Here is a 118,624-nt window from a genome sequence, read left to right as displayed (position 1 = left end):
GAACAGGATATAAATATGAAACTATACAGGAATATGGAAGTTATAAACAGTTGTAAACAGTTGTAGAATTATAATTATTGTATTGTACAGGATGATTGTTTATACAGAAGTGCAGTTAAGATAAGTGAAATATGTGGCTACTTTCTACAGAGGCTATATAAAGTGCTAGTGGTTGTGGGTGTGTGTATGTTCAGTCCATTATTTTAACGTGGGTCAGATGTCGGCAGAGTTCAGGAGTCTGACAGCTGTGGGGAAGAAGCTGTTCCGGTACCTGGTGGTCTTAGTCCGGAGGCTCCTGTAGCGCCTCCCAGAGGGCAGGAGGGTGAAGAGTCCATGTGATGGGTGACTAGGGTCTTTGATGATTTTCCCAGCACTTTTCAGACAACGCTTCCTGTAGATGTCAATTATGGCTGGAAGTGGTGCTCCAGCGATGCGCTAGGTAGTTTTCACGACCCTCTACAATGCCTTCCAGTCCGAGACAGAGCAGTTCCCGTACCAGACTGTTATACAGTTGGTCAGGATGCTCTCGATGGTGCAGCAATACAAGTTCACCAGGATGTCTGAGGACAGGTGGTTCTTCTTCAGAGTCCTCTGGAAGAAGAGGTGCTGGTGAGCCTTCTTGACCAGCTTGGAGCAGTTGGTCGTCCAGATGAGATCCTCGGAGATGTGGACTCCCAGGAACTTGAAGCTGCTCACACGCTCCACAGCCGTCCCTTTAATGTAGATGGGTGGATGTGGGTCAGCATTCCTCCTGTAGTCCACGATGAGCTCCTTGGTCTTCTCTGTGTTGAGCAGCAAGTTGTTTACGTCGCACCACTCAGCCAGACGATCCACCTCCTCCCTGTAGGCGGCCTCATCGTTGTCATTGATGAGGCCAATCACCGTGGTGTCATCTGCAAACTTAATGATGGTGTTGGAACCATCGGTAGGTCTGCAGTCGTGGGTGAAGAGGGAGGAGAAGAAAGGGCTCATCACACAGCCTTGTGGTACACCGGTGTTCATTGTGATTGTAGATGAGCAGTGGTTATCGACATGTTGGGGCCGGTTGGTTATCAGTCTCTGGGGAAAACTACACATTTTCCTAATTGCAACAGCGAGATCGAAATTAACATATCACTTAACAGCAAATTACACTTTTTATTATACAATAATTTTTGGAAGATAACTGCTGCACAATTAAAATATTCAGTATGAAATGGTGTCATGGGTATTTCTGCAGTTGGAAAAAGCAACGCACCAACATTCATGATTTAGTATGAACAAGAGATTTGTTTGACTTTGTAGCCAGCAGTATTCATCAGAAACTTTACACAGATGTTTCCCCAAGGATGAAATCATATTTACTTTGGTGGTCTTCTTACTTTTCCTCTAGCACCATAATCAAGATTGCATTTGTGGCTTTGAGTGACAGGATTTCGAGGAACCATTTCGACAACCACTGGAAGGCCTGCCATGAACTATGGACCAAATATTTCCACTTCCACATGCATTTCCGTGAATATAACCAACTGAAAAAACCTCCCAGCTAACCTAAAGCAGGAAACAATATGTTAAAATATGTAAATAAGTACATAGATAATAACCATGAAAATGTATTCCCTGACAGCGTATAACATCGACAACCCGCTGAGATGGCCTTCCTTTAGCACCTACTCAGTGTGCCCTGTGGCCCCTTCTCATCCATCTCTCTCAGCAGCTCTGCATCATATCACCACTGTCCAGACACCAGGCAGGTTATTTTGGGCAATCCCTCTGACACCACCTTCTCGCTCTGCGCCTGGATAAAAGCATTCATACTCCTCCCACTTTAAATCCTTCCCACCTGTTGGAGCTGTCCGTCTCCTTGCTGACATGCCTGAACACATAGAGCTTTAACATTACTCCTAATAACTGCACTTAAAATCCCCCGGAGGTGTACTGTGAACGCTTGCGAAGTCATATGTTACACACAGATGGCACATGTAAAATGACCTGATCTCTCTGTCTATTTGAGCTGCGCTGGAGTGTGTTTGTTTTTTAAAAATACACCAGCTGTTCCACAGTTCAAATATTAATGGGATATAGCATAGATATTTCTTTTTCAAGGTAAATCATGGCGATCGTGGCTCAAGAGTTGGGAGTTTGCCTTGTAATCGGAAGGTTGCTGGTTCGAGCCCCAGCTTGGACAGTCTCGGTCGTTGTGTCCTTGGGCAAGACACTTCCCCCGTTGCCTACTGGTGGTGGTCAGAGGGCCCGGTGGCGCCAGTGTCCGGCAGCCTCGCCTCTGTCAGTGCGCCCCAGGGTGGCTGTGGCTACAATGTAGCTTGCCATCACCAGTGTGTGAATGGGTGGATGACTGGATATGTAAAGCGCTTTGGGGTCCTTAGGGACTAGTAAAGCGCTATATAAATACAGGCCATTTACCATTTTACCATTTAAGGTCTTTAAATCTAACAAAGTAGTTCCAGGTAAACAAATATATTGCCAAGGGACAAAAAAACTGTTAGATGATTCCTTGCTGGCCTTTTTGCATAACGGTATTTTGATATGACCCATCTGGTTGTGGTTACTTCTTGTAAAGAGCCAAACTCCTCTAATAATTCTCTTTCTGGCTGAATCACCACCTAATTCATCTTTAGGGCACCGTGGTAGCAATTTCGTTAAAATAAAGCCTCAATTGTTCGAAAGAGAAAAAAAAACTATTTTGGTCTTTCGCAATACCCATATTCAAATAACCAAATCGTTTACTCCCTGTGCTGATTAAAAACAATTGCAGCTTGTGAAAAGTCAGAAAAAGTGTCAGTATGACACAGTCTGTGCCAGTTCACATATTACTTCCAGGCTCTGAGTCAGCTCAGTTTCTCACAATCCACAACCTGAGCAATTCTGAGATGCAACTGTCAGCTTTTAAAAACAGGGAGAAATGCTTGCTAAGCTTGATGATTTGAGGAAGATTTTTTTTAGCATATAAAAGGAAATTGCATAACATTTAGTCTGTTTTTATGGTTATGAAAGTGTTCAGTTGTAAGAAAAAATACTTAAAATGTTCTACATTTAAGATCCAACATAACTAAAATACAAGTACTCATTTATACCATTAGACTGTTAGTGTAGCTGTATCATTGTTTAAGGCAATAGCTGGTTAAGGTAGGCTGAATTATAACAAGTGAATGTGCTGTTGTTTGGTAGCATGATCTACATATGCTCATCATATGAAATCTAAACCTGAAATGTATCTGCAGCTAAAAAATTAATACGCTTGAGTAAAGATATTATAATTGCATCTGTTATACAGTAAAATCACAACACGCTGAAAATTGTGTTGTACATACTGTAAAGCTACTAATATAGTAATTACATTACAATACTTTTTCATAAAAAATATCTTGTGTTAAAAGATTTTATGGACTATAAGGCTGGTTTTCAATAGCTGCAAATCCTTCAACACAAATATGTGTGTTTACAATCTTGTTATTTTTGTGTTTAATGCCCACTTCGGTCCATCGTTTCACGTCCAGCTTTCCCACCTTATAAATGATTACATTTGGCCAGAAAGTGAAAACGCACACACTATGACACCACTATCAGTGCTTACCTTTACCATCACTGTTAACATCAGGCCATCTGACACCTCTCCTAGATGAATATGTCTCTTGTCCTCTTTGTTGTGAACACAGCCAACCCAACTGAGTCTGAGATGATGAGCACGTAGGCAAGACAGCTGCCCGTGCCACCAGAGGGTTCCATGACCCCCATCCAGAGCCTATTATCACCTTCTAGCCATTTCTGCGTGGCTCGATTCCACACCATTAAACCCTGTGTCAGCATTAGGCAGGCATGAAATGTAGGAACCCAAGATGGGTATTTGGCATGAGGAGTTTAATAGAAACTCTGATTATGAACAAATCAGACGTTTAAAATGAGCCAAAAAGTCATAAAACATTGCACAGCTTTACAAGAGTGAACCAAATGGCAAGATCAGTTTGTTCATAACATTGCTAAGCATGTCAGCTGGGTCGTTTTTTTCTTCTTTCATGGAGAAGAATTGTAATTATTTGAAACCACTATATCATGGGGGCCAAATAACAGATTAGCATGGTGGTTGTGACTGACAAAGAAAAATAGTGTAGAATTTCCCTTTATTTGTTCTTTCTATGGCATTAGATTTGGAAATATATTAGAGAAGATTTGGCAAGTTTTCCATGGGCACAACCCACAATCTCAACTTTGCTTATATTTGTGGCACCAAGTAAGGGGAAATTAACAGGTTTTCCAACAGTATCAGATTTTTTGCCAAAAAATTGTTACAAAGAAATAATCGGCCAAAAACAAATTTTCTTATTTTTTGTGCTAAGTTTGGATATTTTCACAAAGCTGTTCAACATTTAAAGCTTGTGTACCCACTGGCCATTTCATTAGGCACACCTGTTCAGTTGTTTGTGTAAGCAAATATCTAACTGAGCGTTAAATTGAAGAAGAAAGGTGACTTAAGTGATTTTGAATGCAGCATGGCTGTTGTTTGCCAGACAGGCAGTCGTTAAATAAAGCTTCTTATAGCTGAGGCAGTTGGCTAAAATTAAGCCAGTTCTTTCACTGCAGCACTTTGAGACAGTTATCCATGCCTGCCTTTGTTACCACTTGGCTGGATTACTGTAATGCACTTTATTTAGGGGTCAGTGCTTCATCCATTACTCATCTCCAGGGTGCAAAATGCTGCAGCTCATCTTTTAACTGGCACTCGAAATTTTGAGCACAATTTCCCTGTTTAACCTTCATTTCACTGGCTGCCCATTCCTTTTAGGACTCATTTTAAAATTCTTTGAATTGCTTTAATAAAAGCCCTCCATGACCGAGCCTCATCTTATCTCTCTGAGCTGCTCCAGCCTTATACACCCACCCGCTCTCTCGGGTCAGCTGATTAGCTGAATGTACTCAGCATAAACTTAGAGGAGACTGTGCTTTTTCTGTAGCAGCTCCCAAACTGTAGAAGGATCTGCCTCTAGAGATTAGGCAGGACTCTTTTCTGCCTGTTTTTAAATCACTTCACCTTCACCCTAGCCTGTTTTTTTTTTTGAGTTTATTTTTACTTTAGTTGTTTTTTAGTTGAATGTATGTTGTTTTATATATTTTTCTTAATATATGGCTGTTTTAATATTTATTTTATTTTTGATTTTATTTTTGCCATTTTGTTTTATCTATTGTTCTTAACTTATTTATTGTACAGCACTTTTGGTCTCGTGTTGGCTGTTGGACTTACTAAAATTGGAGAACAGAATAATTTTTAAAAAATGGTCTGGTTTGCTCAGTCTCAATTTCTGCTGTGATATCGTGATGGCATGAACAGAATTTAATGTAAACAATATATAAATAGCAAAGATATGTTGATTATTTGGAAACATCACATACTAATAAAATCCTGGAAAATGCACTTTAACTGTAGTAGAATCTAAATATTAGGAGTCAGGGGTTAGCTACTAGCTTGAAATGAAAACCAGAACAAAAAAAAGTATGAGTCAGAACAAACTGTGTTTTATAACTTGACATGTCAGGCACAGTATGCAATTTCAAGCTACAAGCACAAGGATTTATTCTTAATATTTTTTAGGTACTGAATATCAATTAAGTATCGTCATTAGCGCCAAATGATGCAATTACAATATCAGCTACAGATGAGATTTATAGGTTTTTCCCAGCTAAGCATCAAATAATATTGAAATCCTCTTTGCAAGAGATCCTATGATCATCTTTTGCATGTTGAAATTCTAATTCTTTTAAGTGAAAACAGCTTACTAACTATTATTGTCTTTGTTCCAAGAGATAGTTCATTTGGTTTCTGGAACCAAAAACCCTTCTGGTCTCAGATCAGAAGAAGAAACCAAAACATTCTTTCCTTCCTTCTCTGTCTCTGCCCTGCATTCCCAATGTGCAAGAATAATAAAAAGAAGAAGAAGAAAAATAACAATATAAACATGAGTCTAATGTATATATTTTTAGTGTTCAGTTTCCCCAGCGGGGTGGCTTCTTCTACTAAGTTTGGTTCTTAAGCCCCTCTTTACAGGGGCCCTGCCAGTAGCCCAGACCTAAATAGACTACCCATATGATGCAGCAGGGCCTTCTCATAAAAGATGAACTCTCTCCATGCATGTTGCCCGCACCCACAACCCAGCAGCTGGGTCATTTGGAGTTACAACTATGAATGGTCTGCGTCAAGTGGGGGGTTGTTGGTGGGCTCTGGGTTTCCATGTATGAAGTTTTGATGACTCAGCACCTGGGAGATTTGGAAAATCCAGTTCTAAAAATGTAGGCCATCGTGTGAAGTGCCAAAAGTGTTACAGCAAGCGACCAGGCTGGCAAAGCAATTTTACTCCCTAATACAATTCAATCTATCATGGACAACAAGTGGTAAGACCACGAAACAGCCAGTGATGACTAATAAATGATAAGAAAGTGAACTGCATTGGGATCTAATGCCACATGACATCAAATACTTCAGACTTAGTTTCCTCTTTGATGATTCATCTCTTTTTGTTTTGCATCCTAAGAAGTAATATCCTATTCGAGCACAAAAGGTACAGCACAGAGCACAGCTGTCTGATGCTCTTGTGAACTATGGTAACACGTTGGCAAGTCTGAGAACATTTTGCCCCAGCGATACTATAAAGCAGATGTTGTGCTGTGATTCAGCCCTTTCAGAAACTGACACGTGAAATTTCCATCCCTTCTACTGTGAGAAAAAATGTTTCAGCACAGCATCAAAGACTTTTTTTCCACTTTCATATCATCTAATTAAAGACACATACAAATGATCAGACTGAAAGAGGAAGTGTCTTCATCATTTTCATTCGTTTACTTCTGGTAAAGATACGGGGCTTAAAGCTATGACTGTCGTACTGTTCATCTGGGGAGGAAACTATTCCCTCCTGCATTTGTTTATCTGAAATGCACCTGGAGCTTTATGGTGGATAAGAGAAAAACACTCCAACTTCCATCACACCTGCACCTTCTCAAACCCAAAGGAAACATCCCTCAGGGCAGCTAGATGCCCAAAGGATGATCTTTATTTAGGAGAGCAGCTGAGGCCGCCGCTCTCCATCCACAGCTTGGCACAGTCCCTGAGAGCCAGAGTTTGTGATGTTGTTAACTCAATAAAAAATATTACAAGCTCTCAAATCCCCAGCTGCAATCAACAGGACTGTTTGTGTTGAGGTAGGAGGACAAAGACTTGACCTGCTTTGACACTCATGCACGCACCGGGTAAAATTAGTACTTGTGCAAAGCCACCCAACCTTTACTGGCTCATCCTCCTGAACTGTCACTCAGTGTTACAGGCTGTCAACGGTTTCAATTACAGTTAGCGTTCCAGTGGAGCACTGGTAACCTGAGAACATAACCGGGAGACAGGCAGCGTAGAGAGCGGCTACATATTCCATCATAAAACGTGCATATATCACATAAATACACCTGAGAAGTTGTTCCGCTTTTTTCCCTCATTGCTTTTCACCCTCCGGTGGTTTAAGAGATATACACAAAACCCATTGGAGATTAGAAACTGCAATATTAAGCAAGAGCTAATGCAACCATGCGTATAACTGAAGTTCAGTGTATCAGTTTTAGTATAGTGCTTTATTTAAAGGCCATTTCTAGAGAAACAAATGCTATCTATGGGTGTATAAGGGCAATTGGCATGATCTGAATTATTTTTATTTGTTGATCTTTTCCTGATGGCATTTAAGGTCATCTTAGTAGCTGTAACTTAATCATAGCAATGAATGTGTGGCGTATTTTATCTTCTGGAGGTAGAACCCTAGGGCTCATGGCCAGACCCTTAAGGTCACTGTGGCAAATGAGTAACATAGAGAGCTGAGGCATCAGAGTTCAAGTGAATGTTTTAGCTATAACAGCTGTCATTTCCTTTAATAATTCTTCAGTATACATCTACTAATGCTTGTTAGTTTCTCTAAACATGAGAAAGACTTAAGATCATATAATTCAAGGCAGGAGTACCTAAAACCTTCTGCTTTTAATATTGCACAATGTTTTGTTTGAAAGCAACAGCCCCACTTGGAGTAAATAAAATTGAATCTGATTCATTAAGTAAAGGCAGATGCCTGCTGCAGGGTTCCCATCAACTTGCACTACTATGAAGAAGCAATAGCAATAGTGCAAGTTGATATGAAACTGTTTGTTCCTGGTTTCCTAAAGGAACAAACTGTGTGAAAATAAAACAAAAACAACGTTTCCCATAATGAAATAATTTAGGCCAAAAAATGGGATTCAGCTGCTTTTAACTTCTCCAAAACTCTTCAAAAAAAAGGAATTCAGGAAATGGAGGGCAACAGAGGAATGCTTTTGGAAGACCACAATGACTCACTTTTGGTGGAAAAAGAAAGAAAGAAAGAAAGAAAAGAAAAAAAAAAAACAGAAAAAAAACTTTGCCATGTCTGCTCTCTTTGAGACAGGGAGAGTCAGTGTGACCGTGTGGCATACATTTCTTTTGGAAGAATTTTATTTTACACTATAAAAATATTTTCAACTTCTGCATCTTTGCTGTGTGTTTTTTATAGTGTTCTGCATGAACAAACCAGGCTCATGCACACTTTATGTTGTTCTAATTTGCTGTTTTCCAGCCTTTTTGATGTATTTTATCTTTTAAAATTTTTCCAGGATGAATATATGTGTTTATTCTACACTGCCCAGCTTCTCACTGCCTGCTCAGTTATAGAAGTGGTAACCTGGGAAAAGTAAAATGGGACTTTTCACACTCAGTAGAAAATGGACCGATGTAGTAAGGTCAAAGTAAAACCCACAGCATGAACTCTAACAACTGTGTCAACCTCTGTTTTGCCAGTAGACACTGTGTTTATGGACAACACTGCTTACTCTTAAGTAATACATATGTTCTGTTTGTTGTCATTTTTAAAATTTTGTCTTGGGTTTTTGGGCAAATTCATTATGCGGAAATATTAACGGGAGGATTTAACCTTAAACAAAAGTATATTTTCTCACTCATGTTGCATGTCGGCAGCACGGTGGCACGGTGCAACGGTGCAGTACAAAGACATGCAATTAGTGGGGATAGGTTAATTGGAAACTCTAAATTGGCCATAGGTGTGAATGCGGGAGTGACTGTGAGCGCGAATGGTTGTCTATGTCTATGCGTTAGCCCTGTGATGGACTGGCGACCTGTCCAGGGTGTACCCCATCTCTCGCACTAAGACAGCTGGGATAGGCTCCAGCGCCCCCCGCAACCCTGAAAAGGATAAGTGGAAGCGAATGGATGGATGCATGTCACATGTCAACAAGCCATGAAGACAAGGTTTCATGTTCTAAGATTTTAGAACTTTGTTTGGGGCATGGAATGGAAATGTTCAGTTAAAATTATAAAACTCTTTCACAGTTAAAAGGTGAAAATCTTTCAGCATGGCATTTAAAAACATACCATTACATAAAGCAGGGGAAGTACAATGCTCTTTGGTACAGTCCATAAAACAGCACTCATATGTTGGCTGTGAGATGGGACCATGTGTTATTGTACACAGTTGTCAGGCTTCATGGATGACACTGAATGTAAACATAATTGTTGTTCGTTTAGAAAAGAAAAAGCAGTTTCTTTTTCTTTTTCACAAAAAATGTGATCGACACAAAAAGTGTTAAAGAAACCATTTCAGTGAAAACTGTTTACAGTGTGTTCTTTGACTCAGTAGGAAAAACCTCACATGCAACACATTGGGCAGATTTTTTTTCTGCCGTGAGCAACACAGCAAACATTTCTATTCCCTCTTCCTTAACGGTAGAGCTGCAGAAATTCTCACAACTTGTGCAGAAAAGTCCAAAACCACCTGCACAGTTCAGTGCCATGTTTTTTCAATTTACATCCAGCAACCGTTCCAACTCTTCTGCTGTCTTCAGACATCCAACTTAAACCTTCTGCACAGTGTGTGCCGAACATTTAAACTCAAGCTCATTTAGATACTTTCCACTCTCATTAGTAGTCTCTGCTGTTGTTGTTCCATTTACTTTGGCTACATTAATGTGTCATGTAGCTGCTGCAGATTATTAGCTGGAGAAATAACTGAGGTTTCTTTCAACGGTGAAAACTCCGACAGCAACTAAAATAAAATAAACATGAAATTCTGCATCAACTGAAGCTTTACGCAGTATACTCTAATGCAAATATCTGTGCCACAAATTTGAATCATGTGTACCCCCCTTCCGCTTCACATGTTTTACATACATCTGCTACATCCTTTTATGTCCTGTCCTCTTAAAACATCCAGAGCACATTGTCAGTTGACGAGTGTTTAACAGCTACAGACTGTGTGGTTTCTCCTGTCCAGATTAACCAGCGGAGCAAACCTCTCTTCTTAAAGGCATGTCAAGACATTGCACCAGTTGCTGGTGAAGAAACGGAAAATTGCGTTTATTCACTTTGCTTCCAGGACATTTGCAGACTGTTTAAAGATTGAATGCAGCCACCAGCTGGTCACAAGCCCTCGTTTCTGCTTCTGAGGGACGCTGAGTGATTTGCAGGGTAACTTGCAAATTCAGCAACAGAGTTAAGCTACCTTTACACAACGCTGCTGAAAGATCACCATTACTCACCATATAAAGTAATTCTCTGGAGTCACTGAAAGAAACATGCATAATTCAATAAGTCCTTCTAACAGCTAATTTTAAATCTCTGCAGTTGAAATGAATTGAGCAATGTAGTAGAAATTGCTGACTGTACAAGTCAAATGCTTCTGTTGCTGAAAGCATAGCAACCAAATGTAGATGAAGACTGACACAAGGTAAATAGAGACGAAGAGTGATCCACAAAGAATCCTTTTAGTCAGCAAAGAAAAGAAAATCTGGCCTAAATAATCACCTTGGAGGATGTACACATACAGCAGCGCCTGCTTAAACCTCTATGTTGATATTTGTCAATCAGCTGATATTCAAGTTGATAATTTTCCGTGTTATGCTGGGATTTATTTGTTTCCGCTCCCCTCCAACTCCTGTCCTCATATGACTTTGTATTGGCTGTTGATGAGAGACATTACTAACAAGGGACTGACTGTGGTTTGTTAGGACAGAAGGACACCAGTGACTTTAATTAATGTCACATGTCTCAGTATGATAAACTGAATGAAAAAGAACTGGCAGTGTTGAACTACTGGATGTCTTTTCATATGGAGCAAAAAGACTCCCAGATAATGCTAAAAAGCTCACAAAAGCCTCTTCGGGTGGGCTGGGAGAGTTTAAATGCTGAAAACAGTTTGGTCAGTTAATTTCTGTTATTGGTGTCAAAATCATTTTCAGAGTAGCAACATTTATTAACCACAGCTGTTCCCAGACATCAGATAAGGGGAGTTTCTGAGTGTCAGGGGTGTCACTGTAATAAGATCAGTCATGTAATTGTTTTTCAGTGTTTTAAAGCCCCTGAGAGGAGACTCACAATGCTCTGGATAAACAGCTAATGAGTAAGCTCTGTGGGGAAATCATTATACTGTATCTTCCATGTGTCTTACACTATCACATGGAGATGCACCAACTTAATGCAAGAGGGCTGAAAGGAGTCCCTTTTAATGATTTTTATCACCATGGTGACCTGTGCAAACCTGAGTTGATGTTATTTTATGTTTAAATATATTTTAGTAGATAACTTGGACCAGTCTTTTAGTTATGTTAATAAACTGTAATTATTATCTCTGTGGTAAATAATTAGGAGAGATATGATTTGTGTTTTACCGACAGTACTGTGCTTTATCAAATTTATTATGCGCAAAGAAATTACATTAAATGAACGATGTAGTTCCCTGGTAAAGCTTACCGAACAAATCATTATCCAAGCATATATCAGTATCAGTAAGATGTGTTTTCCAAAGCGTGCTTTTAAAACATGCCCAGATTCCTTTAACATTACTAAACTTAACCAAAAAGCCAAGAAATGTTCAAATATGGACTTGGAACTTGAAGAGAAGAAAGGGAATATTTAAAAGTAGAGGAGAGGGAGCGCTTTGTAGCGTAACAGGACCTCATGGCCTCAAGTCTGCATTCTACATGTTCAGACGAGTCATTTAACCTGTTCAACAGCACTGATTGGAACTAGTTTTTAATAGGCGCAGGGAAAAAGGCGTCTGGGTGGTGCACAGAAAGAAATCTTCAGTTTGGTCAGGAGTACTTTTCCTGGTTTGTTCCCAAATAGTGTAACGTGCCAAAATCCCATCTGGGTTTGATTCTCTCTCACCCACTGTTACTTAACAGAAGATAATTGTCTCCAGGAGACCTATACCCTTCATGCAAAGTGCATAGGGATGGCAAAAAAGTAGTAATTTGCTTCAGATGTATGATAATTACAAAGCTTTTTGTAATAAATGTCATTTATGGGATGTAATTAAATGTTTTAAGTATTATTAACACCAAATTTGGCATTTGGAGTTACAGTTTTGGAAAATTTCTTGGTTGTTAGGACCAAATAAATAGTTAACATCCATGAAGAATTGTTATATAAATGCTGCTGGTGGTTCTTGTTGTGTGAATATAGGTGTTTTGGCATTTTAAGATGGACGGTGGTGTTTTTAAAAGGGACCTTGGTATATTTGTATACTGCTTTAAAGTGTTTCCTGAGCTTCTCTCCAACTACTCATTCAGTTGTTATATTTAAATAGTTGAATGATTTCTAAAGGAACGACAAACAGTACAATTTGTGTGTTTCGGGTGAGTGCAATCTGGGAACTGAGCAGTTAGTCTCTGGAGGAAATGAAAATTTTTTTCAGGTCTTCTCGTTCTAACTGACTCATGTTCAAGCCAAGGCTTTCTAAGTCACTGTCAGAAAATAGATAAGCTTATCTCATGGAATTTGGTGAATGCACTTCCTTTTTTGCACGGACTTGTAGGCTGCTGATTGGTCTGTCACACTTGAAGGACAGATAGAAACCAGAACACTCAAGTAGTGAAGATATATGTGCCTCAAAACTATTTAAATTTACACTCAACTGAATGAGTGCTCTAACTTAGAGTTTTACTTTTTTCTCCTAGTGGTCATTGATAGTATTGCATCCATTATATTCATGCACTTGCAAAACTAGTTCACCATGGACAGGTAAGTCTCTCCACTGTATAAATCTGCTGTTTGCCACTGAAGAGAGGAGCAGCCAACCTAGAGGCAAAACAAGGATTGCAGTGTAAAAAAGAAAGCGACTGAGAGTGAGGATAAAGAATAATCACCTCTGCAGGTGAAAGAAATCCATCTAGGATTGGCCATGACTCGATGACTATAGTTTTTTATTGAGAAAGGTCACTTCAAAAAAGGGGGGAAAATGTTCTTTCAAGAACTCTAACCAAATTGTTTTTGCTTAAACTCAATTATACTCCGCAGACGTCCCACCCATAGTTTTCCCTCAAACACGTCATTATCTTCACTCATCTCCTTTTTTTTAAGAAGTCATGCAAAAGTAATTATTTTGCAAGAGCAAATTTATATTAAGTTAGATTTTTATGTGTGATCTTGTGCCTTGTAATGTGTTTTTAGCTGCCTAGAGACTTTGAAAATGGCCCATAATGAAAATGTATTCCATCAATAGAGGATTGCAGTGGAGCTGGACCCTATCCCAACAGTAGGGTATACCCTGAACAGGCTGCAAGTCTGCTGCAGGGCTAACAAATAGAAACAGACAGCCATTCACACTCACATTCACACCTACAATCAGTTTATAACTTCCACTTAACCTAACCACATGCATAGACTGCTGCAACACACCCAGACACCTGAATTTGCAAACTCCAAGCAGATTAGAATGTACCAGTAATCGTAAAAAAAACCAAACTTGCAGCAGAAAAATAAATACTAATTAAGGGAAGACACTTAAATTGAGCAGTGCTCATTTTATGAAGAATATAAGCAATAGTGTCTTTCATTTGTCAATAAGTTTATATAGGTTGGAGCCATGCACTTAACATTATAACATGCTTTGATAGACCTCAGATATCTACTGTACAGCACGACGGAATGTGCAGTATGCGCTGTAGATGTGTTTATAGCTCTAATTATATATTTGTATGTGTTCTATGCCATCCCGTCCTCCATGCACTTATCTACGTTTGTTGTTTATTGCAGGCATTTCCAAGCCATATTTATTTTTTCATGAAGAAAATGAAATCATTCGTATTTCAAACAAACTCTGATAAGTCTAAACATCTGAAACTTTTAACTTGTGACTGAAATAATTGAAAATATAAGGATGTGATGAGTCAGAACCCCTGCTTTGTTTTGGTGCTTATTTTTCTTCATGGGGTCAGTTTAATCAGGAAAATGTGCTTTTTTTGGCTCCCTCTGTGGTTGTTTTTTTTTTTTTGGGGGGGGGGGGGGGGGGGGGGGGTCTGATGGGATATATGACTTCAAGATAATATTCTCAGGTAGTCAGTAGTTTTAACTGACAGTCCTCTGTTTGTAGAAGAATGTAAGAGAAGGAGTGACAGAAGACAGGCAGAGTAAAAAGGGTGAATTGATTCTTCCAGTTGAGGGAAATATTTCCAGTCCTCTTGACTTCCGAAAAGAAAACAATCCCACCAGGAAAAAGTGAGGCTCCATCATCTTTAACCCAAACACTTTTTTGTAGCTGTAGAGTAAAATGAAATCTTGTTGCATTCGACTCTAAGACACATATGGTCCGAGGCTACTGTTATAGAAGGAAGAAAAATACTTTCCTCTCTGTTTTCACATTAATATTTTTTTCTCTGCAAAATCTATGATTGTAAAAAAGAAAAAAAAAAGTGGTCTCATTTTATACCCATTCAAACTTGTGCCAGGGAAAAAATGGTTTGGTTTGAATAGAACCACTGTTCTGTTCAGCTCTGTGCTGTCCTGCTAGACATCTCTACACGGCTCAGAGATGCTGGATTCAGAGCTACTTTTGTGGCTTTTGGTTGCGCTCCAAGGTTCGGTTAAGCGGTATTTCCCCCTTCTCTGTCTGACTTGTGCTGCAGACACATGCACAGCCTGTCGCTACACACTCTCTTACACACAATGCAAAGAGCAGCCACGTTGTCACACATGTTCCATCACTCTGCGTCTCTCATGTTGACACACACAACATCTTCCAGCTCACAAACATTTTTTTTTAACACGACAGTGACGTTCAGAGCTTATTTCCTATTTCTGCGTAGAGAGGAATGACTGTTGAGGGGCAGAGGGAGAGAGCAAGCTGTCTGTCAGCGTTACATCCAAGGCTGTAGAGCTTAGAAAGCTTGTGGCGTTCAAGAATAGCAATGGTGACATACTGCACTTTTGTAAACTCGCAAGGCACTCTGAAATTGTTCCTCTCATAAACAGCTTAAAACTCTGAGTGATGAAATCAACAGGTTCATTTGGAAGGACACAAACTTTACCTCCTCTTAAATTGTCTAACCTCTGCACCTATTAAATATTTCTTGCATACGCTGTGCTGCTTTGACTGTTGCTCAGAGTGTTATTGGCACTGCAATAAAACACTTTTGCGCCACTGTATCAAATACATGAAGTCTTGAGCTGTTATATTATAACTGTTAGATTATAGATAGTGTCTGAGAAATAATTTGTAAACAAGAGCAGCCAAATTATGCAATAGCTGTGTGCTGTCCGCAACCTGACCATCAATCCATCACTCAGAGGCTTTGTGGAGCGATCTGGCTTTGCTTAACATTCAGATCAACATGATTCTTATTTTCATCCCGTTGTTAAACTTGTGTATTTTCCCCTGGTCCTTTTGAAATCTAAGATGCTGCATAAGTTTTACATCTTCCGTGTCCACATAAGCAGAAATAGAACTCAGTCTTTGGGAAATATTTGTTTATGATCATTGTGTGCAGAGATAGTTGGCTTTACAGGGCAGGGGGGACTTGGACACTGGACAAGTCCTGGATGCTGGACCTCGAGATTTCCCTTTTTCTCCAGCTTTTTTGCATCCCCTGCAGCTTACTGAGATCATCTTTTTCTTTTTTTTCAGTTTTTACTGAAGGTTGATTTAGGGCCTTTTTCACACCAGATGAAGAACACATGTAGAGTACTTTCAGTTCTGGTGTTCCCCTTTCCATTGCTTTTTCTTTTTTTCTTTTTTGTGGAAAAGGAAAGACAGGACAGTTCTCTTTTGTGCAAAAGGGTGGATTTGTCATGCAGGTTTTTACAGGATACAAATAAACATCAGTTTACTGAGTAACACAGCAGGGGGCGAATAGTATTGACTTGACAAAGAAGTGAATTTGAGTCATGATGACATGCAATTATGTCACTTAGTAGTGGTTGGCCTAGTTCAGAATAAGCAATGTTACTAACGCTACACTCTTATAATTTCACTAAATCCAATCTAGAAAAATTCAATGCTTGAAGTCATTTAATGTGTTTAATGTGTGTTTAATAAATGTGTGTGTGTGTGTGTGTGTGCGTGCGTGTGTGTGTGTGTGTGTGAGAGAGAGAGAGAGAGAGAGAGAGAGAGAGTGTGAGTGTAGACTACAAAGGCTTGCTCTCTGGCTCACTCCACTCTATCAGGGTTATATTAATTGTTTTTTGGAACATGCATATGTAAGTTTGTGAACTAAACTGAGTCCAGTGCCCTTTTCTTCCAAAGTAACCCACAGCTTTGTTTATGCCAATCATCAGTATTTATTTCCTTGTTTGGAAATATCACAGCAAGGACAAAAATTTTGAAAGACTCTTTAAACCCAAGCAGTATCAAACTACTTGAAATAATTACGCAGCGTGCAACCTGACACTATTTTACAACAAACACTGATGTCTTGGGGTCTTTCTTTTAGGCCCCATAGTCTCAGAAACAAATCCTGTGTCCTTGTTTGAATACTGTATGCAGCTCTTTTAATTATTCCTGATTTGCATAGAGTGAGGAGAAAAAAAATCAAGAAGTTTTTCCTTAATTTGAGATGAATTCGTCTTTTATTATTTTAAGCACGATAACAGCCAAGGTCAGCCAAGGCACTGTCAGTCTGTCAGTTGGTCTACCTGCTCAATCAGCGGCCATGAAATTCATGGTTCCCAGCTGAATACTGCTAAATTTGGCGATCCATACACCATTTTTTAAGTAAGTCCTAGCATAAGGTTCACATTTGTGCTCTTAAAGTAAAATGTCAATTGAAGGATTTCCAGGAAGCATTAATGCTAAGAATGTAATACCGCTGTTGATTCCTTGACCTTTTATGTACTGCCAGTATCACAGTTAAATGTCAGTTTGTTTAATTTTGTCATACATTTTTATACCAGTGGTCTAAGTGGACAGCAAATGTAGGCAAGATACTGGAAAAATACATCAAGAGAAAATGTTTCTGGTTTGTCAGCACCATGTGGTTATAGTAACTTTATAGATTATATCCATCTGCACTGTATGTTCACAGTGTGTTTAAGACATCAACAGTTTAATATTCAGCCAACAACCAGTATATCTATATACTATATCTGGATTTCCTCTTTTATTTCCTTCACTTGTTTCTAAACCATGTGTGCACTTATTTCTGTCACATTTGAACTCTATTTCTTTTTATCTTAGTGTATGCTTGAAGTCCAAGATCCTAATGCTAATTAATAAACTAAATATCATGTTCTGTCCAGGTGGGAGGAGCCCCTGACAATTTCAAGATAAAGTAAGTCAGTGGATGACACCTCCAAAAGGCAAATTTTCAGCCACGTCACACCCAGCAGCAACAAACTGAAGAACCAGACAGTCAACTATTTTGGCAAAGTGGTTTTCTCTCATGTGTGAAGGAAAGAGCAAGAAACTGAAAAAATAGATGAGTACAAAGATGCACAAAGGGGGACTTTCCAACTCAAAGCGAGAACCAGCTGGGCCTCAAGTCCCCGCAGGGAAAATGGACAGAAAATATTCAATAAATTGGGACTTTGGTTGGTTTCTTCAAGATCAGCAGAATTTAAAAAGATTCTTGTGTTTTGTGGTTTAAGTTAGTCACCATACATGATTAAAATGATCATTCATTCTTACAATGTGGACTTGTTGTGTTATGCAAAAGTCTTGAACACCCTCATAATCTTTATATTTTGCTTACAAGGAGTCTGATTTAGTTTTTTAAAGTGGTTTTGAGCAACAGTTTCCTTTCTGATGGTCTTTTTTCTTTGGACACTGGCACATTTTTAGGCAACCTGACTGTTTACAGAGGATGTTTTTATTGTTTGTTAAACCACTTAATACTGGCCTACAAATCATTTGAGAACAAAAAAGGGATGAACAGTGTTTTGTCTACACATAATAGACAAATTAGCATTTTAAATTGTATCTTTGGCACCTTGTTACTACCATTCTATTATAAAAAACACATAACTTGTTCCCACTTAGTTTAGCTGAATCTGTGAAAATTGCCAACTATAACACAGTCTCACAACATAAAATAAATTTTGCCATTCCCATAGAGCTGTTAGCCAAAAACTTGGCATATCTCAGAATCATTTGCAGTGTGTCCTGAAAGAAGTCGAGGAAACTGGACAAGCAGAGAAGAAAATAATAAGTGGCAGGCATAAAAGCAATCTACAGTGCACAGACAGTATCTGAAAGTCATGTTCTCAGGAAACAGGGGGAAAAACAGCAAAGTCTCCTTTTGTTAAAGTTCCTTCTGAAATGGTCCCAGTGGAAGGCTGGCTATCAAGAAGCCACAATTGGGAAATTGAAAGAAAAGGCAGCCAAATTAAGACACGTAGTGGAGACTATCAGTCATGGACTAGCTATGGATTGAGCAGTGTCGAATATCAGAACAAAGGGCAGCCAACATACATAGAAGCGCTTTTTCAAGCAAGCTCTGTTTCCCATATATACATTAATTCCATGTATGTTTGCACAGTTCATAAAGTCCCTGCACTTTTTTCCATTTTCCCAGCAAAGTATAAAGAAACGAGGGGTGATTCAAGACCTTTGCACGGCATTATATTACCAGGAAGTATAAGGACTACAGCAAATATACTATACATGTAGGCACACACACTCTTTTTTTTATTATTAGTTTTGCAGTATAACAGCTGGTAAAAATGTCCTGTGTTTAGCTTAAAACTTTGCTTGGAGAACAAAGGAAATAAAGCCACCTTTCATTATTCTAAGGTACTTCATCTTCTTTCCTCTCATAGCTAAAGAACAATACATAATCTTTGAAACTAGCTCACTGCAATTTGGTTTCTTTTTGCAGCCTGTTCAAATTTTCCTTATATTACATGTGGTTTGTGAATTCAAGTCAAATGAAAGCTACTATTAAGCTATTGTTATACTAATAATGACCAAGCCAAAAATCTTCAGAAAGCATCCACAGACAAATATCTGTAAAGAAAAGTCAGGAAACTTTTTTAAAAACAGGAATGTTATTAACTCCTTTAAGAATAATTGTATTTATTTCTTTTTAACAGCAAGAGTTGCACCAATGCTGCGAATGACACATCTGTCATTTTCCACATAGTGAGCCACACATTTTTATCATGTGTTTTACTTCTGCGAAAGATGATCAGGTTTTTTTGTACCTTTGTGAGAACAAAGACGAAACCCGTTGCATCACGCTCACGGCGCATCATTAATTCTCGGAAAAAACGTGGTTATAAAGTTCTTCTTAACAGCGGTTTTTTTAGCACAATTGAAAACTCAAACGCAGGTGTTAGTTGTTGTTTTTTTCTTTTCATTCAGTATCTAAGAAGAATGACAGTTTCAGTCTCTTTTTCACTAACACTGCCATCGATGTGACTAAGTGTGGCTGATCTTTGGCCCTGTGTGGTGTGAAACAGAAACATGTCCCTTTGTGTCCCTTTTTCCCCCCGTTTACATGAATCCTTTTACTGTGAGAGCGCTGACAACTCAGGGTCACTGTGGTACCGAGCGGTCACTGGTTTCACCTCCCCCTCTTTCTCTCTACACACTCTTTGCTCTCCAGGGTCCCAACAGCTGTTCTCACGTATCATGCAAATAAACTTTCTTGGAACCTTTTTCACACATTCCTACACTTAAAAAAGCATCTGCGTGTTCACATAAATGCAGGTACAAACAGAATTTGATAGTAAAGCAAAATCAAATTCACAGAGAGAGAGAGAGAGGATGGCTGAAAAATGACTGTCTCAACAACATTAAGTAAACTGACAGAAACCTGATGGAGGGAATTTAGTATTTTCAAACAAAACTCTGTCATTATTATGGAGAATAATAACTTTTATAGAGAAAATAATGTGACAAACCACATTTTAGTTCCAGATGTAATTTCAAATCTGGGAAAGTAGCTCAGTAATATATCAGTCACATGAAAATTCCCAGTGGAAAAAAACTAGTCGGTGTGGCTTCCTCTGATTCCTCCTGTGGCTGTGATGTTCCAGTGTCACAGCAACCAAACACAACACATTAGCAGGGTGAGGATATACTTCACAGTGACATTAGACACTGCAGGTGGTCTATCATGAAGAAGTCATCTATAAGGGTCCTACCTTAGTGAGCCAACACTAACACAGGCCAACAGCAGATCAGTTTTCTGCCTTAAACATATTTACATCCCTATGTTGTGCCTCATGAGCCACCGTATTAGCCTCTTTTTTTTTCTTTTTTCCAAAATGGAATGAAAAGAAAAGTGCCAAAGGCACATGCTCTGGCTGGTAGGGATTAATTCCCATTTATCAAATGAACTGAAAATAACCAACACTGCAAGCTAGCAGAACTGAAGCTCTGCGCGATGATTAGCAGGGAATGCTGTAAAACTATCAGCTTGAAAATGAAGAGATAACAGATCTTTGAAATCAAACCTGTGTGCCGTCTAAATGTGAAATCTCTGGGGTGTAATTTGTTACTGCCTTGTTCTAGCCTCTCACCACAGTAGTTGCCAAGCCCTGTGGATGCAGTGTAGGCTGACACTCTGTAGAGACATTTGTGGCCTCAAGAGGATGACGTTTGCTGGTAATGCTGGTAATCCCCTAAAGTTTCCCATAGTGTCACTGTGAGTTTTGCATTTTTGTGCCGGTTAGTGCAATGTTAAAAAAGTACACCTCATAATCCAGGAGCATGTAGAACCAGAATCGTAGAACCACTTTTAGCAGCAATAGCTTGTGTTCTGTGTGACTTTAAAAGTCTGTTGCATTGTTGTGGAGGAATTTTGATCAGCTCTTCTATAGAGCGTTGCTTCAGTTCATTGCACAGTTCTCTTAAGTTCCGGCAAAGCATTTTAATGAGGTTAAGTTCTGAACTTTCATTGCGCCATTGTAGTACCCTGAGTCATTTCCTTTTTAGCCATTCTGTTATAGATTGCTGCTTTTCTTGGGACCATTATCCTGTTGTATGACCAAATGTCAGCCAAGCTTTAGTTTTCTGATAGATCGTCTCACATTTGACTCTAGAATACTTTGGCCGACTCGGTGACAGCAATGTGCAAAACAAGCCCAAATAATCCCTCCTCGCCATCATTGCTTGACACTTAATATGAGGGGTGTTTGTGCTGATATGTTGTGTTTGCTTTTTGCCAAACATGGCTCTTCATTATGGCCAAACATCTCCATTATGGTATTGTCTGTCATTTGAGGACATTGGCCCTCATTTGTTAACAGTGCATATGCACAAACCTCTGTGTGAATAATCAGAAGTGTCTCTGACTATGTATATTAAGAAATGAAGACCTGGCTAATTAGATTTTATTTGCATAGCACATTTATGACGAAAGTGCAAAAGCTTGAAGGAAGCTTGTATTTTAAGCTTAGATTAGACCAGAGTTCTGGTGCAAGGACACATAAGGCTTTGACTGAAACATTATCAGCAGTAATTGAGAAGCAGGCGTTAATGATCTTGAGGGAGTATATGGGTGCAGCATATCTGCCACATATGCAGATGTGAGACGTAGATGTTGCAGATGTAGACTGCAACTACTACAAGTAGTAATAAAAAGATAAACAAATATATTTTTTCCTTTTTTTTTTTTTGCCTTTCTTCAGTTGAACTTTCTCCTCATTTCTTGCCTTAGGGGTATTTTTAAATCTACACCGCATGTATGAGATCAAAACAAACTCCTCTGAACTCCTATGACGTAACCTACGCTATATTCATCACTTTCTCCGTTTCACCTGCAGGTAAACGAGTAAACGTGGCAGGTAGGATGCAGACTGCACAAGCCTGCTGGTTCAGAATGATTACAGTGTGGTAAGATCAAAATAGGCCGGTGCGTATGTTTCATAAATCCGAGTGTCATGTTGTGTACGCACTTGTGGGGGACAGGTTAAAAGCTTTCCACGCACATTATGGTAAATAAGTGCTTGTGGTTTGCTCACATGCATCTTTGCGAGCTTTAGTCGTGCTGCCATGTTGTTTTATGAGAGAAGAGGCTTTCTCTATGTAGCCCTTCCAGCCACTTCTTCAGTCTTTTTCTAATTGTACTATTGTGAGTTTTAATATTTAACATGCTAACCGCTTCCTGTAAAATCTGAAACGTAGCTCTTGGGGTTTGTATTTTTTAAGTTTCTCTGAGGTTTGACCTTTGGGGTGAATTTGCTGGGACATCCACTCCTAGGAGGTCTGTGGAGCACACAGCTGAATGCTCCAGAGCAGCAATCTTCCTTAACCTCTGCGTTTATAGAGGTGCTTACACTTGTTGATGATCAGTTAATCAAGTGTATTTGATTGGCAGCACCTGGCTGCTAGTCGTGACCTCATTTATATTGGAAGTAGTGTAGTTTTTCTTAGGACTGCATAAAGTCCTGTGGAAACTTCCCCTTTCACATAAATTCAAATAGTTAGCATCATCATATGTTCTCCCCTGGGCAATCATCTCAGAAGAAGCAAGCAGTTAGCTTGGCGGCTATTCGTTTTTCAGTTTTTATGTGGAAACTGGATATTCTCTCTGGTCAGTCTGAGAGGGCACGTAGTTGTACGTATACTAGGAGGAATGGAAGGAGTAAGCAACCTCATATTTTTACTGGTCGTAACACGGCAGCGTTTATTTTAAGTATTTGAAGTGCATCTTCACAATATGGGACCTTCATCAAGTCTGCAATTAGCAGAGTTTGCTACTTACAGTCTGCACAGTTTATTGTTAAGCATTTGTTCTGGCACAAATTCTTGACATTAAAAGCCAATAAAAGCCTTCTGTTAGCAAGTCAGTTATTCAAACCTTCATTTTGTTATTAGCTGTTAACAAAAGATTCTCAGTACAAGTTGACCACAAAGCAGATGCTTTCTTAAAGTTAATGCCTACTTGTCCAGTAAATCTGTTCCCACTTTATCGGAGCATGCTTTTATTCAGGGGAAACATTGCATGCCCTCAGCTCAAAATAACACAAATGCAGAGTGCAACACAGAGGCCAGACTCTTTAAATACTTGAGGTTTGATGAAATGTCAGAATCTCATCAAAGAGCTTCCATCCGACAGTTTGTGACAATGATCCAACAGCTGTCCATGTAGGCTCAGCTGCTACTTGTCCTCAAAGTCTACCTCTGATGCGATCCAAGTCCCTGGGTCCTTTCTGCAACCTCAGAAAGTTCCATGTTATCAGTTCTCTAGGGGTGGGGGGAGTAGAAGGTCTAGAGCCTGGTTACCCTTAAAACTTGCCATCTCTAATCAGAATAGCTAAGAGGTTGCTCTGCTCCCACAGTTCTGCCAGGGATTGAGAAGCACGCTTACTGTGAGTGCTGGCCATTCTGTGGCCTTTCATTAATACTGCCTGCCATCTGAGAGCAGCTCAGAGAGAGCTTGTTGCTGAGCAGATAAAGATAGGGGTGAGTATAAACACTAAACAGAGGTTAGGCACATGAGCTTTGATGGTTGCGATTGGTGGTCTTATCTGGAGTGGGACGCCATCGTGTGATCCCCTCCCACCCCCCACATCTTATGCGAAATAGAGGTTGAGCAGGCACACTTGCCATTCAGAAACATTTGCAAGATTCCATACAGTCCTCAAGTGCAGAGATTTATGACAGGAAAACAGTCAATGTATGTCCAGTGTTTGGCTGGTTGCATTCTCTACATGGAGCACCTTTCATTAAACGTTTGACACCATGCTTATAAAGTCCTCAGGCGACTGAAGCTGGTTGTTTCCTTTTTGCCGTTGCTGTTAATATGAGCTTTAACAAGGCGTTATTCACGCAAGAGAGTAAAAATATCGTCAGAATTGTGACACCTCCACCTCCTGAGCACACTTGCAGAGGAGATAATACACCCATCATTCAAACAGGTTTGAACACCATATGTTGGTGGTGGATTTAACACGTGGCCTGGCTATTCCAGGACAATCTGACTACCTCAACTGGCACAAAGTTGCTTTATTCATTTACCACTCTTGGCTTTTGGATGACCCTTCCCATCCACACATTCAACTCCTTCAGTTCCTTTTTTTTTTTTTTTTTTTCACCCCTCATTCTGTGAGAATTTATTTTGAAACTTGGCACTAATCAACCTGTAACTGTCCACTGCTTTGCAACACCTCCCTAAAAATAGTCCCCACTAATCCTCAGGTCCCCTCTGAGAAGTACGGCACATTACCAGGGATTGACTGACAGATCAGCTGCACAAAATGGCAGAAATCTTATCATTATTATTAATGGAAAAAATATAGAGATTTTTAAAATGGGGACATTTCAGTTTGTGTCCTCTTTTGACACACTGCAGTAATAAAGTTTAAAGCCTGAAAACAGAGAAGTCAAATGTGCAGTCCATGCTGCGGTGCTGCACCCTCTTGTGGGGTCGATGAATACAGCTTTTAGCAGCAGACTCATTTGGACAACTTTAGGAACAACAAAGTGAACTAATGAGGAGATGTGGTTGAAGTTAACATCCTGCTCATGCAAGTCAACTGTCTTGCAGATTAAAGCTGTGTCGTATACGAGCTAACGATGTGTGTTATTTAACACGTTTTAAAAAAAGTTTGAAGCAGTGACGCAGCTGTAACTGCAAAAACTGTTGCTTTAAGAAAGTTTGCGAGCATTAGCTTGACTTAAGAGGCAATTTGTAGCAATAATGAAACCGTAAGAAAAGCAGTTCCCAAAAAAACGTCGGTGTTTTATCAAACAGTTTGAAAAAAATAGATATTTTTTTACTTGCATTAAATCTTGATCAGCTACTCCTTAATCATGAATCAGAGAGTTCTCCGTCTTTGGCTTTCGGTTTCATTTTGGTGACAGTTTGGCTGTATTTACCATAGTGATTTCATCTTATGTAGCCCACTGGGGGTCTCTGTTACAGTTTCAAGTTGAAAATCTAATCCCTCATTCTACCAAGGTTAGAACATAGTCACATAATTTATATGATCAGCGTGGCATGTTTTCACGTGTGGTAGAAGGAGGCATAAATTGTGTTTGTGTGCACTTCAGCTGCCTACAGGGCTGCAAACACAGCGTGCCAGATCTCCCACAGGCCTGCAGAATATAGTGAAAGAGGGCCAGCAGATAGAGTGGCATGTACCCCCTGTTGAGATTTTGTAAAAGGAGACCCAAAGAGAAATGGACAGCTGAACCAACTTGCATGCCTAGCACATTAGCTGCACAGACTGTAAGGCTTGTGGTCCCGCTTAGATGTCGGTTTTCCTTTGCTTAGCATGTGCTCTCTTTTTACTTTCAGTAACAGTGGGCCACTGTTGAGCGTCTGAAGTAAACAAAGCAAATGAAAGTAGAAAACTATTCAACTGATAACAAATGAACTATTTCTTAAGTGTACTAATCTGAATCAGGCTAAGAATAATCTCACAATGCATCAAATCCTTAAACGGTTGGGACATAAGGACGATTAGAACAGAGACTGGACCACTTGTCTTTAATAAGACTTGAGATATTCCCACTGGCCTTACATCGCACATCAAAATATATCTATAGCATATACACGCGCCAGAATTTCAAATGAGAAAAAAAAAAGTCATGCTTGCACATGTGGGGGAGGGAAACGGCTTCAATTGTTAAATAGTGGAGGAGATCTCCGTTTACAGACATTTGACCTTTGATGACTTACAGTTTCTTAATTGTAAAGGTTGCAGATTTATTATTACATCCAGTTATGCATACAATCAATCATAGCTGAGGTTTAGACATGAACCAACAGTATGTTTACACAAAGTAACAAGCCATTCTTTGTGACGTTTAATTTCAGATCTTCTGATTTCTCAGTCTACCTTTTTCAAAAACCGGTACAGGTAGTTTTGTACAAACCAGGATGTACAGTATCTGGGTTTTATTCATATCTACTCATGATAGAGTAGCATGAAATGACTCCCTTTCAAACAGCTTTAATCCACTGATCCAACCTTCCTTTTCCCGATACGTAAAGTTCATTTACATTATACACAAAGTTGTACCCAGTCTTAATTTTTTTCTTTTAGTTAAATAACTAAAGAGCAAAGAAAACAGTTCTTTTTCCGTATACTGTAATCATTACTCAGCTGTACTATAATGTACAAAGGATGATACTGTTGAGTAGCAAGGTGCATGGAATCGGTGCTGCAAAGAGTTTGATGAACGATAGCAACGGTGCCGTATGCGGCAACACCTTTCATCCTGTTCTGTCAGTTGTTTTGTCGTCATCTTCTTCTGTGACCCACTTTATCTTCGGAGGGAAGTATGCTTGCTTTTTTTTTGATTGGCACAGGTCACAGGGCTCGCAATGCGAGCTTTGGCAGGACTAGGAAAGGTCAGTGGCCTAAGGCAACAAGCACTTCAGCGCTGGAATATGTCACAGGACCTCTGTGAATGAGGCAGAGAGAAAAGTGTTAAAGGCCAGATGGAGCAGCAGTCATACAAGCTTAATGAACATGCTAACAGACAAATTAAACTATATATTCAACCTTGTTGAAGTGCGTAATGGCAAGGTCTGCAAACCTCCAACCTGGTGACAATGATAAATGCAAAAGGATGCAAAACATGTTGCAATTGGAATGCCCATAAACCTTTATTGTCGTCTTTACATGCAGCAAACAGAAAGCTCGCATGACTCAAAGAAATGAGATGGGAATGTTACTGTTAACAGCGGCTACCATATAAAAACTCGATCTGACTGACAATGCCACATGTGGGACCGATGAGGGCCATATCCTCAACAAGTATGAACATTCAAATAAACCCTGGAAGCATGCCTCAAAATAAACCGGTCTCCTGAGAAACTGCTGTGTAAAATTAAATCAGTCTGACATACTAAAAGTCATCTCACATATCCAGATTTACAAGAGTGCATATAAGAAGTGAGAATGTTCCCTTTTTAATTACACACTTACCAGAAGTATGCAGTAGTTAAAAAAAAGGTAGTGAAATATTCATTAAAGTAGGGGCAAACAGAGGTAATCGTTCTTTTTGGTTTACATAGTATTTCTGATCGCTGGCTTGCTTTCAGGATAACAGGTGAAAGTTAGGATCTAGCAGCAACGGGGAGGACAGGGTGCTGCTGACGTTGCTGCTGGGAAGAGGATGAATGAGGAGTCATATGAAGCTTAATTACTCCAGAGTCCAGTTTCTAACCCCTGGCAGTGAAGCACTTGTGGATAGGGTCTCATCACCTCTGTCATTCTTGGAATTCCTCACTGGGTCCCGGTCCAAGTCAGTGAGACACTTTGAATAAAAGCTGTCAACAGTATAAAGATACCCTCCTTCTCAGCACCCTTCCCAACACTATTTCTTTTATATCCCGTCTCTACCCCCTTGTGAGTGTAGGTATTCTCTCCATGCCACACCTTCCTCTCCTCAGGGGGGACTCGCTTTCACCGGGGTGATGACTTGCACCTTATATTAAGTACACATTCAGGTTCTCTTGCTCCGTGCCAAGGACAATAACCCCATTTATGGTACCTTGTTCAGCAGTTTTCAAATTGGGTGATGGGAACTAGGTCGATGCAGATGAATCATGCCTGAATCTGCATAATTTTCATTGGAGATATATTTCGATTTAGTTTTTACCTCTGTCAATAAAACCTCATCTTTTATTTTACAATCCTGAACTCTAGCCTGAACGAGGACTTAAAAAGTTAACTAGAAGGAGAGAAGTGGACTCTCATTACAAAGCACAGCCAGACCTTTTCAGCATGGGTCAGCCAGTTGTGGAAAACACTCCATCAATATCTCATTTCAACAGTGGTGGAACGATTGCTATTGTAGCTTTTTCCCCTGCATCATTTCATCTATTCTATTTATATTTTCATGAATCATTTCAGATTGTGTTAAGTAAATTGTCTTTTCCATGTTTGTGTTACAAATGTTTGCGCTGTTGTCACTTGTGTATATTAAAGCAGTTTGTAATTCTGTACCCGCAGCATGCTGAGGCTTCATTGGGCCTGCCTTTTTCATGAATGACTCCTCGCTTTCAAAAGAAAGGATGGGCTCTGTGGGCATGCTGGTCTCAGACTTGTCCAAGGCTCCGTTAGTGGAGTTGCCGTGATTTGTGAGATGGATGATGTCTTCCAAGTGGACAGTGTCTTCTTTTGTCGAAAGACCGTTTTCAAGCTTCGTAGCCTGGACCCCATTAACTGCTTGGATTGAGAGGCTGTTGGAGAGGAAGACATAAATCATGGTATGGTTCTAGTCAGGATGGGTCCGAATGACTCATAAAACAAATGAGTCATCCCACCACAATAGGAGGATTCTTTTTTTTTTTTTTTTAAATGGTCCCAAGAAGCATGATCAAATGCAAAGAGTAAACATTTTTAAATACCAAATCATTCTCCCACTGTTATAACTGTTTACTGTTGGCCAGAATCATGGGGCTTCTTGTGTTTTCTCTTGAGGTTTACAGCAACGTGAACCTCCTGCTGATTTGATTCGTTGTCAACTCCCAGCTTGGTCTCCTGGCACAAGTTTTGTGCTGTTCATGGTGGTCTTGCATCAATGTGCACACAAAGAAGAAACGAAAGAAGCTTTAGTTTTACCTTTCCTTGACATCGGCCTGTCCGTTTTCTGTTTTGTTGTTGGGAATGCCGAGCTCAGGCGTTGGCTGGTAGTCAGCAGATGCTAGAGAGAACAAAGCAATACAGTCATTAAGTGTGACCACAGAGATAAAACATCCCACCCCACACCGTGTGTTAACCCTGAGATGTGTCAGGCTAACCTCAACACACACACGTGTGCATCCTCTTTTTACTCTCTTAAGGAGAATCAGCACTTTTGGTGCTTTTCAACTGTTGGTGATAGTACCCACATTTTTTCTGCGTCGCAGTAACAGGAGACTAGTGTATCTGTTAGTAGTTCTTTTTTATCGTCTTATTAGCTCCTATTACTGAGCTGGTACTTTCCTGGTATAGGAGGATATTTGATTAACGTAGGTGTACTGCATTTGATTAAACACATGCATGCTGCAGCTGCAACCACCATTAAAATAAATAAACATTAGCACTGTCAAACTAACTGTTAGAACCAAACACAGAAAAAAGAACTAACATTGAAGACCAGGCTTTATCTAGCCTACATGACTCTCTACAGAATAATATATTTGCAAGCAATCCTGATCTTGCTGCTAAATATCCAAAACACTGTAAAGCAACATAGAGAAAATGATCAGGCTGGACCATAATGCTAAGTAAATAAAAGACATTTTTATTTTCTTTTGACATTGCACACCAGCTGCTAACTTCAGAGTCTTAATAGCTGTGGAGAAACACCTCCCGAGTGAGTACTCAACCCCCAAATCTGCATCCTTTTCAAAACGTTCACAATAAAATGCCAAACTCTAGTCATCATTTTCAAATGGTCATTTAAACATTTGGGTTCGAACATTGAGGTGCAGACGTCCAGTTTTCTGACCTCATGTATATCATAAAACGAAGACATTCACACTCACACATGACGAACTAAAAGGCATTTCTGCCAGGTCTCAATCTACTTAATGGCTCGCTAGTGTCTCCTTGCAATGTGAAATTTGTGAAATTTGACACAAACTGCATTTCCATCTTACTCATTTATAACGTGTGATGTTAAAATTTCGCTAGTAAGGATATTGTTAAGTAGGGAGAGAGTAGTTTATGTCTGAAAACTTTGCAGCAACACATGTATCACTGTTTTATTCAGAGTCTCTCTAATGAATGTAGACTGCTGCAGGCTGTTGCCATAAGCTGACTCTTCCACTCAATTCTCCTCAGTCCGAGGGATTGGACAACAAACTAAGGCCACATGGGTCCTATTCTGCAAAGAGCAACTCCAGCTGTACAGGATATGAGGGCAAATGTATAATAGGCCTTTTAAAAGTGCATCCCTCTCTGAATCTTACTCACAGGGGAACTGATAACAAGCATATGACATATCTGTGCTTTGTTTTGTGCAAGCTATGGAAGAGGTAAAAGAGGTAGACTGATATTTATGTGTACATCAGTGGAAAGTATTTTATAGACGCCAGTAGAATCTACCAAAATTGAGTTCTTTTGAGTTTAATCGAAGCAGTAAAAGTCTAAGAGTATTCTGAACACCAGCTGGCCAGAAGACGTCCACTTTGTTTTAAATCCCTTCCTAGATAACACATTAATGGGAGATGAGTTAAGACAATTATCCTTTGTAATTCAAGCAGATTAAAGGCTAGTAGTGGGTAATGATTTCACTCAGGGATGTTTTGTAAAAGGCTGAGGGGAAGTCCAGACTGATGCTTGGCTTACCTTTGCTACTCTCTGCCTGTTTGTCATTGACATGTTCGACTGGGGAGGACTTTGTCTCTTTCTGTGAAAGTGGGAGAGAATTTCAGTCACTTTTACAGCAAAACTAAGTTTTATTTTTTCAATTTGTAAAAGAAGTTTTGGTTTTTTTAAATGTACCTTGTCACTTCCATCTGTCTTCCGTGTCCTCTTCATGATCTCCTCCAGTCGCTACAAAAGGAAGACAAAATGAATAAATAAAGGAATAAAACAGATAATACCCCACAAGGAACCAGATGCTAATAAGCAGACGTACATTTTCTGTGCACTGGTGGACAACAACGCAATGATACTGGCACTTGTGTTATATCATATTACCAGTAAAACATAGGCTTCATGCAACATCTATAAAAAATATTTGGTTTGACTTGATGAAAATTTGGCTACGCTTATTCGGCTGGACTAGACCACACACCTTGCCGAATTGTTTAGATAGAAGCTAAGGGTTCAACTTTCCCTTTTCATTAGTTCTTTAAAGCAGTCAGGTTATTATGCTCAAAATAAACTGAAGCACATCGGGTGGTGGGTTAGACTAATGAGGGTAAAAACGCTGTTGGTGTACTGAGCTGAAACAATAGTGAATACTGAACAACAGGAAACACAGAAAGGGTAAGCGTGTGCTACACTGTGATATAGAGAACGCTGCATGGGTAATTTGTATGCACAGTGGTTTGAACAACATGAAAATTTTATTTGAGGACACAGCTAGCCTGGGACAGCTAGATCATAGCTGCAGCTGCCACTCATAAAAGTGAGACATTTTTAAGATCCAAGATCATATATGGAGCGCTCACACGCTCACAGCTTTGGTATCTAGTTTGGCATCAAAATGTCTGTTTCAGGAGTAAAGAGTTGTTGTGCTGCTCGAGGTACCTATAAACACCTGTGCTGAGGTAATAAGACTGAGTCACTTAGGTTTGGTAGAGGACTGTAAAAGGAGTTTTGTGTAGTGCGACTGCGGTGCAAGTCTTTGGGGCAGAGGACATGCTGTTCTTGTGGGCTAATTCCTGCCAACAGCAAAACTTCAGCTGGCGGAGCTAGGCCTGACACACCTAGATAACAGCCTTTCACACATGGAGAGAAGATGAGGAGAGGGAAAGAAAGGCTTAGATAGCCTGCAGAGGCACGATCTTATGTGTGTGATATACTTGAATATATGTTCACCAAAGGCCCAGGTATCAGTACACATGAGAAAGGATCCACACACAGATGACTGACACAGCTAGCTCGCTGTTATTAGTTTTATATATAGCTTAATGCTCATTCACATTGTAAGCCCTATTAAATCATGGCATGCAGACAGCCGATCCAGGATAAGCCAAAAAACATCATTCATCTTGTTTCAGGGATTCAACTTTCTGCGTTTGTCATGTAAAAAGGGCCGACCTCAGGATGAATGTATCTTGGAATATACCACCACCGGGGGAGGAGAGCTTTTGTAAACCGACTACAAAATTGATTTTGGCATTACTCTGTATCGTGCAAGAGAACATTTTCCTCTTTTAAATCAGCCACTGTTTGGAGATGCTGTATTTCGAAAGGAAAAGTTCAACTCCAAATCGAATGTACTTGCATGTAATGCTACTGATGCATTCAGATTGTTATGTCTTGTCATCAATATAAAGGAAAACGATGGCACATGGCTTGAGGTTTTCAAAGTGCCAACAAATGCGTTTTAAAAACTCAGTAGCAATGTCTCCTTCCAGAAATAATGACTTTTAAACATTGTTGTGAGCAATTTCAACTTCTTTTCATCGTCTGCATTTGGAAGGAAACCAAACATGCAGCACAGCTGAGTATGGACACCGTTAATGTTTTCATCTGGTCTTGCTGCCACTAGCATGAGACTGTTATCATAGGCACATGGACACTTTCTTCTGCAGAATGATATCTCAGTGGAGCTACGTGAAACTACTCACAAGTTGATTTATTTATTTATTAGCCACTTTGTCATGATTGCTGTAAAGAGACAATCACTTCTGAGTTTCTCACATGTATTGCATATATTGAGCACCAAGCACGAGTGTTATTTAGTTCAGTTATATTCAAAAGAAGACAGACATTTTTACAATCTACTACACAATCCAGCTCCCACCAAAAATAGATAAACGGCACTACAGGACAGTTAGACAAAAAAACAACTTTGGACTTTAAAAAAAAAAAATTATTCCAAAAAAATCCAAGCTGGGATATTTTTGCATTTATGATCCTTTACAACCCATAAATATCCATTTCCTTTTTGGAATTCAGTTACTTGGCTGAAAGAAACAACATTGGCAGGACAGATGTATGGCCCTACCTTTTTCCTCTCCAGCCTCTCCTGCTCCTCCTTCTGGAAGTGTTTCTCCCTCTCCAGGCGCTGCTTCTCCGCCTCCTCCCGAGCTCTAGCCTCAGCCTCCTCTTTCTGAAACACACACAAGCAAAAATCCAACCACAACTTTAATGGCAGCAGAAGAGGGAAAAAACATCAGCCAAAATAACATGCCTTTTACGTAACAAGGGTGTGGTTGCTCCCTGCAATTATTGTCTACGACCACAAAAGGGATATTTTTCTGTACCTTTGAGCCAAAAGGATCTATTTTCAACATTTACAGCTTCATGGGGGCGATTCAAAGTGAAAGACAACACTTAAGTCTTTGCATAATTCTACTGAAACGTGTTTGACCACAAATGCCACTTCTATGACAAACCACAAGGGGGAGACAAAGCGCCCTGATCTGATAGCAACGTACAAACTGCAGTGACACAATTAATCACGACCCCAGAATAATCGATCACTCTGATGAATGGCCACATTCTGTTTTCTGCTTATCAAGCTTCATTGTCATCTGGTTCTCAACAACCACTTCCGCAAACACAAGAAGAATCAATACTGTTCGGGCGGATTATCTGGCAGACTGAAAGGTTAAAGGGGCCACATTCAGTGTCGCTCCATGTTCACCAGATCAGATTAATATTTACCTTTAAAAGGCAACAACATCCCAAAATAGGTGACTGGGTTTGTAGGATGAACATGATATCAGACAAGGTCAATGTGAGCAGCACCTGAAAGGGTCTCATTGTTTTCCGTGTACGTTTTGGCATGGTGGGAAGAGTGGAATGATGTGGCAATACAGTGAGTTATCAGCTAGTTATGACTGTTGTCCTGTTTTATGCTCGTCTAACTAACCAGACCTGATGAGTGACTACAAGACTCCTTTAAATACACTTGATACTCTTCTGGAAACCAGGGGCAGGTTGACAGCATACCTGTTTCTGCAGCCGTAAATTCTCCTCCTGCTCAGCTTTGGCCCTTTCCTGAGCCTCCTTCTCCTCTTGCAGCCTCTTCGCTTCATCCCTCTTCCTCTGCTCCTCAGCCATGGCCCGTGCCTCCTCCTCCCTGCGTTGTCTCTCCTCTGCTTCCCTCGCTAAGCGTTCCTCTCTCAGGATCCTGAAGTGTTTGAATACAAGGTTGAGATAAGATTTTTTTTTTAGTTAACCATAAAGTCTCTTGAGATTAAAATCTCTTTTTCAAAGACATTTTATCTACAAAGTCGTCTGCCAAATGCTCCGAATGTCATAAACAATTTAAATTGATTTACTCGTAGTGTAAGCAGTGTGAACGAGAAAGGAAACAATTGGAATTAAGAGTGCCGAAAAAAGATCAAATCAGTTTCCAGGGAGTAAATAGTTACTTGCTGTGGTCAAAATCAAAAATGGTTACACATCTGGAGATAATGCAGAGTCATTCATCTTGAATATGCTTGGATAGTCCATCCAGCCCTTCATGATTTGCCTTACATGTAACCATTTACACAGAATTTGCCCAGAAAATAGCTAAATGTCCAGAGTGGGTTTATTCTGCTGCATAAACAACTACTACTCTATATCTACAGCTTCTTCCTCACAATGATATGCAAAATGTTGTTTTTGCCCAAGTATTTTTTAATATTTATTCCCACTTATAACCTTTTGTACAGGTTTTGGCATAGCTGACAAGAAAAGGAGAATATTACATAGTTCAAAAACTTCCCACAGCTTACAGGAGTTGCATAGTCACCGTTTTGTCTTTGCATGCATTTTAAAAACCAGCTGACCTCTCTTTCTCTTCCTGTTCGCGGCGTTCCTGCTCTTCCCTCTCCCTCTGCTCTCGGGCCTGTCGGCGTTTCTCTGCCAGAATACGAGCCGCCTCTTCTGGGTCATTCGTGCCTGCCATGGGCTTAGCGGATGGAGAGGGTGCAGGTGACACTGCACGCACAGAGGGAGAGGAATTGGCTGGCTCGGGCAAGGAGGAAATGGCGCTGGCTGTGACTGGTGTGCCTGATGCATTGGCAGTAGCTGAGGATACAACAATGGCAGGAGCCACAGGGGAACCTAAAAGAAATAACAGTATTGTAAGCGGAGAGTCACAGAAATGTATTTGCTTTCATAAAGAGATGCCTGTTAATTATTATTAAACTGTAAACAACCACAGCCATTCACCCTACAAATGCAGTAATTATATATTTAAGACTGATTAGCACAGCCTCTTAGCTTTGTGCGAGAGAAGACCCCGACCACGATCTCTGTGTGGCTCATTCAGTGTGCGCCCTTTATTTCCATGACTAATTATGCTTGACGGTAATCTTTGACCACTGTTTCAATTTCACTGCATGTGTTTTTCTGTTCAGTCACAGGCAGAGGGAATCTCTTTGGGAAGACAATAAAAATAGAGAGAAGCTGTTCATAATTGAACTATGTCACCAGTCTGCCACAGGGCTAACACAGAGAGACAGAGTCTACCATCCAAACTCACTTTGGACAATTCATTTCACTAACTGCTTGAATTGATTTGAAATTAATTATAGTCCAGTCTGAAGGACATGATTATCACTCCTTTTTGTACTCACTCTTTTTTTCTTCTGGGGTGGCTGGCCTATGGGGCTGTCTCACTCTCTCAAGAGGGGCAGGTGAAGAGGTCCGGTGGTCTATCCTGGCAGGGGTCCTGGCTCTTTTGGGCCGGGCCTTCGGGGTTGACGGGCTTCCGCGTGCTGACGGAGGCTTGGGGGAGGCAGCAGGGCTGGGAGAGGCAGTTCTGCCCTTGGGTGTGGCAGGGGACGCTGGCCGTTGTCTTGATAAAGGACTAGGACTGGAAAAAAGTAAAAACAAAAGCTGAAGGATGGAAAATTGTGTCAACAGTTCTCAGCGTTGTTCTCTCGTACCACATTATATATTTAGACCTGGCCTGAAATGCTTAAAATGGCACATGTCCTTAAGAAACTCTGACATCGGCACAGGATCTCAGCAGTCAAAGCACTCAAACATTGCATCATGCCTTATAGTGCATTATCAGTTAGCATCCCAGCAATGCAGCACTTGGAGGAACAACATCCATTATGCTGAAGATTTTTTCCCCCCTTGAGCCTCTGGCGCTGACTGCTCTGCCAAGCTCTTTGCTGCCTTTTTGTTGAGTCAAAAGAAATTGATTTTTTTTTTTCTTCTTTTCTATCGCTTCTGCCATGGATGTCATTTATTCTGGGACCAGGGGATTAGAGGGTAAATTCTTGGGTATTCACTCAATGCATATGCTCAAGCAATGCATGAAATGTGAAGTCTTTGCAGCACAGACCCAAACCAACCCAGTCATTGACCAGAAACAGGCTGCAGGTCAGGTGCATCCAAGGCTAATCTGGTTTACAATGCAGTTTTTGTTTCTGCGTATTTAAAAGAGTAAAAAGGGTGCGTTATTATAACTTAGATTTCTTAACTGGTTCTAAGGTTATGGAATAATGTAAACTTTAAACTGAGATGGTAGCTTTGACATTTTGACTTTACATGGGGGTTGGAGCTTTTTGCTAGGTTTCCCAGAGGCCAGACATTTATTGAAAATGTTTAGCATTGAACTCAGGTTTCTGTGATTTATTTTTGTGTATATGTGCCAAATGTGGATGCTTCCACGCATGCACTACATGGTCCAGGGCCTGGATTAACTGGTTAGCAACATCTGAACTTTAGTAGTATATATGGTGAATATTTTAATCCACCGATAAAATAAATAAGAATAAGAATATATGAAATTGGCCACCAAATATGCTTAACTCAAGACTGTTGCTGATATGCCGACTATCCAAGAAAACTCTACTGTAAATAAGTTGCATGCTAGCATGCTATCCCCCTCACTGATTTCTATATAGGTATGCTATACAGTCTGTTGAGTCTTTATTGTTAGCTTCATTTTGTCTTTCATTTTTGTAATTTCACTGGATTATTCTTCATCATAAGTTATTGATAGCACCAGTTAGATGATTAGATGATTTACTAACAGAAGATTGATCTGTGAGCTGATATCTGACTAAAATGTGAAAAGCTTAAATTTCTCTGTTCGACTCAAAACTTGTTGATATTCTTTTGACATTTTGTAACTAAATGGAATAAAAATGTTGCACTGCAGCCATAAAATATATATAACTCACAGTACTGATAGTGGTGAAATATTCAAGCCAATATTAAATCTGTTAAGTGTTTTACCTTGGATCAGGTCTATGTCTCATACTAGGTAGAGACTGTCTCTTCTTCAGCACTTTTTCTTTAGTGATGGCACTTTTTTCCATTTCATTCTCCCTTTCTTTGTCTTTCTTTTCCTTCTTGTTTTTATCCATCTGTATAAAGATGGAAAATATCAACATGCAAAGCAAAAAGAAGCAGATTTGAAACGGCATATAGATTATATAATAATGTCATATAGGTAATTATGCAGACTTACAGGTGTGGAGCTCCGCCTGCGTTGACGCTGGGTGATATCTGGTGAGCTGGACGTCACCCTCCAGCGGTCAGAGCAGCGGTGGTGCGGCTGATGGCCACACAGGGTCAACGGACTTGCTGAGGCTGAACGAGGGCAGAGAGGAGAGTCTAAAGAACAGAGCAACAAATAATTAAGCCTTGCCAACATTTATATACTAATAGTATTCACTAAATTCACACTGACGGCAACAACTCATTTGAGGCTTTTAAAAAAAGAAGAAAACTCACGACCGTCTTTTCCATTTGTGAGGACACTAGCAGCACTGCGGCTCCGGGCGAGGAAAGAAAGAGTTGGTGTCATCAGCCGGTCGACTATGCTGCTCTCCCACGGACTCAACGCAAGGCTGCGCGCTGCAAGAAGGAAAAATAAAATAATTCAATTATCTCCAAAGATACATGATAATGGGATGCCGTGAACCAGAGGAAGCTTTGTTATATCTCAGCTCACATTCGTGGTTAAACGGGAAATGTTACTCCTCACCCAACACCAAATGTAAAGTGTAGAAGTGTAGTGTAGAACTGCATCTCCAATCCAGAAGAACCATACAATAAACCAATAAAACACCAGTACCACTTAAAGAAGAAAAATAGGCCAGTATATGTGTCCACTGTAACCTTGACCTGCATGGGTATGACCGAGGAGAAGAGGGGTTATTGGTAATTCTTTTGTAGACAGCCTTGTGCACAAACGGAGAAGAAGCAGAATCCTGCGTCTCATTTGGGTGTAAGATGTAGAATGAGTAAGGTTTGGGAGTTTTAACTGTGACGGGAAAAAAGACAAGTGAGGAAGTTACCCGTCGATTTTTTTTTCTACCAGTACAGAGGAACAGTACCTGCTCCGAGGAGAATACATTAAGAAAATGCTGACTCACTGACTAACTTTCTTCTCTGACTGTGTAGAAGTATGCAGTGGCCTTGTTAACTGTAGAGCTATAAAAAGCTATACTCATCTTAAGCTTGGAGACACAAACTCGATTTAAAGAAATCAACAAAAACCAATTAAATCAATAAAAACATTTAAGACAAAAAGACGGCTGTGATTCAGTACGTTATGGTGACAAATGGACACAAAAGGACTGGGCACATCAGGAATGAAAAGGCCATCACCACACAATTAACCAACCAAAGGACAGTAAAACGCCACTAGGAATACTCCCATATCAAAATATGAGCATGCAGAGCATGTCAAACAAAACCACAACCCAAAGTTTGGAATGAAAAAAAAAAAACTTGTGATTTTTGGAAGATGGAAATGGGTCAAATATCAACCATCAAGCAAGAAGAGGATTGAAATCAAAGGGGAAGAAGTAACTGAAAAAAGACAATGATGGACGGGTTCGGTAGTGCTGGCAGTGTCAGAATGATGGACATTTAAAACAGGAGCGGGGCATTCCAGATGTAGCCTTACTTCTGTTGGGCGAGTTCCAGAGCGTGGCGGAGGACTTGGAGAGTCGCTTGTTTATAACAGAGTCCACGTGTTTGGGCAGGTTGACCGTTGAAACAGAGCATCTGCCTAAGAAGCCAAGAGAGCGCCACACAGATGTTCACACAGGTCACATGGTTTGAGAAGAAGATGTGGAGCTTGTGTGACGTCATGGGCTATGCTGAGGTGATGCCTTTACAAATTTATACCCACTCACTGTAAAGGCAACGACACCAAGTGTAATCCAACCCAATCCAGGGCTATTCTTGTGTGCTGACCGCACAATACCATCCATTGATTGTAAACATGCACACGGGAAGAGATCTGTTCACCTCTGCAAGCCTTCAAGTGTACAGACAGACCACCCGTGGCACAAAACATGCATTTAAAGAATGATATTTCTTTGTGGATACTCCTAACAAAGTGTCACATAACCAAACTCTAACTGTACTGTAGCACAGTATTATTACTCTTACAATCAGATATTGTTTCTGCGAGCTCAATGAAGTGGAAGTGAAAGAAATATTATTTTTGTTTTGCTTCTTCTTGTTTCTTTTCCAAATAACTCTGTACCACTTCCTCTGCACAGTTTCTATCAGCACAATTTTGTTGGTGAGCAAGTAACTCCAGTAAAACTACCACCAGTGATGTTTGTGGATTCTTCAACGTAACCTGGACATGACTTCAATTTAAAAAGTTATGTTAATTTTTAGGTGTTAAGAACACATACACTAAATTTGATACAACTTATAAGCACTCAGCCTCAATTTATATAATCTAGTGCAAACAACTCTCATAGCTACATTAACTAACTAAGGAAATATCTGCATTTATCTACTATTGCAAGTCAAATATAGTTGGAACCTTTAAAAGCCGCCTCTTCAGGCCACTAAAACAAACCCAGTGAAAAGAATGGCACATTAAATACAACCCTGACAAGGAAACATGTGATGGGAAGTAGCTACAGGGAAATGTAAACTAATTTCAAAGCTGCTGACGTAAACTGGCGCTTCAAAAGCGCAACCATCCATGTGCAATACTTGTATCTGTCCCAATTTCATATCCCTTAAACACAGTCCAATCGATGGATAACCTTCTCTTTCTCCAAATGACTTGGACAATTTAGTGGTCACGGAGGTGCAGCATTAAAGTCGGCTGAGCATGACTGTGGGTTTAAACACACAAATCCAGCACATGATGCAGTATGCTCTTTGATTGAGGCTAAGATGTATACATCTGAGCATTTCCAAAGGACAAAAACAAACATCTAGAGCTCTCAAATGTTCCACTGGCGCCTATTTACACTTGTTTACTCCCATCATCTGACCGACAGCAGGCTGGTGAGTGAGGGAGGAAAAGGAGATTGGTTTGAGTGTCCATAATTCCCCTGGCATATGGCTGAAGCGATTACATGGCATAAAATGGAACATGGGACACTTCATGTTCACAGGAGCTCACGGTACAGAAGCATTCATCAAAGCGTACCACCAAGGCTCTGATCTAATTGGCTGTTGGACTGTCAAGACACTTATTAGCCCCAAATTAAGCAACTGCATACAACAAATTGAATCTTGTTGCTAGTCAGCGGTGCCGTGCTACTTACTGCAACACACATACACTTTGTGCAATCAATATAGTCTGGTCACGATCAGTGGCTAAGAGCCGTGTAACAGTGTGTTCAAGAGACAAAACAGTGTGTACTGACAGAAATGCGTTCAAGGAGGAAAAGTGTGACTGATGTAGTAAAGACATATCCAGTTTAAAATATAACGGAGTACTGCTGGCATCATCTGCCTGTCATAACACTGCAAATGTCTAAGCTATTGATTACTGCTGGGAATAAGAAGCAGGCAATAAAATTTGTTTTGGTGTATCATCTGAACAAGGTGATAATGCACCAATTTCATACTGCAGCACATCTAAATGCTTTGGCGGTGTTACCGATATGGTTTCATACTATCAAATATTTGTTTGGTGTTAAATCCATCAAACAAATATTGATGTCTGCTCCATCAAGAGAATGTATGCCAATGTAAAATTGACCACCACGCGAATTGGAAAACTATAACAGCTGTAATATTTTACAGGCCAAATGACCAACTTTAGCAGAAAAAAAGAGAAAGCGAAGGAGAATTTGATGTGCAATTATTTTAAACTGCATCATTAAAGCAGGTCTGTTATCTGTTTCTTTATTTTGTCATCTACATAATGTTGGCCAAAGTTTGAAATGGGATCAGCCAACAGCCCAGACTTCAGGCTGCTTTAAACTCTTAATTTCATACAGCTTTTCTGCTACTCTTTGCTATGAATGATGTCATTGACCACAGATATCTTTAATAAGGCCATCTCAGACACACGGTTCTGAGTGTGAGCGTAGATGACAAACACAGCTGCTTTTCCCATCTTCTGTCTATAAGAGGCAGCCAATCAGAACAAAGCTGACTAAAAAGGAAGAGAAAAAGACTTCAAATAGTTTGTTTCAAACAGCAAATGAAACAAACAAAGGTTAATAGGGACCATTTTGAACAATGATCATGCAAAGTTGCTATAGCTGAAACATGAAAGTCCCATTAAAAAAAACAGATCCAAGTATAACTGATATAAGTAATACTGAGGCAAAATAATTTTCTCCTCAGAAAAACTACATTATCTAGGAGGCACCAGTATACTCACCCTCTTTCTGGCTTGAGTTCTGGCTTAGTGCACCAGCCCACGACCATCTCTGCTGTCGGATTTCTGCCCACGTCTTCTTTGTTGACCTGTTGATGGCCGCCTGATACCGTTCCTGAAACAGATACCAGAACAGATATCAGTCTTTAGCATGTGAATTCATTTTAAGTCTATATGGAGGGATGGCATGTATGTCTGTGAACTGAGCAGCCTGAATCCTGTGTAGCTGATGAGTCCCTGACGAAAATCCTAAATCCCTAAATTGAAACTAGCAGCTGACCTAGTTCAGGTGCTCTCCCACAGACAGAGTGCATTGAAATTTCACCTTAAAATCTAGCAGTCATCACTTTCAAAGGTGCTGAAGCATCACATTACATGTATTGCTTTTCCAAACATACTTTGTTTTTCTCTAGTTTCTGTTTTTGTCTCTCCTCCAAGGCCGTTCGCCGCTTTTCCGCCTTGATCCGCTGCTCCTCGAGCTTCCTGCGTCGTTCCTCCAGCTGTTGCTCCCTGAGCTGCCGCGCCTTTTCCTCCTTCTCCAGCCACTGGGTCTTTTTGGCCGCTAAGAGAAGGCAGATAATATAGTCAGGAGAGAAGATATTTTCCAGTTGAGTGCTGAAAAAGTAAAGTCCTGTCTCCCTCCACTGTTCGATCAGAATAATATATAACACCCCAATTCTACTCTCTATGAGAGTCACTACTTGGCATGTTGGGAGAAAAAAAAACAATAATCCCAACATTGAAGCAATCCCAAAATCAAGCAACTCTGATGTTTTAAATTACATAAAGCAGTTTTTGAAAAACAAATTTGGTCTTCGCATCAGACCTCTTTTTGAGTTTGGAAAAAATTAATTCAATACTGCATAAAACCAAATTAGATGGATGCAGGACTTCTGAACTGACATTTTTATGTCATCGTAATCGCATACATCTTACACTTCAGCTTCAGTAAACCACACACTTTGATATGGAAATCACCTCTTTGTCACAGAGCCATTCAAAAACAGCGTGAAGGAGGCTTTTGCAGCTGCCTCTGTGTACACAACTCTTCGTACTTCTTTAAACTACAAACCTCCACAAACAATCGGCTTTTCAAAGAAGTAAAGCTTTGCGCCCTGAAGCACTTGATGCACCAAAATCAACTGATAGTGGATTTCAGACTAGAGTGATGGATAATTGCAGAGGCACTGGAGGCTAGGGGATCTGAAATTTATAAAAGTTATACTGAGGCCCTGCATGTCAGCATCTTGCAGAAAACACTTCTAACTGCTGCAGTGCATATATCAGAGTTCGATGGCCCCGATTTGAGAAGTACCTTAACTCTACCTTCCACGGACTTAAAGCTTTAGGGAACTTTAAGTAGAGCACAGTGGAAACTGTTTTATAATTCACCTATTGTGCAGTGATGAGACGAGTAGGGGGAGGAAATAGATCCCAGCGCCTACAAATGCAGTTTTCCACATCCAGTTTTTCCTCCCTTCTCAGAAGGGAAACCTTTAGGTCACACAAGTGTTTCCACTCTTTCCATGCAAGTCAGGTCTGTGACATTTGATGGTTACGTTTTTAAATTTGATTCTCTCACAGTTGCAATGGTTCTTCAGAATATAGGTGTGGGTTGCAGGAGGAAATGAGCTGGATACTGGCTGGGGTCTTGACGGTTACAGTGTACCAGAGTGACACTGACATTCCTCAACTCTCTCCTGACAGTGATCAGCGCTGACAAGCAGCATCTAGACCTGCTACAGTATGGCCATTAAATAGTCATTGCCAAAGGGCTGCGCTAACCCTGGTACATTAAGTATTTATACCTCCTCACCAAAGATGGACAGGGTATGAGAGTAGCATCTATCTATGCAACTATAACAGAACAAATCCAATAGCAGATGAGCTCGTATATGTAGATTTTTTTTCTACTTATACCTCTGCTACTAGAAATGGTTCTGGCGATATAAGATCCCTTAAGCTGATATTGTAAACACAAGCTTTGGCAGGATCGCATCTTTTATCCCAAGCTGGCTGAGAGTATTAGATCAGACCCCTACCATCTGGCGTACCACGGTGATCACCCAATTAGACTGATCCACAGTATGAAGTCTGCTGACCTCATCTTACTGCAATCCAACACAAATTTGGATTAGACAGCAAAGCTTTACAGAAAGTACGAGTGTGACAACAACTAGCTTTAAAAAAAGAACTGCGTTGTGTGACTTTCACGCAAGTATCGCGGTGCGTACAGGCTGGGTGATATACAACTCGGCTCAGTATCTGAACACTAATTTACATATTTTCCCTTTTAAGAACATTTTGAACTTTTTTTGTCCTGTTTGGCAACAAAGTTGTTTATATATAATTTCACAGCCAAGATAAATTCGGCAGCAAACCATCAATTCATCCAGTAAGATGATTATCATGGTGGTTTTGTGGCTTGGTGTTTGTACTTTTTTCTTTTTTTTTTTTAATCCAAAGAGTTTTGTGGTGACTGCTGTTAGAACGTGGATAAACAACAGTCAGTGTAAGGGCGGGCTTCTCGTCACCCACAACTTCCTGTTAAGTAACAGGGTTTTCACACATAAATGATGATTTAGTGAGTACATGATTTTTGTTTAAGTCATATTTATGATGTTCAGAGAAAGGGAGGATGAAATTTTAAATTTTTGTCACAGGAAAAGAGGAGGATTAAAACAAGAAACATGGGGATTAAATAAATGAAAAGGCTCTAGGGCTGGGTTTTATTACCAAAAGTCAATATGCAAGTTTTGTCTTTGCAGCACTTAACTTGATTTTTTTTTTTGTAATTATGCTTTAAAATGTACAAAAAAGCTTTATTTTTGTTACACTATTACTGAAACAGTAGTCATTATTCTACATGCTGCTTCTCTTTATAGGCAGGATAATTGAGCTTTTGGTGCATTCCCCAGCTCTAGCTTTTACTACTGAACTTTATTAAGCTGAAACTGAATGATCAAAAGGGGTATTCATTGGCACCACCACCACCACCACCACCACAAAAACACAGGTGAGTGGCTTACCTTGCAACTTGCTGAGCTCTTCTGCAGGAGTAAAGGGTGAGAGAAAAGATAGAGGCAGCTGTCAATCATGCAAAGCAGTGCATGGCAAGTAGGCAAGTGATAATGTGAGAGCCACGTGTTAAACAAAAAGAGAGACAACTCATAGGTGCTGAGAGAGCTGTGACATTTCTTGAAAATGCATCAGTGTAAGTTGGGGCACTTTCTCGGCTTTCACAACTCGTCATAAGTTATAAAAGTTATAAAATATTCAGCCCCATCAACGTGTACGTTTTTGTCATTCGTGCAGCATTTTTGAACAATGTAATGTGTATCAGTTGAGCTAAAGCAATGATTTTGTTCATACAAAAACAATAAATAAGCGTCTTGATAGTGCTCAAGACTGTTTCAGCATGCATGCAGAAAACAGATGCTCACTTGTCTCTGGTAAAATGGTGGCTTGGCTTTTACTGATTTTGGCCCATTTTCTGTAGAAGTCCAAACTACCTTTTTATCCTCTCCAAGTGTCTGTGTGTATAATGTTGAGCATGCCTTTTGCAGCCTAAAGCCAACCCAGTAGCCAATCAACTGCTAACAACCTCCTCCACCCTAACACCAGGTGGAGCTCTCTATCCATTTAAAAGAAATGGCCTCCCACCCCTGGTTTTTACTTACCTAGATATTTCGCTTTCTCCTCTCGCCGCTCTTTTGCAAGCTTCTGCCTGTCTTCTGACTTCATGGCATCTAAGATTAGAATGAAGGCAGAAGAAAGAGGATTAATGATAGGTATCACCTTGCATCATCCAAACTGATTAAATCATCTCCAGACACTTTATATATTGGAAATTGTGGTTATTATATAGCGTTTTTCTACTCTACTTGGGGACTCAAAATGCTTTATCCAGCATGTCTTATTCACCCATTCTCTCTCTCTCCCTCACACACACACACACACACACACACACACACACACACACACACACACACACACACACACACACACACCTGCAGATACTGAATCATTCAGTATCTGCAGATTTCTAGCATTGCATCTCCCAGTACTTAAAATGATACCTATTTGAAACACACCTACTAAGATATCAGTTAAAGCCGACTAGTCAAGGGCACCTTTTGAAGATATAGAGAATACATCATTTAATCATAAGTTCTACAATCTTCTAAAAGCCCCACAGAAAACCACTCCATTTCAAACCATCCTCAGCTGCAAACTGACTTGAGGCATCAATGATGCATCTGACCTCATATAAATAGAAATGCAGTAAATGCCTTCTTCACTGCTATAAAGTCATTGCAGCGATGGCTTTTTAATCTCTAAATGGCTCCACAAGAAAATCCATGGCATAATGCATTGACAGGAAACTTACTGACTGACTGACTAATATCACAATTTCAACACTAATGCACAACCTAGGGCTACAGATAATGTGTATTCTATTATCTAGATTAAGATACAACAGGAAAAAATTAAGAAAATTCTGCCAGCAAGCCAATCCCATCAAAATAGAAGCAGTAGCATGTGGCAAATACCAGAAATCTCCTAGTGTGGGTGACTTGAATATGTTATAACTAAATTATATAAACATAGCTTTCTGACACAGTAATTTAAATTTTGGGCATGTCTAGTGAAAAATGCTCAAACAAGCCAAAGGCACACTTTGTCTTGGTATGTGAGCCTAAGAATATATCAATAAAGATCATTTACAACTAACAAAAACAGTCAGTGGAACAGTGTGTTGAGATGTGGTTGGTAACCCATATTAAATTAACACTTATAGTTGATGTTAAAACAGATTTTAATTGGGGAAAGGTTAATTATTTTTTTCTGTAATTGCATGTTTTTTTCTCAACAGTATGTATGCAACTCATTTCTGCAGACTTACTCCAAATGAATTACTGTGAAATACCATTTCTACCACAGCCAACATACCCTAGTACCACCCACTGAGAACAGTGACACGGAAGGCATTCTTGAGCCTTTAGTCTACATCATCCTCCTTGATCTTTACGGTCCAGATGTTCAGCATCAATCACAAAGGAAATCACTCCTCAGCAACATCGAATAGGGGGAGGTGTGAATCATGAAGACGAAAACAATCTGCCATGCAGCCTCCCCTAAGAACAACTCCTGACCTACATTGATATTTATAGTATGTTGGAAATGCCATGTGCGTGGCCTTGGTAAGTGTTACTTGCTGATGTTCGCAACTCACCACCATGTTAATCATAAAGTCAAATGTACAAGGTGTCCAAGAGGAAAACAGACTGGCCTAGAAAATACTACGAGGTGCGGCATCTGAGTTTCAGACTGTTCACGCTTGCTCTTAAAATGTCAGTTCTGTTATTTCTTTGGCTCCGATCTTTACAAATGGAGCAGCACAGGATATACGGATTACTGGGGTAGTAGTCAGGATGCAAGAAAATGAGCATGCTTAAGAGACTTTCACTAAGATAACAATTTGGCCTTTGCCACCATTAACATCTGGCATAATCACAACACTGAAACAAACATTGCAAGAAGCGACGCAACCAGAATCTTTTGGACAGAAGTCAGACTGAACCGTCTAGCAAAACTGTTTAAACAGCAAAGGCAGTTTCCTTAAAGAGTCATTTGCATGATAGCTGTGTGTAAGGTGCACACCTTACATAAAGTTTGGAGACCCAGGACAGGGCAAACTTTGGCAAATAAACCAAGAACTCTCAATGAGGTATCCAGCTGTGCAGTATTTTCTAAGATTGGGAGACACCTGGAACTTGTGGGGGTGTAGTCCTGTCACTTTACTCTAAGAGAATAAAGATCATGACCACAGTAAAATGTTATTAGCTGAAAAATAAAAAGAAATAAGGTTGGGGTTTTTTTTTTTTAAGAGAAAGGCACTTCTTGTACAGAGTCCTAGTGGAACAACTACAGTGCAAACGGCACGTAAACCTCAATGCCTTCTTGGAAAAACTCTTTGAAATGGAAATTTCAATATAGGTTCCATCTGCAGACCGTTCATTGGAGATTAGTGCATAGCAGTGATCACCAATAGCTATCCACTTACCAAAAGCTAATTTGTTCATATTCTGCAGGCTAAGCTGTTCTCACATAACATAACATCCTGTGCAGCGACTGTTCCAACACATAAAGATAACCTGCAGCAGCACTATTGGATTTTGCTTTGTGTCTGAAAGCCTGTGGTCACTGTGACTCCAATACTGGCCAAAGAGAGCTGAGTTCACTCCAACTTAATGCAAAAGTGTAATTATACCATTACCAGTCAGCCAAATTCAGCCTCCATTAATTTTAAGCAGCTAAATGCTATCTAAGGAACACCTCAAAAGATAAAATCTTTCATTTTTGCTCACCTCGTTTTGACTTGAGGGCTGGTGATGCTGGTGACGCAGGTGATCGAGAGATAATGTCAGATTTTGAAGGGGTCGTCCGTCTTCGGTCTGTATCTTTCTTAGCTGGAGAATCCATCCTCTCGGTGTTGTCCGTCTTCAAAGGACTGCTTTCCCCCTCTGGATCAGGTCTCACAGGGTTTGTGTTTAGAACTGGGCAGGGAGCTGGTGGAACAGAAAAATACAAAATAAATTTAAGTTAGTAAATGAAGAGCCAAAAGGTAACAGGAATCCGTAACTCAACCTGTTTATCTTCATTCCATGTACTACTGAGCCTACGAAGTAGTTCAGTGTGCATGATGTAAATTTCTTGAAGTGTGAGGTGGAGCCGACTGATGGGAGAGGATCTTTAAGAACAACATTCTCACCACCGAAAGAAAATAATCCAACTGAACACTGCAAAAGTAATGAGTGAGATGTCTCTGTTTCTGTACAAAATTCTTCCAAAGACTGAAAAATATTATCAATTGCAGAGATTGCACCATTTGTCAAGAAGCACGAGATGATAAGTCCAAAGCCTCCTTTTCTGTCTCTACACATAATAGCATTTCTACTGTGCTACCGATTTATTGACAGACTGGCCTGTACAAATAGCCTGAGTCTCTGGCAGAGCAAAACACTGTAATTGCTTTTTGGCATCCTGACGATTCTATTGAGTCACTGGAAAACAAAATCAGAGTAATCATCTATCCAAAAATGGTTAAACTTCCTGTTTTTAATGAAAACGACTCAGGAGCACACAGTTTAGGTTCAGCAGTCATCTGTAGATTTTTTTTTTTTGGGGAAGGGGGCTGGGGTGGCCTTTTAGGGCGGCAGCTTCACTAATAGCACTATGACTCACATTTGGCAGGCTGCTGAACTTGAATCTCTAACTCAAACATTAGTTTGCCCAGGCTTTGACGGTCAAACAAAGATCCTCATGGCAGGGACACTTGGCTTTGTCCACTCAGCACTGTATCCCTGCACTCCCCGTGGAACCATGTTGGGGAACAGTGTTTTCTGTATAGTGTCTGAAGGTACACACTGGGGCAACATGCTGTAAATTATTCAGACTTATCCAAAAACAGCACAGACAGTTGGGGGCTGTCACACAAAGACAGTGAGTGCGCTGAAGATTTACTATAGAAATGCTGTGCTGTTCAACAGTTTGCACAGAAAAGGAACAATCAGCAGCGAGGCCAATTCTGTGCAGCTTCAAAGGGAATTGATCAATTTTTGTGTAAACTGTACAGTGTGCCTCTTAAGCCTTAAACGGACTGTGGAACTCAATGCGCGCACACACACACACGTCTGTACGTCTGCTGCCTTGTCCATAAAAACCTGAAAACAGTCTGTATGGATGAGTGTCATCCAAGAGCGTTGGTCAACCTTCAACTACTGCAACTGCAGACACTTGGTAGAATTCAAAAAGTAATAAAGACATGGGGCAGAGGTTGTCTGAACTCTGCTTGGCACATAGGCTATGTAAGCAATCTGGGAAATGAAGCCTGTTGCTGATGAACCTGAACTGCACAAAGGCTGACAGGCAGTAAGAGTCTATGAAAGAGTTCAGCTGGGAGACAAGACAATGCAATTTCATTGTCAGAGCATGCCACTATTAAATAAGCATTCCTCGGGCAGTGATGTGCTGTGACAGAGAGGGGCCATTGTTGTGGTCTCTGCATAGCAACGGGACAGCAGCCAAAACACTGCAATGACAGTGAGAGCGGAAAGGAAGAGGGGGATGGTGGTGAGATAGGCGGAACGTAGACGATGAGCACTAAAATCTGTTCGGTGCAAGCCTGCGTAAAAAAGGAAATTACGCAATGTAATACAACAAGAAGGGATATTTTTACTGGATTTGGTCAGGTTAAATCATTCAGATTATGTCTTTGCACAGAAAACTATTCTTGTGATTTAGTAATCAAACCCTGCTACATTTTTTTGCTACACAGAACCTCAGGTGTTGCACCACTGTGAAGTCTCAGGTGATGACGTGAAGTCTCAGGTGATGACTCACACAAACCTTATCTTGGAATTTATCATCTGGCCCTTTTTTCTCACACATCCCAGAGGGCAGATATGACAGCTAGACTACCAAACGTGGCAGGAGCTGGTACAGCTCTAACATTATACTCTGTGAGCACTTTTCCATACACCTGGGAACTGGAACCACAAAGAACTAACTTGTAGGACTGTGTTTAGCTGGTGACAAGGTTACTGTACTGTACATTGGCAATGCTGAAGAGAGTGAGAACATAGAATACTCTGTTGTGTAGGTGGTAGTGACAACGAATAGGAATGAAACCTGAGGTAGAAAAACTGGATGGGAGTTGAGGGAGAGGACTGCTGCTGTGTATCAAGAGACTGAAACAAGGGTTGATTGATACAGCGCTCCTTCTGTACATAGTTTTTGTAGCCCTGCCATTTCTTCTTTGAACCCCATTTGTTCAGTTTTCTCAAATTTAAGGATACTGCACTCTCTGTCAAGATATGTGAAATTTGTGGCTAATAGCTCTTGGGAATCATCTTAATAGTGCAAAAATGCTATTTTATCCCCATCACACCATTTTTTGTAAATTCAAATAAAGAAATGGAAACAAATTATGTGTTTTTGTCAAAGGGTGGTAGTTGTAATTGGTGTACACCCAACACTGCTTCATCCCTTGAGTTGGGTGCCTTTTTATGCTTGAATGATTGAGTCAGTAAAGCTAACTCACAAAGTAAAGCTGCATATTTGATTTGGTAGATTTTTATGCTGCATGTCCTCCCTTATGCAACCCCCAAGATATTCATCTCTCCGTCTGGGATCGAACCATGGGGTTTTTTGGGGTTTTTTTTGCAAGGACTGGCCTGAAAATTAGTAAAAATAAATAAATAAATTTAAAAAAGCAGCCTATGTCCAAAGAAAACTTTAAAGGTTTTTCAGAAAGCTTGAGTAAGTATTGCTCAAGGGCACTGAACAGATAACAAGAAACCTTGGCTTCTTGGAAATAAAATATATAGAAATGAGGGTTAACAGAGTTTTGCACCGTACTGTATATGTCGATGGTTCTGCACTAATTCACTCTGTCAAAACTGCATATAAACACAGGGGACACAAAGCCAGGAACCAAGGATGCACACAATGAATTGTGAAGCGGTGCACAGAGTGTCGGCACAAGTTTGTTCACAAGTATCCTCCACTTATCACCTTCAACATAAAAATGTCAAAGACGTCTGCTAAGTTAGTAGTTACGTAATTGCTCTAATTTATGGACTACTGCATGTCTTTAGCTGACAGTAATGGGTGCCGGTGCATTTGGAAAGCTGTCCATGCAGTGACCCCTAAAAGCAAACACGACGGGGACACACTAATGTGGTGCTTTGAACAGGATGCTTGAGTAATATTTGCACAGATGAGCTAAATGCAATGACGAAACGCATGGCACTAATCTAATTCTGCGGTTTACGAATTCGGTGTTGTAAATGTTCTGAAACTGGCTTGAGCGAAGCTAATGAAATTATCTAGCTCTTGCACAATGAAATGTTCTCATTTGGAGCATTTATATGTGAAATCATTGCCAAAAGACAATTATCCACTTAATTCTATTACATTATGACTCACGTCATGGTGTCTTCAGAACTGTTATTTCGAAGAGGCGACATAGGTAAATGTGCCTTTTTTTTTTTTACTTTTCAACGGCAAATGTTGAGATAAGGATGTCTTAAAAAGAAAAATAAATAAAATACAAAGTTGTGTTTAATGGCCAAATCATTGCATTTCATATTTACTTCCATTTTAAACATCTTCCCAACTTTTTGGGGGACAATAACAGAGAGACTCTACCACCTAAGGTTGTTCTTAATTAACCTATAACTACACCCTCTCTGTATTTACGTGGCAGTTTCCAACAACCGAAAGCCATTAGACCACCTGCTTGTCACTTACATTATTCATAAATCAATGCACATCAGCTTCCTCTGAGAGGCTGGAGTCTCCACCAAGAACAAACATGGAAAAACACTTTGGTCCATCTTATTATTGGAAGCGCAGAGAAAAAAAATACACAATGCTTGGGTCATTATTTCACAAGCCTGATAAAATCTCACACAGGATGCTGACTGCGGTGTGTACCTCTAGCATCTGTCAATGATTCAGCTTTGTAGTATGAGCATTCAACCCCACATAATATTTATCTTTATTTGTCTGATAATCCAAAATCTCTCATTGATTTTATCTGACAAATCTGGGGCTACAAAGAAAATCATGTTTAAGAGCAACAAAAAGACATAATGTCCTGGTGTGGGTGCTTTGTTTTGTTCCCCTGCATATTATATGGGCATGAGAAAACCAAGAGACTAAAGTAAAGTGGGTCAGAGGCCGTTCGGGAATCTGTAGCACGCCATGTATGATTCGGTTGAACATACAGCTCAACCACATCTCTGTTACCCCCATCAGGTCTCCTCTGTGGCCTCTCTAGCTGCAGGTGTTGAAAAAAGCCTACTGCACCAAGCTGAAGCACATTTACATTTAAAAGTGACAGAATGGCACAAAGTATCTATAAGAATTGGCAAAAATGGTAAAGAAATCCCTGCAGAAGTGCGTGTATGCACGGATGCATAAGCACAGTGTGGGAGCAAAATGACAGGTTGAGAATCAGCAGGTAATTAGCAGAAACTCAGTCCCATTTTTCAGTTGGAACCACAGCATGAAACTTCAAATGTTGAGTTGGGAAAGCACAGAGCACAGCATCTAATGACGTCCATTGTACATTCACCCCCAAAGCACAATTACAAAGGAATTTAGCGCTTTACAGTCTGACTGAAGATATTGTGGGTAAAGGGCCAAGTTAAAACTGGGGCAACTGGTTCTACTGCCACACCAAATGTGATTAAGCATAAATCCAATTTCACAGCATATTACTTTGTTAGAGCAGGTGTATAAATACCCACGCCACAGAGCCCTTTTTCCACCTCCTAAACAGCCACATCATAAACTGCAATGCAGAAAAATCCTTCCAGGTTAATTATTTCAGTAACAACAGACTAGAAATAATTTCTTTGTTCAAACAATAAAAAATAACTATTGAGAAATGAAGCAGAGGTGAGAAAGGCTTGTCCTTGGAACAGCCCTTTGCATTTCAATGAAAATTCTTTTTTCTTAGCACAAATATAAAAACCACAGATTCTGACAGGTAGACATGTTTGTACTCTCAAATAATATACCACACAGCTGTTTATTTCTACCTGTTCTAACCTCACAGGGGAACTATGATCCAGGATAACAAAAAATTCTATGTAGCAAAGCAAAACACATGACTCACTATATGACAGAGTCAGCAAACTGCACAAACAACAGCACATTCTTATGGCAGCGACTGCTCAAGGAGGAATACTTTCGGCCAGGAAGAGCTGTAAAACATAAATATGAAACTCTGGCAGGCACTCCTTTGTGAGAAATGCATCAAAGTAGTGGAAAGCTTTAAACATTTTCTTGTCATCCCAGAGCTCTGCCAAAGTTTTTGGCAAGACACAAATCAGAGTAAGAATATAATGGAAAATTTATGAAGCCAAGAGCTTTAATCCTATGTACATCCCTATTGTGCCAAACAGATAAGAAGAAAAAATGGCCAGTGTTAACACCACCTATAAAATGGACTAAAATACAAATAAATAAAACAACCATAGATAAAGAGAGTGGAAATGCAGCACATTCCCAGGAAAATGTAAATGTAAATGGGCCTACCAAGAGCCTTGGAGTATAAAATCAAAAGACTGGAAAGGGAAAGGGGCGGTAACAAAGGGGGGAGGGAGGGTATGGAAACAAGGAGAATGGATCTGCATCTCATTTAGGATGGGCCTGGGGAGTAATGAACTACCTCATTGCTTACTGCCTAACCCATCACCCCTTCACCCCGTTGTGTCCCTCCTGCACCGAATAGGATGATGTAAGAGGGCAAGGGGCCCAGACACACAGGAAGCCTAGTGTAAACAACAAGCACAGGCTCAAAGCCAGACCAGGCCCTGTGTGTGTGAGAACAAAGGTTTAAGTAGATGCGACTGCACCTTAGACTTTACTTATTTATAACTGAGGAAAGTTAAAATTCCTTAAACAGCTATAGGCAGAAATCTAGAAAAGTAAAAATATAAATGGGGAAAAAAAATAAAGACAGTAGTCAGCCTTCCCTCAACTCACCATTCAAAGCCTCTGCAACCAGTCGAGCATGTGCATATGTAGGTATTTTACATGCACTAAAAACAGGTCCCTGTTCTTCTAGATGTAGGTCCTTTGCTAAGTATAAGTTTCTATATGGACTCTTTCATTTCCAACATGAATTATGAATTTTGTGATTTTTAACAAGCCCAATGCGTGACTCAGCAACAAAGTGCTGGCAGAAGATAGTTTGGTACATTTTTACTGGCTGATAAAACATGTGAATTTGATGTAATGGACAGACGATATGTCAATCTCTATTTATAAATGTGTGATAATGTGTTTCCATAACAACAGAAGAAAGGAAATGAACGAGGGGGGTGTAAGAATCAACTGTTGTTCTCAAGTTATTAATTGGTTGGTGTATACAGTGTTTTAAAAGTCTGTCGCATTTGAGCTAAAATCTTCAAACATATTTTTGTTTGCCCTACAGTGTAAAATACAAAGACTTTCAATCACATGATAGAAAACATAATATAGTGACATAAGCTGCACACGGACTCATCAGGATTTAGCTAATGTCTGCCTTATAAAAACAAAAAGTGGCCGTGCACACCAAGCAACAAGGCTCAAGACCGTTCAGATCACAGCATTCCTTCCCTGCATAGTAACTGGCCAGTGAATACTAATGTCTCCATCAATGACTGCAGCAGCGTTCATCCCATCACCTGGACTGGACCAACAACAATGCCCGGCATTTAGTTGCTGCTCTCCCCTGCACCAGTGTATGTGCCAAAACTACCGCGCTGATGAAAGGCTCCGCTTATCTGAACCAGCAGCGGATCCCTAGGGATCCCGCATCTGCTGCTGCCACCAACATGCTCCAACATACACACAGGACTAACAAAAACGGTCCAACCAGAGGTGGGACAAAGTGTCAAGCATCTCTACACTAAACTAAACTGCTCTGAAGGACAGCAGAGGACACGGAGGTTGTGCAAAACGCTTTAATAACTGGAAGCAGTAAAGAATGCCAGTCAGGAGTGCCTGACTGGCATTCTTTACCAGCTTTACATCCCATTTGGGAGTTAGGAAATGGTTTCAATGACTGCGTTTTTCCTTGTTCCCCATCACACTCCAGGACCAGGTTTAGTCAGAAGAGGTTAGGAACAATTTGTCACAGTTTTAGCTTGATCTTTGGGGAATTTAATTATTCCTTGACCCCAATTACTCTAATATTATTATGCCAAAGCCTATTAACAAGAAGAACAATGCTTCACTGTGCCTTCAAGGGCAACAGAGTCAAAATTTATAATGGATTCTTATGACTGACTACATGTCGTTGGCATTTTTACTAGATAGAAACATACAGTAGATTTCAATAGCCTGTGGTTAGCCAGGTAGGATGTCATAAAGTTTATTTGACTCCTCAATGCCACCATGGAAGCTTCTGTAATATGCATTTCTCTAATTTTCTATTTCTGTCACAACCTAATTTCAGTTTCTTTGTACAAGACTCCAGAATTAACACTAATTTGGAAATATAATAAAGACCAAACTGGTTCTAGCTGTTTGAAGTAGTACTGGTGCTTTAGAAACATCCCTAGGAACAATAAATAGGTACAGACAATATAATTGGTGACAGCAGTGCTGTGGACATTTCATAATAGCCTTGACTATGTGTCCTTTAAAATGTAGCTCACAGAGCAGTTTGTCATTTTGTTGCAATATGCCTATTTTTGTAAACATTACCTAAAGTAAAAATCATCCCAAGCAGTAATCTTATGACCATCCAACACACAATTACATCCAAAAGTTGTCATTAACTGGATTTTTGTCTCCCCACATAAGACCCGCAACTTCTTTGCTGGCTACAAGGTCCACTCTTGGGTTTCATAATCACAGGTAACTTCTTAAGAAGAGGCAAACATCATTACAATACTTTCATCCCCAGAGGCCTGCATTGATCTTACAGTATTTTAAAATGTTGCATTTATTTAGAAAGTAAGCACTTTTCTTTTAATACAAATACAAAAAAAGTTCTGATTACATGAAATACGGTGAAAATCAGGAAACTGTAGGGAGACCAAGATGTGTTTACACTATACGAGGTATGCCCTTTAGCTGAAGAGAGACTGATCTAATATTAGCAGATAGGTCTGGTGACTGGACGAATAAAGGGCATGGAGCAGTCTTGTCTGGGATATTTTCAGAGCAGTAGAGTGGTATGAACAAGCAATACAATCCAAATCAAGACTTCCCTCTACTCGTCCTTCCTCTAGTGTACCAGAGAGAAGGGTGGTACAGCTCACTAATAATAAATTTAGGCTCCAGCACTGCCGCATCAGCTTCCTTCTAGAATCTTACAGTCAAGGCTAAAAGACAGGAGGTGGTTTGGGAATGCAGATGCATTCCAAGTAGCACTTTTTTGTGTTGCATTTTGTTTCTTAATGCATTGCATGAAGGTGCATTCAGTTTGTTGAATGTGCCTCGTCATTCTTAGGTCCAGTAATTTAAACAGCTTTTGCACATTTTATTTTTAAAATATATTGACTATTAACAGTGATGCAGGTAAATCCCTCTAATCAAACTGGAAATGGGGCATCCTACCAACAGATCTAAAAATCTCACCAATATGCTTAACAAAATCCGTTGGACCTGGCTGGGAGAAAGGTTAAGTACAGTTGTCTTCATTTTTGTTCAACATACCTCGTAATCCCCAAATAATAATGAGCTCTGAGACTAGCTTTAACTCCAGCAGCTCAAAGTCATCACAGATGGTCCTGGACAAGTTGTATCTGTCTGGATAATCAGACGTATTACATATCAAAGGGTAGTGTTATATGGAAAAGACCAAAGGACCCAATGAGATAAATACAGGTTTTAGTAAAGCTAGTCTTCAAATTTATTTTCCAGAAGCAAATGGTGTTGGTGTCACAAGCATTTCATTTTAGAGGGAAGGGTATTAAAACTACAGCCTCAGGTCATTTTTATGTGTGACTAACAGCACATGTAATTGGACTGTGGAAATTAATAATAATAATAATAATGGATTGGATTTATATAGCGCTTTTCAAGGCACCCAAAGCGCTTTACAATGCCACTATTCATTCACTCTCGCATTCACACACTGGTGGAGGCAGCTACGGTTGTAGCCACAGCTGCCCTGGGACAGACTGACAGAAGCGAGGCTGCCATATCGCGCCATCGGCCCCTCTGGCCATTGAGTGAATTGAGTGAATTAGTAGGGAATCAGGAATCAGCAGAGATATTTAAGTGACATTAATCAAAATGTAGGAACTACTATTTGCACACAAACCCTGGCGTTTGACATGCCATGCAATTTAATTTGTTATAGATGGTTCAAAGATAGACTGGTTTAACTCTAATCCTACCTTAATCCATATTTTCATGTTAAAGATACTATTTGTCTGTTTTTATAATTCAACTGTGAATTTCTGAAGCTCCGTCTATAGTTCTGAAGCTCCGTGTATCATGCAGGGTTGTGACACCGTTGACTCAGAAACATTTCCCAAAGTATTCAAAGCCACCTTTGTAGTTGTTGCTGCAACAGTTGGTATCTGCAGAACCACATTTTGCTGTGATGACACATGCAAACACACACAGGGACTCACAACGACAAAATAATCCTAGCTACACTTTGATGGCTGGCCATCACTGTATATATTTAGACAGCATGAAGATGATGATTATGATATATGGGAAGTTACAAATAAAAATAAACAAAAACACAAAAATATTGAACACCACACCCAACTTCTAACTCTTCCAACTCATTTTGATCATGGCTGTACACGTGTAAACTCACCTGACTGCATCTTTCAGGGTTTTAGTGTCATCACATTGACAAAGGCTACGTTCACACTGCAGGTCTTAATGCTCAATTCCAATTTTTTGATCAAATCCGATTTTTTTGTCTGCTCGTTCACACTACAAATAAAATGCGACAGCAAACGCTCTCTAGCGTGAACGCTCAAAGCGGCCCGCATGCGCAAAAGAAGATGTCACACACAACGCGCTCTGTTTAGACCCAGAGCAACAGTATTGTTTGACTGATGGCCGTTAATATAAAGACTTCGGTCTTCACGTTTCCCAATTTTTGCTTTAAGTTATTTTGTTATTTACATAATAATGTAAATAACCTAATAATGATCCTTATTGCCGTTTAAGAGAGGAGCGGTGCTTCAAAGGATAGCTGTAGATTTCTGTCAGAATCTGCAGATTATACAGTACAAATAAAATGTTTACGTTGTCTTCCCAACAGTTTCACTGACATCTACACTGGATGGCCAGGAAGCGTTCGCGATGTCTTCTCGGGCGCTTCTCTGGCGCTGATAATTGGCTTCAGTCTTGTGTCGGTGACGTAAAAGGCGGATTTAATGCAACTTGACCGTTCAAACAGCAGTCGCTTTCTAAAACATCGGATATGTATCGGATTCAGTACCACATACGAAAGTGACCCAGATCGGATTTGAAAATATCGGATTTGCGCCGTTCACACTGTCATAGCATGATCGGATATGGGTCGCATAGGGTCAAAAAAAATCGGATTTGATGCGCTTTCGCCTGCAGTGTGAACGTAGCCAAAGTCTACCCACAGACAGACATAAAAATGCTGGCCCACGTGTCTCCAGAAACACACAGACAAACACACAGTTTCACAAGGTAATAACAACAAGCCAAATTGTTGCAGCTGGTAAATAATGGTGTCTGTATGCACTTACTGATCATTGCTATATCCTGGAAGACTACAACAAAAGTTTAATTCTTACATCTGTGCAGAATCTACGAAGAACCCACACAACCAATATAAGTGGCTGATGCTGTTGACCCTATACCTGTGCATGGTAAACCCCTGCTGGTCTGCAATTTCTCTCTTTAAGTCAATTTGAAAAATAGCAACAGAAGTAGTAGTAGCTGGAAGTGCACAGGAAGAAACACTAGGACCGAATGGCCTAGTTAAAGTCATTGCAAGCTGTGTCGACATGTAGTTACATTACAGATTACCACCCAAGTTACAGCACAGGGTTTGAGGTCATTGTGTACCTATGGCATAGATTTAACGCACAAGCATAAATCCATGCAATGCTTGTTAATGGGGAGGGTTTTCCAGAGACTTCTCCCTTATAAGTTTTTTTTAATATAGATAAACATGTATATACAAAAACTTTTAAACATTAGATAAACCAATAAGGGCTTTTATTCCTAAAATAATTATCTTACTTTGATTGTTAGAAGGGTAAATTATTACAGATTATTCTGTGCACATCTTGAGTATTTGGAGAATTTGTCTCTGGATAAAATATTTGACTTGAAATTAAAGGTTAGCATAAAATGTTCTTTAACTTCTAAAATGAACTTGAGGATATTCGCACAGAGAAATAGCATACGAAATATTTATTGCTCTTGCTGCTTTATGTAAAAGCTATGACACTGATAATACTCAAATCATCTTGGTTTCTACAGTGTCAAACACCCTCAGAGCTGAGGCCCTTGTCACTGTCTCATTGCCAGTCCAGTGAGATTTTTGGCTCTTCTGTACTCAACTACAAATGCATCACTGTCAAAAGACTGCACTGTAGCTTTAAAAGCAGACCTCAGTGCCACAGTGTTGGCATGACTTCAGTCGGTTCTGTGTGACTCAGATGTTTCTGTTTTTCCCCTTTTCTCTCCCAACTTAAAACATGGCACGAGTCCCATTATAAAGTTCACTCAGTGTAGAGTTTGAAAATATCTGAACATGGCCACCCACAGTAGCCTTAGAAGAATAATCAATTAATCTTGATACCAAAAGAAAAGCATCATCTTCTCAAAGTGTGTGGTAAAGTGTTACAGTTCACTCCGTTTGCCAGTTTAATCCTTTCAAGCATGCATGAAGTTTGGCATTTCTTGTTAAAAAGCCAGATTAAGATGCCTGGAAAAATCCATTAAATAGACAATGTAATCAGTGATTGCGGCCACATATGCTGAATTAATTGGATTATGTAATATGGAGCCAGCTCACTGATTGGTCCTTTTGTACGCGCACCAAGTAATACAAAAATGAGATGGAAAAAAACAGTATAAAAAACTGCAGAATATCAGAATCAGGTTTTTAATGACACTACATGAACTGCAGAACATCTTGAGACAGATCACCATTCATTGCTCCCACCAACACCTATCACAGAGAACATTACACACTGATAAAACTGATGAAAATGCGTCATTAATGGAGTTAGAAATGCAAAAAAATGGAAATGACTGCACGACGTGGGCATAAAACGGGAATTCAGAGTCAGCAATCGAATGAATAAATCTGCTACAGCAGTGGAAATATTCTATTCAACTACTGAACATGCCAACATTTTTCACAGTAAATATATTTCTCTATTGACAGAGTGTTTTGGTCTCATCTGATCAGACTATATACTCTCAATAGTTCATTGGCTTGTCCAGATATTATGCATCAGAAGTTTAGATATACGTCTGTAACTGATGCTATCGGTATATTTTGCAACAATAAGCTTGCAACAGTTTTCAAAGAACTGTTTGCTTTTACTCATCATGAGATGTTTCTTGTGTGACACCTTGGAATTGAAACCATCGATTAGGACTGAACTACCTGATATTAATTTGATCGTAACAGAAATAGATTTCAACTTGTTCATTGGCTTCCCATCACTTTTTGCACCTCTGTGTTCAAAACGTATTCCCTGTGTCACTCCACTTTATAAAACGTACATATTTGTTTTATATGTGTGAATTACTTTGACTGTTACCGATATCAAGTGACTAGCGGCTAGTCACTTGATATCGGTAACAGTGACTAGCCCCATCAGAAATATATTTACAGAAAAACATGTTGAGTTGTTCAATACTTATTTGGCCTACTTTATTTGTTCATGGTCAAGACATGTACTAGTTCTGTTTCAGGCAATTTTTCAATTTTTTTTTTTTGATTGTTTCCTTACACCAATTTAGTAATCTGTCTCCTTGAGAATCCAATAAGTAAATACTTAATTTGAAAAGTGCAAATGCTGAATGGCACCATAAGGTGATGTCGTCTTCTTTTTTATTTTACTAAGATAGTATTGGGAGTTCTGCCCATACACTAATGAATACTTCCATCACATGTGACTAGCAAATGTAGTGTCATGAGCACTGGTTACTGCTAAGTTAATAATAAGTACTGGTGAAGGAAGCACCAGTGTGAAAGTTTCCAATCCCGTGTCCCCCAAATTCCAGAGCTAACTAGGTACACTGGAGCCCATAGAGGGTAGGATATAAAGATATGTCTTGGTGGCTCTTGGTACAGGTTGCGCACTCGGAGTATTTAATAGCATCCTGTATCTTTGTATCTTTAGAGACTACAAGCCATTCTCCATCTAATTACTTTACTTAGATCATTTAGATTGTTAATTAGCTCCAGTTCACACTGATAGTTTCACTGGAAAATTTTAACATTGTCCAGCCCTAACAGGAAAATCAATGGGCCACTTGGCCCTTCTACTTCCAGCATCCTTCACTCCTTTCTCACCTGCATTTTTATTCCACCTATGTACGTGTAATGTTTTGTCGCTGAATGACACAAAGTTGCAACATTAGCACAGACAGACATAGAAACACAGTCAAAGTACTCTAAACCGGCTTTGTGGTAGTTTCTGTACAGTCTGGGACCACATTCCTGATGACATGCACACAGAGTCAACCTGCTAAAACTGATAATGGCAAGTTGTTTTTTAAGTATACTGCCAATAAGCCACTGCTCAACATACAAAGTAAAATCCATATCTTTTTTGATGTATATTCACAAATGTTCTATCACAATCTTTGTTTTTTAACATGGTAACAGATATGAATCTTAATATACTCCCAGTTGCCCACGTTAAACATTAGTGCTTTCACATTTACTCCACATATCCTCAGAAACCCATGAAAACATCACCTTAAGACATCATGACATTGCAAACAACGACTCCCCTCTGATGTTAAAAGAACCCACATTAGTCAGTTAATATAAAGGGGCGCATGTGACTCTGCCCTCTGTTAATTTGCAAACAAACCTAACAACCCCCCCAAATAAAAAAGTGCGGCACAGTTGATTGCATGTATTCCTTTGATTACATAATCACCCGTGCAAATGTGTAGCTGACAGATCTTGTTCACTACACGCTTGACAGGCAAAGCTGGTGGATTCTCCCTTATTACACAATTGACAACACTATGAGCCATCTTCTATTGACTCCGCTTACGCTTTCAGTTGTCACTGTAGTTATAGTCTGCTGTCTGTGTGTTAGTTCAAACCCTCTGAGATGCCAGTAAATGTTCTAGAAATTGCAGGTAGACGTAGAACATAGAGCTTGTTTTTTATCTTAACTGGTCACAACCTTGTTGTTCAAGTTAAGAGGACAACAAAGCCCATCTGTTAAACTGTGAGGGAATGAAGAACTCAAGAAGATGAAAGCCTGAAAATAAAAGGGCCCAGACATCTGACAGCCTATTTTACTGTAATCCATGCTTTCGCTGCCTTCAGTTGTTGTGTCAATTATTTGCTGAGGAGCCAAGAATACGTGTTTTTTGGAGGACATGATGAAGCAAGACATTTTTAGCAACTAGTGTACCCTTTCTTCACTTTCATAACTGAGCTCATAAAGAGGTCAAATGTTTATTAAAGCAACATACTGGATTTAATGTAATATCATGCTTGAGTCGAATGTAGCAATGCACGATTGCGTTGCTCACAAGGAGCATTGGATCTCTGATCATCAATGCATCAAAGAAACCTGGGGAAAGAACTTTTGATCATTTTTAATAAGCGTGGGAGCATAATAGTCTGGCTGACTTCATTACATGAAACATTAGAGTGGCCTGAAATCAGTCTTCTTCTTGTGAGAGTGTGCTAGCCTTCAATGCAAGCTTTATTCAGAACATTTTGAAGGCACCTACAATCAGAGTAAAGCATCTGTCCCCTCCTGCTTGAGACAGAGTCAAATCACACTGACCTCCCCCCACAGAGGAAAAGGAAGGAAGTTTTTTGTTATCAGACACATTGTATGTCCCCTTCTATTTCCAGAAACGGGCAACATGTCAATAATATACAGTAGTTTAACGTGGAAACCAAAATATTAGACCAGACTTGGTCGATCTCTCTTACATGAGAGATTTCACATTGGCAGACTTCCAGCATGGATATTCCATCTTGTCTCAGGCTCAGACATTTGTTACGACCGAATGGGAAAACTGTCTTTGAACTGCATGATTGTGGGATCACACCGTTTGTAACTGCACATATAAATCTGTAACTACGGCAAAGCTGGCCAGAGTGTGTTGCGGACTCTTCATCCTGCACTTTGGTCGGCAGCTGATCTCATTAAAATGTTCTAGATTTTAGGAGTTTGTTGATGCATCGCGGCACCAGCAGGGAGCATGACTGCACCTGTGCATAAACTATTCACTGAATTTGGAAAACATGCTCTGCTGGAGGAGAAGAGACGCAAAGAGGAGACCGCAAATGATACAAGACCGCCTGTGACTCCATCGTGTTAGTAGAGAGCTAAACATAACGTGAGGCGGGGGATGGGGTGAGACTAGTGAGATTACCTCATCTAGTGCAAATTGTGTTGTTATTATAACCCTTATAACCTGAGCTCTGTGCAAAAAAAATGGCAACAGACATTCTTTTCTTTTTTTTAAGAGACAACAACGGTCAGCTGATCGCACCGGTGTTTGACTTTTTCTCTACATTAAGATCTGCAAATTGATAAATCACCTCACAACACAGATTCAAATCTGCTCTGGGACTGAGGTGTTAAACTAGGCTGCGTTATCTTTACGCTTTATGAACGGTCTGTCTCCCTCTCTGCTCCCATAATAGATCAACATTAATAATTGATCCCACATTCATTATTCTCCATCACACTGTCGAGCCCGCAAACATTAATGTTTCCTAACCTCTAAATCTGACTCGACAACTATGTTGCGTCTTAAAACATTTCGTTGCAGACTGACAAAGGACGTGGATGACAAAGCACTTGTGCATGCTTTTGAATTCCCAAATTCCTGTCTATACTATGACTTACATGTTGCTGCAGGCAGAATATTTCCCTCCATTCCGGGAGCGATAGCCTCGCTTTCTGTTCTTTTGTTCATTCAAACATGCGAGTTTCGGCTCTTCCTCTCCAGCAGTCCTCTCATTCCTCAGGCAGGGATTCGGAGGTGGGGTGGGGTGAGGGGGGAGTTGGTCGAGTCACTCCAGTTGCATGAACTGGAAAAGGAAATCCTCCGGAGAGCGTCCAGATAGGTCAGAAATAAAAAATAAATAAACAAACGAAACCCTCGCCTGTACAGCCAGCTGCTGTTCACCGGTCACTGCGTCTCTGAAAAGTTAGATGACAAGGTGTCCGAGGGAATATGAGAAGAAAGAGAGGCAACAAGGAGGAGGGAGAGAAGTTTCTCACTCCACGACACGCCACAGCTGATGCTCTGCTGGTGCGAACGATCCCTCGCTGGCCTCCGGATCGGACTGTACCACTATCAACAAGGGGGACACTCTGGTATTATTTGTTAAGTTATCCTTAACGATACAGAAGACACGAATAATTACTGATACATTCGAATGTGCTTAGCGCAAGATTAGCACAGATTTCACTGACATCCCTGTATCTGTTTTCATGTTAAAAATATTTTTTCCCTAACCTCCCCCCGACGTTCTGATTGGTTCTCTCACCCACAAAAACTACAAGACTCGCAGCCGGTTCACAGTTCACATTCAAATAAACCTTTGACTTGTAAAGCGTACCTGTGTGCCTGGATGATATAGTTTAGTCTCTAGCTTGTCTAATTCATGAGTTGGTTAAAGCATTTTCCCCACATAAAAATGTACCTACATACTGAAACCCCACATAGGCGTGATCAGTACAACAGGTTTTCACGTGCTGCTGGGTAAATGCTAGTATATCATTTTTAACCTGCAGAATTCAAATGCCTTTCCGGGATTATAATCCAGCATGCGGCTTTACAGGTTTATCTAGGAATCAGAATAAAAGGAAAGGTGGCTTTTGTGTACTTTTAACCCCAGTTAAGTGCAGAAGGAAAACACCCCAAAGAAAAAAAGCTGAGTAGTCCACGTGATGATTATTGCAGCCTCCCAAATACTTCTTCTCTTCCTATAATCTTTAGAGACACGTTAAAGAAGATTCATCTGAGATTTCAGAGTCTAAACGAAACCAGACATTCCCAAGCACACACTACAGCAGTGAAACAATAGTAGAAGATGAATTTCCATAAGACAGCTCAGTCAAAATACATACATAAGGTTTTATTTTGGAATCTACTTCAGCCTACTGCATTGAGATAATAAAATTGTGCAGACTTTGTGTGCAGCTTGTGTTTTTTAATTGTGGCAAAAACAAGTCCCTAAAAATGGATCTTGATTACACAGCATTTCTAAGAACTCCACTGTGTCTTCTCATCTACCACCTGTGGATCTCCTACAGCATCTGCCAAGGTGGGGGCTGGGCCAGGCGCCCATCGGCACGCTTGAGAGGGGACACCCTGTCAAAAGGACCCCATTGGGATTCTTTTGTGCAGCTGTTGAGTTGTATTCACCCAAACCCCCAAGAGCCACCTGTCACTGCAACTTGAAAGTGGGGGGTGCTCAAGAAAGTGGGGGTTGGGTATGCTGCTGGAGTGTGTTGGTTTTGCCAAATTGAAGCCAAAAAAGTGTGACCACGTGTGTCTTAAAGTCTCCATGTACTTGTAATCATATTATTCTTAATCATCCTTGATAAATTAATCATGACTTAAATAAGTGGATTTCTCCCAGTAACCCTAATGTCATTGAATTATGTTGATTCAAGAGCTATCTATAATTAAATCACAGATTAGCGTCTTTTTTTAATTTTAAGATAAAAGGAGCAGTTAAGAGTTCAGTTCTTATTTCCTTCAAGTCAAGAACACATGGAAAGCAAGCAGAAAACATATTTCTTTGCTTTTAATTAAAGATCAATGGCTCCATTAGTCAGCCAAAAGCTCAAGAATGCTCAAAAATGTCATGTTTGTTTACGGAAGATAGAAGCCATAAGTGTGTACCAGGAACCTTAGAAATGTGTAAGCCCTTATTAAACTCTTTCATGTCATAGGACAAGGAAGAATTCCCGTACTTAGTGTAAACATTAACATCCTTTAACTAAACATATCTGAAGTCATGAACAATCTCTGATACTGATGTGCTCTCCACATTTTGTTTTGACTATGACATATTGACGCAAGGAGACTTAAAAAATGTAGATTTCCTGGGGAATAAAATATCTTAATCACTCATTTCATGCGAATGTCATTGAGGTCATTACCTGTTTTTGCAGGAAAGACATAAGAAATAAGAGTGTAATAATGTATTTTATATACAATCTATGCAATAAACAAAAATACTGAATGATATTTTTTTTACTTTTATACCGCAACAAAAACAAGGTACAGTAGAGCTAAACCCTACACACAACACACTGCACAAAAGACCTAGTATTGAAGGCAAGCAGTCTGATAGGGAAATTAAAGCATACCTCAGTATCAGGAGCCATGTGTCCATTTATCAAGCATTCTAAGTAATGAGCCATTCAAAGTGACATGGATGCAAATCAGAAACTAAAAAACATCACATTTGGCCACCGTTAAATTTGTATTACATGTGCTGAAATGTTGCACAAATTCAGGAGGTTCAGCAATTAATGGCTCTTAGATCCTTTATTCCGTTTCTGTTGTGAATTCGTACCACTGTTTCAGTAACCCGTGAAGCTGTATATAAGCTAAATGCACATCTCATTAAAACTAACCCTGATCACTGTAAGCAGTTTGTGCACTGAAAATAGGCAGAAGAGTGAGAATATGAGATTAAAGGGCATAATTGCATTAGTAAACACACTCCAGAAAAGCAGAAGAACAAAAGCTCAAAGTAATTTAAAGATATGGTTGAGAGCCTTAACATTCAAGGAACAACAGATAGTGCTGGAGAAAACAGGGCTGCTGAGGGGTTTCTGTGGAAACAGTAGTCTGCACTTAGATGTGCAGAATAACCCTAACCCTTTGTACCAGTTCGAATTTGGGTTGTTTGAACATGACCCAACAGGACCCCTGCTCTTGAAAGGGACAAGGTTGTTCAAAAAAATGATCAAAAGACTAATGTAAACCCAAACTGTTCAGGCATGACCGCAACATCCTGGTGAAGCTGATCTCTAATGCTTGCTTTTTTTGTTCCTTTGTATAATGGCTATATCCCTCTCAGGCACGCTATACATGTGTGTGTGTATATATATATATATATATATATGTATATATATTTATATATATGCAAAGGTCTAGTAGTTCTTTGTAAAATAAGCATCCTAGCATTTTTATATTGAGATTGCTACACGTAGTTGACCAATAAATAGTAACCGTTTCTTACATAGAGTAAAAAGCAAGTAAAATGTGAAAGTGAAAGAGATGCATGAGAACTGAATCATCTAAACAGCTGTCCATCAATCACCTTTGCAAATGGAAGAACTCCAATCTCATATTTTTGATTCTAAGAAATGGGGACTGACGCAAAGTCTAGAGGTCAGCTGCTATGAATGGCAAGGGCAACCCTCATCCTAGTAATGAAATAACAATAGCAGGAATGTTCAGAATGTCCCCAGAGAGCACTGACCCATCTCTATTTTAAGAAAAGGATGCATTTTAAGCAGCAAGGGCAGGTAGAATAAGGAAAGGGTAGATATGATTTATTACTGGAAAATGTTTGTTTGCAAGAACATATACTGTTTTTGCACAACACTGTAGCGATGTCACTAAAGCTGGAGTAGCTGTTTCAGATTGCTTTCAGGTTTCAGAAAGCAACACTGTTGCTTTACTGCACCATTGTCTAGACTCAACAGGGTGAAAGGGCGAAGGCACCTGCAGGGAGCCTGTAGGTTCAAATAATTTACGACTATGTTGTCTTTTGTTTCATGTAGTGTGATTTAATCATGTCCTACATTACATGTCACATTGAAAATGTGTGTGTGAGCCCTTGCAGAGTTACAGGGCGAGACAGAGTGTGGGAGAGTTGCTTCTGTCTTTGTGTGTGTCTCTGGGGCGCTGGAAGAAAGATCACTGTTTGGTCTGAATCATCTGAATGTAGTCTGCCTCTTATTGTGGGCTGGAGTTTTAATTGCCTTGGGAGATCTTGATATATTATTAAGTTACATATCCAAGAATCTTGGAATATGTATGTTTAAGATACAGTGTGTGCAGACATCTATATTAAAATAAGATTAAAATAAACCTAATTTCAGGGTTTAAAACAAAAAAAATGTCCCAGTTGATAACATATAAACATTGTCCTTGGTTTGAGTCTAGGTTGCTAGTCAGGTGGAGGGCTAACACAGAGAAACAGACAACCAGACAACATGTAAGGAGAATAGTTAGTAAGTATTTAGACTAAAATTTGTAGACTGAAGGAAATTCCCAGGAATTCCCCGGGTCTAAGGAATTCATTGTTTCTAAGATCAGCCAATAAATGACAGAGTCAGTCTTTAGATCTTTTTACACGAGTCTGTTGTTCAGTCACATTACTTTCATCTGTTATATGACATATGAGAAAATCAGCAATGCTCACTACTCTTTGAACAGTATCTTCCTACTATCCCAACAACAGGTGGCATTACCAAGAGTTCATTTTGCCATCTTCCATGAGGAATGAGATTCCGCAGCAGTGTGTCTCAAACAGCAGAGCCTCGCAGACCATGACGTAATGGCCTAAAACGTGCAATCAGTTAGAAACAGGGCCAAAACACGTGGAGTTGGCTCGTCTCTCCGCTCACCCCCGGGGCCCCTCTCTATTCTCCTTTTCCTCGCCTCTCTCTCCCTCACCCCACCGCCCTTCTGCTCCAGCGCACTCTCTGTTTATGAGTGCATGAATCGCTTCATTTCACTATACCCAACTCCCTGCCCACTACCAAACCCACAACTGCTTCAATAATAGAAGCCCCCCCACCCCACCCCAGCTTTCATTTCCATGACAACCCACAGAGGACAGGGAGAGAGAGGAAAATAACAGAGGCAGGAAAAAGAAAAACTTGAATTATAGGGGTGGGAGTGCCTTCCCTCGACCTCTAGTTCCATTTAAAGGGAGGGAGACCATCACTACAACAGCCTGAGTTTCAGTGAGGTTAAAGTGACCAGCCAAGAGAACACCAGCAACATCACCGCAAAGTAATCAGGAAGGAAAGGAAAGGAAATAAATGAAGGGAAAGGAAAGCTAATTAACGTTTTTTTAATAACAGAATAAACAAAAGGGGAGAAAAGGTCAACAAAAGTATAGAACATTCTAAAATTATGCTGCACTGGCCAAAGCACATAATTAAAATCATTTTTATATTCATCACAGAATTATGTAGTAATTTTGAAGATACCTCTGATATATACTCATCAGCCACCACATTAGGCATGCCTGTTAACTTAAACTGAACACTGAAAGTTTCATTCTTTCCCACTGCATATTATACCCAATGATCACAATAATAAATGATATTAAGAGTCACATGAATGATTTGCCTTCACACTGACCCCCTCCCCAAACAACAGACACAAACAAAGAGTGATATGCTCTTCAGGTCAAGCTCCAACTGAGCTCTGTGACACATACATTTACACACATGTTCTTACTCATGCTGATGCTCACAGGATTAGTTTTTTTAATGCAAGTCTCTAGATTAGACAGGATTAATCTATACTGATGAGAGAACATTTCTGTCCAGCTGTAACTATCACAGCTGTCTGTCTTTTGTGTCCATGTTATGTCTTTTCTGTAAATACTATAATAGCTTTAAATGCCTTACAGGCTGGCCCCTGAAGCAACAACACTTTGTCTTCCAGTAAAATTGCTTCTAATATTATTTCCTCTTCCTGAGGTTCAAGAAAAAAAAAATCCAGAGAAATACAAATACTAATCAACAGTTGCAAGTTTACATGAAAAATATATATCTATGAATCACATTTACTCTATATAAACAAATTAATTATCGACAATTATCAAACCTCCCTAGGATAATATGAAGTAAATCATGCTATTTTTGTGCAGGTAAAAAATACACAGTAAAGTGTCATCATGAGTGTAACAGAAATGCAAAGAATGTGCTCATAACCTGTCCATGTGATCACATTGCACACATCTACTGCTCTTTGAAGGGAACGTGTGTTGAGGAGACGTGATCCTTTCATGCATCTAGTACTGTATACATAAGTGTGCGCGCACCTGCAGGCATGTAAGCAGTTGAGTGCGCACTTTAAACAGACTTCAGGGAAAATAACAGTAGTCAGCTTGTTAGCGAGCTCTGTTGTTAATATGTCATAAAAAAAGTGATGAATTTTTAACTAACCTCCGCTTGAAGTGGTGCTACATTTAGAAACATTATTTATTCTTCAGTGCAAGCGCAAAATGTCTGACTCATGCTGCATTTTTAATCATATCTCACAAGAAATGGTCAAATTTAGCTCTTTACCACGCATGCATGCTGCTGTTCAGGACGGGGGGTGTGTGTGTGAGTGTGTGTGTGTGTGGGGGGGGGGGGGGGGGGGGTGTTACCTGTCCTTTGGGGGATGGCAAACAGGGTGAGCTCAGTAATCCCTGGAGCTTCTGGGCCTCCCAGTGTGTCGTCCTCAATCCCCCCCCCCCCAAGAGCCTGCCAAAATCCCCCTAACAGTCCCTGTTATTTGCATATCAGTAGTTCAGCTCCACCTCCTGACAGAACAGAAATGAAGGGATTAAGAAAAGAGAAGAATGAACAGTGATAAGGCAGCACAAACATGATTCCTTTAGAAATGCAGGAAGCACAGACTAAAGGATATGCAGCAATTTATAAGACTCATTTGAGAAAAACAGAATTAGATTTATTTGCCAAATAGGGGTGTACAGATACAAGGAATTGAGCTTTATTCATTGCTCTTAATATACTTAACAGAATAGATAAACAGACAGTGCAGAAATAACAACACAAATAGTATATTTCAGATTTATATGACTGTCAGTGTGAATAATGAAAAACATAATGTAACCTCGACTTTACTCTCTCCACACACGGCGTACTGGCTGATTAAAGCCAACAGTTTGCATGCTATTAGCTGTACAATCCTAATGCTACTGTGATTTAAAGCTTATTCAAACAAGCGAGACTCAGGGGGATACATTCACATTACATCCAATTATGTGTATCAGGAAATGAATCTAATATGGCCCCTGCTGCCTGTGTTGTTTCTTTAAGGCAATGTGACTCACTGTTAAGAATTCATGTGAGTGTTAGTGTGCCAGACATAACAGCAACCACCTTTTGTCATTTTACCTAAAAGAAATACATTTGAACACTCAAATCTCAAAAACAGATTTATTTAAAAGTCGAGGTGAATACAGAAGTTATAAATACATATATTTTAAATATCAACTATAAAGAGAATCCTTCTTTGTGTATCTTGCATGCTTTGATAAACAAATAATAGGTAGCAAGGATCTGGAGATAGGAGATGGTCAAATCTGTTAAAACTGGTTGATAATACTCGAGCAGGGCGATTACTTTTCTCTGAGGCAGCATCCAAGGACACAAGAGAAAGATGCCTTACTTGATTTACTGATACACCTTCCGATTTGCTGAGCCCATTAAATTAGTCCAAAGGTAAATCAGAGCTTTTGATCTTTACTGCCAGACAGACGTAATCAGTATTTTGGCCAAGTCTGTGAAGAGCTTTTCAGACCTTATGACAACGAATAAATGAAGCATATCATAAATCTGTGAACACAGGAAAGGGAAATGCCAGTTTTGAATTATAGTACGAGTGATATATGAGCTACAGTGGATTTTAATTAGTATCTCGGTAGTGTTTAATATTGCAAGTATACCATAGAAAATTGTAATTATAGTTAGATGTTCTGATAGTGGATTCATCCATTCACATTTTTTGCATTTTCTTTTTATTCTTTATTAAGGGATTTTCTCTTAAACTCTATGCAGGAGGTATCCACAGATCTCCAGAGAGGACTGCCTTTCCATTCTGACTTTGCAGATTGTAGGTCAAATACCACATTTGTTGTGTATTGCATATTAATGTATATCACTCTGTGGAAAATGCTTTTATGTTTGCTATAGAGGGTTGGACTTAAAAGCAAATACTAGCTATTATTTGGCAACATGTATTTTTGCATATCATTCGAATAGTACTCACAATAGTGAGTACTATGGCTAGCAGGAGCCAGCCCAATGCTTCCACTGAAGTCACATCCCTACTGAAAGAGAATGGAGTTAACAAGCATATGACATTAAACTGCCTTTCTGTCACTCCTATTAAAATAAAGAACATCCTCAGAATCTCCTCATTCTTCTCTAAAGATTGTTTGCCTAACTTATTCTGAAATGTTACACTCCTGATCTTTTTCTTCATTTTTTAAGTCTCGTCATTTTACTCGAGCCCAGTTTCTCATGTCTAGACTTAAAATTTAACTCTTTTTCATAAACTGAAGAACTAAGTACTAGACAGCATGAAACCACCCAGAACAGCAAAAAGTCATACAATAGACCTTCTCAGACACATGCATCACACATATCGACCAACACACAAAGTTCACGTCACTGTCTCTAAGGAGACGTCAACACAGTGAAAACAGATGAGGAAACGCGTGTGGAATTTAAAGACTGTTCACCACTACATCACTTCTTCCATGCTACATCACACCCTGAAAAAAACCTTCTCCCTGTTAGAAACAAAGGACTGTGTGGAGATAACAAGCCAGTCTGAATGACTGTTAAAAAAATGCTTCCCGTTTATTATTTGAATTAATTTATAAGGGCTTATAGTACAAATAACATTTGTTTTCCAAACCAGGAATACAGGTTAGTCTTATACATAGTCTCCAATAACTTCAAATCCTGCTTAGCTTTCTGTGAAACAGGAAAACAGCGTCACTAGATGAAATATCTTCTGAAGATACAATTAAAGCTCTACCTTCTGACACCCAGATAAAATGTAAAAACATAATATAACAAAATAAAATTTTGACATGACTTAGCTTTTCAGTAAAAAGCTTCTGATGCTCCTTTATAGTACATTCACAGTTTAAAAATGTTTTCAAAATTTAATCTGCTTTACATCAGCAACCTGAAATGCCTCTGTTCCTCCAGACCACACACAGGGCCAGCCCGTCTATGAACCTGCCCTTTGATGTGTAACATCAGCAGCCATTAAAGAAGGGTGTCCTCACTGTCCTCATTGTGCGTGCTGAGCTGGGTCTTCCGGTAAGCTGTTACAGCTGCCCAGATTCGACACAGCATGCCGCCTCTGCAACAGCAACAGTGGACTCACATTCATGTGCAATGTCACTTTGCTTAAACTTATGATGAAACTTAAAATAACGGTGTAGACTTCGTGCTTTGAGGGGGTGATGCGTGGAGGCAGCTCACCTTATTCCACAGTACATCAAGTCATCCTTGGCGGCCATACGGAGGAGACAGTCCAAGGTGAACTCATGAGCGAGCAACTGGAAAACAGGATCACAGAGGTGTGGATTAATACCAGGTGGATGAGTAACACGAAGTAGCCTTAGGGGTGTAAAAAAAAAAAAAGGCAAAGTTGAGCTTTTGCTGAATTTACCTTGTTGATAGTGTCTTGATCTACGGGGACAGTCTTTAGCCAGCGCGCTAAGGCTTTCTTCTCTGGTCTGGAGCTTTTCTGTGAAGCCAACTCCACATCTATAATGCACAGAGTTACAACCATTAGGTTTTCTCAGACACTCATAAACACATGGTGTATTTAATGGTGTTAATGTTACACACAACAAAAGCGTCTTCGGCAGCCAGCCCGTATAATCATTATACAAACTAACAAGTCAAGTTTGAGCACATTAGCAGCTGATCTGGCAGCCAACGCCTCTGACAGCAACTAGCCAGGCAGAAATCCGCCATCAGCCTGTAGCTAAGGTGTGGTAGGGATTGCTTGGCGCAGATGTTAAGAAATAGTAATTAGAATCACTGAGTGTACTGATAATCCAAAGAAGGCTTGGTCCCTTCCTATGATACTGCTCATGTCGCAGCTTGTGTTGATGTTTGTCTGATAAAAGGCGAGAGAATAACTTCAGTGCTCCTCAAATAACTATTAAACATCTTTGTTTACTGTCTCATATCTAGTAGAAAATTTTTTTTGCAAAACTTGAATTAATTTTCTAGGGTTAGAGGTTTGATTGTGGTGTACAAACAGAATATTCAAATATTCAAGAAAATTTCATCATCTAAAGGAATGGTTCAGATTCAAGTCTAATTTAGTTCAGGATATAGCAAATCAGGAGAATACACTTCAGTGATATAGCCTTTTGTAAATATTTCAAATCAGGAAAATAAAGCAGGCTGCCTTTATTTTGCACAACTCATCTTGCAGAAAAGAGTGAAAAGAGGTGAGTGGGGAAAGAAGTGCTTACTGTAACACAGCAGTTACTGTGCTAGTATTGTAACAAGTTTTGGCATTAAAACAACATTACCCTCATTGACTGATTCTTTCCTCAGTGCGTCTATTTGCTGTTGTTTTCTCCAGAGAGAGTTCCTCAGTAGCTCCTGATACTCTGTCTCCTTCTCGCTTAGATGATTCAGCAGTCTGAAACACAACACAAATAGCCTTAACATGCAGCAGAAAGCCCTGCAACCCAAAATTAAATGAATCACTGTGTACACCTAATAGGAATGTTAGTCACGATTATTCTATTTTACAGGAAATATGAGGGGGATATGAAAAGAAAGCTGAGAAAACAAAAAATAAAAATTTATTTTATGTATGTATGTAGTTTGTTCAGAGAATCTAATAAACCTGTAGATTCTCTGAACGATAAAGGTGACAGGCGAAATAAACCTTCTGGTCTCCAGTCGCAGATCTCTCAGGTTCTCGCTGAGTGGCCAGTTGGTGTTAAGGTTGAAGTCTGCAGGTTTAGGGTTGGCTCTAGGCAGCACATCATTTGCTGGATCTGGCTGCTGTGTGTATGCTGGTGCCACCAGCTGGTCAGGGACTAGAGCTACAGGAGTGTCTGGATCGGCAAACAGCTCCTCAGAGGTGTTGTCCTCACTCTCGAATGAGGACTGCAGATGGAGTCTGAGTTCTGAAAGGCAAAGGGTAAATTAGTATCAGAAAAACAGATAAGTAAGAAATATGAATAAATTAAAAAAAATCAACAGGCAAGAAAAGAAATAAATTTAAATGTAAATGAAATAAAAATACAATGAAATACAATGTTCCTCTGGCAAACACTCTTACCACTATGTTGTTGTTTCTTTCTACTCAACAAAAAATGTTAAACAGATTATGGAATGAAGCACATGCCTACTTTACCTGGCAGTAATACAGTTATGGCATCCTGTACTGCCTGTCTCAGCAGATTGTCCAGAGCAAACATCCAATGAGGTTTAACCTTTTGTTGCTTCAACACTTTTTTCACCTATGGTCAGAAGGCTTTGTATGAATATAAGGAGGCTTATTCTCAATTGTGATGTAATTGCTAAATAAAAAAATCTGGCTTTGGGCTCCGAAGTAACTTACTGCATCTTGGAAGTTAAATAGCACCACCTGTAGGCTGTTCAGAGGTACTGAGGCAGCTACGAGCGTAGCTCGAAGCTCCAGCAAGCCGCTGGTAAGCTGCTTCCTGTCCGGGGAATGGATGTTGTCACGCAAACAAATAACGAGTTTGGTGATGTGGTCTGGAGTGATCGAGGAGCCATCACCATACTTTTAACAGAGAAAGGCAGACTTTAAAATCAGGATACATTCTGCAGTTCTCGTTTTCAAAGTATATAAACCCATCTACTTCATCTCTCTGTAGTTCTTTTCAGCTGGAGAGTAATGGTCTTTTTCACTGTGATCTGTTATTGATAACAATGTTCCTATTAATGGTCATTTCTCCTTTAGTAATGACAAAAATTTCAGGATTATAAGAAAAAAAAATGCTCTGCTCAAAACAAATTCTAACCTAAATGCATAAAACGAGATACACTAACATCTTTTATTAACTCTTATTGTAAAAGTATGGTTTAAAAATTGTGATGCAAAGAAAAATCTGAAGGTTTTTATAGAGGAACAGTACATAACTGGAAAGAAGTAGATGGAAAGAAAGGAAAAAGAAACATAGAAACTTTATTTATCCTCAAGAAACATCTTATCAAACATAAGATAATAATATAAGAGCATTTAAGGACCAAAACCCTTATGAGGGAAACTCCCACAGGTTTTAGCTAAACAGGTAACCTTAGCTTGTACATTCTTTGGCTTTACATTCCTATTTCTCTAGTTTGCAATGTCGGTGGCGCAATACGTGTAAGGCAATATGTTAATAGTAGATTACAAAGGAATCGGTTCATTTGGTATGGCCTATACACTCACCAGGTACTTTACTAAATATGTTTGCTACTGCTCATTTACTCAACTATCTAATCAGCCAAACACATGTCACCAATTCAATGAACTAAGGCACACAGAAATAATCAAGATGACCTGCTGAAGTTCAAACCGTGCACCAGAATGGAGAAGAAAGGTGATTTCATTGACTTTGAATGTTTTTAAATGTTGTTGCCAGACACGCTGGTGTGAGTATTTCAGAAACTGCTGATCTACTGGGATCTACCATTACACTACCATTTCTAGGGTTTCCAGAGAATGGTCAGATAAAAAGAAAATATGTGTAACACGAGACAGAAATTGGGCAGAAATTTTTTGGTGATGCCAGAAATTAGAGATTGACCAGATAGCCACAACAGCAAAAGACAGGTACCACTTCTGTCGGCTAAGAACAGGAAACTGAGGCTGCAGTTCACAGTAATTTTTCTGCTTTGATATTTGGATTTTAAGGTCAGAGTTTGATGGAAACAACATGAAAGAATGTGTCAGTGTCGGCCAGATATTAATCAAATAGAGCACCTTCGGAGGGGACTAGTATCACAGAGTCCCACAATCCCGTACTGTCAACGTGTACCTAATAGTTTAAACATGCAGATATTGATAAGCTTTCAAATACTCTATTATAAAGAGCTATTCATTATTAGAGAACTAAAATCCATCTCAGTCTCAGAATTGAAGAGCAATTCTATAACAGAATTTGACAGTGCGGTAACTTTTCTTTACCCACCTGAGGCACAGACTGTTGTATACTAGACACAACATGGCTTATGTAGTCAGTGAGAACTTTGTGCAGCGTGGCTCTCCTCTCACTGTCCTTTCTCAGCATAAAAAGGCCAGTACTCTCCTCTGTTGAGGATGGACTGCTCATGTCTGATGTGGAGTCATCTGGTATTCTGGAAAAATTGAATGCAAACAAACATAAATGGCACAGATAAGCCACGAACATGCTGCAATTGTCAGGGTCTGCGGAGGCAGACCGTGCGGAAACGTGTGTGGTGGACCCAGGTGCGAACACAGGCGAGGATGCAGGAGTGGATTTAAACAAAAGCGAGCCGTTTATTATGGCTGATGAAAAGGAACAGAACAGAGTGAAGGCAGCATAAGAGTAACCGTTCAAACGAAAACCTAAACTGGAAATAAACTAAGGAAAAGCTATGGCTTGGAATACGGAACACAGAGGTGGTAACACAGACGACGCGACACAGACTGTATGAAACACAGAGACTAAATACACATGAGGGATGATCAGGGGAAGTGGATGCACACGGGGAACACAGGTGACACTGATAATCATAACAAGACACGGCAGGAGTGAACGTAACACTGATGGGAGATGGGCAAAGTAAAACAGGAAGTACACAGAGGTTCAAACAGGAGGGGAGAGAGCACGGGGAGAACGCAGACATAACGGGCTGGGGAAAACATAGAATAAAACACAAAGAGAGACGAGGGCTCATAAATACACAGAGGGGCACACAGGGGGTGAGAGTCACGAAGGGAAAACACATAAGGAACAACGTAACAGATCAACCCAGGAAGCATGGCCTAAATAAAGAACAAAATACAAAAATACATGAAAACTAAGAATACTGGGCCCACATGGCCCAGGACCATGACAGCAATAACCATTGTATGATAGAAAAATGTAGATATGGCTATCAGTAACACATCAGATGTATTATTTAATAATGGCATGGGGAATTTTGCATTATAGCCTTTTTTCACAAGTTATAGGACTGTGAAGAACGAACCTCAGTGTGGTTTACCAGTAAAGTAAGATTCAATACAATCATAGTTTGCGCACAAATGAAAAGGTTTTGAGTTTCTTTTGAGGAATAATCTTACTCACAACAGGAAGCTGTTGGTGCTCGGTGGGCTCTCTGAGATTTCTTCTGCTCTGAGAGAGGACTGCGACCTCGTCAGGTCCAGAGAACAAGACAGGTCAATCAAGTCAGAGTAAGAATCAGTATCCTCCACAAGGATGGAGATAGGCACAGACATACTGCGCTGATAGTCAGCTGTAAGAAATAGGGTTTAGATACTCTGCATCATTGCTATAGAAAGCAAAAATGGGTAAGAGGTGAAATGTGTGTATTTTAAGTGTATTTCTCACTTATAGACAGGGATTCCTGAACAGCTTTAGCTTTTTTCTTCGTAGACGACTTTAGGAAATGGTCCTTAAGCAGTTCTGCTGCTGTGGCTCTTTCATCTGGATTTGGCACGAAACAGTTCATGATGAAACCCTTGGCCTCATCTGACATGCACTCTGGAACCTTGGGGTGGATCTTAAACATGCCAACCTAGTTGGGAATTTTTAAAGTTTCATTGAAACATTCTGCTTTGAGATTCTTGTGCTGTGCTAGCTCTTACGCTATGCTGATAGCTCTCTTTGTCTGGGTTCATATGTATTAGGAGGATGAGTTTTGAGAAAATTACACAATTTTTGTCATTCTGCTTCTGGACCATGTTATTGTGTGTCACTGACTGCAAATGATTTTCATCCAAGTGTTAAAAAGGAGTTTGTATACTTAACTTATGTTATTTTGTGTAAGCACTTGGTCTGATAGTGGGGGGACTATATAAAAATGTGCACCACTGTCAGGCTGTACAGAGGCAAAATTACACAGAATTGTGTTGTGCAAATAATTATACACCTAAAGTGTAACTGAATTTAAAACTTTGTATATCTAATCAATCTAATATCCACCTGGTACTTGTAAAAACTAAATAAACAATGATCATGAAATGTAAAAGTCTTCAAAGGAAAAGTCTCCCGAATGTTCCATGAAATATAATTCCAGGCATTCCACAATGCCGCAATCTGCCAAATTTCCTTATGTGTAAAGTCCACTGTGAGCATTTTTAACTTACGTAGAAAACACAACTCCTTTTTTTTTACCTTGAACATGGCTGCCTGGGGACTTCCCAGCTCATGAAAGGGTGTTTTGCCTGTTGCCATTTCTATGATAGTGCACCCTAGAGACCAGATATCTGCCGGCTTCCCATAACCCCGAAGTCCTTGGTCTATAATCTCAGGGGCCATGTACTGCAGAGTTCCTATTGAAAATCCACCAGAAAAGTGAAAGTTCGACTACTGTGAGGAGTTCACGTGTAAAAATGTTTTAATAATAACAATCTTTTAATAATGTCATAACTGTCAACTTACCAGTAAATGTTTCAGTACAGGGGTTAATCCCTGCTAACCGTTTGGAGGTTCCAAAATCAGATATCTTCAAAACTCCACTATAAGTGTTGATCAGTACATTGTCACCCTGCATAAGGAACAAAACCAGTGAATACCACAAAGCTAAACTTTAAGACACAGTAGACCAGAAAACTATTTGCCACGAAGCCAAAGGTGATCTGCTCACCTTGATGTCTCTGTGGACTATCTGATTCTCATGAAGGTACTTTAGACCCTCAAGTATCTGCTTGGTGTAGAAAATGATGGTGGGCTCGTTGTCTTTCAGAGGACCCCATTTCGAGCGCAAAAGAGAAGACAAGCTACCTGTAAGAGGAAATGCATAATTTCACAAGGTGACCCACGCCATTGATTTCGAGCCACGTCCCACACGGTCACCCGCTCACGCACTGAACTAAACCAGCGCCTGACAAGGTTATTAGTTTTAAAAAAGATGCAATAAAGATGCACAACTAAAATAACTGTTTCTCCATTACATTTGGCACAATCAAACAAAGCAATGGATTAGGACTGTGCACGTTTCTAATCAGAGGTTCAAGATGTTTTTCACACAATCACACCATTTTCTGTAAACATTTTCCTCCACTGAACAGGATGTCTTCAGAACCACCCACTTCTTTAAAACTGGCTTCCAGTAGATGTTACATAATCACACATGCATTACAATTCTGGTCACATGATTTCCCTGAAGCCCACGACAAATAGCACACAGAAAGCAAGGAAACAGACTTATTGGGAACATCAAGGCTTGTGTGTGTTTAAGAATTTCTCAGGAACCTGTGCTTGACGCCATGTCTCTGATTTCCCAAACCACATCGCTCCACCCCGTGACCTAATTTCATTACGTCAGAGGATAATTAGCTTTCTTGGCTGCTGCCTCAAAGCACATTGTGCGCTGTCTATCTTGCGTGCTGCACAATATCGTTTATTATTTAGTATCTACTGATATCTACTGCTAGCTAGTTTATTGTGATGGTGCCATTTTTTTATTATGTTGCTCTTTGTTGTTTGCTTTCTCTTCTGTTTTTTTTTCTCCATACAGGTGACCCAGGTGTTTTGTTTTTTTGTTTGTTTGTTTGTTTTTTTCTTTCTTCTCCCCCTTCTCACAGTCTCTTCTCCCCTTTGGTTTTCTTTCTCTCCCTCTCTTTCTTTCATTCTTTCTCCCTGTCCTATCCCCCAGTCATGTCTGTCCCGTTTGTAGCAACTGAAAATAAAATAAATTCATAATTATAATAAAGGTCAATCAAATGGACCAATATGGCAAGGCCATGATGATCCACTTGGTAAAATAAATCCGCTTGGCATCTTTCTTGGCCTTAAGACAACAATTCTGATGGCTAAAGATCCAAACGGGACACAAAAAAAAAAAAGAGGATAATTATTTGCTTGTTGATTACATATGAGCAAACTGATTAATTACACATTTACATTTGTGATAACAGCTCTTTCCACAAACAGATGTGAAATTTAAAAAAATCTAACAAAAACTTTTTTGAAGCTTTGATTTATATTACAGTAACGATTTAGTAATGACAGGCACTCTTATTGCTAGGAGTGTTAGAAGATCAAATGTCATCCTTTTACCCCCAGGTACTTCTTCCATGAAGATCTTGATGAAACCATCCTGACTGACAGAGCCCAGGTACTGGACAATATTCCTGTGTTTAAGCCTCTTGTGCAGAGCAATCTCCTCATGCAGGGGCTGAGAATACCTAATCAACACAAAAGAATAAAGGTGCTGCTGTGAGATTGTTGTGTTTGTACAAGTGATTTGCATTGTCTAATTTAGGCCTCTTTTCATTTCCATCATTAAAAAGGAGTTATAAACAATATACCACAACTAGGTTTGGATTTTGGATGTATAAACAAACTATTTAAAGGGACTTAATCGCTTAAACCTTTGCCTTAAAAGTTTGCAAAAGCAATAAATATTTTGCTACATATAGAAGGTTTTTTTCCACGTCTGTCTAGAGTCGACAGTGTATTTTTCTTTTCATGTGGTTAACACTACCTAAACGCTATCATATTATTACTGTAACTGAGCAGATTTTGTTGACTACAGCGTAATCTGAAAGTGTCAACATCAGAAGGGTAACATATGTGTTTTCTTACGTGCTGTCCTTCTCGGGGATCTCTTTGATGGCGATGCGTACTTGGTTGCTCAGGTCCCTTCCAGCATACACTACACCATAAGTTCCTTTACCAAGTATTACCTTGTCACCATTCTCATTGGTCTCATAGATATACTGTAGAATGAGAATCAGTAAGAATCAGTATAGAGTGAATGGAAACAGAATTTTAGGAACTTAAGGAGACCTTCATTCAGAGGTTTAAATAAGGCAAAATGCGACATCTGCTAAAGGTTTTACTATACTCATGAACTCACAAATACCTGATCAATATTTAATGCAAATATGTCATCTGTCAATAACATGGCAGCAGCTCATTGCATTTTATTACGCAAGCATGGTGAAAACGACATGATGTAGTAGGAAATGAACACCAGAATGTGGAGAAATTTAAGTGACTTTAAAAAGAGCATGGGCGTTGGTGCCAGAAAGGCTGGTCTGAGTTTTCCACAAACTGGTGACGCACTAAGATTTTCCTCTTTAAGGCTTACAAAGAAGGATCTGAAAAAAGAAAATATCCAGTGAGTGTCTGTTCTCTGGATAAAACGCCTTGTTGATGCCAGAGTTCAGCAGAGAATGGCGGGATTTGCAGAGATGGAAATGACTACCTGCTGAAATTCAAACCAAGCATCAGACTGGGGAATATATGTCATATAAGTGATTTTGAAGTCAGTATGATTCATATTTAGACCAGCCTTGTCTGAGTATTTCAGAAACTGCTGATCTATGGGGATTTTCCTGAACAACCATGTCTAGTTTGCACAAAATGGTCCAAAAAAGAGAAAATATTGAGTGAGCAGTAGTTCTCTGGACAGAAATGGCTTGTTAACGCCAGTTGTCAGAGGAGACTGTCCACACTGTTCTGAGCTGATACTAAGGCAACAGTAACTCAAATAAAAACTCACTAAAACAGGAAACTAAGAACCGGAAACTTAGACTACACTTTGCATGGGGTCCCCACCTTAAATGAATCAAAACAGCATTTTGAGCATTTCTTCCCACCAATGTTTTTCTAGTTTACCCAGTTACTCTCTCACTAGTACTACTTACTACAAGAAACATATGAGTTTCTTTTGAATGCAAAAGGCAAGGATGCATCTTGCCTTGCACCAGTGATTCAAGCTGGTGGAAGTGATTTAATTTTTTTTTTTTAACATATCTCAATGCACTAGAGCACCTTTGGGATGTGGTGAAATAGGATGTTTGCATTGTGGATTAGCCATGTGACACTATCATGTCAATATGGAGCAAAATATCAAATATATTTGCTTTGTCATGTAGAGTTAAGGCAGTTCTGACAGACATAGATTTGATATATTCTTTATAAATAACACTGGCTTTTCAAATTTTAACTTTAAACATGGTTTTATGAGAGTGAAACACACATTAAAACCACGTCTGCAAGAGTAGCTCAGTTCTAACTAAAATGGCATTCACTTTTTTTAGCACAGACCTAAAATAGAACACATATTGCATCCGGATATAGAAGGAACTGTAACTGACCTCTAGTATTTCTCCGAGTGTATGTTCTATATCTTGAACATGGTTTTCAGCCTCCTGGAGAAGGGAGTTTACCAACTCACAGAAACTAGGTAGAGAAGAGACATACATAAAAATATTTCTCACTGCAGCATAAATTTAAATATACTTTCAGTAAACATCAGCTCAAGTGAAGAGGTCCCTGTAGATTTCTGCTGAGGGATTTACTTATAAACAGATTGATAGGTTTTTGGCTGTTAGCCACACTGGTTCACACACACCAAAATACACAACTGCAAGTAGCTACAATAAAATTCATATTTATTTTCAATGGCTGATCAAATTTGAATAGATGTGAATGAGAAGCCTGATATTGTCTCTGGTAATTAAAAAAAACAAGTGATAGAAAAGGTTGATGTGAGACTGAAATTAGAAAATGTGGATATTTTGCTTACAAGTAATCCCTCATTAGTTCTATTTATCACAGTTTGTTTCATTTTAACTTAATTTGTTTAAAAGAAAACATACCAGTGAAAACAGGAAAAGCAGGATGTTATATTTGGCAGTGTGTTAATAGGAAAAAAACAAACAAACTCTATTATATGCAGCTGTGGTCAGAAATTCATTTACACTCATAATGGGCATGGATGTTTGATCATATTGGGCTTTTATCGATTTCATTAAACTATTCTGTTTTCCAGGGTGGAATGATTGCACAGCATGCATAACTTTAAAAAGCAATAAGTGGGTGCAGAAGTTTTGAATTCATTTGGGATTTTTTCTCATCCAAACAGAGTGAAAATTAAACATACAGGCTACACATACTGTACACCCCCCACTGATATTTGGTTTACCAGACACTTTTGGCACAAGCTTCTGGCATAATTCTGGCTGGATATATGACCACTCTTCCTGGCAGGAGTGCTAGAGTTCATTTGAATTGGTTGGTTTCCTGGTATGAACCTGGCTTTTAAGCCATAACTTTTCATTACGGTTAAAGTCAGTACTTTGGGAAGGCCATTCAAAAGTTTTGTCAGCCTGCTTTATCCCTTCTAAAACCAGCTTTGTGTGTTTGGGATAATTGTCTTGCTGGGACACCCAAATATGGTGAAGTTAAGGAAGGATTCCATCCACTTTTTTCAATGTACTGGTACCACTGGTAGCAAAACAGCCTTAGAGCATGATGCTACCACTACCGTGACACTGTACCACGAGAGCTGGTACAGTGTCCCTCTCCTATACTCCTACAAACATACCTCTTGTCATTGTGGCCATCTAAGTGTAAAAATCCTTCTGCAGAAGGCATTTGGCTTGTCCATGTTTGCAGCTGCAAATTTCAGCAAATCTTGAAGGTATTTAGTCTGGGGAAGGGACTTTTTCTTGGTTGGAACCCACTGAGTTCATGGTGATGTAAAACTCCATTTATTTTGGAAAGTGTTTAGTAGTTCCTTAGCTGTTCCTAAACAGCCTAAATAATTTCCTCTCATTTGAGGGTGACAGCTTGAGTCTTCTTCGGGACCATCTAAATAAGCCTATGCAAATAAGCTTTACTTAGATACAATTGTCTGAATCTGCAGTTTTTTTGAAATGGCTCCAGAAGACCTCCTCAAATAGGTTAAATCTAAAACTCTCCTTATTAGGTCGTCACTGAGCTTCTAAGATTTTCCTGTTGTTCTGAGTATTGGTCAATCCAGTGAATGCTGTCAAATAAATTCTTACTACCAAAGAGAAACTACTAGTTATAGTCAATCATGATCACTGACAAGAAGTTAAGACCTTGTTCTTGTCAATTTAAAAGACCTTCGGCACAACGTGATAAAAGATTTAAGTGCGTGAATGTGTATATGAGCCTATATGTATATTTCCCACCTTGTGTGAATTACAGAATATCTAACATAAATTCAAATTTCTTCATTCAATTTGTGATTTTTAAAAGTCATTAGAGATGCATGTTCTACAGTCATTCCACCCTTGGAAAAAGAACAGGAGAAAGAAACCATTAAAAACTCTAAATTAACTTGACATTCATGCCAGTCATGAGTGAATAAAAATTCAAATTCAAATTTTATTTGTCACGTACACAGTCATACACAGTACGATATGTAGTGAAATGCTTGAATATAAGCTTCTGTCAAAAACTATAAAAATATGGCAGTAAACAGAAAACTGAAACTTGTGTGGTAGTGCAGTACTAGATGTTACTTCAGCTGGGATGGGGTTTTTTTTCTAAATTATGTCAAGAGGTTTCTGAAAAGCAAGTAAGGACAGTACAGGAAATATGACTCATACCAAGTAATAACATCCAGTCATTGACTACTTTCATTTGCATGCCGACTGTTTTTCTGCACCCTGTACACGCAACCTGTTAGATCTTATCTTATCTAGATCTTATCAGTTGATCTGCGAGGATGTCATTCACATGATCTCACACAAGTGTTAATCACTCACCCCTTACAGTGAATCTCAGATGGGAAGCAGAGCTGGAAATCATCCGAGTTGTAGTGGACATACAGAAAGCAGCTCCGCTCATCAATCTTTGAAGCACTGCAATGAGAAAGACGTAAACAGGTTTTAATCATTCAAACAGGCAAACCTTTATGTTTGAATATGTTGAACATAAAACTGGCACAGACGACATCATGGCTGTATCTCTTAATCCTTATTTGTTCTATTGAAGGAGATAGCTATTGTTTCTAATTCAGTGGGAGCTATAGGTAAATAAAAGTAAATCAAATGTATTAAGTATTAGTGATAAAGAGCAAGGCCCCACTAGGCTCTAATAGAAAATGTGTTTTTCATCATCCCCCCTATGATACCACAGCCTGATAAAACGATTTATTGTTAAGTCACCCAGCAGATGACTTTTTCTGGAATATTTGTCTGGTAGACGGGACACAGCTGAAGTACACAGTAACACTGACCTGCAGACACAGAGGAATCAACAAAAAGGTCACATGCTCTGCTCTATTTTACCTCACTCCCCGAATTTCAGATGCTTGGAAAGTCCACTGGTTTAAGCCCTTCTGCAGAATTAAATACAAATTTAGACACAGGTTAAAAGAGTGTTTTACAGCTAATACAGAGTTTGTCACACACAGTAAACCATTTTTACATACTAATAAATACATATGCAAGAATAAAAGGAACAAATATTGATGTTTTAAATGCACAGTGGCTCTAAAAGAACATGCCTACTCACCCAGCCGACTGTACACTCAGACAGAAAACTTGTTTATTACATAATATGATATACATTCATACACACGTATGTATGACTTGTTCAAAGAGTCAAATGTATTCCAATCAGAGAGTGGCTCAAAGAGTGGGGGCCCAGACAGTTTACATACCTTTAAGCGTGTGGCGTGTTTTAGCTGGACAGTGTGACTTTGGTCCTCCTCGTTCACAGACACAATAGCTGGTTGGAAGAGTTTAGTGGGCTCCAGAATGAGCACCTGAAAAACACCAGTTCCAGTACTATCTATTTTAAATATCTACGTGGCTGTTTAATGCATTTCTAATGGCAGGGAATCTCCTGCTTTGTTACATGTTAACTTTACAATCCAAATGAGCAGAACTGAATCCTGATCAATAGTTACTCCGTGAGAAGATGAGTGTCCTGTTTATTATTTACAGCTACAGTAAGGTGTTTGGTCTTACTGGACAACAGTTTGATGAGGCAGTGGGTTTACAGGTCTGCAAAAGCAGCTCCATCCAGAAGTCCACTGTATCTTGTTTAGGAGATCTCACTTCAGGTAACTTGGCAAACCGGCGGTACAGGATGTATGTCTCCATAATAGATGCCACATACCTAACAGAAATTGAACTCGGCAGTTATTTGTTATTTGCTTTTCACACTTTTAATAAAAACAATCATATAAAAATACATGTGGCTTAGTAACTGATTAAACACCTTGATACTGCTCATCAACAATGGATGATTAAGTCTCACCAAACAGGGGCCTTGAGTCTGTAGAGCTTCTCAGAGGCCTCAATGACTTTCCTGTATTCACCTGCAAGAATGTTTGCTCCAAGGTAGAAACCTACATCCCAGTAGTCCTTCATCTTCTCCAGACTACCCTTTCTACCCAGCAGGGTGCTTAAAGTCACACCTAGACATTGACATCATAAAACAAAACAAAAGAGGTTACTAACAAATCAACAGAGGACGACCCTGACCACAGTTACAATCTCATTTATGGACTAAGAACAAAATAAATAATTGAATACAATGTAATATGCCTTTATAATACTATGCACTGTCAAAACATGATTGGCCAACAACTGAAAACAACATGATATGATGTGTACAGCATAATGAAATGCATTTTCTCACAAATGGGTGAGAAATTACGGGAAAAAACAACTTAATTTTTACTCCCTGCAGTGATAGGATCTGGTGGCTCTGTGAGCTGTGGCATTTTACTGGGACAGTTTGGGGTATATTTGACAAGTTGGAGACAAGAATAAAAGCAAACATTTCTATCCTCTCTTCCAGGATGACAATCTCCCCATTCATAAAGGTGCAGTGTTCACTGACTGGGATTAATGAGTATTACAATTACGTGACTCATATCCTGTAGCTCAGTTGAACATTTATCGCACTAATGACATGGTCTACTTTTCAAAGTTTTTGTAACAGGAAATACGTTTTAAAACACAACTAATAACTGTTTAGTATTAATCTAATTTTGACTGAGCTTATGATGAATCCTAATAATATATTTTCTGGCACTGCACATCATCTCAGACATTTAAAACATCAAAAAAATGAATTTCAAGGATCAAATTCAATGCATGACACAATAAATGGTAAATGGCCTGTATTTATATAGCGCTTTACTAGTCCCTAAGGACCCCAAAGCGCTTTACATATCCAGTCATCCACCCATTCACACACACATTCACACACTGGTGATGGCAAGCTACATTGTAGCCACAGCCACCCTGGGGCGCACTGACAGAGGCGAGGCTGCCGGACACTGGCGCCACCGGGCCCTCTGACCACCACCAGTAGGCAACGGGTGAAGTGTCTTGCCCAAGGACACAACGACCGAGACTGTCCAAGCCGGGGCTCGAACCGGCAACCTTCCGATTACAAGGCGAACTCCCAACTCTTGAGCCACGATCGCCCCAATAAATTCACAGACATTAAGTTTTCTCTGATGGAAAGGTAAAAAACAGAAAGCACCTAGTTTGCGCAACTCTATAGACGTCTCAAATTCATGGCCAGCTGCTATTAGGAGGACCACATTGTTGATGCCTGAGTGAAGAGTTGGCTCTGTCTCAAAGGCTTTCCCATACCTGGCAAGTTATATAAAAGAAACAGTCTGGAAAACATGACATAAATGCCACTTTTCTCAAATGTGGAAAACTTTGTATGGCCAAACTTGGCGTACCAATAGCAGGCCTGGTCTCTGCTGGACTCATCAGTGAACGCTGAGCTCATGAACATGTCCTTGTAGATGCGTCCACACAGGCAGTAGACGTCTGATGCCACCTTGTTCCCTGACTCCACAATTGGCAGAATTTCTTTCAAAGCCTTTTCACGATCTCCGGGCTGATTCCTCCTAGGATGGGTATATGTCATAACAGACCACTGTGATGATAAAAAACTTCATATCTTGGGTGAATATGAATTTACTAAAAGATCTCTGCAAACTGACAATGACACAAAAGCACCTAGCGTGAACCAAAGATGTCAACAGAACTATACTGACAAGCTCAAGATACAATAGCAGTCAAGTTGGTACCTGTTTAGAGCAAATATATAGTGAAACTTGATATTCTGATGCTTCGCCACCTGACACATAGGCAGGTTGTCCAGAGTCTCCACCAGTTTTATCATGGCATCGTAATCCTGAGAAAAAGTGGAAGAGAGTGAAATATAATGATTATCATGCTTGAATCACACCTGACAATTTTAATAATTTACATTGAAGTTTATTATATAAAAAATATTACTATTTACAAACAATTGTGAATAATTTCACCCCCCATAGCTATTTTTGTTAATGCTCATATGTTCACTAAACACACAATCTGATCTTCTTTGTTGATACAAATACTTGTGAAGGCTCCCAGATTGAACAGTAGCTCTTTTATAATGAAATATGGCTAAACAGATATGCAATCATATGATCATAATAATGTTAAAACTGTTTGAGTTCTGACAACAATACGCTGTTTTGTTTAATTCAATAACATAAAATAATGTGTTAATAAATAATCACTAGTTTAGACACACAGATTTAGAAATGCATACCTGAACGTCCCTGTAGGACAACAATAGGTTCATTACAATATCTGGAGAAAGCAGATCTACACTATCCAGGCGTTGCTGGATGTGGTTTAACTCCTCGCTCAAGGCTCTGCCGCTGAACCGCTCCCGTGCCATGCGAATCTCATGCCTAATTGACTCCCGGAAGTACTCACTGTCAGCAGATAGTCCGGTGTTGGTATTACATTCCACAATTTCACAATCCTTTGTAAACACGCTAAGTGACATTGCATACGTGGGAAGCTCAAGAACATGCATTCACTGTATAATAATGTTTAAATAAGTAATAATGTTTAACCACACCCTGCTAAAGTTTATGTCTGACCTGGACTGAATGTGCACATTGTTCAGCAGGTGCACCAGTTTCTCAACCAGGGGGATGAGCAGCGGCTCCAGCTGGAAACTAGGTTGCATCAGGTCTTTGATACAAGTCATCATGGCAACGTCACAGGCAAACACTTTGCCCTGAGGTGACACTACATATGGGATGAAGGTGTCACTTCCACACTGCTCCTGCAGGACAACAATAGATGCATCAAATATCATGCTGGGACAGCTTGCATGACCACAATGGAACCGCAGCATCATTTGACACTAGACAAAGCAGTCACAAGTGTGTTGCACAAATGACTTCAAGGCTAAAGCTTTGTTATGAATGCACTGAAATTATTTTAACAAGGTAATATGTACACTTATTCAATAATGAAAACATGAATTAATGGCAGCCATAGCTTGCTTTACATTGCATAACAATTGCTATAGCTTTTTAATTTTGGCTCCATCTCTCTCACTCACATTAAGTACAATGCACAAATTAAAGTTTTAACCCTAACTGGTGTTTTGCTGTTAAATAAGCTCCATCTCTAAATCAAATGTAGATACAACAATATTTTAGCCCTTCAGGAAAATATCCCACCGTAGTTGCAGTAATAAAGCAAAGCCTGTTGAACTATTTTCCATTTCCAGCACATGAGACTGTATACAATAAACAATATGTAACAATAAATGGGAGCATGTGTTACCTTATGAGCTTGCAGATCACTATCTTGCTTAGAACAATACAGAATGATGTTATTAGTCATGCTGAAACTTTCCCTCACTCCAAGATGGTAGAAAAGGGAAGGCTGGCAAAAGGAGTCGCTCATTTCCACCACTGCAACATCTGTAAGGGGGGATTATAAAAGTAAACTTGCGTAATTTGGTATAATTCTGTGCTCATATATCCGCTACATTACCCTACAGTCTGCATGCCGTCACTTGCCTGCATTGTAGAAACTATCCAGAATGTCTGTCGTGCCTTGGGAAATTCTGTCAAATGAAATCGTTTTGAGAAGAGCGTGTGCGTCCGCGCAGGCTTCCTTCAGACACTTTAGTGATAAGTTTTCTTCGGTGTGCGGCACTGACGCGTCCTCGTTGACAATGTATGCCACTGACACTGCTCTGGTTCGACTCCGCGGAGAAACGATCTGTTTACCCGAGCCGTTGCTGGCGCTCAGCTCTAACGCCAAAGAGTCCTGCCACAAACTTCCAGCGGACACCCGTACTGGATCCTTCCTCTTTGAGTCTCGCAGGCTCATTCGCCTGCGCTCTGTCGTGTACATTATTTACTTCGCGTTTGTTCCGCAGCTAAAGCTCAAAGCGTGCCCTTTAGTAGGGACGACTTCCAATAGCAACATAACAGCGCCGCTGATCAAGGTAGATCCGATCTCTTACCACATACATTCCCAGAGCTCGTCTCCATTTGACCCGCCCACGTCGGCTCTGCCCTGCTCCGCCTGCTGGTGTTATGAGGATATTCACCTATACTCTCGCATGACCTCTGCAGTAGGACCCAGCAAGTCCTTCTTGTCCTCTATGAGGAGCACGAGTCTGAGACGTCTAAGTAAAACAAAATTCTCGCAGTCCCAATGTAGTGTCAACAGAGCACCCTTGGCGCTCCGGTGATGGCGCAGTTGTGGGTGTTTGACCAACAGACCACATGGACTTACTTTTCAGATGACGGAGTGTGCAGCTTTCAATTTGTATGGCGCGCGTGAGTTTAGGTGGTATTTTTTATTATACAGATATTATGTATTATTAGCACAAAAAAGCACAGAACATAACAAAGTGATTCATGAGATTCTTTTATTTATTTTAGAAGGATTTCTGAAATCTACAGTCATTTTGGTAGCACTTTATAATACGGCACACTACCAAGGGCGTAATTTCCCCGTGATTAAATGGAATTTCAGCGTGTTTTATTTGAAATTAGAAAGTAATTATAAATAAATATTTAAAGATAGGTATAGCAGAATAAGGGAGCAACGAGTAATTTTTTCCAGGAAACAAGGAAAAAAATATACTGTAATCTATGTAGTGCACAAGCACAAGCAGTACAGTGTAATTTCCTGGTTATTTAGCGGAAAAATAAACAACATTTCGACATCTTACATTGTAAGTACGCTGTACTTTTTAAAAAATGAATAGAATTGAATAGAACTCAACTTTATTGTCATTGCACATGGATCGGCCTCCCCAGAGCCAGATCCTCAATGTTGTCAAACAAAAGGCAGGCAACATACAAAGAAAAACTTAGGGAAGTCTTTCAAGAAGCCTAGAAAACTGCTTAAAGAAGTGTCAAGAGATTTTGCTGTGCTGGGGAATAAAGGCGGTTCTATCAAGTATCGACTTTTAATAGTACAGAACTGTACAAACTATTTTTGCCTTACTGTACTTTTTTTTGCATGTCTTTCAGTAAATTGTTGCACCCATTTTCCTAGCACAATATAAAGAAATGAAGGGATACTTCACATTTGGATTATTGCAATTCTCTTTTAATAGGGGTTGGACAGGGACAAGTTTATTTGTCTGATTTGTTGAGGCCTCGTGTCCCTATTCGTTTGCTTCGGTCAGCTGAGCAACTGTTGCTTTCAGTCCCAAAGTCACAGCTAAAGCTTAGAGGAGACCAAGCGTTCTCTGTTGCGGCTCCAATGCTTTGGAATAGCCTTCCTCTCCATATTAGAGAAGCTACATCAGTGCCAGTTTTTAAGTCCAGATTAAAAGCCTATTTTTATTCCCTGGCTTTTAAGTCTGTGGGTGACTGACATTTTTTTTTAATTAATTTTATTGCTATTTCTGGTTTTTGCTATTACTATATTTATATTGTACAACACTTTGGTCTACCAGGTGTGTTTTAAAAGTGCTATATAAATAAATGATGATGACTATTAGAGAGTACTGTAATTAAAAGGCTTAAATTATCATAAACAAATTGTATTACCCACTTGTTAAATAATTATGGTGCCTATTGTCCTCCTTAAAACGGGACATTTTATGAAACAAACGGACACCAGTTTGCTCCAATAAAACTCTTCAAAAATTTATTTACAGTACAAAAATGAAAATTTACTATGAACTTCTATGAATGGGCAAAAATAAGAATGGTGCATACAGATTCCAGTAGTGCGAGGGAACACAACAGCGTTAATAATTTTTCCTGCACTACAAGCAAAGACAAAAAAAGGAAAAGGAAATATCCTTACATCTTATACTGCAATGTTTACTCTGACAATAAAAATGCTTTTTAAACATGAATCTAGAGTTCACATTCCAATAATGTAATGTACACTGACACATATAGCATGGACATAGACAATTAGCTATGCTTTGCACTAAGTGCTGTGGTGCAAAAAAAATATAGAATATATAACTATAGATTGGTGAGATATCTTTATCTGTCACTGAGCACATCTTAATGTAATGCGAGCAATGTGAGATGTAAGATCCGTCACTTATCACATAGACATTATACAACCTGAGAAAAAGTCTTCTTTGAGACAGCTGTGGCAGGTTCAAGCAAGAGATCAGTAATTACACAATATACACCAACAAATCCTGTTCCATTACTTAAATCAGTTCCTGCATTTACCAGTTCAAACTTATTGCTCCATTCCCTGCAGAAACAGTTCTTTTTCTGTTGTTGTTTTTGATGATGATATTATCTAACCTGAATGAACTTCGGCAATCAAGTACTTTGGAACAATTTACTCATCAAGGCCCTCGTCTTCCTCTTCCTGCTTGGCGTCTACCTCGGTTGTGTCTGAGAACTCGTGAAGCAGCACGTATTCACGGCTGCTGAAGCCAAATTTTATGACATCTTTTTCTTTGAGTTCATAGTACCGCTGGGGCTCGATACGCTGGTTGTTCAGATAAGTGCCATTGCCAGAGCCAAGGTCAATAATGTAAGGCTTTACCCTCCGGCCCGTGGTGCCATCTGCCCGCGTAAACTCCACCAGTCTGTAGAAATGAAGACAGAATGGTGGACATGATCTATTTGCAAATGGGGATCACGACTAAAGAGTCATTCAACATATTGGACAACAACAATAGTAAATAGTAATCACCACAGATCGAGCATGCTTTTCAAACAAAAAGAAAACTAGAGTAAAAAAATAAATAAAAATGTGCTGATGACTGTTCTTCCTACCTGTACTGGAATACTGCATGTTGCTTGGAGCAGGATGGGTGATCAATCGGGATATCAGCAATTCTTCTCTGTCGCCCCAACAAATAGGCACTCTGTCTGTGAATGTACATGACTGGAAGAGCCTCATCATTCTTGAAAGGGTACAGTCGCCATCGGCGCTTCGGAATCCGAGCCTCAGGCGGCTCGTTGTACTTGATCACCACTCCCCGAAATGTGTTTGTGTCTTCTGTGAGTGCCCCTGAAAGTTCAAAGTTTGGCTTCTCTTTCACAGCAGGAGCAGCGCTTGCCTCATCACCCTCTTCTTCTGACCTCCCCAAGTCTCGCTCTTGGTTTTCTTCACGTCGCTGGCGATTTTCCCTGCGTCTCTCATCTTGCTGCTGTCGTTCAGCTTGTTGAGAGGCAAGAGCATTTCGCTCCCTATGCCTCTCCCCACCGCGCTCTCTCTCCCGTGGCCTATCAGATTCCCACCTACTCCGTCTGTCCTCTGGTTGCTCATTTCTTCTTCTTCTCTCGTCGCCGCTAGCTCTATGCTCATCCCGTTCCTGTGACATATATTTACAGAATACTTACACAGTTACATTTTTGAGTAGTTAATTATGTTGTACTGCATTACCCTTCAGTATGGAATAGTGGGCTCTAGTTTGTTTGACATATATTGTCATTACTGCCAGATGCCTCTGAAAAACATTAAAAATGGGACAACTGTAGACCAATGTTGGGTCTCTACACAGAAAACAGACTGCCTCAGACTGTTAGTACTATCTGACTAGCACTTGGGTTACACAAGCTTCTGTGTGGTAAATTCCAGATGAGTACTTTATACCACCTAGATCACTTTATACTCCAGTGGTGCTGCTGAATTGCAAAATGTTTCCCAATAATTTGAAACTAATCACCCGCTTTACTCTGACATCCCCGTGGTGAGGACTACGGCTTCTCCTTTTTCTCGGAGATCTGCTGCTTCTTCTGGCGGGAGAGGTTCCCCTTCTACCTGGTGAACGGTCCCTCGTCCTTGCAGGTGACCTAAATGAAGAACACAAGAGAGTATTAAGCGACCGTTCACACGACATTTCCCACCGTTGAGATGCAACTAGTGGCTGTAGCTAGCCCAAGTAAGTACTACAGCGATATACTCAAAAAAACTGACTCTGTCACGGTTGTCAAGTTGATCAATATGACACATGTGGCAAAATTAAGGTGGTATGATAACTTTAGTGCACACACCGACTCGTTCCTCCTCTCTGTGGACTGGAGTTGCCGGGGGATCTCGACCTGGAGCGGCGTGATCTCTGTGGCCTAGCAGGGCTCAGTTTCTCCTGCTTTATCTTTACTTCGGCTTCACGCTCCGGACTTTCTCTTCTCCTGTGTCGCTTCTCTTTGGCCATGCTTAAAATAATTCTCTCAAATCGACCGTTGTATAACCTAAAAAGCATACATTTTCAACCACACCACTGTATGTACAAAAAAAACAAAAGCCTCGGCATGTAACAAACTTCGCCCGTTACGCCGAGATCACGCACTTCCGCTTCCCGAGGTTCACCGAGAATTAAGCTCCGCCAGTGTCCATGTCTCACGTTGGTTCCGACATGAGATGCCGGCCAGTTTATTTCCTGTACAGCCTAAATATTTAGTGTATTGAAAAAGCTGGCACATTCTTTCATTATTTACATATTCGTTTAACACACATTACTTTTACTTGATGCAGCCAGTAAACACAAAACAAACAAAAAAGGCATAGTAAAAGTAAAAGATACACAAGGTGGTAAAAGTAAAAAACAAACAAACATCCCACTTGGCTCTTTTAAATAGATTTTTTAAAATACTGATAAAAATGCATTTATCTCAAAAGAATTTTTGAAAAAAAAAGTGTCACTAGCCTGTACTCCTGGAGCTAAGCGCTGATTCCGCTCGCACACATTAAAACGTAACGGACATTGTTGCCAAGACAACCCAAACAATGAGCGTGAACTTTATGTAACTAAACGCTAGACCAAGAAGTTTCAGGTTTTACTGTATAAGTTTATTCTATTCCTCTATTGTAAACGACAATGATTCCTCCAGCTGACACGCTGCTGAAATACGACAATCCAGTTCTGGTCAACAAAAGCACAGACAGAAAATCACCAAAGGTGAGTTTATCGAGCCAGCCGTGTTTATGGCACAAGTCTCAGGGATAGATTTGAGATTAATGTAAAAGTTATGCTATCCAAGATCCCGAGAGTCTGATTAAAGCTTAATGCAATTATACTTACATCCACTAATATATTTGCATGCATACACAGTTACAAGGTGGTTCTGTAAGGTGTATTTTATAATAGATTTACGAAAATGTATCAGTCATTTAAAAAAATCAAATCAGGGTAATAATATGTTTGTCTGATAGTTTATGAAACATCTGTCACTACAGGGACGCCCTTTGAAAGTAAGCCCTCAGCAGCCCATTGACTCTACACCTGTTCCACCACCTCCTAAACCAAAATCAGCATCTACTGAGGCTACTAAGCAGGAAAATGAGGAGCTCCTCAATTCAATCCTCCCACCCAGGTAGAGTTTTTTCTATCCATAGCGTGTTCTTCAGCAAGTTCAGAACTTTACAAATTTTCCTCTTACAGGGAGTGGATGGAGGGAAACCAACTGTGGGTGCAGAAAGTATCCAGTACACCTTGTACGAGAGCAGATGTGTTGCACCTAGAAGAACTCCTAAACACAAAACTGCAGCAAAGACAGGCCAAAGAAACAGGAATCTGCCCTGTCCGCAGGGAGCTCTATTCCCAGTGTTTTGGTAAGGAAGAAGCTGAGATGTTGCTGATTATAGAAGGTAGAATCAATACACATAAATACAATAAATCACATAAGTTTTTTTGTCATTCTTTTTCTTTTGAGATGAATTACTCAGACAGGTAACCATCAACTGCGCTGAGAGGGGTATGCTATTGTGGCTGGTCAGAGATGAGATTCAGATGACCATTGCTGCCTACCAGACCGTGTATGAAAGCAGCATAGCTTACGGCATGAGAAAGGCACTGCAGGCTAAGAAGGGCGAAGCTAATATGAAAAACAGAGTAAGGATATCAGGTTCCTTATGAGTTACAAATACAGGGTCACAATATATATTTTTAATACTAAGCAATTTATAGATGCTGGGAAACTTACTTCGCCACTCATGTAGTTCAGCTGTCATTTAGCTAGGAGTCCAGCAGAGAGCACAATTTCTCTATTTTACAGTTACTGTACAATGACAGTGGCTGCAGTGCTTTTTACAGGATTGACCCTGCATCAATAACAAACTCACACGTATGCGTTGTTATACGGGCAGATTTTGGAGCTAGAGAACGAGAAACAAGAACTGAAGAAGGCGCTGAATGAAGAGAAGGCTAAATGTGAAACAGTTGAGAAGATAGAAGCTGAAAAGCGACAGCTAGAGGAAAAGAGGCACGATGACGAGATCCAGTTCCTAAAGAGAACCAACCAACAGCTTAAGGTGACTTTTTCAATTACATATCAGAGAATAATTCTTGTAGATTGTGTTGTCTAAAGATTTCTTAACCACCCCTTTTTTCTTTTCAGGCTCAACTGGAAGAGATAATTGCACCAAAGAAGTAAAAAAACAAAAACAAACAAACACTTAGCTGGCATTTCTCTGTACAAGATTGTGTTCACTTGTAATTCATCTTATTGCTTAATGATACATTAAAGTAAAAACTTAGTGTAATTTACAAATGTTTTATTGTTCTGGCATAACAAGTACACTTCAAACAACTACTGCACATTGCTCTTGAACGTCAAGAGAGCAGTACACTTGTATATGATGAATGAAATGTCATTCAAATACAGTTCTGCACTGAGGGGACAAAGTTACAACAGTCATGAAGATAAGGCATCAAGTTGATTAAGACCACCTTAGTGTTCCACCTTCTGCCAACCTTTTTTTATCCCAATAAAAATAGCTTCAGGCTAATTTAGATACAGATTTCTTACATGTGTGTTTTATTTTATTCAACTCCAGTCTAGTGCTTCGATTTCTTGGTATTTTGACCTTCTGTGCCTGATGCTGGGATTTTTTTGTTCTTGTTCTTCACATTGTGAGTTTCATAATAACGTACGCCAACTTTCTTCGTCCTCTGAGCACGATCCATTGCTCTTCTCTGTAGAGAAAGAAAAGAGAAACAGAAGAGGAAAAAAAGTGAAATCTTCTTCTAAAAAAGACCAGAGCTTTTCATTTCCAATGTTACATCAGTAAGAAGAACATTCACCAGAGAAATCTGGCCTGTTTGACATCAGAGAGAACAAACACCGCATACCTGTTTAGACGTGAGTCTGTTCGGCTGGGCCAGGTCCTCACCCTCCTCAGCTTTCCTCTTTTTACCCCTCTGGTTTGGAGCTGAATTCAAAGAAAGATGAACAGATCTGATGTCACTGCCTGAATGTTAACTTGACGTACCCATTCAAATCTAAAGTTTGTGCAAAATATCAAGTTGATAAATATCAGTAATTGATTATTCTGTTGGAACTGCAGAAGGTTTATTGGACCTTAACCACATCTGATAAAGCCTTTCCCAAATTATTTTTACATCCAGAACCATACAAAGTCATAACAAACAAGCTGACTGACTACCTTTCTTCTGTGCTTGCTTAGTCGCTGCTGACTGTTTAGTCTTGATGTCTGTGAACACTTTGTCAGAAAGCGCCTTAGGTATCCTGTCCAAAGAAATGGAAAAAAGTAAATCATTACAAAACAAGGCAAACAGTTTATCCCTGTTGGGGTCAGCTGAAATGAACAGTAATTAAATTAGGCTCAGATTAACTATACAGCGGTTACTTGACTTTGTTCTTCAGTGTGTGCTGAAATTCAACACAAGCATTAAAGAACACAAAAGACACAAACGTTATGGCATCAAAATGATCACTGCTAGTCTGACAACTTCACATTACGTTACTGGACGAAACACAATGGTGGCAGTACACAAGACAAAGAAAATATGCGAGTGAGGTTTGGGCTTGAGCAGACTGACCGGATTGCAGAGAAGCGATTGGATTTGGCTCGGTCCAGAAACTGCTTGTACTTGGCGATTTTCACATCCAGCTCACGTATGACCTCCCGTGAACTCTTGCTGCCGTTTGTCTTTTCAGTCTGAGAGGTTGTGGGCTCAGAGATGTCAGTCACTTCATCAGCTGGTTCAACGCTTGTCGCATCTTCCTCTTTGCCTTCGTTTTCCTCTGTGCCCTCATCTTCCTCACCATCAGAGCCAGAAAAATCTGACATGTCCAGATCAGGCATGTCCATGGGAACTAAGTCTTCCTCGCTGAACTCTGGAGCCACACTGATTTTGCCAAAGTTTTGTCTGACATTAGCCAGAATCTTCTGGACCTGTTCCTTCTGTCTCTGCTGTTCTTCCTCACGTTCCTCTGAGATGGCGTCCGGATTGTCTGGTTGTTCCTTCTGCACATGCTCTACTACCTCCGACGGTCCTGCAACTGGCAGTGGCTTCTCATCCTAGCGAAAACACAGCAATAAAAACAGGTTTACACTGAGGGCACAGTTTGGTGCGCTTAAAAAGCCCTAGAGAGAAATTCAGTGTAATCTTACCTCTTGATCTCCTTCAGGTCCAGGGGGTTTCACAAAGAAGGGGATACGTCCTCTCTGCCAGTCATTCAATACCATTTTAGAGACTGTGGCGAGATCTGGCTCACCGCCCTGTACAAAAACAAGAAGAGATTGCTAAGACATCTTAAGACTTAGTGATTTAAAGCTGAAGTAGGCAGCAATAAATAAATACATTTAAAAAATATATATATATCTAGTGTTTCAGAGGCAGCTGTAGCCCTGCAGCTCTTCTGGACTCTATTTTCAGACTTAAACATTTGGCAGTGAAAGGAGAGAGTCCAAGCAGAAAGAAAGTTTGGCGGTACAATCAGTTAAGCAGAGAGTTTCCATCTGGTAAATAAGAGCTCATCGTGTCCTATGTGGAGAATGAAGTGAATGTAACTTTTTTAAATGCATACACAGCACATACATAAGACCCAAGCTCTTCAGGGGGGGAGGGCTGTTTTTGTTTCAGTCCTGCCTTCTCTAGATTTCTGCCTACGCCATATTTCAGAGAAAATGTCAAGACAGTACAGCATTTTTAGAGAGAAATAAGGCTCAAGGAGAGTCCTAAATTCAAATACATGGGAGAAATGTGCAACAATGAAGTTGGTAGGAACACAACTTTAAGGGGAAAAATGTTTGTAAAACCTGCTTTTGCAGCAAAGTCAGCAGTCATTAACTTCCCCACAAAACTACACAGAGGCATTAAAACACTTGTTTCTAGAAAAACAGCACAATAAATACCCAAGCTGAAAAATAAACCTTAACCATTACCTCTTACACATACAATGAGTTAAAATGCTCCATTGTAGCTATAAAATTATATATTTTTTATATCATCAGAACTTATAAAGCAAATGTTTGGAAAAAATATACAAAGCAGTTTGCAAGTATAGCCTCTAAATAAGAAAATGAACCTTCAAAAGTTTCCCTGTGCGAAACGCCAGTTTCTCAAGAAAGTCATCAGCACAGTTCCAAGTAGGGATGCGGTAGGTCTTCTGAATGTATTCTGGTTTGGCCCGCTCCAGTACTGCACCGATGTGCTCCTCTGGGTTCTTGATCTTTTCCACTTGAACCTTTGCAAAAAGGGGAAAGAAAAAGATGAGTACTTTAAGACGTGAACGTGCAACCTTTCAGTTACGCTGACTTTAAGGGTGAAATGCTGAACCTCGGATGCCCCACAAGGATCCCGAGGATCAGAAATAGAGCAGATAAAGACATTTTTAAAAACAGTTGGGTATTAGTATTATGAAGCCCAAACCACTTTAAAGTCTCAGTTCGTTATTCCCCGAATCCTCGAGACTGTTAAAAATACAACATTAACAGTTCGGTGAATTATACTAAGTTACCAGGACACCATTTCTCGGATCTGTGCTTAGATTTTCAGATGTTATTGTTTTTCCTAGTTTTATGGGAAGTCCAAATAAATTCACCCTTCTTATTATACTGCAGTGGCAGACATTAAAAAAACTCAAATTAATTAATAAAAAAAAAAAATCAATTGGAATAAACTTTAAAAAACAGACTTACTACTCCTTTCAAAACAATATCAGATTCACTGTCTTCTGAGGGGTAGACAACACCAGGGCAGTCAATGAGGAAGATGCGCCTCATCAAAGTGATGTACTGCCACACCTTAAACAAAAGAGAGAGAAAGATTAACGCTGTATGTGTGGTCCATGAAATTCTGTTTCACAAACGATGAGAAACACATTTCACCTTGTTGGTATCATTTGATATAAAATCTTAAAACAAGGAAAAACTGCTGAAAGAATTATAAGTGGGAAAGCAAAATGTACGTGATCTATGAAAGTGCTACGGATCATAACCTTGTTTGGCTTTCGTAATTGCTGAGTATGTGCTGAGAATAAAACACAAGGTGGGAAATAAAGCACTGCTGGCCACAGGCCTATGAGAGTCACTGGATAGGTGTGCAGAAAAACTGCTCAGTTACAGTCCAAGCTTACAATTTTGGCTCTAAAGGTAAAGCCATTTTCCCCTGACTTTCCCCTTGACCGGTCTTTGTACGCCAAGGTTTCAACCCTTCATTTGTTTCCAAAAAGGATAAACAGATGAAGAGAGAGGAAATGAAGGATAAAAAATGGTTGTTTTTACTCTTTTACTCTCCACTTAGTTTTTCAGTTATATTTTTAAAAACAGAGGGTAGACTGCTTCTGTTATTGAAGCCATCAACATTAAGCAGCAACGGGACTTTGACTAAACCCAAAATATAATCATGTGAACCTAACTACTGTATAGTTAATACGATACATTGATTTTACCTTCGTTTCTCCAGCGAGGGGTGCAACATTGCAAACCTTCTTTGACCTCAGAGTGTTGATGATCGAGCTTTTTCCAACATTTGGATATCCGATGAAACCCACACTTATTTGTTTTTTGTCTGTGTGGAGCTGCGTGAGGGAAAAATAAAGTCAGGAAGTCTTTGTCTGTCCTCTTTGAAGGGATGTAATTCCTCTGTTGTCTCTTTCAAGCTTTTCTCAAGTATGCTGCCAGGGCAGTCAGGGCAATACATAATCTAATGTTATGGTTGTAACTGTGTGGAACACAGCACAGTTTTGGGACAATGAAGCATTCTTTGTAGTTTAGCCTCTGTAGACCACCACAGTGGATAAAAAAAAAGTGCTTCATTTCAGCTTTAATTCAAGTGGTTTAACAAAAATGCACCGAGTTAAATGTTCAGGAATTACTGCCATTTTTATACACAGTTCCCCATTTTCAGAAGCTGAAAAGTAACCTCAGAAAGACAGCCTGAAGTCTAGAACTAATGGACATCACCAGATGCTGCATGTCCTTCTTTCACATGGTGTACCAGGCCTTTACTGCAGCTGTCTTCAGCTGCTGCCCTCTTTTGAAAAACAGCTTCAGTTTTGTCTTCTGTAACTCAAAAGCATGTTCATGTTGGGTTGAGATCAGGTGACTGTCTTGGCCAGTGAAGAATATTCCATTGATTTGCCTTGAGAATCTCTTGGGTTTCTTTTGCAGTATGTTTTGGATCATTATCCATTTGCGCAGTGAAGTGCAAATTCATTTTGCTACTTATATCAGCAGTCACATCATCAGTAAACACAAGTGGTCCATGTCCACTGGCAGCCATACATGTCTATGTTATGACATTGCTTCTACTATGTTTGAAATATAATGTGGGATTAATCAGCTCATGCGCTGTTTCTCTCCTTCTCTATACTTTTCTCTATCCATTACTCTGATAAAAGTTCATCTCGGTTTTCAGTGATTTGTTTTCCAGAACTGCGGAGACTCTTTCACATGTCCTCTGATATGGTCTAACCTGCCCTTTTAATGTTTGTAACCAGTGGTTTGTACCTTGTTGTAAATGATCCGAATAAGTTATCTGTTTAATTTGTCATGGAATAACAAAGGAACGGGACTCACCTAACCATGAAACTACCTTTCAGTCAATTAGCCAATTACATTTGAGCCTCTGAAAATGGGGGACTGTATATGGATGTGATTTATAAAAAGTTAATGCAATACTTTTGGTAAACCCCTTGATTTAAAGCAGACAGCCTGTCAATCTTCAGTTACAGCTTGATTGAAACTCCACTGTGGTGGTTTACTGCAGCTAAATTAATATATTGTGTCAATGTAAACTACTTAAAGACCTAAAAGCATATTTTACAGTTTAGTAAAGTGTTTAAAAATCGAAAGGAAATATGATGCAAAACAATAATAATGCACAATTGACAAACCAATGTAGCTTGTCATCAAACAGATATGTTTATTCCAATGTTTGTGATTCTAACATTAACACATTAAATACTGCTCATTAAATGCCTACAGTGTCCCAGCTAACCTAATTAAGCATCAGATATTGTGTTCACAGCTATATACACATTAAGTTGTTACAAATTACTACCAGTTGACAAATCTATTATCTTGCACAACAACATGATGATAAATGTATTTTTTAAAACTCTATATAATAAAACAACTCAAATATTTTATTTGTGAAAGTTTTTGCATTTCGAACAAAAAGCATTTCTTACCTTGCCAAACTGCCTGAGCAGCTGGATGAGAGAGCCCTTACCAAATGAGTTTGTGAGGCTGGCGTGGAAAGCCAAAGTGGGATATTCTTGAGACAGAACAGCCACCCAACGTTTCTGGTTTAACAATGAGCAGAGACCAAGTTTAATACTAAGAAAAGCAACTACAACCAGTCATACAGGAAACCAGGGGGGTGTGCTGTAAATATCTTACCGTGACCCAGGTGGGCACAAGGTCACACTTGTTTAGAACAAAGATCAGATGTTTCCAGGATTTCTCTTTCTTTAGATACGTTTCAATGCTCTTAGACCGTGTTCCCATAGGATCTCGGGCATCCAGCACTTGGATGATGACATCAGATGAGTCAATCACCTGTAAAAATAAAAGAGGACTCGAGAATGACCACACAACACTTTACTGCACTAACATACTACACAAGGTGGAGACGATACCTTGTAAAGTTCTCCCCAGATTCTCTTGGACTGACCCTTTTTGAAAATCTCCTCACGTGCTTCCGCCCTTTAGTGAATAAAAAAGTAGCAGGGATTTAACGACACTTTAAATGCATTTAAAAATGCATTTAAAAACAAAAAAAACAAAGAAAGAAGAAACAAAAAGAAAATTCTTACCGGACCCCTGTGTCCTCGGTAACCAGGTCTTTGTCATTTTCTGCATTATAACTTAGGGCTGAGGCCTCAGCTTGCTCTACAAGGTCCTTGACATCGCCCACAACAAGACTGGGCCTCTTCCTTTGAGCCTTAGGTCCAAAAGTGTTCTCAAAACCCTCCGTGTCTAGAATGTGAACCTTAGAGTTCTGCAATTATAGAAAGATAGAACATTTTGTGATAAAAAAAAAAAAAGTTTTTATATTAACAGTGAATAGCTCTGCCAGCAATATACTTACAGCAGGACCTTATATCATTTATTTACAAAATCAGATAGAATTATGACTGTGGTTTTATTAAGTTTGGACTTTGTTCTTTCCAGCATGAACAACACACTTAAAGGATCCAGATGTTGAAGCTGGACTGCAAAATCCATTTAAATTTAACATTATCATGCTGTATTTAAGCAGAGAGGAAACATAAAGCTCTTTTTTTTCCAATGTTAAAACACAGTTTGTGATACAGTCACAAACAGCTCTCCAACAGTTTCAGTCAGAAACACACAATAAATTAATATATTAAACAGAACACCCAAATATGCGACAAAGCCAGTGAAACAGCAAAGACTATGCCAGTGCTGATTAAGTGTTCCAGCGATCTTAAAACACACGCCATACCTCTATTGCAAAACTGCCACGAGGGGTGGAGGAGCAGGTTAGTCAGAAACAACACTGTTTACAGCCTCAGGTCACCTCAACTATCTGCCAAGAGGTCCTACAAAGCACTCTGGTTGTTTGAAAACACATTTTTCTGACTGAACCACTGGCTCTTGCTTAATTTGTCTGCCTTTTGGAGCAATATCATTCCACTGGTCATTCAGTGATCATACATTAAGATTACAGAGCACTTTCATACTTTACTAGCACTTCTGTGCCATTTAGTTACATAATTGTAATATTAATAAAAATAATAAAAGGTCATCTTCTGGTAACCCGGTGATGAATTAAGAGATTATTTTGAACTCTTTCACACTCTAAGAAATGCCTCAACTTCATGAGGGACTATAGCACATGGCACAAGAACAAGAACTGGATTTTATTTAGAACTGTGTTGGTTATGTTGAAGGGAAAAAAAATCCAAGTCTGGATGAAGGCAGCTCTCTCATGCCTAGCGTAAGCCAGTACATTCAGGTTCACAGTAGGGCAGAGGAAAAATTGTATGAGGATTAAAGTGAGTCCTCTTATTCGTCTCACCTCATGAAGCCTCAAGAAAGAGTTTACTCACACAGACGAAAATAGCTATGATCTTTATCTGCATTACTTACTTTAGTCATTATTAAACGCATTCCACTTACTGGTTATTTCCTACTCAAATTTTAAACATGCCACTTGTTAACCCCTTTAAAAGAATCACTCTCTTAATCCCACTGTCGTAAGCAAGTTTAGACCCATGTGCAAAGAGCTATTTATATTTAAGCTTACAGAACACTTTAAATCACATACTTTATTTATTAATAACATAATCTTTGATTTTATTTTTATTTATTTATTTCTTCTTGGGGGGGGGGGGGGGGGGGGGGGGGGGGTGTTAAATCCCGTTTTTACTATGCATCACTACGACTGCCCCAGCAGTCAGCTACTGTATCAGAAGATACACCAGACCACAACATCTTATAAAGTAACGTGAAGAAGTGTGTTTGCTAGAGCAGTTTCGGTTGATTTCCCCCCCCCCACATGTAGCCCTTTACCTTTGATGTCTGCCTGCTTCGCTGAAATAAAAATAGGATACCCCAAAATACCCTGCAGCTGATTTACTTCAAATCCATGGAAACTTATCCTTTTAGCCTCAGCACGAACCACATTATTAGTTTCTCTTTTATTGAGGGTGCGTTGCTTATTAATGTTTGAAATAATGCAATGTCTAAGTTATTTTTAGACTCCTTACATTCTCAGCTGACCAAACAGCCTTACTTGCAAAGACAGCTATCTAATATTAAGTTATTCCTTTCTTCTGCGGCCTTGTTCTTTAAACATTAATTTTGTCACAGGCTCTGTGCCGACTTTCAGGTACACTCCATCCACACGGAAATAGAAAGCAGTGTCAGATGAAGTACACTCCCTGGCATCTGCAGTTTCAGAATCAGAAGACTTTATTCACCCCCAAGAGGCAATTAAGAAGTTGCCTGTAAAACTCTGAGAAAGCAAGCTTAATAAATGCTGCCATTATACTGTTATCAATGCAATGCACTTTATTTTGCCAGGCTATTAACACATACTTGGAAAAGTGATATATTACATCCATCCTTGCTGACCTTTATTAAAATTCTGAGGTAGCCGATAAAGACTCGCCTCCACACCACAGCTGGAACCACCTAACTCCCCATGTGCTACTGTTAGAGATCCTGGAAGGCTTACTTGTGTTTTCTTACTGCAGTAGTTGGCCTTTGTTGTCTGGGTCCCTACGCCCAGTAATGCCATGGTTAGACATCTCAGGCAAGCAAACTGTGTGTCCTCTTTTAAATCTCTTGTTTTTGTTTTTTACCCTTGTTGGCACAATTTGTTGTTTTGCTATTATTTTGTTATCATGTTTAGATCCCAAGGTTTGCATTTTAATTATACAGTTAGGTCTATACCTGACAGCGTTTCACATCCAGTTATTATTATTTATTTTTTCTGAGCCTCTGAAAATGGAAGACTATGGATAAAAATACATGTAATTCCTAAACAACAAATTCAATATTTTTTGTTAAACTCCTTGAATTAAGATGTCACCTCTGCAATTCAAACACATCTCAACTGCTTCATTTTAATTTCAGTGTGTTGGTGGTGACTGTTCATAACAATACATACATATATAATAAAAATCTTACAAGAATAAGCTTTAAAGCCTTTATACTCACATGGGCTTTGACTCTATCGTGCAAAAGGGACATAGGCAATTTGCTTTGTCTCATCACCACACGATATGGATCCTTCTTTACTGCCTCCATCTCCTCCTGGAATTTCTGGAGGGATGACTGCTTGATCACACGGGTATTTGCTTAAATACAGAGTATAGAAATATGGGATAGTCATATAATAAGAATAAAAATGATATGGTATTATTGTAGTGAACATTTTATTTTTACAAATTCAACTGACAATATTTCAAACAAGAGCAACATATGAGCAAATGGTATTACCTCCAATTTAATTAATTTACAGTATACACTATAACATACACAACAGTAAAGACATTTCTCACCAAACCATTTGATGTTAGGTTCAACTCTGGCAACAGTTCCCGGAGCTACTGTGGACTGGTACTGTAAAGGTTTGACGACTTTTCCACGGCTATCACTGTGGACAAAAGATCTCTTTAATTCTTGACACATCACTTACCTTACATTGTAACAGTAAACTATATCAATAAAAAAGAAAAGAAAAATATTTGCTTACCATCTTTGTTTTTGTCTGTACATATTCAGGCGCTTGATAGTGGCTCGGTCCCTCATGTTGTTTCCACCAGCACCTTTGGCTCGATCTGTCGAATAAATTTATGTTTACTTTAACGGCTCATTAACGAAACCCACATGTTATTACAATGCACTTACTTGTTAGTCAATTTATTGCAAGGGAAATACCATATTTATAATCAACTAAGGCCTCTGATTTTTTTTTAAGGACCGTGCAACAACATTCATGTTTTATTACCTTAAACAGTTTTAAATGTGCTGAACAAATGACTGGGTTTCAGTGTAAGGTGCCGGTATAGTGCTGTTAACAGCTTATACAAACACGTAACTTTATAATTCCTATCAAGATATACTGCATTGCTAGTTATGACTACTAACCAGACACACCGTACACGTTCATTTTTAAAGGAGCATCATTTTCCACCCCAAGATTGCAGCTCAGATTTTACCGTAAATATGTTTAACTTTCATAAAACAGGTGTTTGACACGACAAAACTTAAAAGGCTATATCTTCCTACAGTACGCAACAGTGTAAGTTAAGTTTTAGATTCATCACACCGCTGTGAAGTCTTATTTTGATACGCAACGCTATTATTATCTAAAATAACGCAAATATGACTTTCTCTGACAATGACTAGCAACAATTAGCATTAGCTGTAAACAAGCAGTTTGGCTAATGGGAGAGTTAGCTCACCGGGGTTGCTGCTGGATGTTGAGGGGTTTATTGAGCTTTTCCCCTTGTACCGTGTCTTCACCATGTTGCCCTCTTACTCGGTAAAGCCTTCCACAGAAAAAAAAATACGAAGGTGTCTGAACGGCGATGTTTTGTTGCCGTTATTCCCCTCAGCTCGAAAATGTACACCCTACACGTGTTCTTAGGGTGAACAGGAAGGACATCATCAATAGAGCGACGGAGGTGAGAACCAATCAGAAAGCTCCTGCGTGCGTACTTAGGCTGTGTCCCAATTCAGGGTCTGCACGCTTGAAGTACGCGCACTACGCGTACTACGTACGGTGCGTACTATAAGTACGAGAAGTGCGGAAGTGAGAGTCTTGTGAAATGGGACGGTCTGGCCTTCGTCGCGCTGTTCAGGTTGCCTAGCAACCATGATACTAACCGCGAGAAACGCGAGATAGTATGACATAAATGAAGGAGAAAAATGTTTTGTTGGTCATTTGGTCATTCATTTTTGTCATGACATAACTTTGATTAGTTGAGTATCTGAGGCTGAGACTACGGGACTGTAAAACATGATTGTTGGGCTTCATTTCTGTACTGAACAGTCAGTTCAAGAGTAGTTAGTAAATAACAATTAGCTCTTGTTGTTCATGAGACTAAAGTCATCTCACTGTGGTAATGTAAATATAATATGGCCAATATTATAGTATTGTCAGATACATATATATATATTTTATATATATATAAAACAAATTTCCCACGTGTGGGACTAATAAAGGTTATCTTATCTTATATATATATATATATATATATATATATATATATATATATATATATATATATATATATATATATATATAAGCTAGGCGAGTGGCTCCAGCAGATCCCGGGAATAACATCGGAGATCTCTGTCCAGAAGAGCGCAGTCCTGGGAACAGCTAAGATACTGCGCAGGACCCTCAAGCTCCCAGGCCTCTGGTAGAGGACCCGAGCTTGAAGGATAAACCGCCCGCAGGGGCGTGCTGGGTGTTTTATATATATATATATATATATATGTGTGTGTGTGTGTGTGTAGAGGCTGAAAGTACAAACATCACTAATGTCACATAACTTTGCCGACATGTGGCCAACAGCAATGTTTTAATGTTCTTCATTATTAAACATTCGCACATAAATAAGTGACGTCATATTGAGTACTTACAGTTCACTCTTCGGCCGCTCCCTTCTGCCGTATTTTGCGGCAAAATTATCCACACCCACCGCCGCGCTGTGAATTGTGGGATATATGGGACCACGAAGCGTGCACGGACCACGCTTGATATTTGGGGAAATCGACGGCGCATTTGGAGTATGCATTTGAAGTACACTTCGAATTGGGACAGCCGTCGTCGCGTGGCGGTGACGTAATCACACTTAAAATGCGTACTTGAAGCGTGCAGACCCTGAATTGGGACACAGCCATTGGCTGTAAGTAAAGCCTGGAGGGAAATTATGGTTCTGCGGTGGTAACGCGTTGTCAGTCCGTGGACAGCTACTAACTGTCTACCTGCAGAGGGCGTCTGTTGAAGTACAGGGTGGGCCATTTATATGGATACAGCGTAATAACATGGGGATGGTTGGTGATATTAAAGTCCTGTTTGTGGCACATTAGTATATGTGAGGGGGCAAACTCCTCAAGATGGGTGGTGACCATGGTGGCCATTTAGAAGTCGGCCATCTTGGATACAACTTTTGTTTTTTCAATAGGAAGAGGGCCATGTGACACATCAAACTTATTGGTAATGTCACAAGAAAAACAATGGTGTGCTTGGTTTCAACGTAACTTTATTCTTTCATGAGTTATTTACAAGTTTCTCTTTGTTCACAGCCATTGACATGTCGAAGAGGTTAACACGTGAGGAGCGGATCGAAATTGTGTTGATATCTGGTGAACGCAGTAACCGGGTCATTGCAGCAGATTTCAATGCAAGACACCCTACGAGACCACCCATCTCCAATGCTACAGTTAGCAAACTGCTTGCTAAGTTTCGTGAAACTGGTTCAGTGTTGGATTTGCCAAAATGTGGACGCAAGAAAACTGTCACTAATGAAGAAACATCAGTGGCTGTCCTAGCTTCATTCAGCAAGAGCCCACAGCGTAGCACTCGCCTCATGTCACTGGAGAGTGGCATTAAGTCGAACATGCCTTCAGCGGATATTAGCTACTCACAAATGGCACCCATACAAACTCCAGCTACTGCAGCATCTCAACGAGGATGACCCAGATCGGCACACAGAATTTGCAGAATGGGCAAAACAAAAACTGGAACAGGACCCTCAGTTCACGCAGAAGATTTTGTTCAGTGATGAGGCAAACTTTTATGTGAATGGTGAAGTTAACAAACAAAACCACCGCTATTGGTCTGACACTAACCCACATTGGATGGATCCCTCCAAGACTGTTGGAACAACAAAAGTGATGGTTTGGTGTGGTATATGGGGTACAACCATAGTGGGTCCATTCTTCATCAATGGAAACCTCAAGGCCACTGGATATTTGAAATTGCTATATGATGATGTGTTTCCCTCTTTATGCACTGAAGCTGGCACGTTCCCTGAGTTTTTCCAGCAAGATGGTGCGCCACCACATTATGGGTGCCAGGTCCGAGCATTCCTAGATGAACAGTTTCCTGGAAAGTGGATTGGTCATCGTGGGCCAGTTGAATGGCCCCCAAGGTCTCCCGATCTGACCCCCTTAGACTTTTATCTTTGGGGTCATCTGAAGGCAATTGTCTATGGTGTGAAGATACGAGATGTGCAGCACCTGAAACTACGGATACTGGATGCCTGTGCTGGCATTTCTCCTGCGGTGTTGCGATTAGTGTGTGAAGAGTGGGAGAAGAGGGTTGCATTGACAATCCAACACAATGGGCAGCACATTGAACACATTTTATAAGTGGTGAGAAACTTGTAAATAACTCATGAAAGAATAAAGTTACGTTGAAACTAGAGCTGGGCGATAGAACGATAACGATATGTATCGCGATATAACTTTTTCTCGATAGAAAAATTCAACTATCGCGATAGACCTCGCCGCTCTTGTCCTCTTAAAAAACAAAAAAACAAACAAAAAAAAAACCAGCCAATCCAAATTAAGTAGCGCAGAGCCGAACCAATCACAGCCGCAGCGTCACGTCACGTGACTTGTTACGTACAGCACAAGTGCCAAGCCGTTTGGGAAGCAGCCAGCCACCGTACCGCCCGGGTAATGGAGGAAATGAGTGTGCCGACTAGAAAAATCAACCGAGCGTGACCGAAGGTTACCGAAGAGAAAACAGATGATGGTTCCAATGCCGGAGAGATTGTCGAACGGAAGAGCCATAGAAGTTCCGTAGTGTGAAGGTATTTCGGCTATTTCAAGTCTGACAAAAAACAGAGTAGCGTGCACTGTAAATTGTGCCGAAAGCAAGTCTGGAAATACAATAAACTGGTGCATGCTCAGGCTACGTCCACACGTACCCGGGTATTTTTGAAAACGCAGATCTTTCTATGCGTTTGCACCTTTCGTCCACACGTAAACGGCGTTTTTGGTCACTGAAAACGAAGATTTTTAAAAACTCAGTTTTTGCATTTACGTGTGGACTAGAACAATGGAGAAAACGCAGCGTCAAAGGTGTGCGCATTTTTTGACGTCTACAACACTGTTACTGTTAATTCTACTCTCTGCAGTGTTTAAATGCTTACATATACACACAGTTACTGTCCCTCCACACATACGACTCGGTTCTGCTTCTATGCCTCAGCTTTGTTTACTTTTTCCCACCGAGGCTTCTAGACTTCTGATTGGCCAACATTTCTGCACGGTTAGGAATCTAGCTCCACCTGCTGCTTTGGCATGTTCATAGCAGCGTAGCTGCCTTTATGTGTGGACGGGATTATTTTTAAAAACGAAAACGGAAAATCTCCATTTTCAAAAATACCCGTGTACGTGTGGACGTAGCCTCAGTCTCTGACTGGAAGCGCTAATTCGTCATTCGGCTTTTGTCAGACTAAAGTACCTGTTAAAACTGTTTGAAAAGCTAAGCTATACAACAAGGAGAGATTGAGAATTTCCTTTTAGTTCTCAGTTTATTTGATATTGACAAAAGTTAGTCAGTTTTGTCTGTTCTTCTGTAAAACTAAGATTTATTTTTAGAATTAATATTTTGTTTCTAAGTGGAATTGACAATTTAGTAGTCTGTTTCGTTTGTTCTATTTTGAAACTTAAATGCTTTAAGATAAGATAAGAGATAAGATAGAACTTTATTAATCCCTCGGGTGGGTCCTCTGGGAAATTCGATTTCCAAAAAAGCACAGCACCGACAGAAGTTACAGTTACAGAATGTTATATATATATATATATATACACACACACACACACACACACACACACACACATATATATATAAATACAGAGACAAATATAAATAAAATATACAAAGGGGATAAATAGAATAAATAGGAATAAAAAATAAAAATACAAGTGAATTGCACTTTAGCGGCTGCCTTTTGTGTAGTTTGCAATATTTGCATTTATTTATCTGAAAAAGTCTCATGTTCCTTAAGTACATCTACCCTGTTGAACTTATTATGGGAAATAAATATTTAAATAAAAACAAGCTGCTGATTATTTCACATTTTACTTGTGAGCAACGGCACATTTAAATCTTACAAATATAGTTATTTGGCTTATATCGTGATTGATATCGTTATCGCCTGAAATGAAAAAAACATATCGTGATATGAAAAAATCTTATATCGCCCAGCTCTAGTTGAAACCAAGCACACCATTGTTTTTCTTGTGACATTACCAATAAGTTTGATGTGTCACATGGCCCTCTTCCTATTGAAAAAACGAAAGTTGTATCCAAGATGGCCGACTTCTAATTGGCCACCATGGTCACCACCCATCTTGAGGAGTTTGCCCCCTCACATATACTAATGTGCCACAAACAGGACTTTAATATCACCAACCATTCCCATGTTATTACGCTGTATCCATATAAATGGCCCACCCTGTACATTGAAGTTTCTTAAGTTATCTACAGGCTGGGTGGATAGAAAGAAAAAAGCCCCACATCAAACAAATGTGCTTTTTTTTTTTTCTTTTTGCGCTCCTGTGCTACAATCAACTGATTTCAGTTCCTAGAGGAGGAAAAAAGGTTGAGAGATCTGCAGAGAGACATTTTGATATTACTTTTATTTTTACTGCACAAAATGACAAGAGCGCAATGGCAAAGCGCAAACTGCATCCAGGGCAGAAGCAGCCGCATTAAGCGGGATTTATTGTAGTTTGTTGGGAGAGTGCAGGTGTTCGACTGCCCAATGTTGATTGGTTGAGAACGATACACACACACACACACACACACAAAAGAAAAAAAATCTTCAAAGATCAAAAATTAAATAATGAAAAACACAGACAGTGGTCGCAGGGACACTTTTCAGTGTTTTCAATGCTCATGGACCAGTAGTAACACCAGCAAGATTGGCCCAAAGACTGGTCACATACTTTGTACACTGTCTCCATCTGACAACAGAGCTCACTGCATGTATACGGAAAGCGGACAGCGAATGCACTCTCTCTGCTCTACCATAAATTCTGCTTTTTATTGCTAGAAAAACTTCAGCTCTTTGCAAGCATCTGCACAGACAGGATGCTACAAAAAGCTACCACGGATCCCAGAGTAATGACAAAGCTCATTAATGGAGACCACAGTAGCCAGACCTTTAACTTCCAACAGGTAACGTAGGTTTTCTGTAGGGCAGGACATGCAAATGGGCATAATCCTGAGATGATTAACTAAGCATTTCAGTGTCCGCGAGCTTGCTAAGGTCTACTCTTTACAGATGTCCATTCGCCTTGTTCATGATAATACAAGCACTGACTATTAATGTTAAGCTAGCCAAAAACCCAGAGTGATAATAAAGCTTGAGTGAATGCCGACCTCAGCCCAGCAGCCAGACCCTGAACTTCAACAGGTAACAAATGGATAAACAGTCAGGCTGCGGCCTCTGTTCATCCATCCACCTGTTCATGTTTCTAAAGTAGAATCACTTTAAGGTTTTTAAGATCTCTTTGTGCTGGTTTTCATCTTTGCTTTGTGCTTTCAGCATTGGGTTCATACCTTAATACTAAGAGAAGCACCGTATGTGGGTCCTCATTGGAATCGGGATTTTCATTGGTGTGTGGGACTTTAGCCTATAGGTTAATATTGTTCAATGGTAATTATGAGACAATGAGTTCCAGGTCATTTTATGGAGAAAGTGATGTAACAAGTAGTGTACTATGTGTAACAATTACTTTTTTGAGTAATGGCTCCAACACCAATCACAACAAAAAGGGGAAATACCTCCAACGTGTGCAAACATTTGATCACACAACACATAATTAATTTGCACGAATGTGATGTCTTTTATATGCTGGTTAGCATTGGTGAAGACTCTCAAAATGGAACCAATGAGAACCAAATAAGAATCGATAAGATGATCGATAAGGAATCACATTGATAATGTCATCCAAATCGCTAAATCCTTATCAATTCGCATCCCTCCTGAGGTGTTATGTAAACACTTCATTAGCAGTTTTTGTGGCTTGAAAGTGCTAAACCTATTACAATAAAAATAAAATTTGTTGTTAAAATTATTCATGGATAGTAATGAAGTAATGAAGAAGTGAAAACTATATGCCTCATGTCTATTCGTGTTAATGCTATGTTGCTATACCCGATTTAATCCAGAAGAGGGTGCAATGCAATTTGCATTAGGACATTGTCACCTGCCCTATCTATGGCCACATGCCAACTAGCCCTTTAAGTGACTACTGTCTGCAACATAAAATGACTAATAAAGCTCAAACCATGTATCAGTAGTCTGGTCCAACTTTACACAAGTCTTTTTGTTTTTAATTTTTATTACATCCATATCTTATTAGTTCAATTAAACGTGAAATCAGGTATTTTCTGAATTTTTTTTCATAAAGATCAAAATGTTGATTCAAAGCTTTCTTTACACTTCAAGAAATTCGATTCTAGTAGGCTAAAGTTTTCATACTTTGTGACCAGAGAAACTTATCTCAGTGGTGGCTGTGGACCTACTTGTTAAGTGCAAATATAGTCAGATTTCAAATACACACACATGCACACTCACACACCACACAAATTTTAATAATGTTCTATATCAATTTCAAATAGATCTGAAAGCAATGTGCATAAGAAAAAAAAAATACCACAACGCTGGACTTTTTTTTACCAGCAGCAAACAGAACTGATGCCAGCTTTCGCAAGAACTATTTGATACTAGCATGTATGAAGGGCAAGTTTTACGTGGTTGTGATGATGGTGCCTTCACAGTGTTTATGGTACATTACACAAGTGTGGCTCAGTTCCAAGGTAGGGTATTTCATAGAGACTTTGGTCTGGAGAGGCGCCATTCAGTATTCAGTTTATACAGCCGGGAGACTGAGGAATGTTCTCTGTTCATTTTCATACACATGAAATTGGAACTGACTGAATGCTATAAATGATTTTTGGAAATTGGAATTTTCTTTCTTCTTTAAGTTTAAAATCTAAGCCAAAAATTGAAGGACAAAATAATCTTCTCCGTTTTACATAGTTTCTTCAAACTGGGAAGAACAGATATAGCTAAACTCTTCATTTAATTTAAATTCCAGCTGTTGCAGTTACAGACAGATATTTTGTCTGTAACTACAGATGTCTTAAACATTTTGGTCTTTTGACTAAATATAACCTTTTTATTTTGCAAACCTTTCAAAGCATTAAAGTGGTATTAACATTTGCTGTGCCTTGAAAGGCACTGTGTTAAAATATAAGACCATTTCTGGATGTATGGCAACAGTCTCTTTGCCTTTCTCTGCACCTTGTGCTCCTTTTCAATGATTGTGGGATATATTCTGTCTTTCTGTCCTCAGAATGACTGTAGGATATATTCAGTATGTCCTCACATTTGTCTACAGTGGCTGAAAACTTTATTGCTACATTTTATTGCTGCTAAACTAAGCTGAACTTGCTAACTTCTTTGTGTTATTTGCATGAAAAGTTTTGGTCAGACACAACCAGCACAAAGAATTGATTGGAAAAACATTATTCAGACTTTGCATTCAACCAGAAAAGCACTGATCATCCATTTACCATATATGATAGATGGACCACAATTTATGAGCAGCAGGAAAATCCACAGGCTTGGAAGGCTTACAAGCAATTTTAAACCAATAAACCCCCTGACAGGATACATGTGCAGCTTAAAACAGAAAAAAAATTGCTTACCAGAAAGTAGAACATCCAGTAATTTTATTAACGTTATATCAACCACTTATTACTTCTTTACCACCTATGTTTGTTACGTTAACAGTTACTTCCTTTGTTCTTTTCTCATGCAGGCACAAAATACATAAAAGTAGCTCTAAACGTTTTACTTAAGGGATTCTGATTCAGAGAGATGTTTATATTACAGCACACACACATTTTTATAGACCCATAAAAAATAAGAAATGTTGAAATGATGACGTGAGTATCTGGAGTGAGAACACTTGACACATGATTTGAAAATTTCTCTTATGTGACGCAACTTGTTGATCTTCTTGCTGTGTTTCGTGGCAGAGACGGTTTGCCTATTACATTGTAAAGATATTGAGAGCCAACCGTTAAAGTAACAGCATCTGTCTTTAAGGCAGATATTTAATCAGCTCATCCATCTCTGTAGTTTATAACCAAGAACAATGGAGTCGTGGGGAGATGGGCATCAGCGGATAGCATTAGAGCACCTGTGTTTAATAAGGTTAGCACCAAACTTTGCACAGAATGATATCTCAGTCCCAGCATGTGTTTTACAGATTTGATATTTTCATCAAAGTAAATGATGAGATGTCCACTGAAAAAAATGACCTATCCTTTCAAAGTGATTAATTGTGCAAAAAGCATCAAAAGAAGAGGAGATGATTTAAGTCCAAAACAGAGAATAGACCTGAGTAACAGCTGCCTGAATCTTTTTTGATTTATCAAATGATCTTCCTTAAGAGGGCACACATATTAAGAGGGCACACACATTACTCCTAAAAATATGTTGCGTTGATCATGTGCAGTTTAAATAAAAGCATACTAGTGAAAAAAGTTACATAAGAATCGGGAGCAGAGAATAAAATGCAAAAAACACCCCTCAGTAAGCAGTAAACTTTGTTTTAAAGCGATGTTTTTGTTGGAAAACTGTGAAAAACTAACAAGCTCACAACAGTAACAAATTTACAGGTACTCGTAAATCAGTGCCACCCAAAAACTACCAGGTTGTTTTATCATAAACAGTACAATTAAGCTATTATTTCTTCAGTGTTTCTCACTGAGGCTGTAATGTGCGGTAATTTCCTTTAAATCCCTTTGCATCCCCACACCACTTGCTGAGAAACACCAGATGTACAAGATTCATAGTGGAGAAAGTCACTCAGGTTACTCTTTTTTTAAAGTAAAAATCTACACAGTAAGACAGGAATCAGTAAAATAGTGTTAGTGTGACAGATGCTGTTTCACAAATCAGCAGCAGTGCACTGAAGCGCTCCATAACTGTTCATGTGAATGCGTGCATTTGTGGATAATATTTCAGCCTGGCTCACTTTCTGAGTCCCTGCTCTGAGTCAAAATTTGGAACAGCAGTTAGATGACAGAGTACAGACTTTAGTGGGCCTAACTAAACAAAAAAGTGAAAAGGGAAGGCCTAAAGGGCACTTCTTCTTATAGTTTTGACGTTGAGAGTGTTTGGTATAGAAAGCTACCATATCTATTACTAAAGTTTGCTTGTGTATTGAACACAGGACCATTTAGTTGATGTTATTCCAGAATAATTTCCCGAATATTAATCTCTATCAAAATAGGGTAGATAAGACATTTTGAAATTTTGAGATTCAGGTAACCATTTCTGACTCTTATCAGCAATTTACTTTTGTTTTTAGATAATACTACTGAAGACTTACAAAGTCGCCAGTTTAAAAAGATTTCAATCAGAAACGAAACGTGAGAACCATGAATTAAAAGACAAATGAAAAGCTAGTGTTGGAAAATCCCAGCTGGTGATGAAGTGATGGAATATGCTGCTTTATAAAAGAATATGCTTCACTAATGCATAATAATCTCTCTCTGTTTATTTGCACCAAATCTAAATCTTCCACTTATTTTGTTAACAGCTTGTCATGGCCACATTTTCACAGTTGTTTCACACCAAATAAATCATCGCATAATCTGTTGGCAAAAGTCTTTGGGAGTCTCTTGCGGAGCCCTCTAATGAATAGTGTTTATGAGTGCTAATCTGTGGCATGTAAACTACCATTTTTGCTAGAGATAAGCCACAATAAGGTGAATACATTTT

General features: G+C 39.6%; 5 protein-coding genes across 11 annotated transcripts; 1 reads left to right on the top strand and 4 right to left on the bottom strand.

Moving 5' to 3' along the window:
* Nucleotides 1–25,678: 25,678 nt before the first annotated feature.
* On the bottom strand, nt 25,679–64,396 carry map7d1a (MAP7 domain containing 1a). Of its 5 annotated transcripts, none has more exons than XM_086311150.1 (19): nt 63,989–64,396; nt 47,756–47,956; nt 45,065–45,133; nt 44,414–44,434; nt 41,783–41,946; nt 41,388–41,499; nt 38,700–38,804; nt 37,520–37,642; nt 37,254–37,399; nt 37,019–37,149; nt 35,401–35,639; nt 34,609–34,885; nt 33,782–33,962; nt 32,832–32,936; nt 30,653–30,703; nt 30,497–30,557; nt 28,784–28,865; nt 28,166–28,401; nt 25,679–26,615 (listed from the first exon to the last, which is right to left on the bottom strand). In XM_086311150.1, exons 1-19 carry the CDS (start codon nt 64,056–64,058, stop codon nt 26,605–26,607), a joined length of 2,385 nt encoding a protein of 794 aa, XP_086167276.1. In that variant the 5' UTR covers nt 64,059–64,396; the 3' UTR covers nt 25,679–26,604. The 5 variants fall into 5 exon arrangements, with proteins under 5 accessions (XP_086167276.1, XP_086167279.1, XP_086167280.1 ...); XM_086311153.1 differs by having other exon boundaries at nt 37,254–37,375; XM_086311154.1 differs by lacking the exon at nt 38,700–38,804.
* A 6,426-nt stretch (nt 64,397–70,822) lies between these two features.
* On the bottom strand, nt 70,823–91,220 carry LOC147318937 (mitogen-activated protein kinase kinase kinase 5). Its single transcript, XM_086311142.1, has 28 exons — nt 90,686–91,220; nt 90,447–90,586; nt 89,750–89,937; nt 89,410–89,578; nt 88,898–89,004; nt 88,544–88,714; nt 88,336–88,448; nt 87,097–87,256; nt 86,805–86,955; nt 86,495–86,599; nt 86,121–86,170; nt 85,596–85,691; nt 83,172–83,256; nt 81,652–81,785; nt 81,124–81,251; nt 79,709–79,845; nt 79,504–79,609; nt 79,237–79,394; nt 78,451–78,637; nt 78,187–78,355; nt 77,065–77,230; nt 75,486–75,671; nt 75,279–75,384; nt 74,805–75,048; nt 74,440–74,552; nt 73,560–73,657; nt 73,370–73,446; nt 70,823–73,247 (listed from the first exon to the last, which is right to left on the bottom strand). The coding sequence occupies exons 1-28, from the start codon at nt 91,023–91,025 to the stop codon at nt 73,151–73,153; spliced, it is 3,981 nt and encodes a 1,326-aa protein (XP_086167268.1). The 5' UTR covers nt 91,026–91,220; the 3' UTR covers nt 70,823–73,150.
* Nucleotides 91,221–92,756: 1,536 nt separating this feature from the next.
* On the bottom strand, nt 92,757–95,813 carry snip1 (Smad nuclear interacting protein). Of its 3 annotated transcripts, none has more exons than XM_086311139.1 (5): nt 95,767–95,813; nt 95,114–95,311; nt 94,786–94,912; nt 93,890–94,431; nt 92,757–93,699 (listed from the first exon to the last, which is right to left on the bottom strand). In XM_086311139.1, the coding sequence occupies exons 2-5, from the start codon at nt 95,272–95,274 to the stop codon at nt 93,447–93,449; spliced, it is 1,083 nt and encodes a 360-aa protein (XP_086167265.1). In that variant the 5' UTR covers nt 95,275–95,311; nt 95,767–95,813; the 3' UTR covers nt 92,757–93,446. The 3 variants fall into 3 exon arrangements, with proteins under 3 accessions (XP_086167265.1, XP_086167266.1, XP_086167264.1); XM_086311140.1 differs by lacking the exon at nt 95,767–95,813 and adding an exon at nt 95,410–95,759; XM_086311138.1 differs by lacking the exon at nt 95,767–95,813 and having other exon boundaries at nt 95,114–95,759.
* Nucleotides 95,805–97,859, top strand: dnali1 (dynein, axonemal, light intermediate chain 1). Its single transcript, XM_086311141.1, has 6 exons — nt 95,805–96,018; nt 96,297–96,433; nt 96,502–96,671; nt 96,773–96,951; nt 97,206–97,370; nt 97,457–97,859. The coding sequence occupies exons 1-6, from the start codon at nt 95,938–95,940 to the stop codon at nt 97,490–97,492; spliced, it is 768 nt and encodes a 255-aa protein (XP_086167267.1). The 5' UTR covers nt 95,805–95,937; the 3' UTR covers nt 97,493–97,859.
* Nucleotides 97,597–108,484, bottom strand: gnl2 (G protein nucleolar 2). The gene is made up of 16 exons (XM_086311136.1): nt 108,254–108,484; nt 107,542–107,626; nt 107,348–107,442; nt 107,004–107,143; nt 104,129–104,313; nt 103,952–104,018; nt 103,713–103,871; nt 103,502–103,615; nt 101,759–101,887; nt 101,007–101,111; nt 100,394–100,552; nt 99,477–99,584; nt 98,902–99,383; nt 98,505–98,587; nt 98,191–98,270; nt 97,597–98,034 (listed from the first exon to the last, which is right to left on the bottom strand). Exons 1-16 carry the CDS (start codon nt 108,315–108,317, stop codon nt 97,897–97,899), a joined length of 2,193 nt encoding a protein of 730 aa, XP_086167262.1. The 5' UTR covers nt 108,318–108,484; the 3' UTR covers nt 97,597–97,896.
* Nucleotides 108,485–118,624: the final 10,140 nt, after the last annotated feature.

The sequence above is a fragment of the Aulonocara sp. 'chitande type north' Nkhata Bay genome, linkage group LG11 (genome assembly GCF_057382095.1).
Source record: "Aulonocara sp. 'chitande type north' Nkhata Bay isolate Kocher_YH1m ecotype deep benthic linkage group LG11, A_spYH_male_GT1.1, whole genome shotgun sequence".
NCBI classification, from domain to species: Eukaryota; Metazoa; Chordata; class Actinopteri; order Cichliformes; family Cichlidae; genus Aulonocara; species Aulonocara sp. 'chitande type north' Nkhata Bay.
Note: the sequence above shows the minus strand (reverse complement) of the source record. Positions and strands in the feature narration are given on the sequence as shown.

Bases quoted from the DNA above. Each gene is read 5' to 3' on its own strand.
- snip1 (XM_086311138.1), bottom strand. From the start codon at position 95,322: ATGCTTTTTAGGTTATACAACGGTCGATTTGAGAGAATTATTTTAAGC. The intron at 94,432-94,785 runs GTGATTAGTTTC...TATATGTCACAG, and splicing joins GGGATGTCAGAGTAAAGCGG to GAACGGGATGAGCATAGAGC. The intron at 93,700-93,889 runs GTAGGAAGAACA...TCATTTCTACAG, and splicing joins CATGCAGTATTCCAGTACAG to ACTGGTGGAGTTTACGCGGG.
- LOC147318937 (XM_086311142.1), bottom strand. From the start codon at position 91,025: ATGTACACGACAGAGCGCAGGCGAATGAGCCTGCGAGACTCAAAGAGG. The intron at 78,638-79,236 runs GTAAAAAAAAAG...ATTCCCAACTAG, and splicing joins CCCAGGCAGCCATGTTCAAG to GTTGGCATGTTTAAGATCCA. The intron at 78,356-78,450 runs GTGAGAAATACA...TATTTCTTACAG, and splicing joins TCAGGAATCCCTGTCTATAA to CTGACTATCAGCGCAGTATG.
- dnali1 (XM_086311141.1), top strand. From the start codon at position 95,938: ATGATTCCTCCAGCTGACACGCTGCTGAAATACGACAATCCAGTTCTG. The intron at 96,434-96,501 runs GTAGAGTTTTTT...TTCCTCTTACAG, and splicing joins AATTCAATCCTCCCACCCAG to GGAGTGGATGGAGGGAAACC. The intron at 96,952-97,205 runs GTAAGGATATCA...TTATACGGGCAG, and splicing joins AAGCTAATATGAAAAACAGA to ATTTTGGAGCTAGAGAACGA.
- gnl2 (XM_086311136.1), bottom strand. From the start codon at position 108,317: ATGGTGAAGACACGGTACAAGGGGAAAAGCTCAATAAACCCCTCAACA. The intron at 107,627-108,253 runs GTGAGCTAACTC...TTTATTCGACAG, and splicing joins AACATCCAGCAGCAACCCCG to ATCGAGCCAAAGGTGCTGGT. The intron at 104,314-107,003 runs GTGAGTATAAAG...CTATAATTGCAG, and splicing joins ACGATAGAGTCAAAGCCCAT to AACTCTAAGGTTCACATTCT.
- map7d1a (XM_086311150.1), bottom strand. From the start codon at position 64,058: ATGAACAAAAGAACAGAAAGCGAGGCTATCGCTCCCGGAATGGAGGGA. The intron at 47,957-63,988 runs GTAAGTCATAGT...CTGTTCCACCAG, and splicing joins TATTCTGCCTGCAGCAACAT to CTCCCTGCCCAGTTCTAAAC. The intron at 35,640-37,018 runs GTAAAACACTTA...ACTTTTTTCCAG, and splicing joins AGACATAGACCTGATCCAAG to TCCTAGTCCTTTATCAAGAC.